Raw genomic sequence first — 144,179 nt, 5'->3', positions numbered from 1 at the left:
AAACTTTCATTTTTTTCAATCTCCATCCTTCATCTGCTAAATCTAAGATTCAATACCATCTCATCATCAATCCAAAACTTGGCTAAAAGCTCATTGACACCATCTCTAGGGTCAGCTATGTCTAAACGATGGATATTATATAAACTTTCTATTTTTTCAATCTCCATCCTTTTATCAACAAAATCCAAGATCCAATACCATCACATCCCCATCTCAAAATTTGACTGAAAGCTCCTTAACACCATCTCTACGATTTCCTATGTCTAAAAGTTGGATATTTTATAAAGTTTCTAAAATAAGAAACTTTCTATTTTTTAATTCAATATCCTCTATCAACTAAATCTAAGATTCAATACCATCTCATCCTCTTCTACAAACTTGGCTCAAAGCTACTTTACACCACATCTAGGGTTTTTTTTGTCTAAAAGATGGATGTTTTATAAAGTTTCAAAAATAAGAAACTTTGTAATTTTTCAATCTCCATCATTAATCAACTAAATCTATGATTCAATACCACCTAGTCCTCATCTCAAAACTTAGCTAAAAGCACTTCGACACCATATCTAGGGTTTACAAAAAGTAAAAGATTAATATTTATAAAGTTTCTAAAATAAGAAACTTTTTATTTCTTCAATCTCTATCCTTCAGCAAGTAAATCTACGATTCAATACCCTCTAATCCTAATCTTAAAACTTGGCAAAAAACTCCTTGACACCATCTCTAAGGTTTCTTATGTCCAAAAGATGGATGTTTTATAAAGTTTCTAGAATAAGAAGCTTTCTATTTTTTCAATTTCCATCCTTAATCAGCCAAATCTAAGATTCAATACCTTCTGATTCTCAACCCAAAACGTGGCTAGAAGTTGGTTGACATCATCTCTAGGGTTTAAATACCATAAAATGTGGTCCTTCATCAACTAAATCTAAGTTTCAATACCATCTCATCCTCACCTCAAAACATGGCTAAAAGCTCCTTGACCTCATCTCTAGCGTCTCCTATGGCTAAAAATTGAGGTTTTGAAAAGTTTCTAAAATAAGAAACTTTCTATTCTTTCAATCTTCTTACTTTATCAACTGAATCCAATATTCAATACTATCTCGTCCTGATCTCAAAACTTCGCAAAAAGCTTATTAACACTGTCTCGAGGATTTCCCACGTCTAAAAGATGAATGTTTTATAAAGTTTCTAAATTAATAAACTTTCTATTTCTTCAATCTCCATCTTTCATCAACTAAATCTAAGATTCAATACCATCTAATCCTCATCTCAAAATGTTGCTAAAAGCTCTTTGACACCATCTCTACGGTTTACTAAGTATAAAAGTTTGATGTTTTATAAAGTTTCTAAAATAGGAAACTTTTTTTTCTTTCAATCTCCATCATTCAGCAACTAAATCTAAGATTCAGTACCCTCTCATTCTCATCTCAAAAGTTTGCTAAAAGCTCCTTGACACCATATCTCGAGTTTCCAATGTCTCAAAGATGGATGTTTTATAAAGTTTCTAAAATAAGAAACTTTCAATTTTTTCAATCTCCATCCTTCATCCGCTGAATCTAAGATTCAATACCATCTCATCATCAATCCAAAACTTGGCTAAAAGCTCATTGACACCATCTCTAGGGTCAGTTATGTCTAAACGATGGATGTTATATAAACTTTCTATTTTTTCAATCTCCATCCTTTTATCAACAAAATCAAAGATCCAATACCATCACATCCCCATCTCAAAACTTGACTGAAAGCTCCTTAACACCATCTCTAGGATTTCCTATGTCTAAAAGGGATATTTTATAAAGTTTCTAAAATAAGAAACTTTCTACTTTTTCAATGTCCATCTTCCATCAACTAAATCTAAGATTTAAAACCATCTCATCATCATCCCAAAACTTGGCTAAAAGCTCTTTGACACCATCTCCATGGTCTCTTATGTCTAGAAGATGGATGTTTTAGAGTTTCTAAAATAAGAAACTTTCTATTTTTTAATTCAGTATCCTATATCAACTAAATCTAAGATTCAATACCATCTCATCCTCTTCAACAAACCTGGCTTAAAGCTTCTTTACACCACATCTAGGGTTTTCTATGTCTAAAAGATGGATGTTTTATAAAGTTTCTAAACTAAACTTTGTAATTTTTCAATCTCCATCCTTCAACAACTAAATCTATGATTCAATACCACGTAATCCTCATCTCAAAACTTAGCTAAAAGCACTTCGACACCATATCTAAGGTTTACAAAAATTAAAAGTTTGATATTTATAAAGTTTCTAAAATAAGAAACTTTTTATTTTTTCAATCTCTATCCTTTAGCAAGTAAATCTAAGATTAAATATCCTCTCATCCTAATCTTAAAACTTGGCAAAAAACTCCTTCACACCATCTCTAGGGTTTCTTATGTCCAAAAGATGGATGTTTTATAAAGTTTCTTGAATAAGAAGCTTTCTATTTTTTCAATCTCCATCCTTCATCAGCTAAAGCTAAGATTCAATACCTTCTGATTCTCAACCCAAAACGTAGCTAGAAGTTGGTTGACATCATCTCTAGGGTTTAAATACCATAAAAGGTGGTCCTTCATCAACTAAATCTAAGTTTCAATACCATCTCATCCTCACCTCAAAACATGGCTAAAAGCTCCTTGACCCCATCACTAGGGTCTCCTATTGCTAAAAATTGAGGTTTTGAAAAGTTTCTAAAATAAGAAACTTTCTATTCTTTCAATCTTCTTACTTTATCAACTCAATCTAATATTCAATACTATCTCGTCCTGATCTCAAAACTTGGCAAAAAGCTTATTAACACTGTCTCGAGGATTTTCCACGTCTAAAAGTTGAATGTTTTATAAAGTTTCTAAAATAATAAACTTTCTATTTCTTCAATTTCCATCTTTCATCAACTAAATCTAAGATTCAATACCATCTAATCCTCATCTCAAAATGTTGCTAAGAGCTCTTTGACACCATCTCTAGGGTTTACTAAGTATAAAAGTTTGATGTTTTTTAAAGTTTCTAAAATAGGAAACTTTTTTTTCTTTCAATCTCCATCATTCAGCAACTAAATCTAAGATTCAGTACCCTCTCATTCTCATCTCAAAACTTTGCTAAAAGCTCCTTGACACCATATCTCGAGTTTCCAATGTTTCAAAGATGGTTGTTTTATAAAGTTTCTAAAATAAGAAACTTTCAATTTTTTCAATCTCCATCTTTCATCAGCTAAATCTAAGATTCAATACCATCTCATCATCAATCCAAAACTTGGCGAAAAAGCTCATTGACACCATCTCTAGGGTCAGCTATGTCTAAACGATGGATGTTATATAAACTTTCTATTTTTTCAATCTCCATCCTTTTATCAACAAAATCCAAGATCCAATACCATCACATCCCATCTCAAAACTTGACTGAAAGCTCCTTAACACCATCTCTATGATTTCCAATGTCTAAAAGATGGATATTTTATAAAATTTCTAAAATAAGAAACTTTCTACTTTTTCAATCTCCATCTTCCATCAACTAAATCTAAGATTTTAAACCATCTCATCATCATCCCAAAACTTTGCTAAAAGCACTTTGACACCATCTCCAAGGCCTCTTATGTCTTGAAGATGGATGTTTAAGAGTTTCTCAAATAAGAAACTTTCTATTTTTTAATTCAATATCCTATATCAACTAAATCTAAGATTCAATACCATCTCATCCTCTTCTACAAACGTGGCTAAAACCTTCTTTACACCACATCTAGGGTTTTCTATGTCTAAAAGATGATGTTTTATAAAGTTTCTAAAATAAGAAACTTTATAATTTTTCAATCTCCATCATTCATCAACTAAATCTATGATTCAATACCATCTAATCCTCATCTCAAAATGTTGCTAAGAGCTCTTTGACACCATCTCTAGGGTTTACTAAGTATAAAAGTTTGATGTTTTTTAAAGTTTCTAAAATAGGAAACTTTTTTTTCTTTCAATCTCCATCATTCAGCAACTAAATCTAAGATTCAGTACCCTCTCATTCTCATCTCAAAAGTTTGCTAAAAGCTCCTTGACACCTTATCTCGAGTTTCCAATGTCTCAAAGATGGATGTTTTATAAAGTTTCTATAATAAGAAACTTTCAATTTTTTCAATCTCCATCCTTCATCAGCTAAATCTAAGATTCAATACCATCTCATCATCAATCCAAAACTTCGCTAAAAGCTCATTGACACCATCTCTAGGGTCAGCTATGTCTAAACGATGGATGTTATATAAACTTTCTATTTTTTCAATCTCCATCCTTTTATCAACAAAATCCAATATCCAATACCATCACATCCCCATCTCAAAACTTGACTGAAAGCTCCTTAACACCATCTCTAGGATTTCCTATGTCTAAAAGGGATATTTTATAAAGTTTCTAAAATAAGAAACTTTCTACTTTTTCAATCTCCATCTTCCATCAACTAAATCTAAGATTTAAAACCATCTCATCATCATCCCAAAACTTGGCTAAAAGCTCTTTGACACTATCTCCAGGGTCTCTTATGTCTAGAAGATGGATGTTTTAGAGTTTCTAAAATAAGAAACTTTCTATTTTTTAATTTAATATCATATATCAACGAAATCTAAGATTCAATACCATCTCATCCTCTTCAACAAACTTAGCTTAAAGCTTCTTGACACCACATCTAGGGTTTTCTATGTCTAAAAGATGGATGTTTTATAAAGTTTCTAAACTAAGAAACTTTGTAATTTTTCAATCTCCATCCTTCATCAACTAAATCTATGATTTAATACCACCTAATCCTCATCTCAAAACTTAGCTAAAAGCACTTCGACACCATATCTAGGGTTTACAAAAAGTAAAAGTTTGATATTTATAAAGTTTCTAAAATAAGAAACTTTTTATTTCTTCAATCTCTATCCTTCAGCAAGTAAATCTAAGATTGAATATCCTCTCATCCTAATCTTAAAACTTGGCAAAAAACTCCTTGACACCATCTCTAGGGTTTCTTATGTCCAAAAGATGAATGTTTTATAAAGTTTCTTGAATAAGAAGCTTTCTATTTTTTCAATATCCATCCTTTATCAGCTAGGGTCTCCTTGACACCATCTCTAGGGTCTCCTATTGCTAAAAATTGAGGTTTTGAAAAGTTTCTAAAATAAGAAACTTTCTATTTTTTCAATCTTCTTACTTTATCAACTAAATTTAATATTCAATACTATCTCGTCCTGATCTAAAAACTTGGCAAAAAGCTTATTAACACTGTCTCGAGGATTTCCCACGTCTAAAAGATGAATGTTTTATAAAGTTTCTAAAATAATAAACTTTGTATTTCTTCAATCTCCACCTTTCATCAACTAAATCTAAGATTCAATACCATCTAATCCTCATCTCAAAATGTTGCTAAAAGCTCTTTGACACCATCTCTAGGGTTTACTAAATATAAAAGTTTGATGTTTTATAAAGTTTCTAAAATAGGAAACTTTTTTTTTCTTTCAATCTCCATCATTTAGCAACTAAATCTAAGATTCAGTACCCTGTCATTCTCATCTCAAAACTTTGCTAAAAGCTCCTTGACACCATATCTCGAGTTTCCAATGTCTCAAAGATGGATGTTTTATAAAGTTTCTAAAATAAGAAACTTTCAATTTTTTCAATCTCCATCCTTCATCAGCTAAATCAAAGATTCAATACCATCTCATCACCAATCCAAAACTTGGCTAAAAGCTCATTGACACCATCTCTAGGGTCAGCTATGTCTAAACGATGGATGTTATATAAACTTTCTATTTTTTCAATCTCCATCCTTTTTATCAACAAAATCCAAGATCCAATACCATCACATCCCCATCTCAAAACTTGACTGAAAGCTCCTTAACACAATCTCTAGGATTTCCTATGTCTAAAAGATTGATATTTTATAAAGTTTCTAAAATAAGAAACTTTCTACTTTTTCAATCTCCTTCTTCCGTCACTAAATCTAAGATTTACAACCATCTCATCATCATCCCAAAACTTGGCTAAAAGCACTTTAACACTATCTCTAGGGTCTATTATGTCTAGAAGATGGATGTTTTAGAATTTCTAAAATAAGAAACTTTCTATTTTTTAATTCAATATCCTATATCAACTAAATCTAAGATTCAATACCATCTCATCTTCTTCTACAAACTTGGCTAAAAGCTTCTTTACATCACATCTAGGGTTTTCTACGTCTAAAAGATTGATGTTTTATAAAGTTTCTAAAATAAGAAACTTTATAATTTTTCAATCTCCATCATTCATCAACTAAATCTATGATTCAATACCACCTAATCCTCATCTCAAAACTTAGCTAAAAGCACTTCGACACCATATCTAGGGTTTACAAAAAGTAAAAGATTGATATTTATAAAGTTTCTAAAATAAGAAACTTTTTATTTCTTCAATCTCTATCCTTCAGCAAGAAAATCTACGATTCAATACCCTATCGTCCTAATCTTAAAACTTGGCAAAAATCTCCTTGACACCATCTCTAGGGTTTCTTATGTCCAAAAGATGGATGTTTTATAAAGTTTCTAAAATAAGAAGCTTTCTATTTTTTCAATCTCCATCTTTCTTCAGCTAAATCTAAGATTCAATACCTTCTGATTCTCAACCCAAAACGTGGTTAGAAGTTGGTTAACATCATCTCTAGGGTTTAAATACCATAAAAGGTGGTCCTTCATCAACTAAATCTAAGTTTCAATACCATCTAATCCTCACCTCAAAACATGGCTAAAAGCTCCTTGACCCCATCTCTTGGGTCTCCTATGGCTAAAAATTGAGGTTTTGGAAAGTTTCTAAAATAAGAAACTTTCTATTCTTTCAATCTTCTTACTTTATCAACTGAATCTAATATTCAATACTATCTCGTCCTGATCTCAAAACTTGGCAAAAAGCTTATTAACACTGTCTCGAGGATTTCCCACGTCTAAAAGATGAATGTTTTATAAAGTTTCTAAAATAATAAACTTTGTATTTCTTCAATCTCCATCTTTCATCAACTAAATCTAAGATTCAATACCATATAACCCTCATCCCAAAATGTTGCTAAAAGCTCTTTGACACCATCTCTAAGGTTTACTAAGTATAAAAGTTTGATGTTTTATAAAGTTTCTAAAATAGGAAACTTTTTTTTCTTTCAATCTCCATCATTCAGCAACTAAATCTAAGATTCAGTACCCTCTCATTCTCATCTCAAAACTTTGGTAAAAGCTCCTTGACACCATATCTCGAGTTTCCAATGTCTCAAAGATGGATGTTTTATAAAGTTTCTAAAATAAGAAACTTTCAATTTTTTCAATCTCCATCCTTAATCAGCTAAATCAAAGATTCAATACCATCTCATCATCAATCCAAAACTTGGCTAAAAGCTCATTGACACCATCTCTAGGGTCAGCTATGTCTAAACGATGGATGTTATATAAACTTTCTAGTTTTTCAATCTCCATCCTTTTATCAACAAAATCCAAGATCCAATACCATCACATCCCCATCTCAAAACTTGATTGAAAGCTCCTTAACACCATCTCTAGGATTTCCTATGTCTAAAAGATGGAGATTTATTAAAGTTTCTAAAATAAGAAACTTTCTAATTTTTCAATCTCCATCTTCCATTAACTAAATCTATGATTTAAAACCATCTCATCATCATCCCTAAACTTGGCTAAAAGCTCTTTGACACCGTCTCCAGGGCCTTTTATGTCTAGAAGATGGATGTTTTAGAGTTTCTAAAATAAGAAACTTTCTATTTTTTAATTCAATATCCTATATCAACTAAATCTAAGATTCAATACCATCTCATCCTCTTCTACAAACTTAGCTAAAAGCTTCTTTACACCACATCTCGGGTTTTCTATGTCTAAAAGATGGATGTTTTATAAAGTTTCTAAAATAAGAAACTTTATAATTTTTCAATCTCCATCATTAATCAACTAAATCTATGATTCAATACCACCTAATCCTCATCTCAAAACTTAGCTAAAAGCACTTCGACACCATATCTAGGGTTTACAAAAAGTAAAAGATTGATATTTATAAAGTTTCTAAAATAAGAAACTTTTTATTTCTTCAATCTCTATCCTTCAGCAAGTAAATCTACGATTCAATACCCTCTCATCCTAATCTAAAACTTGGCAAAAAACTCCTTGACACCATCTCTAGGGTTTCTTATGTCCAAAAGATGGATGTTTTATAAAGTTTCTAGAATAAGAAGCTTTCTATTTTTTCAATCTCCATCCTTCATCAGCTAAATCTAAGATTCAATACCATCTGATTCTCAACCCAAAACGTGGCTAGAAGTTGGTTGACATCATCTCTAGGGTTTAAATACCATAAAAGGTGGTCCTTCATCAACTAAATCTAAGTTTCAATACCATCTCATCCTCACCTCAAAACATGGCTAAAAGCTCCTTGACCCCATCTCTAGGGTCTCCTATTGCTAAAAATTGAGCTTTTGAAAAGTTTCTAAAATAAGAAACTTTCTATTCTTTCAATCTTCTTACTTTATCAACTGAATCTAATATTCAATACTATCTCGTCCTGATCTCAAAACTTGGCAAAAAGCTTATTAACACTGTCTCGAGGATTTCCCACGTCTAAAAGATGAATGTTTTATAAAGTTTCTAAAATAATTAACTTTCTATTTCTTCAATCTTCATCTTTCATCAACTAAATCTAAGATTCAATACCATCTAATTCCCATCTCAAAATGTTGCTAAAAGCTCTTTGACACCATATCTAGGGTTTACTAAGTATAAAAGTTTGATTTTTTATAAAGTTTCGAAAATAGGAAACTTTTTTTTCTTTCAATCTCCATCATTCAGCAACTAAATCTAAGATTCAGTACCCTCTCATTCTCATCTCAAAAGTTTGCTAAAAGCTCCTTGACACCATATCTCGAGTTTCCAATGTCTCAAAGATGGTTGTTTTATAAAGTTTTTAAAATAAGAAACTTTCAATTTTTTCAATCTCCATCCTTCATCGGCTAAATCTAAGATTCAATACCATCTCATCATCAATCCAAAACTTGGCTAAAAGCTCATTGACACCATCTCTAGGGTCAGCTATGTCTAAACGATGGATGTTATATAAACTTTCTATTTTTTCAATCTCCATCCTTTTATCAACAAAATCAAAGATCCAATACCATCACATCCCCATCTCAAAACTTGACTGAAAGCTCCTTAACACCATCTCTAGGATTTCCTATGTCTAAAAGATGGATATTTATAAAGTTTCTAAAATAAGAAACTTTCTACTTTTTCAATCTCCATCTTCCATCAACTAAATCTAAGACTTAAAACCATCTCATCATCATCCCAAAACTTGGCTAAAAGCTCTTTGACACCATCTCCAGGGCCTCTTATGTGTAGAAGATGGAAGTTTTAGAGTTTCTAAAATAAGAAACTTTCTATTTTTTAATTCAGTATCCTATATCAACTAAATCTAAGATTCAATACCATCTCATCCTCTTCTACAAACTTGGCTAAAAGCTTCTTTACACCACATCTAGGGTTTTCTATGTCTAAAAGATGGATGTTTTATAAAGTTTCTAAAATAAGAAACTTTATAATTTTTCAATCTCCATCATTCATCAACTAAATCTATGATTCAATACGACCCAATCCTCATCTCAAAACTTAGCTAAAAGCACTTCGACACCATATCTAAGGTTTACAAAAAGTAAAAGATTGATATTTATAAAGTTTATAAAATAAGAAACTTTTTATTTCTTCAATCTCTATCCTTCAGCAAGTAAATCTACGATTCAATACCCTATCATCCTAATCTTAAAACTTGGCAAAAAACTCCTTGACACCATCTCTAGGGTTTCTTACGTCCAAAAGATTGATGTTTTATAAAGTTTCTAGAATAAGAAGCTTTCTATTTTTCCAATCTCCATCCTTCATCAGCTAAATCTAAGATTCAATACCTTCTGATTCTCAACCCAAAACGTGGCTAGAAGTTGGTTGACATCATCTCTAGGGTTTAAATACCATAAAAGGTGGTCCTTCATCAACTAAATCTAAGTTTCAATACCATCTCATCCTCACCTCAAAACATGGCTAAAAGCTCCTTGACCCCATCTCTAGGGTCTCCTATTGCTAAAAATTGAGGTTTTGAAAACTTTCTAAAATAAGAAACTTTCTATTCTTTCAATCTTCTTACTTTATCAACTGAATCTAATATTCAATACTATCTCGTCCTGATCTCAAAACTTGGCAAAAAGCTTATTAACACTGTCTCGAGGATTTCCCACGTCTAAAAGATGAATGTTTTATAAAGTTTCTAAAATAATAAATTTTCTATTTCTTCAATCTCCATCTTTCATCAACTAAATCTAAGATTCAATACCATCTAATCCTCATCTCAAAATGTTGCTAAGAGCTCTTTGACACCATCTCTAGGGTTTACTAAGTATAAAAGTTTGATGTTGTATAAAGTTTCTAAAATAAGAAACTTTTTTTTCTTTCAATCTCCATCATTCAGCAACTAAATCTAAGATTCAGTACCCTCTCATTCTCATCTCAGAACTTTGCTAAAAGCTCCTTGACACCATATCTCGAGTTTCCAATGTCTCAAAGATGGATGTTTTATAAAGTTTCTAAAATAAGAAACTTTTAATTTTTTCAATCTCCATCCTTAATTAGCTAAATCTAAGTTTCAATACCATCTCATCATCAATCCAAAACTTGGTTAAAAGCTCATTGACACCATCTCTAGGGTCAGATATGTCTAAACGATGGATGTTATATAAACTTTTTATTTTTTCAATCTCCATCCTTCTATCAACAAAATCCAAGATCCAATACCATCACATCCCCATCTCAAAACTTGACTGAAAGCTCCTTAACACCATCTCTAAGATTTTCTATGTTTAAAAGATGGATATTTTATAAAGTTTCTAAAATAAGAAACTTTCTACTTTTTCAATCTCCATCTTCCATCAACTAAATCTAAGATTTAAAACCATCTCATCATCATCCCAAAACTTGTCTAAAAGCTCTTTGACACCATCTCTCGGGTCTCCTATGTCTAGAAGATGGATGTTTTAGAGTTTCTAAAATAAGAAACTTTCTATTTTTATCCTCTACAACTAAATCTAAGATTCAATATCATCTCATCCTCTTCTACAAACTATGCTAAAAGCTTCTTTACACCACATCTAGGGTTTTCTATGTCTAAAAGATTGATGTTTTATAAAGTTTCAAAAATAAGAAACTTTGTAATTTTTCAATCTCCATCATTAATCAACTAAATCTATGATTTATTACCACCTATTCCTCATCTCAAAACTTAGCTAAAAGCACTTCGACGCCATATCTAGGGTTTACAAAAAGTAAAAGATTGATATTTATAAAGTTTCTAAAATAAGAAACTTTTTAATTCTTCAATCTCAATCCTTCAGCAAGTAAAGCTACGATTCAATACCCTCTCATCCTAATCTTAAAACTTGGCAAAAAAATCCTTGACACCATCTTTAGGGTTTCTTATGTCCAAAAGATAGATGTTTAATAAAGTTTCAAGAATAAGAAGCTTTCTATTTTTTCAATCTCCATCCTTCATCAGCTAAATCTAAGATTCAATACCTTCTGATTCTCAACCCAAAACATGGCAGAAGTTGGTTGACATCATCACTAGGGTTTAAATACCATAAAAGGTGGTCCTTCATCAACTAAATCTAAGTTTCAATACCATCTCATCCTCACCTAAAAACATGGCTAAAAGCTCCTTGACCCCATCTATTGGGTCTCCTATTGCTAAAAATTGAGGTTTTGAAAAGTTTCTAAAATAAGAAACTTTCTATTCTTTCAATCTTCTTACTTTATCAACTCAATCTAATATTCAATACTATCTCGTCCTGATCTCGAAACTTGGCAAAAAGCTTATTAACACTGTCTCGAGGATTTCTCACGTCTAAAAGATGAATGTTTTATAAAGTTTCTAAAATAATAAACTTTCTATTTCTTCAATCTCCATCTTTCATCAACTAAATCTAAGATTCAATACCATCTAATCCTCATCTCAAAATGTTGCTAAAAGCTCTTTGACACCATCTCTAGGGTTTACTAAGTATAAAAGTTTGATGTTGTATAAAGTTTCTAAAATAAGAAACTTTTTTTTCTTTCAATATCCATCATTCAGCAACTAAATCTAAGATTCAGTACCCTCTCATTCTCATCTCAGAACTTTGCTAAAAGCTCCTTGACACCATATCTCGAGTTTCCAATGTCTCAAAGATGGATGTTTTATAAAGTTTCTAAAATAAGAAACTTTTTATTTTTTCAATCTCCATCCTTAATCAGCTAAATCTAAGTTTCAATACCATCTCATCATCAATCCAAAACTTGGCTAAAAGCTCATTGACACCATCTCTAGGGTCAGCTATGTCTAAACGATGGATGTTATATAAACTTTCTATTTTTTCAATCTCCATCCTTTTATCAACAAAATCCAAGATCCAATACCATCACATCCCTATCTCAAAACTTGACTGAAAGCTCCTTAACCATCTCTAGGATTTCCTATGTCTAAAAGATGGATATTTTATAAAGTTTCTAAAATAAGAAACTTTCTACTTTTTCAATCTCCATCTTCCATCAACTAAATCTAAGATTTAAAACCATCTCATCATCATCCCGACACTTGGCTAAAAGCTCTTTGACACTATCTCCAGGGTCTCTTATGTCTAGAAGATGGATGTTTTAGAGTTTCTAAAATAAAAAACTTTCTATTTTTTAATTCAATATCCTATATCAACTAAATCTAAGATTCAATACCATCTCATCCTCTTCAAGAAACTTGGCTAAAAGCTTCTTTACACCACATCTAGGGTTTTCTATGTCTAAAAGATGGATGTTTTATAAAGTTTCTAAACTAAGAAACTTTATAATTTTTCAATCTCCATCCGTCATCAACTAAATCTATGATTCAATACCACCCAATCCTCATATCAAAACTTAGCTAAAAGCACTTCAACACCATATCTAGGGTTTACAAAAAGTAAAAGACTGATATTTATAAAGTTTCTAAAATAAGAAACTTTTTATTTCTTCAATCTCTATCCTTCAGCAACTAAATCTAAGATTGAATACCCTCTCATCCTAATCTTAAAACTTGGCAAAAAACTCTTTGACACTATCTCTAGGGTTTCTTATATCCAAAAGATGAATGTTTTATAAAGTTTCTAAAATAAGAAGCTTTCTATTTTTTCAATCTCCATCATTCATCAGCTAAATCTAAGATTCAATACCCTCTGTTTCTCAACCCAAAATGTGGCTAGAAGTTGGGTGACATCATCTCTAGGGTTTCAATACCATAAAAGGTGGTCATTCTTCAACTAAATCTAAGTTTCAATACCATCTCATTCTTACCTCAAAACATGGCTAAAAGCTCATTGACGCCATTTCTAGGGTCTCATATGGCTAAAAATTGATGTTTTAAAAAGTTTCTAAAATAAGAAACTTTCTATTTTTTCAATCTTCTTACTTTATCAACTAAATCTAAGATTCAATAAGATATTTTCCTGATCTGAAAACTTGGCAAAAACTTATTAACACTATCTCGAGAATTTCTCACATCTAAAAGATGGAAGTTTTATAAAGTTTCTAAAATAATAAACTTTCTATTTCTTCAATCTCCATCCTTCATCAACATTCAATACCATCTAATCCTCCTCTCAAAATATTGCTAAAACCTCTTTGACACCATCTCTAGGGTTTACTAAGTATAAAAGTTTGATGTTTTATAAAGATTCTAAAATAGGAAACATTTTTTTCCTTCAATCTCCATCATTCATCAACTAAATCTAAGTTTCAGTAACCTCTCATTCTCATCTCAAAACTTTGCTAAAAGCTCCTTGACACCATCTCTCGAGTTTCCAATGTCTCAAAGATGGATGTTTTATAAAGTTTCTAAAATCAGAAACTTTCAATTTTTTCAATCTCCATCCTTTATCAGCTAAATCTAAGATTCAATAGCATCTCATCATCAATCCAAAACTTGGCTAAAAGTTCATTGACACCATCTCTAGGGTCAGCTATGTGTAAATGATGGATGTTATATAAACTTTCTAAAATAAGAAACTTTCTATTTTTCAATCTCCATCCTTTATTAGCAAAATCCAAGATCCAATACCATCATATCCTCATCTCAAAACTTGACTGAAAGCTCCTTAACACCATCTCTAGGATTTCCTATGTCTAAAAGATGGATATTTTATAAAGTTTCTAAAACAAGAAACTTTCTACTTTTTCAATCTCCATCTTCCATCAACTAAATCTAAGATTTAAAACCATCTCATCATCATCCCAAAACTTGGCTAAAAGCTCTTTGACACCATCTCTAGGGTCTCTTATGTCTAGAAGATGGATGTTTTAGAGTTTCTAAAATAAGAAACTTTCTATTTTTTAATTCAATATCCTCTATCAACTAAATCTAAGATTCAATACCATCTCATACTCTTCTACAAACATGGCTAAAAGCTTCTTTACACCACATCTAGGGTTTTCTATGTCTAAAAGATGGATGTTTTATAAAGTTTCAAAAATAAAAAACTTTGTAATTTTTCAATCTCCATCATTAATCAACTAAATCTATGATTCAATACCACCTAGTCCTCATCTCAAAACTTAGCGAAAAGCACTTCGACACCATATCTAGGGTTTACAAAAAGTAAAAGATTGATATTTATAAAGTTTCTAAAATAAGAAACTTTTTATTTCTTCAATCTCAATCCTTCAGCAAGTAAATCTACGATTCAATATCCTCTCATCCTAATCTTAAAACTTGGCAAAAAAATCCTTGACACCATCTCTAGGGTTTCTTATGTCCAAAAGATGGATGTTTTATAAAGTTTCTAGAATAAGAAGCTTTCTATTTTTTCAATCTCCATCCTTCATCAGCTAAATCTAAGATTCAATACCTTCTGATTCTCAACCCAAAACGTGGCTAGAAGTTGGTTGACATCATCTCTAGGGTTTAAATACCATAAAAGGTGGTCCTTCATCAACTAAATCTAAATTTCAATACCATCTCATCCTCACCTCAAAACATGGCTAAAAGCTCCTTGACCCCATCTCTTGGGTCTCCTATGGCTAAAAATTGTGGTTTTGAAAAGTTTCCAAAATAAGAAACTTTCTATTCTTTCAGTCTTCTTACTTTATCAACTGAATCTAATATTCAATATTATCTCGTCCTGATCTCAAAACTTGGCAAAAAGCTAATTAACACTATCTCGAGGATTTCCCACGTCTAAAAGATGAATCTTTTATAAAGTTTCTAAAATAATAAACTTTCAATTTCTTCAATCTCCATCGTTCATCAACTAAATCTAAGATTCAATACCATCTAATCCTCATCTCAAAATGTTGCTAAAAACTCTTTAACACCATCTCTAGGGTTTACTAAGTATAAAAGTTTGATGTTTTATAAAGTTTCGAAAATAGGAAACTTTTTTTTCTTTCAATCTCCATCATTCAGCAACTAAATCTAAGATTCAGTACCCTCTCATTCTCATCTCAAAACTTTGCTAAAAGCTCCTTGACACCATATCTCGAGTTTCCAATGTCTCAAAGATTGATGTTTTATAAAGTTTCTAAAATAAGAAACTTTCAATTTTTTCAATCTCCATCCTTCATCAGCTAAATCTAAGATTCAATACCATCTCATCATCAATCCAAAACTTGGCTAAAAGCTCATTGACACCATCTCTAGGGTCAGCTATGTCTAAACGATGGATGTTATATAAACTTTCTATTTTTTCAATCTCCACCCTTTTATCAACAAAATCCGAGATCCAATACCATCACATCCCTATCTCAAAACTTGACTGAAAGCTCCTTAACCATCTCTAGGATTTCCTATGTCTAAAAGATGGATATTTTATAAAGTTTCTAAAATAAGAAACTTTCTACTTTTTCAATCTCCATCTTCCATCAACTAAATCTAAGATTTAAAACCATCTCATCATCATCCCGAAACTTGGCTAAAAGCTCTTTGACACCATCTCCAGGGTCTCTTATGTCTAGAAGATGGATGTTTTAGAGTTTCTAAAATAAGAAACTTTCTATTTTTTAATTCAATATCTTATATCAACTAAATCTAAGATTCAATACCATCTCATCATCTTCAAGAAACTTGGCTAAAAGCTTTTTTACACCACATCTAGGGTTTTCTATGTCTAAAAGATGGATGTTTTATAAAGTTTCTAAACTAAGAAACTTTGTAATTTTTCAATCTCCATCCGTCATCAACTAAATCTATGATTCAATACCACCCAATCCTCATCTCAAAACTTAGCTAAAAGCACTTCGACACCATATCTAGGGTTTACAAAAAGTAAAAGATTGATATTTATAAAGTTTCTAAAATAAGAAACTTTTTATTTCTTCAATCTCTATCCTTCAGCAACTAAATCTAAGATTGAATACCCTCTCATCCTAATCTTAAAACTTGGCAAAAAACTCCTTGACACCATCTCTAGGGTTTCTTATGTCCAAAAGATGGATGTTTTATAAAGTTTCTAAAATAAGAAGCTTTCTTTTCTTTCAATCTCCATCATTCATCAGCTAAATCTAAGATTCAATACCCTCTGTTTCTCAACCCAAAATGTGGCTAGAAGTTGGGTGACATCATCTCTAGGGTTTCGACACCATAAATGGTGGTCATTCATCAACTAAATCTAAGTGTCAATACCATCTCATCCTCACCTCAAAACATGGCTAAAAGCTCATTGAGGCCATTTCTAGGGTCTCCTACGGCTAAAAATTGATGTTTTAAAAAGTTTCTAAAATAAGAAACTTTCTATTTTTTCAATCTTCTTACTTTATCAACTAAATCTAAGATTCAATACCATATTTTCCTGATCTGAAAACTTGGCAAAAACTTATTAACACTATCTCGAGAATTTCCCACATCTAAAAGATGTATGTTTTATAAAGTTTCTAAAATAATAAACTTTCTATTTCTTCAATCTCCATCCTTCATCAACATTCAATACCATCTAATCCTCATCTCAAAATGTTGCTAAAAGCTCTTTGACACCATCTCTAGGGTTTACTAAGTATAAAAGTTTGATGTTTTATAAAGATTCTAAAATAGGAAACATTTTTTTCCTTCAATCTCCATCATTCATCAACTAAATCTAAGTTTCAGTACCCTCTCATTCTCATCTCAAAACTTTGCTAAAAGCTTATTACACCAGCTCTCGAGTTTCCAATGTCTCAAAGATGGATGTTTTATAAAGTTTCTAAAATCAGAAACTTTCGATTTTTTCAATCTCCATCCTTCATCAGCTAAATCTAAGATTCAATACCATCTCATCATCAATCCAAAACTTGGCTAAAAGTTCTTTGACACCATATCTAGGGTCAGTTATGTGTAAACGATGGATGTTATATAAACTTTCTAAAATAAGAAACTTTCTAATTTTCAATCTCCATCCTTTATTAACAAAATCCAAGATCCAATACCATCATATCCTCATCTCAAAACTTGACTGAAAGCTCCTTAACACCATCTCTAGGATTTCCTATGTCTAAAAGATGGATATTTTATAAAGTTTCTAAAACAAGAAACTTTCTACTTTTTCAATCTCCATCTTCCATCAACTAAATCTAAGATTTAAAACCATCTCATCATCATCCCAAAACTTGGCTAAAAGCTCTTTGACACTATCTCCAGGGTCTCTTATGTCTAGAAGATGGATATTTTAGAGTTTCTAAAATAAGAAATTTTCTATTTTTTAATTCAATATCCTCTATCAACTAAATCTAAGATTCAATACCATCTCATCCTCTTCTACAAACATGGCTAAAAGCTTCGTTACACCACATCTAGGGTTTTCTATGTCTAAAAGATGGATGTTTTATAAAGTTTCAAAAATAAGAAACTTTGTAATTTTTCAATCTCCATCATTAATCAACTAAATCTATGATTCAATACCACCTAATCCTCATGTCAGACCTTAGCTAAAAGCACTTCAACAACATATCTAGGGTTTACAAAAAGTAAAAGATTGATATTTATAAAGTTTCTAAAATAAGAAACTTTTTATTTCTTCAATCTCAATCCTTCAGCAAGTAAATCTACGATTCAATATCCTCTCATCCTAATCTTAAAACTTGGCAAAAAAATCCTTGACACCATCTCTAGGGTTTCTTATGACCAAAAGATGGATGTTTTATAAAGTTTCTAGAATAAGAAGCTTTCTATTTTTTCAATCTCCATCCTTCATCAGCTAAATCTAAGATTCAATACCTTCTGATTCTCAACCCAAAACGTGGCTAGAAGTTGGTTGACATCATCTCTAGGGTTTAAATACCATAAAAGGTGGTCCTTCATCAACTAAATCTAAATTTCAATACCATCTCATCCTCACCTCAAAACATGGCTACAAGCTCCTTGACCCCATCTCTTGGGTCTCCTATGGCTAAAAATTGTGGTTTTGAAAAGTTTCGAAAATAAGAAACTTTCTATTCTTTCAGTCTTCTTACTTTATCAACTGAATCTAATATTCAATATTATCTCGTCCTGATCTCAAAACTTGGCAAAAAGCTTATTAACACTGTCTCGAGGATTTCCCACGTCTAAAAGAAGAATCTTTTATAAAGTTTCTAAAATAATAAACTTTCAATTTCTTCAATCTCCATCTTTCATCAACTAAATCTAAGATTCAATACCATCTAATCCTCATCTCAAAATGTTGCTAAAAGCTCTTTGACACCATCTCTAGGGTTTACTAAGTATAAAAGTTTGATGTTTTATAAAGTTTCGAAAATAGGAAACTTTTTTTTCTTTCAATCTCCATCATTCAGCAACTAAATCTAAGATTCAGTACCCTCTCATTCTCATCTCAAAACTTTGCTAAAAGCTCCTTGACACCATATCTCGAGTTTCCAATGTCTCAAAGATTGATGTTTTATAAAGTTTCTAAAATAAGAAACTTTCAATTTTTTCAATCTCCATCCTTCATCAGCTAAATCTAAGATTCAATACCATCTCATCATCAATCCAAAACTTGGCTAAAAGCTCATTGACACCATCTCTAGGGTCAGCTATGTGTAAACGATGGATGTTATATAAACTTTCTATTTTTTCAATCTCCATCCTTTTATCAACAAAATCGAAGATCCAATACCATCACATCCCTATCTCAAAACTTGACTGAAAGCTCCTTAACCATCTCTAGGATTTCCTATGTCTAAAAGATGGATATTTTATAAAGTTTCTAAAATAAGAAACTTTCTACTTTTTCAATCTCCATCTTCCATCAACTAAATCTAAGATTTAAAACCATCTCATCATCATCCCGAAACTTGGCTAAAAGCTCTTTGACACCATCTCCAGGGTCTCTTATGTCTAGAAGATGGATGTTTTAGAGTTTCTAAAATAAGAAACTTTCTATTTTTTAATTCAATATCCTATATCAACTAAATCTAAGATTCAATACCATCTCATCCTCTTCAAGAAACTTGGCTAAAAGCTTTTTTACACCACATCTAGGGTTTTCTATGTCTAAAAGATCGATGTTTTATAAAGTTTCTAAACTAAGAAACTTTGTAATTTTTCAATCTCCATCCGTCATCAACTAAGTCTATGATTCAATACCACCCAATCCTCATCTCAAAACTTAGCTAAAAGCACTTCGACACCATATCTAGGGTTTACAAAAAGTAAAAGATTGATATTTATAAAGTTTCTAAAATAAGAAACTTTTTATTTCTTCAATATCTATCCTTCAGCAACTAAATCTAAGATTGAATACCCTCTCATCCTAATCTTAAAACTTGGCAAAAAACTCCTTGACACCATCTCTAGGGTTTCTTATGTCCAAAAGATGGATGTTTTATAAAGTTTCTAAAATAAGAAGCTTTCTATTCTTTCAATCTCCATCATTCATCAGCTAAATCTAAGATTCAATACCCTCTGTTTCTCAACCCAAAATGTGGCTAGAAATTGGGTGACATCATCTCTAGGGTTTCAACACCATAAAAGGTGGTCATTCATCAACTAAATCTAAGTTTCAATATCATCTCATCCTCACCTCAAAACATGGCTAAAAGCTCATTGAGGCCATTTCTAGGGTCTCCTATTGCTAAAAATTGATGTTTTAAAAAGTTTCTAAAATAAGAAACTTTCTATTTTTTCAATCTTCTTACTTTATCAACTAAATCTAAGATTCAATACCATATTGTCCTGATCTGAAATTTGGCAAAAACTTATTAACACTATCTCGAGAATTCCCCACATCTAAAAGATGGATGTTTTATAAAGTTTCTAAAATAATAAACTTTCTATTTCTTCAATCTCCATCCTTCATCAACATTCAATACCATCTAATCCTCATCTCAAAATGTTGCTAAAAGCTCTTTGACACCATCTCTAGGGTTTACTAAGTATAAAAGTTTGATATTTTATAAAGATTCTAAAATAGGAAACATTTTTTTCCTTCAATCTCCATCATTCATCAACTAAATCTAAGTTTCAGTACCCTCTCATTCTCATCTCAAAACTTTGCTAAAAGCTCATTACACCATCTTTCGAGTTTCCAATGTCTCAAAGATGGATGTTTTATAAAGTTTCTAAAATCAGAAACTTTCAATTTTTTCAATCTCAATCCTTCATCAGCTAAATCTAAGATTCAATACCATCTCATCATCAATCCAAAACTTGGGTAAAAGTTCATTGACACCATATCTAGGGTCAGTTATGTGTAAACGATGGATGTTATATAAACTTTCTAAAATAAGAAACTTTCTAATTTTCAATCTCCATCCTTTATTAACAAAATCCAAGATCCAATACCATCATATCCTCATCTCAAAACTTGACTGAAAGCTCCTTAACACCATCTCTAGGATTTCCTATGTCTAAAAGATGGATATTTTATAAAGTTTCTAAAACAAGAAACTTTATACTTTTTCAATCTCCATCTTCCATCAACTAAATCTAAGATTTAAAACCATCTAATCATCATCTCAAAACTTGGCTAAAAGCTCTTTGACACCATCTCCAGGGTCTCTTTATGTCTAGAAGATGGATCTTTTAGAGTTTCTAAAATAAGAACCTTTCTATTTTTTAATTCAATATCCTCTATCAACTAAATCTAAGATTCAATACCATCTCATCCTCTTCTACAAACTTGGCTAAAAGCTTCTTTACACCACATCTAGGATTTTCTATGTCTAAAAGATGGATGTTTTATAAAGTTTCAAAAATAAGAAACTTTGTAATTTTTCAATCTCCATCATTAATCAACTAAATCTATGATTCAATACCACCTAATCCTCATGTCAGACCTTAGCTAAAAGCACTTCAACAACATATCTAGGGTTTACAAAAAGTAAAAGATTGATATTTATAAAGTTTCTAAAATAAGAAACTTTTTATTTCTTCAATCTCAATCCTTCAGCAAGTAAATCTACGATTCAATATCCTCTCATCCTAATCTTAAAACTTGGCAAAAAAATCCTTGACACCATCTCTAGGGTTTCTTATGACCAAAAGATGGATGTTTTATAAAGTTTCTAGAATAAGAAGCTTTCTATTTTTTCAATCTCCATCCTTCATCAGCTAAATCTAAGATTCAATACCTTCTGATTCTCAACCCAAAACGTGGCTAGAAGTTGGTTGACATCATCTCTAGGGTTTAAATACCATAAAAGGTGGTCCTTCATCAAGTAAATCTAAATTTCAATACCATCTCATCCTCACCTCAAAACATGGCTACAAGCTCCTTGACCCCATCTCTTGGGTCTCCTATGGCTAAAAATTGTGGTTTTGAAAAGTTTCGAAAATAAGAAACTTTCTATTCTTTCAGTCTTCTTACTTTATCAACTGAATCTAATATTCATTATTATCTCGTCCTGATCTCAAAACTTGGCAAAAAGCTTATTAACACTGTCTCGAGGATTTCCCACGTCTAAAAGATGAATCTTTTATAAAGTTTCTAAAATAATAAACTTTCAATTTCTTCAATCTCCATCTTTCATCAACTAAATCTAAGATTCAATACCATCTAATCCTCATCTCAAAATGTTGCTAAAAGCTCTTTGACACCATCTCTAGGGTTTACTAAGTATAAAAGTTTGATGTTTTATAAAGTTTCGAAAATAGGAAACTTTTTTTTCTTTCAATCTCCATCATTCAGCAACTAAATCTAAGATTCAGTACCCTCTCATTCTCATCTCAAAACTTTGCTAAAAGCTCCTTGACACCATATCTCGAGTTTCCAATGTCTCAAAGATTGATGTTTTATAAAGTTTCTAAAATAAGAAACTTTCAATTTTTTCAATCTCCATCCTTCATCAGCTAAATCTAAGATTCAATACCATCTCATCATCAATCCAAAACTTGGCTAAAAGCTCATTGACACCATCTCTAGGGTCAGCTATGTGTAAACGATGGATGTTATATAAATTTTCTATTTTTTCAATCTCCATCCTTTTATCAACAAAATCGAAGATCCAATACCATCACATCCCTATCTCAAAACTTGACTGAAAGCTCCTTAACCATCTCTAGGATTTCCTATGTCTAAAAGATGGATATTTTATAAAGTTTCTAAAATAAGAAACTTTCTACTTTTTCAATCTCCATCTTCCATCAACTAAATCTAAGATTTAAAACCATCTCATCATCATCCCGAAACTTGGCTAAAAGCTCTTTGACACCATCTCCAGGGTCTCTTATGTCTAGAAGATGGATGTTTTAGAGTTTCTAAAATAAGAAACTTTCTATTTTTTAATTCAATATCCTATATCAACTAAATCTAAGATTCAATACCATCTCATCCTCTTCAAGAAACTTGGCTAAAAGCTTCTTTACACCACATCTAGGGTTTTCTATGTCTAAAAGATCGATGTTTTATAAAGTTTCTAAACTAAGAAACTTTGTAATTTTTCAATCTCCATCCGTCATCAACTAAGTCTATGATTCAATACCACCCAATCCTCATCTCAAAACTTAGCTAAAAGCACTTCGACACCATATCTAGGGTTTACAAAAAGTAAAAGATTGATATTTATAAAGTTTCTAAAATAAGAAACTTTTTATTTCTTCAATATCTATCCTTCAGCAACTAAATCTAAGATTGAATACCCTCTCATCCTAATCTTAAAACTTGGCAAAAAACTCCTTCACCCCATCTCTAGGGTTTCTTATGTCCAAACGATGGATGTTTTATAAAGTTTCTAAAATAAGAAGCTTTCTATTCTTTCAATCTCCATCATTCATCTGCTAAATCTAAGATTCAATACCCTCTGTTTCTCAACCCAAAATGTGGCTAGAAGTTGGGTGACATCATCTCTAGGGTTTCAATTCCATAAAAGGTGGTCATTCATCAACTAAATCTAAGTTTCAATACCATCTCATCCTCACCTCAAAACATGGCTAAAAGCTCATTGAGGCCATTTCTAGGGTCTCTTATGGCTAAAAATTGATGTTTTAAAAAGTTTCTAAAATAAGAAACTTTCTATTTTTTCAATCTTCTTACTTTATCAACTAAATCTAAGATTCAATACCATATTTTCCTGATCTGAAAACTTGGCAAAAACTTATTAACACTATCTCGAGAATTTCCCACATCTAAAAGATGGATGTTTTATAAAGTATCTAAAATAATGAACTTTCTATTTCTTCAATCTCCATCCTTCATCAACATTCAATACCATCTAATCCTCATCTCAAAATGTTGCTAAAAGCTCTTTGACACCATCTCTAGGGTTTACTAAGTATAAAAGTTTGATGTGTTATAAAGATTCTAAAATAGGAAACATTTTTTTCCTTCAATCTCCATCATTCATCAACTAAATCTAAGTTTCAGTACCCTCTCATTCTCATCTCAAAACTTTGCTAAAAGCTTATTAACACCATCTCTCGAGTTTCCAATGTCTCAAAGATGGATGTTTTATAAAGTTTCTAAAATCAGAAACTTTTAATTTTTTCAATCTCCATCCTTCATCAGCTAAATCTAAGATTCAATACCATCTCATCATCAATCCAAAACTTGGCTAAAAGTTCATTGACACCATCTCTAGGGTCAGCTATGTGTAAATGATGGATGTTATATAAACTTTCTAAAATAAGAAACTTTCTAATTTTCAATCTCCATCCTTTATTAACAAAATCCAAGATCCAATACCATCATATCCTCATCTCAAAACTTGACTGAAAGCTCCTTAACACTATCTCTAGGATTTCCTATGTCTAAAAGATGGATATTTTATAAAGTTTCTAAAACAAGAAACTTTCTACTTTTTCAATCTCCATCTTCCATCAACTAAATCTAAGATTTAAAACCATCTCATCTTGATCGCGAAACTTGGCTAAAAGCTCTTTGACACCATCTCTAGGGTCTCTTATGTCTAGAAGATGGATGTTTTAGAGTTTCTAAAATAAGAAACTTTTTATTTTTTAATTCAATATCCTCTATCAACTAAATCTAAGATTCAATACCATCTCATCCTCTTCTACAAACATGGCTAAAAGCTTCTTTACACCACATCTAGGGTTTTCTATGTCTAAAAGATGGATGTTTTATAAAGTTTCAAAAATAAGAAACTTTATAATTTTTCAATCTCCATCATTAATCAACTAAATCTATGATTCAATACCACCTAGTCCTCATCTCAAAACTTAGCTAAAAGCACTTCGACACCATATCTAGGGTTTACAAAAAGTAAAAGATTGATATTTATAAAGTTTCTAAAATAAGAAACTTTTTATTTCTTCAATCTCAATCCTTCAGCAAGTAAATCTACGATTCAATATCCTCTCATCCTAATCTTAAAACTTGGCAAAAAAATCCTTGACACCATCTCTAGGGTTTCTTATGTCCAAAAGATGGATGTTTTATAAAGTTTCTAGAATAAGAAGCTTTCTATTTTTTCAATCTCCATCCTTCATCAGCTAAATCTAAGATTCAATACCTTCTGATTCTCAACCCAAAACTTGGGTAGAAGTTGGTTGACATCATCTCTAGGGTTTAAATACCATAAAAGGTGGTCATTCATCAACTAAATCTAAATTTCAATACCATCTCATCCTCACCTCAAAACATGGCTAAAAGCTCCTTGACCACATCTCTTGGGTCTCCTATGGCTAAAAATTGTGGTTTTGAAAAGTTTCCAAAATAAGAAACTTTCTATTCTTTCAGTCTTCTTACTTTATCAACAGAATCTAATATTCAATATTATCTCGTCCTGATCTCAAAACTTGGCAAAAAGCTTATTAACACTGTCTCGAGGATTTCCCACGTCTAAAAGATGAATCTTTTATAAAGTTTCTAAAATAATAAACTTTCAATTTCTTCAATCTCCATCTTTCATCAACTAAATCTAAGATTCAATACCATCTAATCCTCATCTCAAAATGTTGCTAAAAGCTCTTTGACACCATCTCTAGGGTTTACTAAGTATAAAAGTTTGATGTTTTATAAAGTTTCGAAAATAGGAAACTTTTTTTTCTTTCAATCTCCATCATTCCGCAACTAAATCTAAGATTCAGTACCCTCTCATTCTCATCTCAAAACTTTGCTAAAAGCTCCTTGAAACCATATCTCGAGTTTCCAATGTCTCAAAGATGGATGTTTTATAAAGTTTCTAAAATAAGAAACTTTCCATTTTTTCAATCTCCATCCTTCATCAGCTAAATCTAAGATTCAATACCATCTCATCATCAATCCAAAACTTGGCTAAAAGCTCATTGACACCATCTCTAGGGTCAGCTATGTCTAAACGATGGATGTTATATAAACTTTCTATTTTTTCAATCTCCATCCTTTTATCAACAAAATCGAAGATCCAATACCATCACATCCCTATCTCAAAACTTGACTGAAAGCTCCTTAACCATCTCTAGGATTTCCTAGGTCTAAAAGATGGATATTTTATAAAGTTTCTAAAATAAGAAACTTTCTACTTTTTCAATCTCCATCTTCCATCAACTAAATCTAAGATTTAAAACCATCTCATCATCATCCCGAAACTTGGCTAAAAGCTCTTTGACACCATCTCCAGGGTCTCTTATGTCTAGAAGATGGATGTTTTAGAGTTTCTAAAATAAGAAACTTTCTATTTTTTAATTCAATATCCTATATCAACTAAATCTTAGATATAATATCATCTCATCCTTTTCAAGAAACTTGGCTAAAAGCTTCTTTACACCACATCTAGGATTTTCTATGTCTAAAAGATGGATGTTTTATAAAGTTTCTAAACTAAGAAACTTTGTAATTTTTCAATCTCCAAGCGTCATCAACTAAATCTATGATTCAATACCACCCAATCCTCATCTCAAAACTTAGCTAAAAGCACTTCGACACCATATCTAGGGTTTACAAAAAGTAAAAGATTGATATTTATAAAGTTTCTAAAATAAGAAACTTTTTATTTCTTCAATATCTATCCTTCAGCAACTAAATCTAAGATTGAATACCCTCTCATCCTAATCTTAAAACTTGGCAAAAAACTCCTTGACCCCATCTCTAGGGTTTCTTATGTCCAAACGATGGATGTTTTATAAAGTTTCTAAAATAAGAAGCTTTCTATTCTTTCAATCTCCATCATTCATCTGCTAAATCTAAGATTCAATACCCTCTTTTTCTCAACCCAAAATGTGGCTAGAAGTTGGGTGACATCATCTCTAGGGTTTCATTACCATAAAAGGTGGTCATTCATCAACTAAATCTAAGTTTCAATACCATCTCATCCTCACCTCAAAACATGGCTAAAAGCTCATTGAGGCCATTTCTAGGGTCTCTTATTGCTAAAAATTGATGTTTTAAAAAGTTTCTAAAATAAGAAACTTTCTATTTTTTCAATCTTCTTACTTTATCAACTAAATCTAAGATTCAATACCATATTTTCCTGATCTGAAAACTTGGCAAAAACTTATTAACACTATCTCGAGAATTTCCCACATCTAAAAGATGGATGTTTTATAAAGTTTCTAAAATAATAAACTTTCTATTTCTTCAATCTCCATCCTTCATCAACATTCAATACCATCTAATCCTCATCTCAAAATGTTGCTAAAAGCTGTTTGACACCATCTCTAGGGTTTACTAAGTATAAAAGTTTGATGTTTTATAAAGATTCTAAAATAGGAAACATTTTTTCCTTCAATCTCCATCATTCATCAACTAAATCTAAGTTTCAGTACCCTCTCATTCTCATCTCAAAACTTTGCTAAAAGCTCATTAAACCATCTCTCGAGTTTCCAATGTCTCAAAGATGGATGTTTTATAAAGTTTCTAAAATCAGAAACTTTCAATTTTTTCAATCTCCATCCTTCATCAGCTAAATCTAAGATTCAATACCATCTCATCATCAATCCAAAACTTGGCTAAAAGTTCATTGACACCATATCTAGGGTCAGCTATGTGTAAACGATGGATGTTATATAAACTTTCTAAAATAAGAAACTTTCTAATTTCAATCTCCATCCTTTATTAACAAAATCCAAGATCCAATACCATAATATCTTCATCTCAAAACTTGACTCAAAGCTCCTTAACACCATCTCTAGGATTTCTTATGTCTAAAAGATGGATATTTTATAAAGTTTCTAAAACAAGAAACTTTCTACTTTTTCAATCTCCATCTTCCATCAACTAAATCTAAGATTTAAAACCATCTCATCATCATCCCAAAACTTGGCTAAAAGCTCTTTGACACCATCTCCAGGGTCTCTTATGTCTAGAAGATAGATCTTTTAGAGTTTCTAAAATAAGAACCTTTTTATTTTTTAATTCAATATCCTCTATCAACTAAATCTAAGATTCAATACCATCTCTTCCTCTTCTACAAACTTGGCTAAAAGCTTCTTTACACCACATCTAGGGTTTTCTATGTCTAAAAGATGGATGTTTTATAAAGTTTCAAAAATAAGAAACTTTGTAATTTTTCAATCTCCATCATTAATCAACTAAATCTATGATTCAATACCACCTAATCCTCATGTCAAACCTTAGCTAAAAGCACTTCGACACCATATCTAGGGTTTTGAAAAAGTAAAAGATTGATATTTATAAAGTTTCTAAAATAAGAAACTTTTTATTTCTTCAATCTCTATCCTTCAGCAAGTAAATCTAAGATTGAATACCCTTTCATCCTAATATTAAAACGTGGCGAAAAATACCTTGACACCATGTCTAGGGTTTCTTATATCCAAAAGATGGATGTTTTATAAAGTTTCTGAAATAAGAAGCTTTCGATTTTTTCAATCTCCATCATTCATCAGCTAAATCTAAGATTCAATACCCTCTGATTCTCAACCCAAAACGTGGGTAGAAGTTGGTTGACATCATCTCTAGGGTTTAAATACCATAAAAGGTGGTCCTTCATCAACTAAATCTAAGTTTCAATACCATCTCATCCTCACCTCAAAACATGGTTAAAAGCTCTTTGACCCCATCTCTAGGGTCTCCTATTGCTAAAAATTGAGGTTTTGAAAAGTTTCTAAAATAAGAAACTTTCTATTCTTTCAATCTTCTTACTTTCATCAACTAAATCTAAGATTCAATACCATCTAATCCTCATCTCAAAATGTTGCTAAAAGCTCTTTGATACCATCTCTAGGGTTTACTAAGTATAAAAGTTTGATGTTTTATAAAGTTTCCAAAATAAGAAACTTTTTTTTCTTTCAATCTCCATCATTCAGCAACTGAATCTAAGATTCAGTACCCTCTCATTCTCATCTCAAAACTTTGGTAAAAGCTCCTTGACACCATATCTTGAGTTTCGAATGTCTCAAAGATGGATGTTTTATAAAGTTTCTAAAATAAGAAACTTTCAATTTTTTCAATCTCCATCCTTCATTAGCTAAATCTAAGATTTAATACCATCTCATCATCAATTCAAAACTTGGCTAAAAGCTCATTGACACCATCTCTAGGGTCAGCTATGTCTAAACGATGGATGTTATATAAACTTTCTATTTTTTCAATCTTCATGCTTTTATCAACAAAATCCAAGATCCAATACTGACATTCCCATCTCAAAACTTGACTGAAAGCTCCTTAACACCATCTCTACGATTTCCTATGTCTAAAAGATGGATATTTTATAAAGTTTCTAAAATAAGAAACTTTCTACTTTTTCAATCTCCATCTTCCATCAACTAAATCTAAGATTTAAAACCATCTCATCATTATCCCAACACTTGGCTAAAAGCTCTTTGACACCATCTCCAGGGACTCTTATGTATAGAAGATGGATGTTTTAGAGTTTCTAAAATAAGAAACTTTCTATTTTTTTAATTCAATATCCTATATCAACTAAATCTAAGATTCAATACCATCTCATCCTCTTCAACAAACTTGGTTAAAAGCTTCTTTACACAACATCTAGGGTTTTCTATGTCTAAAAGATAGATGTTTTATAAAGTTTCTAAACTAAGAAACTTTGTAATTTTTCAATCTCTATCCTTCATCAACTAAATCTATGATTCAATACCACCTAATCCTCATCTCAAAATTTAGCTAAAAGCACTTCGACACCATATCTAGGATTTACAAAAAGTAAAATATTGATATTTATAAAGTTTCTAAAATAAGAAACTTTTTATTTTTTCAATCTCTATCATTCAGCAACTAAATCTAAGATTGAATACCCTCTAATCCTAATCTTAAAACTTGGCAAAAAACTCCTTGACACCATCTCTAGGGTTTCTTATGTCCAAAAGATGGATGTTTTATAAAGTTTCTAAAATAAGAAGCTTTCTATTTTTTCAATCTCCATCATTCATCAGCTAAATCTAAGATTCAATACCCTCTGTTTCTCAACCGCAAATGTGGCTAGAAGTTGGTTGACATCATCTCTAGGGTTTAAATACCATAAAAGGTGGTCATTCATCAACTAAATCTAAGTTGTAATACCATCTCATCCTCACCTCAAAACATGGCTAAAAGCTCATTGACGCCATTTCTAGGGTCTCCTATGGCTAAAAATTGATGTTTTGAAAAGTTTCTAAAATAAGAAACTTTCTATTTTTTCAATCTTCTTACTTTATCAACTAAATCTAAGATTCAATACCATATTGTCCTGATCTGAAAACTTGGCAAAAAGCTTATTAACACTATCTCGAGGATTTCCCACATCTAAAAGATTGATGTTTTATAAAGTTTCTAAAATAATAACTTTCTATTTCTTCAATCTCTATCCTTCATCAACTAAATCTAACATTCAATACCATCTAATCCTCATCTCAAAATGTTGCTAAAAGCTCTTTGACACCATCTCTAGGGTTTACTAAGTATAAAAGTTTGATGTTTTATAAAGTTTTGAAAATAGGAAACGTTTTTTTCCTTCAATCTCCATCATTCATCAACTAAATCTAAGTTTCAGTACCCTCTCATTCTCATCTCAAAACTTTGCTAAAAGCTCCCTGACACAATCTCTCGAGTTTCCAATGTCTCAAAGATGGATGTTTTATAAAGTTTCTAAAATCAGAAATTTTCTATTTTTTCAATCTCTATCCTTCATCAGCTAAATCTAAGATTCAATACCATCTCATCATCAATCCAAAACTTGGCTAAAAGCTCATTGACTCCATATCTAGGGTCAGCTATGTGTAAATGATTGATGTTATATAAACTTTCTAAAATAAGAAACTTTCTAATTTTTCAATCTCCATCCTTTATTAACAAAATCCAAGATCCAATACCATCATATCCTCATCTCAAAACTTGACTAAAAGCTCCTTAACACCATCTCTAGGATTTCGTATGTCTAAAAGATGGATATTTTATAAAGTTTCTAAAACAAGAAACTTTCTACTTTTTCAATCTCCATCTTCCATCAACTAAATCTAAGATTTAAAACCATCTCATCATCATCCCAAAACTTGGCTAAAAGCTCTTTGACACCATCTCCAGGGTCTCTTATGTCTAGAAGATGGATGTTATAGAGTTTCTAAAATAAAAAACTTTCTATTTGAAACTTCTGAAGCCCATTAAAGCGAACTAGAAAAATTAGATACGGGAGAGAAAAAAGTCCAACGGCTACCTGCTCCATTTACACGGGCAAACCAGAGAGAGGAAGATCTCTTTCCTTTACAAGGTTGCTGGATATTGGTCCTCCTCCCATCGCAACTGACTCCCGAGAACCTCGCCCCCCTGACCCTGGAAAATCTCCCTCTCTCCCAAATCTTGATCCCAAAGCAGCTAGTGACCTGGATGAAGATTATGGTTTCGAGATTCTCCCTGGCCTTGGCCGAATGCCCTCTTCCTCAGCTCGTTCTCCCTACCCCATTGGCAGATTCTGGTCGAAGGAATCCCCCTGTGAATCGTCATGTTCTCTGCCTCAGAATCACCATCATTTGGATTCAGATGATTATGGCTGGCCGATGCAGGACTCCCCAAAGATGGCCGGCGCCGATAACCTTAGTCCAAACCCTGCTGGTTTTCCAGGTCAGATATCAGAGATTCCAGACAAAAATGATCTCCTTTTCCCTTGCCTAAAGGCTCTTCGAGATGGATCCCTAAAAGAATCCGCCTCTGGCACAGATTTTAATCCCGAAACCCACTTCAGGAAGGGAACCAGGCTCCACAAAAAATTTGTCAAAAATCCTTCTCCTTCCTCAAACCTCCAAAAAACCCAAAAAAAACCAAAAACTTCTTCCCATAGACCTGAAATCCCCCATGCCAAACAAGCTCCCCCTCCTCCCTCGCGTAACCTATTCCTCCTGCCGGAGGTTCTTGCCGGAAAAATTGGGGATAGTCTAAACCCTGTCGGACTATCCAGTTCCCAAAGCCTATCAGAAAATAGACCTTTCCAGGAACTGATTGACCCTGGCGAAATCAGGTCCATAGACCCACCTATTGGGTTCGGGTCTCGAACCTCACCTAAAGGGTCCAGACCTCAAGGCTCACCTACTGGTTTCGAGGCCCAAGGTGGGCTCGGATCTCAGGGCCAGCTCTCCAATCTTTCTCCTCCCACTAATCTAAAGCTCGTTGAAGCTGCAAAATTTGAAAATTTAAACTTTGGAAAAGACAAAACCCAGCCAGCTTTCCCTCTCAAGCCTGGGAACTACTCTCGACCTCTGCACAATAAAAAAATCCCTCCTTTCACCTTCTCTACCCCCAATGTTTCCTCTGATAGTTCAGGGATTTTAGGACCTGGAAAACCTGCTTCTTCCCCCCTCCCCTCAGTATCCCACTTTCCCTCTGCAACCCCTCAAAAACCCCTGCAAGCCCAAATCCCTGTTATTTCCTCGAATCTGCAGCAGAATCAAAATGCTCCAGTGGAGAACCCTTGCAATAACAAACCCCCCATTAAACCTTGGGCCTCTCTGTTCTCTTCGCCCAAATCTAACCTCGATCCTTCTTTGAATCGAGTTATCCCGTCCAGGAATCCTGAAGGAAAAAAAATGACTGTTTTTGAAGATGAAGAGGAAGTCGAAGGAAGTCGGCGATGGGAAAACTGCCTGATCGGATACCTACTCGGGAAGAGGCCGTATTTCGTAGCACTCAAAGAAAATCTAACTCGAAAATGGAAACTTCGGGGGGATTTTCAAATTTTCACTCTAAACAGGGGTTTTTTTGTATTCAAATTCAGTTGCCCTGAGGACTGCACTCTCATCCTTGAAAACAATCAGACTTATGGTGGTAGACCTTTGCTTCTAAGGAAATGGGTGTTTGGGGCTCCTATTGAAAAAATTGATCTACAATCCGTCCCTGTTTGGATCCGGCTCCCAGACCTTCCTTTGCAATTCTGGAACCAGAAGGGTCTTAACAAAATAGGGAGTATCATTGGTAACCCTCTCTACTCGGATTCTATGACTACTGAAGCTACAAGGCTAACGTATGCTAGACTTTGTGTAGAAGTTGATGTTGGCGATGATCTCCCTGATTCTGTCCTTATTCAAACGTCCAGAGGAATCCAAGCTCAGGAAGTTGTCTATGACTGGAAGCCCTCAGCTTGTAATTCCTGTAGAACCTTTTCCCACTCAGATAACTCTTGTCCCAAAAAAACCATTGTTTCAAAGCCTGCCCAGAAAAAGGAATGGAGAACTGTCAACGCTCAATCTGAATCTCTTCCTGACCCAAAAAACCCTGATAATGCCTCAGAAACCCAAAAAAAAATGTCAAATGATTCTCTCCCATCCTCCCCTAAGTCTTCTATAAATTATTCTTGTGCCCATTCACCTGTCCTAAATCCAGTTGCCCTGCAAAATAAATTTGATATTCTTGAAACCGATACTGATCATAGTAATAATCCTTGCCCCCAATCATCTCAAGCAGAACAAGTTGAACCCAGAGAAACACTAGTCCATGACATAGATACCAACCTGCCCTTTCTTTCCAACCAAAGCCCTTTGGAAGCCTCTACCCCAAGAGATAGCACTTCTATAGAACAACAGTGTGATTTTTCTGCTGAATCCCTTCCTGACCCAAATTCAATTAGGATCCCTGATGAAAATTCCGTTGAACATGACCAGTCACCCATATCTACCGTCCTTGCTTCCCCTTCTTCCCTCTCTGCCCCTGTGGCTGCGAATTCAGCCCAAAATCCTCCGTTGTAATGATGATCAAATTTGCTGTGTGGAACATCAGAGGCCTTGGTACTGCTGAGAAGAGAGAGGAAGTAAAGCACCTCATTAAAATCGAAAATCTTGAGCTCCTTTGTCTTACTGAGACTCGAGCTTCTGAAAATAAGCTGGCTCCCTATCTCTTTGAATTGGCCCCTGGTTGGAAATGTGTCACAAATTACCAATATGTTGTCAATGGTAGAATCTGGGTCATCTGGAATCCGGGTGCCATAAAATTCAATCCTATATTCATTTCTGCTCAATGTATTCATGGTAGAGCCAAGCTTTTGCAAACAAACAAAGAAATTCTGATTTCTGCCATCTATGCTCATAATTATGGCAGGGAAAGAAGACGTTTGTGGGAGTCCCTTAAATCCATCCCAAATTCGGATTTACCTTGGATAGCTTGTGGTGATTTCAACATCATTCGTTTCCTTGGGGAGAAAGTTGGGGGTTCCTGCCCTTCTCGAGAAGATATGGAAGACTTCAATGACTGCATTGACCATTGCTCTCTTCATGATCTTAACTCTGTTGGAGAATCTCTTTCATGGTCTAACAATTCTAGAACTGGAGATCTCAAGCTCAGAAAACTTGACCGCGCTCTGGTAAATAATGGCTGGATCTTAGCCTTCCCTGCCTCCTTTGTGAAATACAAAAGCCAAAATATTTCTGACCACTCTCCTCTTGTAATTTTCCTACAAGAAGAACTCCCTAATGGTCCCAAACCTTTCCGATTCCTTAATGTCTGGCTAGAAGACTTATCCATTTATGAATCGGTGGAAAGAGCCTGGAAAGAAAAGGTCAGCGGCTCCCCCATGTACAGAATCACCCAAAAGCTAAAGCTGGTAAAGGAGGCCATTAAGATCTGGAACAAGGATATTTTTGGAAGGGTGGATGTTAAACTTCCTGTGGTAAGGAGGAACTTGGAAGATTTGCAGGCTCAAGTTAAAGCAAATCCAAGCAATTTAGAGCTGAGGAAGAAAGCTGATGATCTTAAAGATTTCTTTATCCTTACTGCAAGACAGGAGGAAGCAATCTTGAGACAGAAGGCTAGAAATAACTGGCTTACGAGGGGCGACACCAATTCCCAGTTCTTCCATGCTGCGGTAAATGCTAGGAGGAACAGAAACAACATCTATGGGACTACAAATGGCCATGGAGGGATCAGTTCTAACCCTGCAGATATTGCCAATACCTTTGTCAACTATTTCTCTAGCATCCTGAACTCTGATGAGCACTCACCTGAGCCGTCTGCTATTCCTGAACCTGTAAAAAAGCTATCTGTTGATCAAGCTGTTTGGTTATCTAGACCTGTCCTGAGAGATGAAGTTGATATGGTGATCAAGCAATGTGATGGGGATAAAAGCCCTGGCCCTAATGGGTTTAATGGGCAATTTTTCAAATCCTTCTGGTATCTAATTGGTGATGAGGTTAGTAATGCGATTTTTGAATTCTTCCGGAAAGGCAAACTTCTGAAATCAATCAACTCCACTTTTATTTGTCTTATTCCAAAAACCCCCGAGTCTACCTCTCCTGACCAATTCCGGCCTATTTCCCTCTGTAACTTCTTATACAAAATAATTTCAAAAATATTGGCTTCCAGGCTTAAAATGGTTCTCATCGACATTATAAGCCCAAATCAGTCTGCTTTTGTGGAGGGCAGGCTCATCCAAGAAAACCGTCTTCTCACAAACGACCTTATTCATAATTTCCATAAGCAGAATGGTTCGTCTCCCCCTGCTATGTGTCTTAAGCTTGACATTCGTAAAGCTTTTGACAATGTCTGCCGACACAGCCTCCTTTTATTTATGAAAAAAATAGGCTTCAATGAAGTCTGGTGTCTTTGGATTAGTCAATGCATCTCTGATCCTTCTTTTTCTATCCTTATAAATGGGACTCCTAAAGGGTTTTTCTTATCCTCTAATGGAATTCGGCAAGGGGATCCCCTTTCTCCTCTTCTTTTTTCTATTGTTATGGAAATGTTTTCAATCATTTTCAATGAGGCCATGGTCTCCAATCAAATTCGCACTCCATTCAGGAGGGGAGATCTTCAAATCAGCCATCTCCTCTTTGCTGATGATGTGATTCTGTTTGCCAGTGCTGATAGAATTACTGCGAGTGGTATTACCAACTGCCTGGACAAATTTTCCGCTTGCTCTGGTCTTTCAATCAATCTCCTTAAGAGTGAAGTTTTCTTTTCTGGGGGAGATATCTCTCTGAAGCAAAGCATTACCCAAGCCTTGAGGATCCCAGAGGGGACCCTCCCTGTTACATACCTCGGCCTTCCTCTCATCCCTTCGAGACTCACCTCTAGGCAATGTCAACCCCTGATCACAAAAATCAGGAAAAGAATTGCCTCGTGGAACAACAAGCATTTATCTCGTGCTGGGAGGCTGGAATTGATCCAATCTGTCCTCAAATCCCTTCACCTATACTGGACTGCTACGTTTAATCTTCCTCAAAGCTCCATAAATGAAATTGAGCGCATTTGCAGGACTTTCCTTTGGTCGGGTTCTGACTCAAAGAAGAGCTATCACCCTGTCGCCTGGGAGGTAGTCTGCCAAACTAAAGAAGAGGGGGGCATTGGAATTCGCAGGCTTTTAGACCTCAATAAAGCTAGTAAGATGAAACTTCTTTGGAACATTGTGGCTAGTAACAAGTCCTTGTGGGCTCAATGGGTTCAGAAAAAGTATTTCAGGGGGCGGAATCTCTGGCTTATGAAAAGCCCAAGCAAGCCATCATGGGGTTTCAGGGGCATTTTTCAGGCTAGGAGTTGCCTTCAACCATTTGTGTGCTATTCAATTGGTGATGGATCTGGTATTGATTTTTGGAAGCAGCCTTGGCATCCAGGAGGAATCATTCAGCAGCAATCTTCTATAGGCCCATTTGTCAGTAACATCCCGGCAAATGCATCTGTAAAAGACTTATTTAAAAATGGAGAATGGGACAGCCTCATTGATCAACCTCAGAATAGGGAACTCAAGGAAATTCTTAGATCTGCCCTGATCAACTCTTCTATGGAAGACTCTGCTATTTGGATGCCGACTCCCAGTGGTAAATTCACCTTGAAATCTGCTTGGGAATCAATCAGGGTTAAAAACCTAAAAGCGAGCTGGCACTCCACAATTTGGTTCTCGGGAAATATTCCAAGGCATGCCTTCTCCTGCTGGCAAGCATTCCTTTCAAGGCTGCCCACAAAGGACAGATTAATTAGGCATGGTACCCAGCTTCCTCCGGAATGCTTTCTCTGCCTGCACAGCTCGGAAAGCATTGATCACATCTTTTTCGAATGTGGGTACTCCAAATGGATTTGGGGGATTATTCTAAAGAACCTGAAAATTAAAAGGAGAATCTTGAATCTGCACTCTGAAGAAGAATGGATCAGAAACAGCTTCAAGGGTAAAGGTCAGTTCAGTACTGCTATACGCCTTCTTTTCCAGGCCTCCATTTATTCTATTTGGTTTGAAAGAAACGAAAGAGCCCATGGCAAGGCCCCTCAACACAAACAGCAAACTTTGGCTCACATCCTGGCTATTGTTAGGACCAAGCTCATTGAGTTGCAAAGAAATGATTGGGTAAATCAAAACAGTATCTGTTGCTCCAAAATTTTAAAACTCCCCTGCTACCTGAAGCAAAAAACAGCCAAGTTTTGCATTTGGGAAAAACCCTCTGACCTCTGGGTTAAGATTAACACTGATGCTTCTCTTTTGAACGGAAGGGGGGGTTTGGGAGGCGTCATTAGAAACCACATGGGCCACTGTCTAAGATGGTTCTCGGCTACTGTCTGTGCGGAAAAGGATCCAATCAACCTTCTTGAGTTGCAAGCTATTCTAATGGGAATTCAACTAGCAGCAAAACATAAGTTTTAAAATGTTTAGATTGAATCGGATTCATCACTGGCGGTAAACATTATTAATAACAACACTCAATGCCCTTGGAAGGCTATCCCTGTCCTGGCACATATAAGAAGATCGTTGCAGAATTTCCACTCTTGGAAAGCTTCCCATATCTGGAGAGAAGGGAATGCAGTGGCTGATGTCCTTTCAAAACCTGATTTCTCGTTTAAAGGTGAAGATCTGGACCTTCCTACCATCTCTCCTCTTCTCCTGGACTGTATGGCTCTAGACTCTTCGGAATTCAAACATCCTCGGTTGTAAGTTTATCTTTACCAGATTTCGTTTTTGTATTTGGGTGGGTGCCCTCTTCCCTGCCTGGGTCTGTTCCAGGCCCCCTTTTGTAATTTCGTCTATGTTTATTAATCAAATCTGGTAGGGGTCTTGCCTAACCCCAGCTCAATTATCAAAAAAAAAAAAAAAACTTTCTATTTTTTAATTCAATATCCTCTATCAACTAAATCTAAGATTCAATACCATCTCATCCTCTTCTACAAACTTGGCTAAATGCTTCTTTACACCACATCTAGGGTTTTCTATGTCTAAAAGATGGATGTTTTATAAAGTTTCAAAAATAAGAAACTTTGTAATTTTTCAATCTCCATCATTAATCAACTAAATCTATGATTCAATACCACCTAATCCTCATCTCAAACCTTAGCTAAAAGCACTTCGACACCATATCTAGGGTTTAGAAAAAGTAAAAGATTGATATTTATAAAGTTTCTAAAATAAGAAACTTTTTATTTCTTCAATCTCTATCCTTCAGCAACTAAATCTAAGATTTAATACCCTCTCATCCTAATCTTAAAACGTGGCAAAAAACCCCTTGACACCATCTCTAGGGTTTCTTATGTCCAAAAGATGCATGTTTTATAAGTTTCTAAAATAATAAGCTTTCGATTTTTTCAATCTCCATCATTCATCAGCTAAATCTAAGATTCAATACCCTCTGATTCTCAACCCAAAACGTGGCTAGAAGTTGGTTGACATCATCTCTAGGGTTTCAATACCATAAAAGGTGGTCCTTCATCAACTAAATCTAAGTTTCAATACCATCTCATCCCCACCTCAAAACATGGCTAAAAGCTCCTTGACCCCATCTCTAGGGTCTCCTATGGCTAAAAATTGATGTTTTGAAAGTTTCTAAAATAAGAAACTTTCTATTTTTTCAATCTTCTTACTTTATCAACTAAATCTAAGATTCAATACCATCTCGTCCTGATCTCTAAACTTAGCAAAAAGCTTATTAACACTTTCTCGAGGATTTCCCACGTCTAAAAGATGAATGTTTTATAAAGTTTCTAAAATAATAAATTTTCTATTTCTTCAATCTCCATCCTTCATCAACTAAATCTAAGATTCAATACTATCTAATCCTCATCTCAAAATGTTGCTAAAAGCTCTTTGACACCATCTCTAGGGTTTACTAAGTATAAAATTTGGTTGTTTTATAAAGTTTCTAAAATAAGAAACTTTTTTTTCTTTCAATCTCCATCATTCAGCAACTAAATCTAAGATTCAGTACCCTTTCATTCTCATCTCAAAACTTTGCTAAAAGCTTCTTGACACAATCTCTCGAGTTTCCAATGTCTCAAAGATGGATGTTTTATAAAGTTTCTAAAATAAGAAACTTTCTATTTTTTCAATCTCCATCCTTCATCAGCTAAATCTAAGATTCAATACAATCTCATCATCAATCCAAAACTTGGCTAAAAGCTCATTGACACCATCTCTAGGGTCAGCTATGTGTAAACGATGGATGTTATATAAACTTTCTAAAATAAGAAACTTTCGAATTTTTCAATCTCCATCCTTTATCAACAAAATCCAAGATCCAATACCATCACATCCTCATCTCAAAACTTGACTGAAAGCTCCTTAACACCATCTCTAGGATTTCCTATGTCTAAAAGATGGATATTTTATATAGTTTTTAAGACAAGAAACATTGTACTTTTTCAATCTCCATCTTCCATCAACTAAATCTACGTTTTAAAACCATCTCATCATCATCCCAAAACTTGGCTAAAAGCTCTTTGGCACCATCTCCAAGGTCTCTTATGTCTAAAAGATGGATGTTTTAGAGTTTCTAAAAGAAGAAACTTTCTATTTTTTAATTCAATATCCTCTATCAACTAAGTCTAAGATTCAATATCATCTCATCCTCTTCTACAAACATGGCTAAAAGCTTCTTTACACCACATCTAGGGTTTTCTATGTCTAAAAGATGGATGTTTTATAAAGTTTCTAAAATAAGAAACTTTGTAATTTTTCAATCTCTGTCCTTCACCAACTAAATCAATGATTCAATACCACCTAATCCGCATCTCAAAACTTAGCTAAAAGCACTTCGACACCATATCTAGGGTTTACAAAAAGTAAAAGATTGATATTTATAAAGTTTCTAAATTAAGAAACTTTTTATTTCTTCAATCTATATCCTTCAGCAACTAAATCTAAGATCGAATACCCTCTCATCATAATCTTAAAACTTGGCAAAAAACTCCTTGACACCATCTCTAGGGTTTCTTATGTCCAAAAGATGGATGTTTTATAAAGTTTATAAAATAAGAAGCTTTCTATTTTTTCAATCTCCATCATTCATCAGCTAAATCTAAGATTCAATACCCTCTGTTTCTCAACCCAAAATGTGGCTAGAAGTTGGTTGACATCATGTCTAGGGTTTCAATACCATAAAAGGTGGTCATTCATCAACTAAATCTAAGTTTTACTACCATGTCATCCTCACCTCAAAACATGGCTAAAAGCTCATTGACGCCATTTCTAGGGTCTCCTATGGCTAAAAATTGATGTTTTGAAAAGTTTCTAAAATAAGAAACTTTCTATTTTTTCAATCTTCTTACTTTATCAACTAAATCTAAGATTCAATACCATATTGTCCTGATCTAAAAACTTGGCAAAAAGCTTATTAACACTATCTCAAGGATTTCCCACATCTAAAAGATTGATGTTTTATAAAGTTTCTAAAATAATAAACTTTCTATTTTTTCAATCTCCATCATTCAGCAACTAAATCTAAGATTCAGTACCCTCTCATTCTCATCTCAAAACTTTGCTAAAAGCTCCTTGACACCATATCTCGAGTTTCCAATGTCTCAAAGATGGATGTTTTATAAAGTTTCTAAAATAAGAAACTTTCAATTTTTTCAATCTCCATCCTTCATCAGTTAAATCTAAGATTCAATACCATCTCATCATCAATCCAAAACTTGGCTAAAAGCTCGTTGACGCCATCTCTAGGGTCAGCTATGTCTAAACGATGGATGTTATATAAACTTTCTATTTTTTCAATCTCCATCCTTTATCAACAAAATCCAAGATCCAATACCATCACATCCTCATCTCAAAACTTGAGTAAAAGCTCCTTAACACCATCTCTAGGATTTCCTATGTCTAAAAGATGGATAATTTATAAACTTTCTAAGACAAGAAACTTTCTACTTTTTCAATCTCCATCTTCCATCAACGAAATCTAAGATTTAAAACCATTTCATCATTATCCCAAAACTTGGCTAAAAGCTCCTTGACACCATCTCCAGGGTCACTTATGTCTAAAAGATTGATGTTTTAGAGTTTCTAAAATAAGAAACTTTCTATTTTTTAATTCAATATCCTCTACCAACTAAGTCTAAGATTCAATACCATCTCATCCTCTTCTACAAACTTGGCTAAAAGCTTCTTTACACCACATCTAGGGTATTCTATTTTTTCAATATTCTTACTTTAACAACTAAATCTAAGATTCAATACCATCTCGTCCTGATCTCAAAACTTGGGAAAAAGCTTATTAACTCTATCTCGAGGATTTCCCACGTCTAAAAGATGGATGTTTTCTAAAGTTTCTAAAATAATAAACTTTCTATTTCTTCAATCTCCATCCTTCATCAACTAAATCTAAGATTCAATACCATCTAATCCTCATCTCAAAATGTTGCTAAAAGCTCTTTCAAACCATCTCTATGGCTTACTAAGTATAAAAGTTTGATGTTTTGTAAAGTTTCTAAAATAGGAAACTTTTTTTCTTTCAATCTCCAATATTCAGCAACTAAATCTAAGATTTACTACCCTCTCATTCTCATCTCAAAACTTTGTTAAAAGCTCCTTAACACCATCTCTCGAGTTTCCAATGTCTAAAGATGGATGTTTAATAAAGTTTCTAAAATAAGAAACTTTCTATTTTTTCAATCTCCATTCTTCATCAGCTAAATCTAAGATTCAATACCATCTCATAATCAATCCAAAACTTGGCTAAAAGCTCGTTGACGCCATCTCTAGGGTCAGTTATGTGTAAACGATGGATGTTATCTAAACTTTCTATTTTTTCAATCTCCATCCTTTATCAACGAAATCCAAGATCCAATACCATCACATCCCCATCTCAAAACTTGAGTGAAAGCTCCTTAACACCATCTCTAGGATTTCCTATGTCTAAAAGATGGATATTTTATAAAGTTTCTAAAACAAAAAACTTTCTACTTTTTCAATCTCCATCTTCCATCAACGAAATCTAAGATTTAAAACCATTTCATCATCATCCCAAAACTTGGCTAAAAGCTCCTTGAAACCATCTCCAGGATCTCTTATGTCTAAAAGATTGATGTTTTAGAGTTTCTAAAATAAGAAACTTTTTATTTTTTAATTCAATATCCTCTATCAACTAAGTCTAAGATTCAATACCATCTCATCCTCTTTTACAAACTTGGCTAAAAACTTCTTTACACCACATCTAGGGTTTTCTACGTCTAAAAGATGGATGTTTTATAAAGTTTCTAAAATAAGAACCTTTGTAATTTTTCAATCTCCATCCTCGATCAATAAAATCTACGATTCAATACCACCTAATACTCATCTCAAAACTTAGCTAAAAGCACTTCGACACCATATCTAGGGTTTACAAAAAATAAAAGATTGATATTTATAAAGTTTCTAAAATTATAAACTTTTTATTTCTTCAATCTCTATCCTTCAGCCACTAAATCTAAGATTCAATACCCTCTCATCCTAATCTTAAAACTTAGGAAAAAACTCCTTGACACCATCTCTAGGGTTTCTTATGTCCAAAAGATGGATGTTTTATAAAGTTTCTAAAATAAGAAGCTTTCTATTTTTTCAAACTCCACCCTTCATCAGCTAAATCTAAGATTCAATACCCTCTGATCCTCAACCCAAAACGTGGCTAGAAGTTGGTTGACATCATCTCTAGAGTTTCAATACCATAAAAGGTGGTCCTTCATTAACAAAATCTAAGTTTCAATACCATCTCATCCTCACCTCAAAACATGGCTAAAAGCTCCTTGACCCCATCTCTAAGGTATCCTACGGCTAAAAATTGATGTTTTGAAAAGTTTCTAAAATAAGAAACTTTCTATTTTTTCAATATTCTTACTTTAACAACTAATTCTAAGATTCAATACCATCTCGTCCTGATATCAAAACTTTGCAAAAAGCTTATTAACACTATCTCGAGGATTTCCCACGTCTAAAAGATGTATGTTATATAAAGTTTCTAAAATAATAAACTTTCTATTTCTTCAACCTCCATCCTTCATCAACTTAATCTAAGATTCAATACCATCTAATCCTCATCTCAAAATGTTGCTAAAAGCTCTTTGACACCATCTCTAGGGTTTACTAAGTATAAAGTTTGTTGTTTTATAAAGTTTCTAAAATAAGAATTTTTTTTTCTTTCAATCTCCATCATTCAGCAACTAAATCTAAGATTCAGTACCCTCTCATTCTTATCTCAAAACTTTGCTAAAAGCTCCTTGACACCATCTCTCGAGTTTCCAATGTCTCAAAGATGGATGTTTTATAAAGTTTCTAAAATAAGAAACTTTCTATTTTTTCAATCTCCATCCTTCATCAGCTAAATCTAAGATTCAATACCATGTCATCATCAATCCAAAACTTAGCTAAAAGCTCATTGACACCATCTCTAGGGTCAGCTATTTGTAAACGATGGATGTTATATAAAATTTCTAAAATAAGAAACTTTCAAATTTTTCAATCTCCATCCTTTATCAACAAAATCCAAGATCCAATACCATCACATCCTCATCTCAAAACTTGACTGAAAGCTCCTTAACACCATCTCTTGGATTTCCTATGTCTAAAAGATAGATATTTTATAAAGTTTCTAAAACAAGAGACTTTCTACTTTTCCAATCTTCATCTTCCATCAACTAAATCTATGATTCAAAACCATCTCATCATCATCCCAAAACTTGGCTAAAAGCTCTTTAACACCAACTCCAGGGTCTCTTATGTCTAAAAGATGGATGTTTTCGAGTTTCTAAAATAAGAAACTTTCTATTTTTTAATTCAATATCCTCTATCAACTAAGTCTAAGATTCAATACCATCTCATCCTCTTCTACAAACTTGGCTAAAAGCTTCTTTACACCACATCTTGGGTTTTTTATGTCTAAAAGATGGATGTTTTATAAAGTTTCTAAAATAAGAAATTTTGTAATTTTTCAATATCCATCCTTCATCAACTAAATCTATGATTCAATACCACCTAATCCTCATCTCAAAACTTAGCTAAAAGCAATTCGACACCATATCTAGGGTTTACAAAAAGTAAAAGATTGATATTTATAAAGTTTCTAAAATAAGAAACTTTTTATTTCTTCAATCTCTATCCTTCAGCAACTAAATCTAAGATTCAGTACCCTCTCATCCTTATCTTAAAACTTGGCAAAAACCTCCTTGACACCATCTCTAGGGTTTCTTATGTCCAATAGATAGATGTTTTATAAAGTTTCTAAAATAAGAAGCTTTTTATTTTTTCAATCTCCATCCTTAATCAGCTAAATCTAAGATTCAATACCATCTCATCATTAATCCAAAACTTGGCTAAAACCTCATTGACACCATTTCTATGGTCATCTATGTGTAAACGATGGATGTTATATAAACTTTCTAAAATAAGAAACTTTCTAATTTTTCAATATCCATCCTTTATCAACAAAATCCAAGATCCAATACCATCATATCCTCATCTCAAAACTTGACTGAAAGCTCCTTAACACCATCTCTAAGATTTCCCATGTCTAAAAGATGGATATTTTATAAAGTTTCTAAAACAAGAAACTTTCTACTTTTTCAATCTCCATCTTCCATCAACTAAATCAAAGATTTAAAACTATCTCCTCATAATCCCAAAACTTGGCTAAAAGCTCTTTGACACCATCTCCAGGGTCTCTTATGTCTAGAAGATGGATGTTCTAGAGTTTCTAAAATAAGAAACTTTCTATTTTTTAATTCAATATCCTCTATCAACTAAATCTAAGATTCAATACCATCTCATCCTCTTATACAAACTTGGCTAAAAGCTTCTTTACACCACATCTAGGGTTTTCTATGTCTAAAAGATGGATGTTTTATAAAGTTTCGAATATAAGAAACTTTGTAATTTTTCAATCTCCATCATTAATCAACTAAATCTATGATTCAATACCACCTAATCCTCATCTCAAACCTCAGCTAAAAGCACTTCGACACCATATCTAGGGTTTATAAAAAGTAAAAGATTGATATTTATAAAGTTTCTAAAATAAGAAACTTTTTTATTTCTTCAATCTCTATCCTTCAGCAACTAAATCTAAGATTCAATACCCTCTCATCCGAATCTTAAAACTTGGCAAAAAACTCCTTGCACCATCTCTAGGGTTCTTATGTCCAAAAGGTGGATGTTTTATAAAGTTTCTAAAATAAGAAGCTTTCGATTTTTTCAATCTCCATCATTCATCAGCTAAATCTAAGATTCAACACCCTCTGATTCTCAACCCAAAACGTGGGTAGAAGTTGGTTGACATCATCTCTAGGGTTTCAATACCATAAAAGGTGGTCCTTCTACAACTAAATCTAAGTTTCAATACCATCTCATCCTTACCTCAAAACATGGCTAAAACTCCTTGACCCCATCTCTAAGGTCTCCTATAGCTAAAAATTGATGTTTTGAAAAGTTTCTAAAATAAAAATATTTCTATTTTTTCAATCTTCTTACTTTATGAACTAAATCTAAGATTTAATAACATCTCGTCTTTATCTCAAAACTTTGCAAAAAGCTTATTAACACTATCTCGAGGATTTCCCACGTCTAAAAGATGGATGTTTTATAAAGTTTCTAAAATAATAAACTTTCTATTTCTTCAATCTCCATCCTTCATCAACTAAATCTAACATTCAATACCATCCAATCCTCATCTCAAAATGTTGCTAAAAGCTCTTTGACACCATCTCTAGGGTTTACTAAGTATAAAAGTTTGATGTTTTATAAAGTTTTTAAAATAAGAAACTTTGTAATTTTTCAATCTCCACCCTTCATCAACTAAATCGATGATTCAATACCACATAATCCTCTTCTCAAAACTTAGCTAAAAGCACTTCGACACCATATTTAGGGTTTTCAAAAAGTAAAAGATTGATATTTATAAAGTTTCTAAAATAAGAAACTTTTTATTTCTTCAATCTCTATCATTCAGCAACTAAATCTAAGATCCAATACCCTCTCATCCTAATCTTAAAACTTGGCAAAAAACTCCTTGACACCATCTCTAGGGTTTTTTATGTCCAATAGATGGATGTTTTATAAAGTTTCTAAAATAAGAAGCTTTTTATTTTTTTAATCTCCATCCTTCATCAGCTAAATCTAAGATTCAATACCCTCTGATCCTCAACCCAAAACGTGGCTAGAAGTTGGTTGACATAATCTCTAGGAAACTATTATAAAGTTTCACTACCATAAAAGGTGGTCCTTCATCAACTAAATCTAAGTTTCAATACCATCTCATCCTCACCTCAAAACATGGCTAAAACTCCTTGACCCCATCTCTAAGGTCTCCTATGGCTAAAAATTTATGTTTTGAAAAGTTTCTAAAATAAAAAACTTTCTATTTTTTCAATCTTCTTACTTTATGAACTAAATCTAAGATTTAATAACATCTCGTCTTTATCTCAAAACTTTGCAAAAAGCTTATTAACACTATCTCGAGGATTTCCCACGTCTAAAAGATGGATGTTTTATAAAGTTTCTAAAATAATAAACTTTCAATTTCTTCAATCTCCATCCTTCATCAACTAAATCTAACATTCAATACCATCCAATCCTCATCTCAAAATGTTGCTAAAAGCTCTTTGACACCATCTCTAGGGTAAGTATAAAAGTTTGATGTTTTATAAAGTTTCTAAATAAAAAAACTTTTTTTTCTTTCAATCTCCATCATTCAGCAACTAAATCTAACATTCAGTATCCTCCCATTCTCATCTCAAAACTTTGCTAAAATCTCATTGACACCATCTCTCGAGTTTCCAATGTCTCAAAGATGGATGTTTTATAAAGTTTCTAAAATAAGAAACTTTCTATATTTTCAATCTCCATCCTTCATCAGCTAAATCTAAGATTCAATACCATCTCATCATCAATCCAAAACTTGGCTAAAAGCTCATTGACACCATCTCTAGGGTCAGCTATGTGTAAACGATGGATGTTATATAAACTTTCTAAAATAAGAAACTTTCGAATTTTTCAATCTCCATCCTTTATCAACAAAATCCAAGATCCAATACCATCACATCCTCATCTGAAAACTTGACTGAAAGCTCCTTAACACCATCTGTAGGATTTCCTATGTCTAAAAGATGGATATTCTATAAAGTTTTTATGACAAGAAACTTTGTACTTTTTCAATCTCCATCTTCCATCAACTAAATCTACGTTTTAAAAAAATCTCATCATCATCCCAAAACTTGGCTAAAAGCTCTTTGGCACCATCTCCAAGGTCTCTTATGTCTGAAAGATGGATGTTTTAGAGTTTCTAAAAGAAGAAACTTTCTATTTTTTAATTCAATATCCTCTATCAACTAAGTCTAAGATTCAATATCATCTCATCCTCTTCTACAAACATGGCTAAAAGCTTCTTTACACCACATCTAGGGTTTTCTATGTCTAAAAGATGGATGTTTTATAAAGTTTCTAAAATAAGAAACTTTGTAATTTTTCAATCTCTGTCCTTCACCAACTAAATCAATGATTCAATACCACCTAATCCGCATCTCAAAACTTAGCTAAAAGCACTTCGACACCATATCTAGGGTTTACAAAAAGTAAAAGATTGATATTTATAAAGTTTCTAAAATAAGAAACTTTTTATTTCTTCAATCTATATCCTTCAGCAACTAAAACTTAAAACTTGGCAAAAAACTTGGCAAAAAACTCCTTGACACCATCTCTAGGGTTTCTTATGTCCAAAAGATGGATGTTTTATAAAGTTTATAAAATAAGAAGCTTTCTATTTTTTCAATCTCCATCATTCATCAGCTAAATCTAAGATTCAATACCCTCTGTTTCTCAACCCAAAATGTGGCTAGAAGTTGGTTGACATCATGTCTAGGGTTTCAATACCATAAAAGGTGGTCATTCATCAACTAAAATCTAAGTTTTACTACCATCTCATCCTCACCTCAAAACATGGCTAAAAGCTCATTGACGCCATTTCTAGGGTCTCTTATGGCTAAAAATTGATGTTTTGAAAAGTTTCTAAAATAAAAAACTTTCTATTTTTTCAATCTTCTTACTTTATCAACTAAATCTAAGATTCAATACCATATTGTCCTGATCTAAAAATTTGCAAAAAACTTATTAACACTATCTCAAGGATTTCCCACATCTAAAAGATTGATGTTTTATAAAGTTTCTAAAATAATAAACTTTCTATTTTTTTCAATCTCCATCATTCAGCAACTAAATCTAAGATTCAGTACCCTCTCATTCTCATCTCAAAACTTTGCTAAAAGCTCCTTGACACCATATCTCGAGTTTCCAATGTCTCAAAGATGGATGTTTTATAAAGTTTCTAAAATAAGAAACTTTCAATTTTTTCAATCTCCATCCTTCATCAGCTAAATCTAAGATTCAATACCATCTCATCATCAATCCAAAACTTGGCTAAAAGCTCGTTGACGCCATCTCTAGGGTCAGCTATGTCTAAACGATGGATGTTATATAAACTTTCTATTTTTTCAATCTCCATCCTTTATCAACAAAATCCAAGATCCAATACCATCACATCCTCATCTCAAAACTTGAGTAAAAGCTCCTTAACACCATCTCTAGGATTTCCTATGTCTAAAAGATGGATAATTTATAAACTTTCTAAAACAAGAAACTTTCTACTTTTTCAATCTCCATCTTCCATCAACGAAATCTAAGATTTAAAACCATTTCATCATTATCCCAAAACTTGGCTAAAAGCTCCTTGACACCATCTCCAGGGTCACTTATGTCTAAAAGATTGATGTTTTAGAGTTTCTAAAATAAGAAACTTTCTATTTTTTAATTCAATATCCTCTACCAACTAAGTCTAAGATTCAATACCATCTCATCCTCTTCTACAAACTTGGCTAAAAGCTTCATTACACCACATCTAGGGTATTCTATTTTTTCAATATTCTTACTTTAACAACTAAATCTAAGATTCAATACCATCTCGTCCTGATCTCAAAACTTGGGAAAAAGCTTATTAACTCTTTCTCGAGGATTTCCCACGTCTAAAAGATGGATGTTTTCTAAAGTTTCTAAAATAATAAACTTTCTATTTCTTCAATCTCCATCCTTCATCAACTAAATCTAAGATTCAATACCATCTAATCCTCATCTCAAAATGTTGCTAAAAGCTCTTTCAAACCATCTCTATGGTTTACTAAGTATAAAAGTTTGATGTTTTGTAAAGTTTCTAAAATAGGAAACTTTTTTTCTTTCAATCTCCAATATTCAGCAACTAAATCTAAGATTTACTACCCTCTCATTCTCATCTCAAAACTTTGTTAAAAGCTCCTTAACACCATCTCTCGAGTTTCCAATGTCTAAAGATGGATGTTTAATAAAGTTTCTAAAATAAGAAACTTTCTATTTTTTCAATCTCCATTCTTCATCAGCTAAATCTAAGATTCAATACCATCTCATAATCAATCCAAAACTTGGCTAAAAGCTCGTTGACGCCATCTCTAGGGTCAGTTATGTGTAAACGATGGATGTTATATAAACTTTCTATTTTTTCAATCTCCATCCTTTATCAACGAAATCCAAGATCCAATACCATCACATCCCCATCTCAAAACTTGAGTGAAAGCTCCTTAACACCATCTCTAGGATTTCCTATGTTTAAAAGATGGATATTTTATAAAGTTTCTAAAACAAGAAACTTTCTACTTTTTCAATCTCCATCTTCCATCAACGAAATCAAAGATTTAAAACCATTTCATCATCATCCCAAAACTTGGCTAAAAGCTCCTTGACACCATCTCCAGGATCTCTTATGTCTAAAAGATTGATGTTTTAGAGTTTCTAAAATAAGAAACTTTTTATTTTTTAAAATTCAATATCCTCTATCAACTAAGTCTAAGATTCAATACCATCTCATCCTCTTCTACAAACTTGGCTAAAAGCTTCTTTACACCACATCTAGGGTTTTCTACGTCTAAAAGATGGATGTTTTATAAAGTTTCTAAAATAAGAAACTTTGTAATTTTTCAATCTCCATCCTCGATCAACAAAATCTACGATTCAATACCACCTAATACTCATCTCAAAACTTAGCTAAAAGCACTTCGACACCATATCTAGGGTTTACAAAAAGTAAAAGATTGATATTTATAAAGTTTCTAAAATTAGAAACTTTTTATTTCTTCAATCTCTATCCTTCAGCCACTAAATCTAAGATTCAATACCCTCTCATCCTAATCTTAAAACTTGGGAAAAAACTCCTTGACACCATCTTTAGGGTTTCTTATGTCCAAAAGATGGATGTTTTATAAAGTTTCTAAAATAAGAAGCTTTCTATTTTTTCAAACTCCACCCTTCATCAGCTAAATCTAAGATTTAATACCCTCTGATCCTCAACCCAAAACGTGGCTAGAAGTTGTTTGACATCATCTCTAGGGAGTCAATACCATAAAAGGTGGTCCTTCATTAACAAAATCTAAGTTTCAATACCATCTCATCCTCACCTCAAAACATGGCGAAAAGCTCCTTGACCCCATCTCTAGGGTATCCTACGGCTAAAAATTGATGTTTTGAAAAGTTTCTAAAATAAGAAACTTTCTATTTTTTCAATATTCTTACTTTAACAACTAATTCTAAGATTCAACACCATCTCGTCCTGATATCAAAACTTTGCGAAAAGCTTATTAACACTATCTCGAGGATTTCCCACGTCTAAAAGATGTATGTTATATAAAGTTTCTAAAATAATAAACTTTCTATTTCTTCAATCTCCATCCTTCATCAACTTAATCTAAGATTCAATACCATCTAATCCTCATCTCAAAATGTTGCTAAAAGCTCTTTGACACCATCTCTAGGGTTTACTAAGTATAAAGTTTGTTGTTTTATAAAGTTTCTAAAATAAGAATTTTTTTTTCTTTCAATCTCCATCATTCAGCAACTAAATCTAAGATTCAGTACCCTCTCATTCTTATCTCAAAACTTTGCTAAAAGCTCCTTGACACCATCTCTCGAGTTTCCAATGTCTCAAAGATGGATGTTTTATAAAGTTTCTAAAATAAGAAACTTTCTATTTTTTCAATATCCATCCTTCATCAGCTAAATCTAAGATTCAATACCATGTCATCATCAATCCAAAACTTAGCTAAAAGCTCATTGACACCATCTCTAGGGTCAGCTATTTGTAAACGATGGATGTTATATAAACTTTCTAAAATAAGAAACTTTCAAATTTTTCAATCTCCTTACTTTATCAACAAAATCCAAGATCCAATACCATCACATCCTCATCTCAAAACTTGACTGAAAGCTCCTTAACACCATCTCTTGGATTTCCTATGTCTAAAAGATAGATATTTTATAAAGTTTCTAAAACAAGAAACTTTCTACTTTTTCAATCTTCATCTTCCATCAACTAAATCTATGATTTAAAACCATCTCATCATCATCCCAAAACTTGGCTAAAAGCTCTTTAACACCAACTCCAAGGTCTCTTATGTCTAAAAGATGAATGTTTTCGAGTTTCTAAAATAAGAAACTTTCTATTTTTTAATTCAATATCCTCTATCAACTAAGTCTAAGATTCAATACCATCTCATCCTCTTCTACAAACTTGGCTAAAAGCTTTTTTACACCACATCTTGGGTTTTTTATGTCTAAAAGATGGATGTTTTATAAAGTTTCTAAAATAAGAAATTTTGTAATTTTTCAATATCCATCCTTCATCAACTAAATCTATGATTCAATACCACCTAATCCTCATCTCAAAACTTAGCTAAAAGCAATTCGACACCATATCTAGGGTTTACAAAAAGTAAAAGATTGATATTTATAAAGTTTCTAAAATAAGAAACTTTTTATTTCTTCAATCTCTATCCTTCAGCAACTTAATCTAAGATTCAGTACCCTCTCATCCTTATCTTAAAACTTGGCAAAAACCTCCTTGACACCATCTCTAGGGTTTCTTATGTCCAATAGATGGATGTTTTATAAAGTTTCTAAAATAAGAAGCTTTTTATTTTTTCAATCTCCATCCTTCATCAGCTAAATCTAAGATTCAATACCATCTCATCATTAATCCAAAACATGGCTAAAAGCTCATTGACACCATTTCTATGGTCATCTATGTGTAAACGATGGATGTTATATAAACTTTCTAAAATAAGAAACTTTCTAATTTTTCAATATCCATCCTTTATCAACAAAATCCAAGATCCAATACCATCATATCCTCATCTCAAAACTTGACTGAAAGCTCCTTAACACCATCTCTAGGATTTCCCATGTCTAAAAGATGGATATTTTATAAAGTTTCTAAAACAAGAAACTTTCTACTTTTTCAATCTCCATCTTCAATCAACTAAATCAAATATTTAAAACTATCTCCTCATAATCCCTAAACTTGGCTAAAAGCTCTTTGAAACCATCTCCTGGGTCTCTTATGTCTAGAAGATGGATGTATAGAGTTTCTAAAATAAGAAACTTTCTATTTTTTAATTCAATATCCTCTATCAACTAAATCTAAGATTCAATACCATCTCATCCTCTTCTACAAACTTGGCTAAAAGCTTCTTTACACCACATCTAGGGTTTTCTATGTCTAAAAGATGGATGTTTTATAAAGTTTCGAATATAAGAAACTTTGTAATTTTTCAATCTCCATCATTCATCATCTAAATCTATGATTCAATACCACCTAATCCTCATCTCAAACCTAAGCTAAAAGCACTTCGACACCATATCTAGGGTTTATAAAAAGTAAAAGATTGATATTTATAAAGTTTCTAAAATAAGAAACTTTTTATTTCTTCAATCTCTATCCTTCAGCAACTAAATCTAAGATTCAATACCCTCTCATCCGAATCTTAAAACTTGGCAAAAAACTCCTTGCACCATCTCTAGGGTTTCTTATGTCCAAAAGGTGGATGTTTTATAAAGTTTCTAAAATAAGAAGCTTTCGATTTTTTCAATCTCCATCATTCATCAGCTAAATCTAAGATTCAACACCCTCTGATTCTCAACCCAAAACGTGGGTAGAAGTTGGTTGACATCATCTCTAGGGTTTCAATACCATAAAAGGTGGTCCTTCTACAACTAAATCTAAGTTTCAATACCATCTCATCCTCACCTCAAAACATGGCTAAAACTCCTTGACCCCATCTCTAAGGTCTCCTATGGCTAAAAATTGATGTTTTGAAAAGTTTCTAAAATAAAAAAACTTTCTATTTTTTCAATCTTCTTACTTTATGAACTAAATCTAAGATTTAATAACATCTCGTCTTTAAATCAAAAATTTGTAAAAAGCTTATTAACACTATCTCGAGGATTTCCCACGTCTAAAAGATGGATGTTTTATAAAGTTTCTAAAATAATAAACTTTCTATTTCTTCAATCTCCATCCTTCATCAACTAAATCTAACATTCAATACCATCCAATCCTCATCTCAAAATGTTGCTAAAAGCTCTTTGACACCATCTCTAGGGTTTACTAAGTATTAAAGTTTGATATTTTATAAAGTTTCTAAATAAAAAAACTTTTTTTTCTTTCAATCTCCATCATTCAGCAACTAAATCTAACATTCAGTATCCTCCCATCTCATCTCAAAACTTTGCTAAAATCTCATTGACACCATCTCTCGAGTTTCCAATGTCTCAAAGATGGATGTTTTATAAAGTTTCTAAAATAAGAAACTTTCTATATTTTCAATCTCCATCCTTCATCAGCTAAATCTAAGATTCAATACCATCTCATCATCAATCCAAAACTTGGCTAAAAGCTCATTGACACCATCTCTAGGGTCAGCTATGCGTAAACGATGGATGTTATATAAACTTTCTAAAATAAGAAACTTTCTAATTTTTCAATCTCCATCCTTTATCAACAAAATCCAAGATCCAACACCATCACATCCTCATCTGAAAACTTGACTGAAAGCTCCTTAACACCATCTCTAGGATTTCCTATGTCTAAAAGATGGATATTTTATAAAGTTTTTAAAACAAGAAACTTTGTACTTTTTCAATCTCCATCTTCCATCTACTAAATCTATGATTTAAAACCATCTCATCATCATCCCAAAACTTGGCTAAAAGCTCTTTGACACAATCTCCAGGGTCTCTTATGTCTAAAAGATGGATGTTTTTGAGTTTCTAAAATAAGAAACTTTCTATTTTTTAATTCAATATCCTCTATCAATTAAGTCTAAGATTCAATACCATCTCATCATCTTCTACAAACTTGGCTAAAAGCTTCTTTACACCACATCTAGGGTTTTCAATGTCTAAAAGATGGATGTTTTATAAAGTTTTTAAAATAAGAAACTTTGTAATTTTTCAATCTCCACCCTTCATCAACTAAATCGATGATTCAATACCACCTAATCCTCATCTCAAAACTTAGCTAAAAGCACTTCGACACCATATCTATGGTTTTCAAAAAGTAAAAGATTGATATTTATAAAGTTTCTAAAATAAGAAACTTTTTATTTCTTCAATCTCTATCATTCAGCAACTAAATCTAAGATCCAATACCCTCTCATCCTAATCTTAAAACTTGGCAAAAAACTCCTTGACACCATCTCTAGGGTTTCTTATGTCCAATAGATGGATGTTTTATAAAGTTTCTAAAATAAGAAGCTTTTTATTTTTTTAATCTCCATCCTTCATCAGCTAAATCTAAGATTCAATACCCTCTGATCCTCAACCCAAAACGTGGCTAGAAGTTGGTTGACATAATCTCTAGGAAACTTTTATAAAGTTTCACTACCATAAAAGGTGGTCCTTCATCAACTAAATCTAAGTTTCAATACCATCTCATCCTCACCTCAAAACATGGCTAAAACACCTTGACCCCATCTCTAAGGTCTCCTATGGCTAAAAATTTATGTTTTGAAAAGTTTCTAAAATAAAAAACTTTCTATTTTTTCAATCTTCTTACTTTATGAACTAAATCTAAGATTTAATAACATCTCGTCTTTATCTCAAAACTTTGCAAAAAGCTTATTAACACTATCTCGAGGATTTCCCACGTCTAAAAGATGGATGTTTTATAAAGTTTCTAAAATAATAAACTTTCAATTTCTTCAATCTCCATCCTTCATCAACTAAATCTAACATTCAATACCATCAAATCCTCATCTCAAAATGTTGTTAAAAGCTCTTTGACACCATCTCTAGGGTAAGTATAAAAGTTTGATGTTTTATAAAGTTTCTAAATAAAAAAACTTTTTTTTCTTTCAATCTCCATCATTCAGCAACTAAATCTAACATTCAGTATCCTCCCATTCTCATCTCAAAACTTTGCTAAAATCTCATTGACACCATCTCTCGAGTTTCCAATGTCTCAAAGATGGATGTTTTATAAAGTTTCTAAAATAAGAAACTTTCTATATTTTCAATCTCCATCCTTCATCAGCTAAATCTAAGATTCAATACCATCTCATCATCAATCCAAAACTTGGCTAAAAGCTAATTGACACCATCTCTAGGGTCAGCTATGTGTAAACGATGGATGTTATATAAACTTTCTAAAATAAGAAACTTTCGAATTTTTCAATCTCCATCCTTTATCAACAAAATCCAAGATCCAATACCATCACATCCTCATCTGAAAACTTGACTGAAAGCTCCTTAACACCATCTCTAGGATTTCCTATGTCTAAAAGATGGATATTTTATAAAGTTTTTATGACAAGAAACTTTGTACTTTTTCAATCTCCATCTTCAATCAACTAAATCTACGTTTTAAAACCATCTCATCATCATCCCAAAACTTGGCAAAAAGCTCTTTGGCACCATCTCCAAGGTCTCTTATGTCTGAAAGATGGATGTTAAAAAAAAACAAACATGGCTAAAAGCTTCTTTACACCACATCTAGGGTTTTCTATGTCTAAAAGATTGATGTTTTATAAAGTTTCTAAAATAAGAAACTTTGTAATTTTTCAATCTCCGTCCTTCACCAACTAAATCAATGATTCAATACCACCTAATCCTCATCTCAAAACTTAGCTAAAAGCACTTCGACACCATATCTAGGGTTTACAAAAAGTAAAAGATTGATATTTATAAAGTTTCTAAAATAAGAAACTTTTTATTTCTTCAATCTACATCCTTCACCAACTAAATCTAAGATCCAATACCCTCTCATCATAATCTTAAAACTTGGCAAAAAACTCCTTGACACCATCTCTAGCGTTTCTTATGTCCAAAAGATGGATGTTCTATAAAGTTTATAAAATAAGAAGCTTTCTATTTTTTCAATCTCCATCATTCATCAGCTAAATCTAAGATTCAATACCCTCTGTTTCTCAACCCAAAATGTGGCTAGAAGTTGGTTGACATCATGTCTAGGGTTTCAATACCATAAAAGGTGGTCATTCATGAACTAAATCTAAGTTTTAATACCATCTCATCCTCACCTCAAAACATGGCTAAAAGCTCATTGACGCCATTTCTAGGATCTCCTATGGCTAAAAATTGATGTTTTGAAAAGTTTCTAAAATAAGAAACTTTCTATTTTTTCAATCTTCTTACTTTATCAACTAAATCTAAGATTCAATACCATATTGTCCTGATCTAAATACTTGGCAAAAAGCTTATTAACACTATCTCAAGGATTTCCCACATCTAAAAGATGGATGTTTTATAAAGTTTCTAAAATAGTAAACTTTCTATTTTTTCAATCTCCATCATTCAGCAACTAAATCTAAGATTCAGTACCCTCTCATTCTCATCTCAAAACTTTGCTAAAAGCTCCTTGACACCATATCTCGAGTTTCCAATGTCTCAAAGATGGATGTTTTATAAAGTTTCTAAAATAAGAAACTTTCAATTTTTTCAATCTCCATCCTTCATTAGCTAAATCTAAGATTCAATACCATCTCATCATCAATCCAAAACTTGACTAAAAGCTCGTTGACGCCATCTCTAGGGTCAGCTATGTCTAAACGATGGATGTTATATAAACTTTCTATTTTTTCAATCTCCATCCTTTATCAACAAAATCCAAGATCCAATACCATCACATCCTCATCTCAAAACTTGAGTGAAAGCTCCTTAACACAATCTCTAGGATTTCCTATGTCTAAAAGATGGATATTTTATAAAGTTTCTAAAACAACAAACTTTCTACTTTTTCAATCTCCATCTTCCATCAACGAAATCTAAGATTTAAAACCATTTCATAATTATCCCAAAACTTGGCTAAAAGCTCATTGACACCATCTCCAGGGTCTCTTATGCCTAAAAGATTGATGTTTTAGAGTTTCTAAAATAAGAAACTTTCTATTTTTTAATTCAATATCCTCTACCAACTAAGTCTAAGATTCAATACCATCTCATCCTCTTCTACAAACTTGGCTAAAAGCATCTTTACACCACATCTAGGGTATTCTATTTTTTCAATATTCTTACTTTAATAACTAAATCTACGATTCAATACCATCTCGTCCTGATCTCAAAACTTGGGAAAAAGCTTATTAACTCTATCTCGAGGATTTCCCACGTCTAAAAGATGGATGTTTTCTAAAGTTTCTAAAATAATAAACTTTCTATTTCTTCAATCTCCATCCTTCATCAACTAAATCTAAGATTCAATACCGTCTAATCCTCATCTCAAAATGTTGCTTAAAGCTCTTTCAAACCATCTCTATGGTTTACTAAGTATAAAAGTTTGATGTTTTGTAAAGTTTCTAAAATAGGAAACTTTTTTTCTTTCAATCTCCAATATTCAGCAACTAAATCTAAGATTTACTACCCTCTCATTCTCATCTCAAAACTTTGTTAAAAGCTCCTTAACACCATCTCTCGAGTTTCCAATGTCTAAAGATGGATGTTTAATAAAGTTTCTAAAATAAGAAACTTTCTATTTTTTCAATCTCCATTCTTCATCAGCTAAATCTAAGAGTCAATACCATCTCATAATCAATCCAAAACTTGGCTAAAAGCTCGTTGACGCCATCTCTAGGGTCAGTTATGTGTAAACGATGGATGTTATATAAACTTTCTATTTTTTCAATCTCCATCCTTTATCAACGAAATCCAAGATCCAATACCATCACATCCCCATCTCAAAACTTGAGTAAAAGCTCCTTAACACCATCTATAGGATTTCCTATATCTAAAAGATGGATATTTTATAAAGTTTCTAAAACAAGAAACTTTCTACTTTTTCAATCTCCATCTTCCATCAACGAAATCTAAGATTTAAAACCATTTCATCATCATCCCAAAACTTGGCTAAAAGCTCCTTGACACCATCTCCAGCATCTCTTATGTCTAAAAGATTGATGTTTTAGAGTTTCTAAAATAAGAAACTTTTTATTTTTTAATTCAATATCCTCTATCAACTAAGTCTAAGATTCAATACCATCTCATCCTCTTCTACAAACTTGGCTAAAAGCTTCTTTACACCACATCTAGGGTTTTCTACGTCTAAAAGATGGATGTTTTATAAAGTTTCTAAAATAAGAAACTTTGTAATTTTTCAATCTCCATCCTCGATCAACAAAATCTACGATTCAATACCACCTAATACTCATCTCAAAACTTAGCTAAAAGCACTTCGACACCATATCTACGGTTTACAAAAAGTAAAAGATTGATATTTATAAAGTTTCTAAAATTAGAAACTTTTTATTTCTTCAATCTCTATCCTTCAGCCACTAAATCTAAGATTCAATACCCTCTCATCCTAATCTTAAAACTTGGGAAAAAACTCCTTGACACCATCTGTAGGGTTTCTTATGTCCAAAAGATGGATGTTTTATAAAGTTTCTAAAATAAGAAGCTTTCTATTTTTTCAAACTCCACCCTTCATCAGCTAAATCTAAGATTCAATACCCTCTGATCCTCAACCCAAAACGTGGCTAGAAGTTGGTTGACATCATCTCTAGGAAACTTTTATAAAGTTTCACTACCATCTCATCCTCACCTCAAAGGATGGCTAAAACCTCGTTCACCCCATCTCTACGGTCTCCTATGGCTAAAAATTGGTGTTTTGAAAAGTTTCTAACATGAGAAACTTTCAATTTTTTCAATCTTCTTACTTTATCAACAAAATCAAAGATTCAATACCATCTCGTCCTGATCTCAAAACTTGGCAAAAAGCTTATTAACACTAAAAGATTGATGTTTTATAAAGTTTCTAAAATAATAAACTTTCTATTTCTTCAATCTCCATCCTTCATCAACTAAATCTAACATTCAATACAATCTAATCCTTATCTCAAAATATTGCTAAAAGCTCTTTGACACCATCTCTAGGGTTTACTAAGTATAAAAGTTTTATGTTTTATAAAGTTTCTAAAACAGAAAACTTTTTTTCCATTCAATCTCCATCATTCAGCAACTAAATCTAAGATTCAGTACCCTCTCAATCGCATCTCAAAACTTTGCTAAAAGCTCCTTGACACCATCTCTCGAGTTTCCAATGTCTCAAAGATGGATGTTTTATAAAGTTTCTAAAATAAGAAACTTTCTATTTTTTCAATCTCCATCCTTCATCAGCTAAATCTAAGATTCAATACCATCTCATCAGCAATCCAAAACTTGGCTAAAAGCTCATTGACACCATCTTTAGGGTCAGCTATGTCTAAACGATGGATGTTATATAAACTTTCTATTTTTTCAATCTCCATCCTTTATCAACAAAATCCAAGATCTAATACCATCACAACCTGATCTCAAATCTTGACTGAAAGTTCCTTAACACCATCTCTAGGATTTCCTATGTCTAAAAGATGGATATTTTATAAAGTTTTTAAAACAAGAAACTTTGTACTTTTTCAATCTCCATCTTCCATCAACTAAATCTATGATTTAAAACCATCTCATCATCATCCCAAAACTTGGCTAAAAGCTCTTTAACACCAACTCCAGGGTCTCTTATGTCTAAAAGATGGATGTTTTCGAGTTTCTAAAATAAGAAACTTTCTATTTTTTAATTTAATATCCTCTATCAACTAAGTCTAAGATTCAATACCATCTCATCCTCTTCAACAAACTTGGCTAAAAGCTTCTTTACACCACATCTTGGGTTTTTTATGTCTAAAAGATGAATGTTTTATAAAGTTTCTAAAATAAGAAACTTTGTAATTTTTCAATATCTACCCTTCATCAACTAAATCTATGATTCAATACCACCTAATCCTCATCTCAAAACTTAGCTAAAAGCAATTCGACACCATATCTAGGGTTTACAAAAAGTAAAAAATTGATATTTATAAAGTTTCTAAAATAAGAAACTTTTTATTTCTTCAATCTCTATCCTTCAGCAACTAAATCTAAGTTTCAGTACCCTCTCATCCTTATCTTAAAACTTGGCAAAAAACTCCTTGACACCATCTCTAGGGTTTCTTATGTCCAATAGATGGATGTTTTATAAAGTTTCTAAAATAAGAAGCTTTTTATTTTTTCAATCTCCATCCTTCATCAGCTAAATCTAAGATTCAATACCATCTCATCATCAATCCAAAACTTGGCTAAATGCTCATTGACACCATTTCTATGGTCATCTATGTGTAAACGATGGATGTTATATAAACTTTCTAAAATAAGAAACTTTCTAATTTTTCAATCTCCATCCTTTATCAACAAAATCCAAGATCCAATACCATCATATCCTCATCTCAAAACTTGACTGAAAGCTCCTTAACACCGTCTCTAGGATTTCCCATGTCTAAAAGATGGATATTTTATAAAGTTTCTAAAACAAGAAACTTTCTACTTTTTCAATCTCCATCTTCCATCAACTAAATCAAAGATTTAAAACTATCTCCTCATCATCCCAAAACTTGGCTAAAAGCTCTTTGACACCATCTCCAGGGTCTCTTATGTCTAGAAGATGGATGTTTTAGAGTTTCTAAAATAATAAACTTTCTATTTTTTAATTCAATATCCTCTATCAACAAAATCTAAGATTCAATACCATCTCATCCTCTTCTACAAACTTGGCTAAAAGCTTCTTTACACCACATCTAGGATTTTCTATGTCTAAAAGATGGATGTTTTATATAGTTTCAAATATAAGAAACTTTGTAATTTTTCAATCTCCATCATTCATCAACTAAATCTATGATTCAATACCACCTAATCCTCATCTCAAACCTCAGCTAAAAGCACTTCGACACCATATCTAGGGTTTATAAAAAGTAAAAGATTGATATTTATAAAGTTTCTAAAATAAGAAACTTTTTATTTCTTCAATCTCTATCCTTCAGCAACTAAATCTAAGATTCAATACCCTCTCATCCGAATCTTAAAACTTGGCAAAAAACTCCTTGCACCATCTCTAGGGTTTCTTATGTCCAAAAGGTGGATGTTTTATAAAGTTTCTAAAATAAGAAGCTTTCGATTTTTTCAATCTCCATCATTCATCAGCTAAATCTAAGATTCAACACCCTCTGATTCTCAACCCAAAACGTGGGTAGAAGTTGGATGACATCATCTCTAGGGTTTCAATACCATAAAAGGTGGTCCTTCATCAACTAAATCTAAGTTTCAATACCATCTCATCCTCACCTCAAAACATGGCTAAAACTCATTGACCCCATCTCTAAGGTCTCCTATGGCTAAAAATTGATGTTTTGAAAAGTTTCTAAAATAAAAAACTTTCTATTTTTTCAATCTTCTTACTTTATGAACTAAATCTAAGATTTAATAACATCTCGTCTTTATCTCAAAACTTTGCAAAAAGCTTATTAACACTATCTCGAGGATTTCCCACGTCTAAAAGATGGATGTTTTATAAAGTTTCTAAAATAATAAACTTTCAATTTCTTCAATCTCCATCCTTCATCAACTAAATCTAACATTCAATACCATCCAATCCTCATCTCAAAATGTTGCTAAAAGCTCTTTGACACCATCTCTAGGGTTTACTAAGTATAAAAGTTTGATGTTTTATAAAGTTTCTAAATAAAAAAACTTTTTTTTCTTTCAATCTCCATCATTCAGCAACTAAATCTAACATTCAGTATCCTCCCATTCTCATCTCAAAACTTTGCTAAAATCTCATTGACACCATCTCTTGAGTTTCCAATGTCTCAAAGATGGATGTTTTATAAAGTTTCTAAAATAAGAAACTTTCTATATTTTCAATCTCCATCCTTCATCAGCTAAATCTAAGATTCAATACCATCTCATCATCAAACCAAAACTTGGCTAAAAGCTCATTGACACCATCTCTAGGGTCAGCTATGTGTAAACGATGGATGTTATATAAACTTTCTAAAATAAGAAACTTTCTAATTTTTCAATCTCCATCCTTTATCAACAAAATCCAAGATCCAACACCATCACATCCTCATCTGAAAACTTGACTGAAAGCTCCTTAACACCATCTCTAGGATTTCCTATGTCTAAAAGATGGATATTTTATAAAGTTTTTAAAATAAGAAACTTTGTACTTTTTCAATCTCCATCTTCCATCTACTAAATCTATGATTTAAAACCATGTCATCATCATCCCAAAACTTGGCTAAAAGCTCTTTGACACAATCTCCAGGGTCTCTTATGTCTAAAAGATGGATGTTTTTGAGTTTCTAAAATAAGAAACTTTCTATTTTTTAATTCAATATCCTCTATCAACTAAGTCTAAGATTCAATACCATCTCATCATCTTCTACAAACTTGGCTAAAAGCTTCTTTACACCACATCTAGGGTTTTCTATGTCTAAAAGATGGGTGTTTTATAAAGTTTTTAAAATAAGAAACTTTGTAATTTTTCAATCTCCACCCTTCATCAACTAAATCGATGATTCAATACCACCTAATCCTAATCTCAAAACTTAGCTAAAAGCACTTCGACACCATATCTAGGGTTTTCAAAAAGTAAAAGATTGATATTTATAAAGTTTCTAAAATAAGAAACTTTTTATTTCTTCAATCTCTAACATTCAGCAACTAAATCTAAGATCCAATACCCTCTCATCCTAATCTTAAAACTTGGCAAAAAACTCCTTGACACCATCTCTAGGGTTTCTTATGTCCAATAGATGGATGTTTTATAAAGTTTCTAAAATAAGAAGCTTTTATTTTTTCAATCTCCATCCTTCATCAGCTAAATCTAAGATTCAATACCCTCTGATCCTCAACCCAAAACGTGGCTAGAAGTTGGTTGACATCATCTCTAGGAAACTTTTATAAAGTTTCACTACCATAAAAGGTGGTCCTTCATCAACTAAATCTAAGTTTCAATACCATCTCATCCTCACCTCAAAGGATGGCTAAAACCTCGTTCACCCCATCTCTACGGTCTCCTATGGCTAAAAATTGGTGTTTTGAAAAGTTTCTAACATGAGAAACTTTCAATTTTTTCAATCTTCTTACTTTATCAACAAAATCAAAGATTCAATACCATCTCGTCCTGATCTCAAAACTTGGCAAAAAGCTTATTAACACTAAAAGATTGATGTTTTATAAAGTTTCTAAAATAATAAACTTTCTATTTCTTCAATCTCCATCCTTCATCAACTAAATCTAACATTCAATACAATCTAATCCTTATCTCAAAATATTGCTAAAAGCTCTTTGACACCATCTCTAGGGTTTACTAAGTATAAAAGTTTTATGTTTTATAAAGTTTCTAAAACAGAAAACTTTTTTTCCATTCAATCTCCATCATTCAGCAACTAAATCTAAGATTCAGTACCCTCTCAATCGCATCTCAAAACTTTGCTAAAAGCTCCTTGACACCATCTCTCGAGTTTCCAATGTCTCAAAGATGGATGTTTTATAAAGTTTCTAAAATAAGAAACTTTCTATTTTTTCAATCTCCATCCTTCATCAGCTAAATCTAAGATTCAATACCATCTCATCAGCAATCCAAAACTTGGCTAAAAGCTCATTGACACCATCTTTAGGGTCAGCTATGTCTAAACGATGGATGTTATATAAACTTTCTATTTTTTCAATCTCCATCCTTTATCAACAAAATCCAAGATCTAATACCATTACAACCTGATCTCAAATCTTGACTGAAAGTTCCTTAACACCATCTCTAGGATTTCCTATGTCTAAAAGATGGATATTTTATAAAGTTTCTAAAACAAGAAAATTTCTACTTTTTTAATCTCCATCTTCCATCAACTAAATCTAAGATTTAAAGTTTGCCTGTTTAGGTTGTTTTATTGTTTTCCTTTTGCCATTATGTGGATTGCCTTTTGGGAGAATGTTCCCACCTGGCTGGACTTTTGGCCCCCTTGATGTATCTTTTCCTTATTTTTAATGATATCTGGTAGGGGTCTTGCCTAACCCCAGCTTAACCATCAAAAAAAAATATCTAAGATTTAAAACCATCTCATCATCATCCCAAAATTTGGCTAAAAGCTCTTTGACACCATCTCCAGGGTCTCTTATGTCTAGAAGATGGATGTTTTAGAGTTTCTAAAATAAGAAACTTTCTATTTTTTTAATTCAATATCCTCTATCAACTAAATCTAAGATTCAATACCATCTCATCCTCTTCTACAAACTTGGCTAAAAGCTTCTTCACACCACATCTAGGGTTTTCTATTTCTAAAAGTTGGATGTTATATAAAGTTTCTAAAATAAGAAACTTTGTAATTTTTCAATCTCCATCCTTCATCAACTAAATCTATGATTCAATACAACCTAATCCTAATCTCAAAACTTAGCTAAAAGCACTTTGACACCATATTTAGGGTTCTTCAATCTCTATCCTTCAGCCACTAAATCTAAGATTCAATACCCTCTCATCCTAATCTCAAAACTTGGCAAACAACTCCTTGACACCATCTCTAGGGTTTCTTATGTCCAAAAGATGGATGTTTTATAAAGTTTCTTAAATAAGAAGCCTTCTATTTTTTCAATCTCCATCCTTCATCAGCTAAAGCTAAGATTCAAAACCCTCTGATTCTCAACCCAAAACATGGCTAGAAGTTGGTTGACATCATCTCTAGCGTTTCAATACCACAAAAGGTGGTCCTTCATCAACAAAATCTAAGTTTCAATACCGTCTCATCCTCACCTCAAAACATGGCTAAAAGCTCCTTGACCCCATCTCTAGGGTCTCTTATTGCTAAAAATTGGTGTTTTGAAAGTATCTAAAATAAGAAACGTTCTATTTTTTCAATCTTCTTACTTTATCAACTAAATCTAAGATTCAATACCATCTCGTCCTGATCTCAAAACTTTGCAGAAAGCTTATTAACTCTATCTCGAGGATTTCCCACGTCTAAAAGATTGATGTTTTCTAAAGTTTCTAAAATAATAAACTTTCTATTTCTTCAATCTCCATCCTTCATCAACTAAATCTAACATTCAATACCATCTTATCTTCATCTCAAAATGTTGCTAAAAGCTTTTTCACACCATCTCTATGGTTTGCTAAGTATAAAAGTTTGATGTTTTATAAAGTTTCTAAAATAAGAAACTTTTTTTCTTTCGATCTCCATCATTCAGCAACTAAATATAAGATTTACTACCCTCTCATTCTCATCTCAAAACTTTGTTAAAAGCTCCTTGACACCATCTCTCGAGTTTCCAATGTCTAAAGATGGATGTTTTATAAAGTTTCTAAAATAAGAAACTTTCTATTTTTTCAATCTCCATCCTTCATCAGCTAAATCTAAGATTCAATACCATCTCATCATCAATCCAAAACTTGGCTAAAAGCTCGTTGACGCCATCTCTAGGGTCAGCTATGTCTAAACGATGGATGTTATATAAACTTTCTATTTTTTCAATCTCCATCCTTTATCAACGAAATCCAAGATCCAATACCATCACATCCTCATCTCAAAACTTGAGTGAAAGCTCCTTAACACCATCTCTAGGATTTCCTATGTCTAAAAGATGGATATTTTATAAAGTTTCTAAAACAAGAAACTTTCTACTTTTTCAATCTCCATCTTCCATCAACGAAATCTAAGATTTAAAACCATTTCATCATCATCCCAAAACTTGGCTAAAAGCTCCTTGACACCATCTCCAGGGTCTCTTATGTCTAAAAGATTGATGTTTTAGAGTTTCTAAAATAAGAAACTTTCTATTTTTTAATTCAATATCCTCTATCAACTAAGTCTAAGATTCAATACCATCTCATCCTCTTCTACAAACTTGGCTAAAAGCTTCTTTACACCACATCTAGGGTTTTCTATGTCTAAAAGATGGATGTTTTATAAAGTTTCTAAAATAAGAAACTTTGTAATTTTTCAATCTCCATCCTCCATCAACTAAATCTACGATTCAATACCTCATCTCAAAACTTAGCTAAAAGCAATTTGACACCATATCTAGGGTTTACAAAAAGTAAAAGATTGATATTTATAAAGTTTCTAAAATTAGAAACTTTTTATTTCTTCAATCTCTATCCTTCAGCCACTAAATCTTTTTTTTTTTTTGATTGGTAAGCTGGGGTTAGGCAGACCCCGACCGGATATATTAAAACCAATAAGCAAGAATTACAAGGGGGGCCCAGATGGGCAGTAAAGGCATAGAGCCAAAAGGAGAATCAAAGAGCAGTGCAGAAGAATCCCACAGTTGGGGGTACATATAGCCCCCCAACACCAACAACTAACCACAGCATTGATCACCGCTGCGGATCTGAAGGTCACATCGATAACCCTACACACGAGGGTAAAGGTGGCCGGCTGCATCAAGATCCAGGATATCCCTAAGAGTTGGGGGGATAGTAGAAGGGAGGAGGACAGCTCCTTCGCAACAACAGTCGGGCTTAGACAGGAAGTCTGCGGCCCCGTTCGCTTTTCTCCAAATATGAGACAATTTCCAGTTCTGAGTGTTTCTGAGGGTGTCACGAATTTCTTCAACAATTGGAATGGCTTTCCAGGGACACTCCCACTTTTCTAAGATCACATTTACTGCAACCAAAGAATCGGATTCAATCCAGATTGATTCATACCCTTCCGAGCGCGCGAGTATGATCCCATGGAGGATGGCTTTCATTTCCAGAAGATGGATCTCCTCACAGCCCGACCGAAGAGAGAACATGACTTGGACTCAATACCCTCTCAGCCACTAAATCTAAGATTCAATACCCTCTCATCCTAATCTTAAAACTTGGGGAAAAACTCTTTGAGACCATCTCTAGGGTTTCTTATGTCCAAAAGATGGATGTTTTATAAAGTTTCTAAAATAAGAAGCTTTCTATTTTTTCAAACTCCACCCTTCATCAGCTAAATATAAGATTCAATACCCTCTGATCTTCAACCCAAAAATTGGCTCGAAGTTGGTTGACATCATCTCTAGGGTTTCAATACCATAAAAGGTGGTCCTTCATCAACAAAATCTAAGTTTCAATACCATCTCATCCTCACCTCAAAACATGGCTAAAAGCTCCTTGACCCCATCTCTAGGGTATCCTACGGCTAAAAATTGATGTTTTGAAAAGTTTCTAAAATAAGAAACTTTCTATTTTTTCAATATTCTTACTTTAACAACTAAATCTAAGATTCAATACCATCTCGTCCTGATCTCAAAACTTGGCAAAAATCTTATTAACACTTTCTCTAGGATTTCCCCCGTCTAAAAGATGGATGTTTTATAAAGTTTCTAAAATAATAAACTTTCTATTTCTTCAATCTCCATCCTTCATCAACTAAAACTAAGATTCAATACCATCTAATCCTCATCTCAAAATGTTGCTAAAAGGTCTTTGACACCATCTCTAGGGTTTACTAAGTATTAAAGTTTGATGTTTTATAAAGTTTCTAAAATAGGAACCTTTTTTTCTTTCAATCTCCATCATTCAGCAACTAATTCTAAGATTCAGTACCCTCTCATTCTTATCTCAAAACTTTGCTAAAAGCTCCTTGACACCATCTCTCGAGTTTCCAATGTCTAAAAGATGGATGTTTTTTAAAGTTTCAAAAATAAGAAACTTTCTATTTTTTCAATCTCCATCCTTCATCAGCTAAATCTAAGATTCAATACCATCTCATCATCTATCCAAAACTTGGCTAAAAGCTCATTGACACCATCTCTAGGGTCAGCTATGTCTAAACGATGGATGTTATATAAACTTTCTATTTTTTCAATCTCCATCGTTTATCAACAAAATTCAAGATCCAATACCATCACATCCTCATCTCAAAACTTGACTGAAAGCTCCTTAACACCATCTCTAGGATTTCCTATGTCTAAAAGATAGATATTTTATAAAGTTTCTAAAACAAGAAACTTTCTGCTTTTTCAATCTCCATCTTCCATCAACTAAATCTAAGATTTAAAACCATCTCATCATCTTCCCAAAACTTGGCTAAAAGCTCTTTGACACCATCTCCAGGGTCTCTTATGTCTAAAAGATGGATGTTTTAGAGTTTCTAAAATAAGAAACTTTCTATTTTTTAATTCAATATCCTCTATCAACTAAGTCTAAGATTCAATACCATCTCAACCTCTTTTACAAAATTGGCTAAAAGCTTCTTTACACCACATCTAGGGTTTTCTATGTCTAAAAGATTATGTTTTATAAAGTTTCTAAAATAAGAAACTTTGTAATTTTTCAATCTCCATCCTTCATCAACTAAATCTATGATTTAATACCATCTAATCCTCATCTCAAAACTTAGCTAAAAGCACTTCGACACCATATCTAGGGTTTACAAAAAGTAAAAGATTGATATTAATAAAGTTTCTAAAATAAGAAACTTTTTATTTCTTAAATCTCTATCCTTCAGCAACTAAATCTAAGATTTAATACCCTCTCATCCTAATCTTAAAACTTGGCAAAAAACACCTTTACACCATCTCTCGGGTTTCTTATGCCCAAAAGATGGATGTTTTATAAACTTTCTAAAATAAGAAGCTTTCTATTTTTTCAAACTCAATCCTTCATCAGCTAAATCTAAGATTCAATACCCTCTGATTCTCAACCCAAAACGTGGCTAGAAGTTGGTTGACATCATCTCTAGGGTTTGAATACCATAATAGGTGGTCCTTCATCAACAAAATCTAAGTTTCAATACCATCTCATCCTCACCTCAAAACATGGGTAAAAGCTCCTTGACCCCATCTCTAGGGTCTCTTATGGCTAAAAATTGATGGTTTCAAAAGTTTCTAAAATAAGGAACGTTCTATTTTTTCAATCTTCTTACTTTATCAACTGAATCTAAGATTCAATACCATCTAGTCTTGATCTCAAAACTTGGCAAAAAACTTATTAACACTATCTCGAGGATTTCCCACGTCTAAAAGATGGATGTTTTATAAAGTTTCTAAAATAATAAACTTTCTATTTCTTTAATCTTCATCCTTCATCAACTAAATCTAAGATTCAATACCATCTAATCCTCATCTCAAAATGTTGATAAAAGCTCTTTGACACCATATCTAGGGTTTACTAAGTATAAAAGTTTGATGTTTTATAAAGTTTCTAAAATAGGAAACTTTTTTTTCTTTCAATCTCCATCATTCAGGAACTAAATCTAAGATTCAGTACCCTCTCATTCTCATCTCAAAACTTTGCTAAAAGCTCCTTGACACCATCTGTCGAGTTTCCATTGCCTCAAAGATGGATGTTTTATAAAGTTTCTAAAATAAGAAAGTTTCTATTTTTTCAATATCCTTCCTTAATCAGCTAAATCTAAGATTCAATACCATCTCATCATCAATCTAAAACTTCGCTAAAAGCTCATTAGCACCATCTCTAGGGTCTATGTCTAAACGATGGATGTTATATAAACTTTCTATTTTTTTCAATCTCCATCCTTTATCAACAAAATCCAAGATCCAATACCAACACATCCTCATCTTAAAACTTGACTGAAAGCTCCTGAACACCATCTCTAGGATTTCCTATGTCTAAATGATGGATATTTTATAAAGTTTCTAAGACAAGAAACATTCTACTTTTTAAATCTCCATCTTCCATCAACTAAATCTAATATTTAAAACAATCTCATCATCAGCCCAAAACTTGGCTAAAAGCTCTTTGACACCATCTCCAGGGTCTCTTATGTCTAAAAGATGGATATTTTAGAGTTTCTAAAATAAGAAACTTTCTATTTTTTAATTCAATTTCCTCTATCAACTAAATCTATGATTCAATACCATCTCATCCTCTTCTACAAACTTGGCTAAAAGCTTCTTTACACCACATCTAGGGTTTTCTATGTCTAAAAGATGGATGTTTTATAAAGTTTCTAAAATAAGAAACTTTGTAATTTTTCAATCTCCGTCCTTCATCAACTAAATCTATGATTCAATACCATCTAATCCTCATCTCAAAACTTAGCTAAAAGCACTTCGACGCCATATCTAGGGTTTACAAAATGTAAAAGATTGATATTTTATAAAGTTTCTAAAATAAGAAACTTTTTATTTCTTAAATCTCTATCCTTCAGCAACTAAATCTAAGATTCAATACTCTCTCATCCTAATCTTAAAACTTGGCAAACAACTCCTTGACACCATCTCTAGGGTTTCTTATGTACAAAAGATGGATGTTTTATAAAGTTTCTAAAATAAGAAGCTTTCTATTTTTTCTATCTCAATCCTTCATCAGCTAAATCTAAGATTCATACCCTCTGATTCTCAACCCAAAACGTGGCTAGAAGTTGGTTGACATCATCTCCAGGGTTTCAATACCATAAAAAGTGGTCCTTCATCAACTAAATCTAAGTTTCAATACCATCTCATCCTCACCTCAAAACATGGCTAAAAGCTCCTTGACCCCATCTCTAGGGTCTCCTATGGCTAAAAATTGGTGTTTTGAAAAGTTTCTAAATAAGAAACTTTCTATTTTTTCAATCTTCTTACTTTATGAACTAATTCTAGGATTCAATAACATCTCGTCCTGATCTCAAAACTTTGCAAAAAGCTAATTAACACTATCTCGAGGATTTCCCACGTCTAAAAGATGGATGTTGTATAAAGTTTCTAACATAATAAACTTTCCATTTCTTCAATCTCCATCCTTCATCAACTAAATCTAAGATTCAATACCATCTAATCCCCATCTCAAAATGTTGCTAAAAGCTCTTTGACACCATCTCTAGAGTTTACTAAGTATAAAAGTTTGATATTTTATAAAGTTTCTAAAATAGGAAACTTTTTTTCTTTCAATATCCATCATTCAGCAACTAAATCTAAGATTCAGTACCCTATCATTCTCATCTCAAAACTTTGCTAAAAGCTCATTGACACCATCTCTCGAGTTTCCAATGTCTCAAAGATGGATGTTTTATAAAGTTTCTAAAATAAGAAACTTTCTATTTTTTCAATCTCCATCCTTCATCAGCTAAATCTAAGATTCAATACCATCTCATCATCAATCCAAAACTTGGCTAAAAGCTCATTGACACCATCTCTAGGGTCAACTATGTCTAAACGATGGATGTTATATAAACTTTCTATTTTTTCAATCTCCATCCTTTATCAACAAAATCCAAGTTCCAATACCATCACATCCTCATCTCAAAACTTGACGGAAAGCACCTTAACACCATCTCTAGGATTTCCTATGTCTAAAAGATGGATATTTTATAAACATTCCAAAACAAGAAACTTTCTACTTTTTCAGTCTCCATCTTCCGTCAACTAAATCTACGTTTTAAAACCATCTCATCGTCATCCCAAAACTTGGCTAAAAGCTCTTTGACACTATCACCAGGGTCTCTTATGTCTAAAAGATTGATGTTTTAGAGTTTCTAAAATAAGAAACTTTCTATTTTTTAAATTCAATATCATCCTCTATCAACTAAATCTAAGATTAAATACCATCTCATCCTCTTCTACAAACTTGGCTAAAAGCGTCTTTACACCACATCTAGGGTTTTCTTTGTCTAAAAGATGGATGTTTTATAAAGTTTCTAAAATAAGAAACTTTGTAATTTTTCAATCTCCATCCTCCATCAACTAAATCTACGATTCAATACGTCATCTCAAAACTTAGCTAAAAGCAATTTGACACCATATCTAGGGTTTACAAAAAGTAAAAGATTGATATTTATAAAGTTTCTAAAATTAGAAACTTTTTATTTCTTCAATCTCTATCCTTCAGCCACTAAATCTTTTTTTTTTTTTGATTGGTAAGCTGGGGTTAGGCAGACCCCGACCGGATATATTAAAACCAATAAGCAAGAATTACAAGGGGGGCCCAGATGGGCAGTAAAGGCATAGAGCCAAAAGGAGAATCAAAGAGCAGTGCAGAAGAATCCCACAGTTGGGGGTACATATAGCCCCCCAACACCAACAACTAACCACAGCATTGATCACCGCTGCGGATCTGAAGGTCACATCGATAACCCTACACACGAGGGTAAAGGTGGCCGGCTGCATCAAGATCCAGGATATCCCTAAGAGTTGGGGGGGATAGTAGAAGGGAGGAGGACAGCTCCTTCGCAACAACAGTCGGGCTTAGACAGGAAGTCTGCGGCCCCGTTCGCTTTTCTCCAAATATGAGACAATTTCCAGTTCTGAGTGTTTCTGAGGGTGTCACGAATTTCTTCAACAATTGGAATGGCTTTCCAGGGACACTCCCACTTTTCTAAGATCACATTTACTGCAACCAAAGAATCGGATTCAATCCAGATTGATTCATACCCTTCCGAGCGCGCGAGTATGATCCCATGGAGGATGGCTTTCATTTCCAGAAGATGGATCTCCTCACAGCCCGACCGAAGAGAGAACATGACTTGGATTCAATACCCTCTCAGCCACTAAATCTAAGATTCAATACCCTCTCATCCTAATCTTAAAACTTGGGGAAAAACTCTTTGAGACCATCTCTAGGGTTTCTTATGTCCAAAAGATGGATGTTTTATAAAGTTTCTAAAATAAGAAGCTTTCTATTTTTTCAAACTCCACCCTTCATCAGCTAAATATAAGATTCAATACCCTCTGATCTTCAACCCAAAAATTGGCTCGAAGTTGGTTGACATCATCTCTAGGGTTTCAATACCATAAAAGGTGGTCCTTCATCAACAAAATCTAAGTTTCAATACCATCTCATCCTCACCTCAAAACATGGCTAAAAGCTCCTTGACCCCATCTCTAGGGTATCCTACGGCTAAAAATTGATGTTTTGAAAAGTTTCTAAAATAAGAAACTTTCTATTTTTTCAATATTCTTACTTTAACAACTAAATCTAAGATTCAATACCATCTCGTCCTGATCTCAAAACTTGGCAAAAATCTTATTAACACTTTCTCTAGGATTTCCCCCGTCTAAAAGATGGATGTTTTATAAAGTTTCTAAAATAATAAACTTTCTATTTCTTCAATCTCCATCCTTCATCAACTAAAACTAAGATTCAATACCATCTAATCCTCATCTCAAAATGTTGCTAAAAGGTCTTTGACACCATCTCTAGGGTTTACTAAGTATTAAAGTTTGATGTTTTATAAAGTTTCTAAAATAGGAACCTTTTTTTCTTTCAATCTCCATCATTCAGCAACTAATTCTAAGATTCAGTACCCTCTCATTCTTATCTCAAAACTTTGCTAAAAGCTCCTTGACACCATCTCTCGAGTTTCCAATGTCTAAAAGATGGATGTTTTTTAAAGTTTCAAAAATAAGAAACTTTCTATTTTTTCAATCTCCATCCTTCATCAGCTAAATCTAAGATTCAATACCATCTCATCATCTATCCAAAACTTGGCTAAAAGCTCATTGACACCATCTCTAGGGTCAGCTATGTCTAAACGATGGATGTTATATAAACTTTCTATTTTTTCAATCTCCATCGTTTATCAACAAAATTCAAGATCCAATACCATCACATCCTCATCTCAAAACTTGACTGAAAGCTCCTTAACACCATCTCTAGGATTTCCTATGTCTAAAAGATAGATATTTTATAAAGTTTCTAAAACAAGAAACTTTCTGCTTTTTCAATCTCCATCTTCCATCAACTAAATCTAAGATTTAAAACCATCTCATCATCTTCCCAAAACTTGGCTAAAAGCTCTTTGACACCATCTCCAGGGTCTCTTATGTCTAAAAGATGGATGTTTTAGAGTTTCTAAAATAAGAAACTTTCTATTTTTTAATTCAATATCCTCTATCAACTAAGTCTAAGATTCAATACCATCTCAACCTCTTTTACAAAATTGGCTAAAAGCTTCTTTACACCACATCTAGGGTTTTCTATGTCTAAAAGATTATGTTTTATAAAGTTTCTAAAATAAGAAACTTTGTAATTTTTCAATCTCCATCCTTCATCAACTAAATCTATGATTTAATACCATCTAATCCTCATCTCAAAACTTAGCTAAAAGCACTTCGACACCATATCTAGGGTTTACAAAAAGTAAAAGATTGATATTAATAAAGTTTCTAAAATAAGAAACTTTTTATTTCTTAAATCTCTATCCTTCAGCAACTAAATCTAAGATTTAATACCCTCTCATCCTAATCTTAAAACTTGGCAAAAAACACCTTTACACCATCTCTCGGGTTTCTTATGCCCAAAAGATGGATGTTTTATAAACTTTCTAAAATAAGAAGCTTTCTATTTTTTCAAACTCAATCCTTCATCAGCTAAATCTAAGATTCAATACCCTCTGATTCTCAACCCAAAACGTGGCTAGAAGTTGGTTGACATCATCTCTAGGGTTTGAATACCATAATAGGTGGTCCTTCATCAACAAAATCTAAGTTTCAATACCATCTCATCCTCACCTCAAAACATGGGTAAAAGCTCCTTGACCCCATCTCTAGGGTCTCTTATGGCTAAAAATTGATGGTTTCAAAAGTTTCTAAAATAAGGAACGTTCTATTTTTTCAATCTTCTTACTTTATCAACTGAATCTAAGATTCAATACCATCTAGTCTTGATCTCAAAACTTGGCAAAAAACTTATTAACACTATCTCGAGGATTTCCCACGTCTAAAAGATGGATGTTTTATAAAGTTTCTAAAATAATAAACTTTCTATTTCTTTAATCTTCATCCTTCATCAACTAAATCTAAGATTCAATACCATCTAATCCTCATCTCAAAATGTTGATAAAAGCTCTTTGACACCATATCTAGGGTTTACTAAGTATAAAAGTTTGATGTTTTATAAAGTTTCTAAAATAGGAAACTTTTTTTTCTTTCAATCTCCATCATTCAGGAACTAAATCTAAGATTCAGTACCCTCTCATTCTCATCTCAAAACTTTGCTAAAAGCTCCTTGACACCATCTGTCGAGTTTCCATTGCCTCAAAGATGGATGTTTTATAAAGTTTCTAAAATAAGAAAGTTTCTATTTTTTCAATATCCTTCCTTAATCAGCTAAATCTAAGATTCAATACCATCTCATCATCAATCTAAAACTTCGCTAAAAGCTCATTAGCACCATCTCTAGGGTCTATGTCTAAACGATGGATGTTATATAAACTTTCTATTTTTTTCAATCTCCATCCTTTATCAACAAAATCCAAGATCCAATACCAACACATCCTCATCTTAAAACTTGACTGAAAGCTCCTGAACACCATCTCTAGGATTTCCTATGTCTAAATGATGGATATTTTATAAAGTTTCTAAGACAAGAAACATTCTACTTTTTAAATCTCCATCTTCCATCAACTAAATCTAATATTTAAAACAATCTCATCATCAGCCCAAAACTTGGCTAAAAGCTCTTTGACACCATCTCCAGGGTCTCTTATGTCTAAAAGATGGATATTTTAGAGTTTCTAAAATAAGAAACTTTCTATTTTTTAATTCAATTTCCTCTATCAACTAAATCTATGATTCAATACCATCTCATCCTCTTCTACAAACTTGGCTAAAAGCTTCTTTACACCACATCTAGGGTTTTCTATGTCTAAAAGATGGATGTTTTATAAAGTTTCTAAAATAAGAAACTTTGTAATTTTTCAATCTCCGTCCTTCATCAACTAAATCTATGATTCAATACCATCTAATCCTCATCTCAAAACTTAGCTAAAAGCACTTCGACGCCATATCTAGGGTTTACAAAATGTAAAAGATTGATATTTTATAAAGTTTCTAAAATAAGAAACTTTTTATTTCTTAAATCTCTATCCTTCAGCAACTAAATCTAAGATTCAATACTCTCTCATCCTAATCTTAAAACTTGGCAAACAACTCCTTGACACCATCTCTAGGGTTTCTTATGTACAAAAGATGGATGTTTTATAAAGTTTCTAAAATAAGAAGCTTTCTATTTTTTCTATCTCAATCCTTCATCAGCTAAATCTAAGATTCATACCCTCTGATTCTCAACCCAAAACGTGGCTAGAAGTTGGTTGACATCATCTCCAGGGTTTCAATACCATAAAAAGTGGTCCTTCATCAACTAAATCTAAGTTTCAATACCATCTCATCCTCACCTCAAAACATGGCTAAAAGCTCCTTGACCCCATCTCTAGGGTCTCCTATGGCTAAAAATTGGTGTTTTGAAAAGTTTCTAAATAAGAAACTTTCTATTTTTTCAATCTTCTTACTTTATGAACTAATTCTAAGATTCAATAACATCTCGTCCTGATCTCAAAACTTTGCAAAAAGCTAATTAACACTATCTCGAGGATTTCCCACGTCTAAAAGATGGATGTTGTATAAAGTTTCTAACATAATAAACTTTCCATTTCTTCAATCTCCATCCTTCATCAACTAAATCTAAGATTCAATACCATCTAATCCCCATCTCAAAATGTTGCTAAAAGCTCTTTGACACCATCTCTAGAGTTTACTAAGTATAAAAGTTTGATATTTTATAAAGTTTCTAAAATAGGAAACTTTTTTTCTTTCAATATCCATCATTCAGCAACTAAATCTAAGATTCAGTACCCTATCATTCTCATCTCAAAACTTTGCTAAAAGCTCATTGACACCATCTCTCGAGTTTCCAATGTCTCAAAGATGGATGTTTTATAAAGTTTCTAAAATAAGAAACTTTCTATTTTTTCAATCTCCATCCTTCATCAGCTAAATCTAAGATTCAATACCATCTCATCATCAATCCAAAACTTGGCTAAAAGCTCATTGACACCATCTCTAGGGTCAACTATGTCTAAACGATGGATGTTATATAAACTTTCTATTTTTTCAATCTCCATCCTTTATCAACAAAATCCAAGTTCCAATACCATCACATCCTCATCTCAAAACTTGACGGAAAGCACCTTAACACCATCTCTAGGATTTCCTATGTCTAAAAGATGGATATTTTATAAACATTCCAAAACAAGAAACTTTCTACTTTTTCAGTCTCCATCTTCCGTCAACTAAATCTACGTTTTAAAACCATCTCATCGTCATCCCAAAACTTGGCTAAAAGCTCTTTGACACTATCACCAGGGTCTCTTATGTCTAAAAGATTGATGTTTTAGAGTTTCTAAAATAAGAAACTTTCTATTTTTTAAATTCAATATCATCCTCTATCAACTAAATCTAAGATTAAATACCATCTCATCCTCTTCTACAAACTTGGCTAAAAGCGTCTTTACACCACATCTAGGGTTTTCTTTGTCTAAAAGATGGATGTTTTATAAAGTTTCTAAAATAAGAAACTTTGTAATTTTTCAATCTCCATCCTTCATCAACTAAATCTATGATTCAATTCCATCTAATCCTCATCTCAAAACTTAGCTAAAAGCACTTCGACACCATATCTAGGGTTTACAAAAAGTAAAAGATTGATATTTATAAAGTTTTTAAAATAAGAAACTTTTTATTTCTTCAATCTCTATCCTTCAGCAACTAAATCTAAGATTCAATACCCTCTCATCCTAATCTTAAAACTTGGCAAAAAACTCCTTGACACCATCTCTAGGGTTTCTTATGTCCAAAAGATTGATGTTTTATAAAGTTTCTAAAATAAGAAGCTTTCTATTTTTTCTATCTCCATCCTTCATCAGCTAAATCTAAGATTCAATACCCTCTGATTCTTAACCCAAAACGTGGCTAGAAGTTGGTTGACATTATCTCTAGGGTTTCAATACCATAAAAGGTAGTCCTTCATCAACTAAATCTAAGTTTCAATACCATCTCATCCTCACCTCAAAACATGGCTAAAAGCTCCTTCACACCATCTCTAGGGTCTCTTATGGCTAAAAATTGGTGTTTTGAAAAGTTTCTAAAAAAATAAACTTTCTATTTTTTCAATCTTCTTACTTTATCAACTAAATCTAAGATTCAATACCAACTCGTCCTGATCTCAAAACTTAACAAAAAGCTTATTAACACTATCTCGAGGATTTCCCACGTCTAAAAGATGGATAATTTATAAAGTTTCTAAAATAAGAAACTTTCTATTTTTTCAATCTCCATCATTCTTCAGCTAAATCTAAGATTCAATACCATCTCATCATCAATCCAAAACTTGGCTAAAAGCTCATTAACACCATCTCTAGGTTCAGTTATGTCTAAACAATGGATGTTATATAAACTTTCTATTTTTTCAATCTCCATCCTTTATCAACAAAATCCAAGATCCAATACCATCACATCCTCATCTCAAAACTTGACTGAAAGCTCCTTAACACCATCTCTAGGATTTCTTATGTCTAAAAGATGGATATTTTATAAACATTCTAAAACAAGAAACTTTCTACTTTTTCAGTCTCCATCTTCCATCAACTAAATCTAAGATTTAAAACCATCTCATTATCATCCCAAAACTTGGCTAAAAGCTCTTTGACACCATCGCCAGGGTCTCTTATGTCTTAAAGATTGATGTTTTAGAGTTTCTAAAATAGAATACTTTTTATTTTTTAATTTAATATCCTCTATCAACTAAATCTAAGATTCAATACCATCTCATCCTCTTGTACAAACTTGGCTAAAAGCTTCTTTACACCACATCTAGGGTTTTCTTTGTCTAAAAGATGGATGTTTTATAAAGTTTCTAAAATAAGAAACTTTGTAATTTTTTAATCTCCATCCTTCATCAACTAAATCTATGATTCAATACCATCTAATCCTCATCTCAAAACTTAGCTAAAAGCACTTCGACACCATATCTAGGGTTTACAAAAAGTAAAAGATTGATATTTATAAAGTTTTTAAAATAAGAAACTTTTTATTTCTTCAATCTCTATCCTTCAGCAACTAAATCTAAGATTCAATACCCTCTCATCCTAATCTTAAAACTTGGCAAAAAACTCCTTGACACCATCTCTAGGGTTTCTTATGTCCAAAAGATGGATGTTTTATAACGTTTCTAAAATAAGAAGCTTTCTATTATTTCAATCTTCTTACTTTATCAACTAAATCTAAGTTTCAATACCATCTCGTCCTGATCTCAAAACTTTTTTTTTTGATTGGTAAGCTGGGGTTAGGCGGACCCCGACCAGATATATTAAAACCAATGACAAGGATTACAGAGGGGGGCCACAAGGGCAGCAAAGGCACCTAGCCAAAAAGAAAATCAAAGAGGGCTGCTGAAATAAGCCACAAGGGGGGCTACAGATCTCACCACAACACCAGCAGCTAAACACAACACTTGCCTCCAACACGAATCTTTGGGACATTAAACTAACCTTACAAGCGAGGGTACATATGCATCCAGCGCATCCAGCGCCAAAATATCCCTAAGTTTTGGGGGGAGAATAGAAGGCGAGATGACGGGCCCCTCGCAACAGCAGTCCGGCTTCGACAAAAAGTCCACGGCTCCGTTCGCTTCTCTCCAAATGTGGGTTAATTTCCAGCTCTGAAATTGTAAGAGAGCGTCTCGAATTTCTTCTACGATTGGAATAGCTTTCCAAGGACACTCCCACTTCTTTGAGATCACATTCACAGCAGTCAAAGAGTCGGATTCGATCCAGATGGAATCGTGCCCCCCCATGAGAGCTAGCCTGATTCCATGAAGGATTGCTTCCATTTCCAGAAGATGGATCTCTTCACAGCCCAACCGAATAGAAAACATGACTTTTACCTCCCCAGCGGAATTACGAATTAGACCTCCAATTCCACCCTTCCCATTCTGAACTGCTGCATCTGTATTTACCTTTATGAATCTTTGCTCCGGCCTGGCCCATGAGCAGAATTCAACATCGATCTTCACTTGAAAACTTGGTAATCCAAAATTTGCAGCACTGGCAACATTTTTCCTGTTCTCGACGTCTCCAAGTTGAAGATAAGCGAGTCTAGAGTGGACAGCCCTGATGCTGCGTTGGAGGATACTGTTTTTGTGGCAAGGTGATTTACCATGCAGGCGGGCTGTTCCTTTCTCTCCAGATCTCGTACACCACCACACAGAAGCTAATCCTCATAATCGAAGTGGCCTGGCCATCTCCTTTACATTTTTTCCCGAATCCACATTTCTTCCTGTAGGAGGGTCTGAAGCGGTTTTCTCCTGTACCGACATCTCCAAAGAATGGACCTCTAAATCCAGGCCGAGTAGGAGCAGTGGAAAAAAAGATGATTCACAGATTCAGGCTCAGCTTTACAGAGGAGACACTTTATATCTCTGTTTGAGCCTAGGAAGAATAGCCTATCCCGCGTACTTAGCCTGTTTAGCATTGCTTGCCAGGTAATGAAGTTGTGCCTAGGGATGTGACCTTTATTCCAGACCGTCTTGAACCAAGGAACCTCAGCGCATCTAATTCTACTTTGATTCCAAGCTGATCTGAGGGAAAACTTCCCATTTGGGTTGTCCTTCCATATGATTCTGTCAGCATCGTTGATGGAGTAGAGCCCTGTTCTCATAATCTTATTGAGTTGGGGCAAATGAGGCTGCTGAGTTATGTGATCCCAACTTCCATCATGTTTCATTCTTTCGATAGATATCTTCTTTGTTATGCAGAAAAGCTCTCCTTCAGATGTTAGAGTTTTGACGAGCCCATCCGGATGCCAAGGTTTGGTCCAGAAGTCTATGTCTCTGCCTTTTCCCACACAGTAGCACAGATGAGGCTTTGCCAAGTCTCTGCAGTTAAATATACTTCTCACCCCCCAGGGCGGATTGGACGGCATTGGTCTATTCCAGAAGTTACTTTTCTTTAAATATTTGACTTTAAACCATCGAACCCACAGGGATCTCCTGTTATCAACAATGTGCCAGAGGAGTTTCATCTGGGAGGCTTTGTTGATGTCAACTACTCTGCGAATGCCCACACCACCTTCTGTTTTAGGTCTACATACCGATTCCCAAGCAATTGGATGGTACTTTTTCTGATGGTCAGTTCCCCCCCAAAGGAAGTTCCGAAATATTTTCTCAATCTCGAGCAAAATTTCCATGGGAATGTTGTAGGTGGCAGACCAATATATCTGGAAGGAGTTGAGGACAGATTTGATCAGTTCGATTCTCCCAGCCCTGGAAAGCTTTTTGTTATTCCACATGCCCAATCTACGACGAATTTTGGTAAGCAGAGGTTGACAATCCTGGCTGGACAGCCTCTTAGTTATCAGGGGGAGCCCCGGGTATTTAATTGGGAGCGTTCCAGCATTAATGCAGAGGGAGGTGCAGATCTGAGCCTTTAGGTGGTCAGGAACTCCAGATAGGAACACTTCACTTTTCTGAATATTGACAGCAAGACCTGAAATGAGTTGGAAGGAATGGAGACAATCTTTTATACCTGCAATAGATTCGATGTCTGGGGTGATAAAAATCATCACATCATCAGCATACATGACATGGTTAATATGGAGATTTCCTTTGGAAAAAGGCGTTTTAATTTTACCCATGACATGAGCCGTATTCAGCATGCAGGAGAAGATTTTCATTACGAGGCAGAATAGCAGCGGGGACAGGGGGTCCCCTTGTCTTAGCCCATTTGTAGACTGAAAGAATCCCTTCGGGGATCCATTGAGAAGAACGGAGAAGGATGCTGAGGCAATGCACTTAGAAATCCAGGTGCACCACATAGGAGGGAACCCAATCTTGCTCATGAAACCAAGGAGAGCTCCATGGATAACATAATCATAAGCTTTTTTCAGGTCAAGCTTGATACACAGGGCTTTAGTGTTGGAGAGCTTGTGGAAGTTGTGACATAGATCATGAGTGAGGAGAACATTATCTTGGATTAACCGATCCTTGATGAAGGCAGACTGGTGAGGGCTGACAATCTGCTTCATAATTTTACTAAGTCTGGCCATAAGCTTGGTTATGATTTTATAGAAGAAGTTGCACAAGGAGATGGGCCTGAATTGGTTTGGGGAGGAGGCTCCACTACATTTGGAGATCAGAGCTATAAAGGTGGTATTGAAAGCCGGAAGAAGATTGCCAGATCGAAAGAAATACTGGATAGCTTTAGTAACCTCTCCCCCAATTAAATACCAGAATTGCTTAAAGAAAGCCCCATTAAAACCATCAGGTCCGGGGGCTCGATTCCCATCACAGTTGAACACCATCTCTTTTATCTCCTCAGCCCCGAAAGGCTTAACGAGATCATGGGCCTCATCAGAGGACAGCTTGTACTGTGGTTCGGGAAGATCGAATCATAGAGATATTGTGGTTAAGCAGGCAAGAAAAATGATTTACCAGAATGTCAGCAATTCCTTGGGGTTCAGTACAGAGCTCTCCGTTCTAGTCTTCAATCGCCTGAATCTGATTCTGATTTCTTCGCATGGACATGGCAGAGTGAAAAAACTCGGTATTTGAGTCACCAAGATTTAACCAGTTGACGCGGTATTTTTGATGAAACAAGCTCTCCTCCTGCTTGGCTATCTGGATGAACTTCTCCCGAATGGCTTTTTCCTCATCTCTGAGGCAACTGTTCCTCGGATCTACCGCGACCTTTGTTTGGATCTCATCCAAGGTCTTCCTGATTTGAGGTGCTAGGATGTCCACCCTCCAGAAACTATTTCGATTCCAATCTTTTATAGCTCTCTTGGTCCCTTGGAGTTTCTTGAAAATTATGAAAATAGGGTTCCCACGGATCTTTGAGTTCCAAGCTCTTTCAACAACCTCATAGAGGGAAGTGTCAGATAGCCACATATTGTGAAATTTGAAAGGTTTCCCGCCTGTATTATGCACAGGAGAAGTGAGGACAATGATAGGGGAGTGATCGGACAAGCCAGGATTCTTGTATTGAACATAAGAGGTGGGAAATTTGCAGCCATTCCTCATTTACTAAAGCTCTGTCAAGTCTACGAAGTTTAAGGTTACCAGTACAAGATCTGTTATTCCAAGAAAGGATTTGACCAACTGATCTCAAGTCTAAAAGGGAGCAGTCCTCAATACAATCATTAAAATCATTCATGTCTGAGAGATTAGGATCAGCTCCTCCCCATCTTTCATCAGCGAATCTAGTGATATTAAAATCCCCCAAAGCAATCCAAGGCTGCTGAATCGCAGAAGAAATCCCCACTAAAGAAGACCAGAGGTGCATGCGTTCAATAGCATCATTTGAGGCGTAGATAGCAGAAATCGTTATTGATTGGCCAGCTAGAATGGCGTGACATTCCCCATGTATTATTTGGGAAGTCTTATAGAGGACTTGGAATTGTACCACCTTTGGGTCCCAAAGGACCCAGATTCTGCCTTTGACACAGAAATCATAATTTGTTTGGGACTCCCAATTTTCACATATTACGGAAGTGATCTACTACAGATCATCTTTCTTTGCTTTGGTTTCCGTTAGGCAAATAAGGGAGAGGTTGTTCTCTTGAATAAATCTCTTTATTTCCCCCCTTTTAGTTTCGGAGCATAGGCCCCTAACATTCTATGCTCCCATAACTACCATCAGGACAGGTTGTGGTGATGTTGGTGGGCCTAATCTCAAAACTTGGCAAAAAGCATATTAACACTATCTCGAGGATTTCCCACGTCTAAAAGATGGATGTTTTATAAAGATTCTAAAATAATAAACTTTCTATTTCTTCAATCTCAATCCTTCACAAACTAAATCTAAGATTCAATACCAACTAATCCTCATCTCAAAATGTTGCTAAAAGCTCTTTGACACCATCTCTAGGATTTACTAGGTATAAAAGTTTGATGTTTTATAAAGTTTCTAAAATAGGAAACTTTTTTTCTTTTAATCTCCATCATTCAGCAACTAAATCTAAGATTTAGTACCCTCTCATTCTCATCTCAAAACTTTGCTAAAAGCCCCTTGACACCATCTCTCGAGTTCCCAATGTCTAAAAGATGGATATTTTATAAAGTTTCTAAACTAAGAAAATTTCTATTTTTTCAATCTCCATCCTTCATCAGCTAAATCTAAGATTCAATACCATCTCATCATCAATCCAAAACTTGGCTAAAACCACATTGACACCATCTCTAGGGTCAGCTATGTCTAAACGATGGATGTTACATAAACTTTCTATTTTTTCAATCTCCATCCTTTATCAACAAAATTCACGATGCAGTACCATCACATCCTCATCTCAAAACTTGACTGAAAGCTCCTTAACACCATCTCTAGGATTTTCTATGTCTAAAAGATGGATATTTTATAAAGTTTCTAAAACAAGAAACTTTCTACTTTTTCAATCTCCATCTTCCATCAACTAAATCAAAAATTTAAAACCATCTCATCATCATCCCAAAACTTGGCTAAAAGCTCTTTCACACCATCTCCAGGGTCTCTATTGTCTAGAAGATGGACCTTTTAGAGTTTCTAAAATAAGAAACTTTCTATTTTTTAATTCAATATCCTCTATCAACTAAATCTAAGATTCAATACCATCTCATCCTCTTCTTCAAACTTGTCTAAAAGCTTCTCTACACCACATCTAGGGTTTTCTACGTCTTAAAGATGGATGTTTTATAAAGTTTCTAAAAATAAGAAACTGAGTAATTTTTCAATCTCCATCCTTCATCAACTAAATCTATGATCCAATACCATCTAATCCTAATCTCAAAACATAGCTGAAAGCACTTCGACACCATATCTAGTGTTTACAAAAAGTAAAAGATTGATATTTATAAAGTTTCTAAAATAAGAAACTTTTTATTTCTTCAATCTCTGTCTTTCAGCAATGAAATCTAAGGTTCAATACCCTCTCATCCTAATCTTAAAACTTGGCAAAAAACTCCTTGACACCATCTCCAGGGTTTCTTAAGTACAAAAGATGGATGTTTTATAAAGTTTCTAAAATAAGAAGCTTTCTATTTTTTCAATCTCCATCCTTCATCAGCTAAATCTAAGATTCAATACCCTCTGATTCTCAACCCAAAACGTGGCTAGAAGTTGGTTGACATCATCTCTACGGTTTCAATAATATAAAAGGTGGTCCTTCATCAACTAAATCTAAGTTTCAATACCATCTCTTCCTCACCTCAAAACATGGCTAAAAGCACCTTGAGACCATCTCTAGGGTCTCCTATAGCTAAAAATTGATGTTTTTCTATTTTTTCAATCCTCTTTATCAACTAAATCTAAGATTCAATACCATCTCGTCCTGATCTCAAAACTTGGCAAAAAGCTTATTAACACTATCTCGAGGATTTCCCACGTCTAAGAGATGGATGTTTTATAAAGTTTCTCAAATAATAAACTTTCTATTTCTTCAATCTCCATCCTTGATCAACTAAATCTAAGATTCAATACCAACTAATCCTCATCTCAAAATGTTGCTAAAAGTTCTTCGACACCATCTCTAGGGTTTACTAAGTAGAAAATTTTGTTGTTTTATAAAGTTTCTAAAATAGGAAACTTTTTTTCTTTCAATCTCCATCATTCAGCAACTAAATCTAAGATTTAGTACCCTCTCATTCTCATCTCAAAACTTTGCTAAAAGCCCCTTGACACCATCTCTCGAGTTTCCAATGTCTAAAAGATGGATATTTTATAAAGTTTCTAAAATAAGAAAATTTTTATTTTTTCAATCTCCATCCTTCATCAGCTAAATCTAAGATTCAATACCATCTCATCATCAATCCAAAATTTGGCTAAAAGCTCATTGACACCATCTCTAGGGTCAGCTATGTCTAAACGATGGATGTTATATAAACTATCTATTTTTTCAATCTCCATCCTTTATCAACAAAATCTAAGATCCAATACCATCACATCCTCATCTCGAAACTTGACTAAAAGCTCATTAACACCATCTCTAGGATTTCCTATGTCTAAAAGATGGATATTTTATAAAGTTTCTAAAACAAGAAACTTTCTACTTTTTCAATCTCCATCTTCCATCAACTAAATCTTAGATTTAAAACCATCTCATCATCATCCCAAAACTTGGCTAAAAGCTCTTTAACACCATCTCCAGGGTCTCTTATGTCTAAAAGATGGATGTTTTAGAGTTTCTAAAATAAGAAACTTTGTATTTTTTAATTCAATATCCTCTATCAACTAAATCTAAGATTCAATAGCATCTCATCCTCTTCTTCAAACTTGTCTAAAAGCTTCTTTACACCACATCTAGGGTTTTCTATGTCTAAAAGATGGATGTTTTATAAAGTTTCTAAAATAAGAAACTGAGTAATTTTTCAATCTCCATCTTTCATCAACTAAATCTATGATTCAATACCATCTAATCCTAATCTCAAAACATAGCTGAAAGCACTTCGACACCATATCTAGTGTTTACAAAAAGTAAAAGATTGATATTTATAAAGTTTCTAAAATAAGAAACTTTTTATTTCTTCAATCTCTATCTTTCAGCAACGAAATCTAAGGTTCAATACCCTCCTCATCCTAATCTTAAAACTTGGCAAAAAACTCTTTGACACCATCTCGAGTGTTTCTTATGTCCAAAAGATGGATGTTTTATAAAGTTTCTAAAATAAGAAGCGTTCTATTTTTTCAATCTCCATCCTTCATCAGCTAAATCTAAGATTCAATACCCTCTGATTCTCAACCCAAAACGTGGCTAGAAGTTGGTTGACATCATCTCTAGGGTTTCAATACCATAAAAGGTGGCTCTTCATCAACTAAATCTAAGTTTAAATACCATCTCATCCTCACCTCAAAACATGGCTAAAAGCTTCTTCACACCCTCTCTAGGGTCTCCTATTGCTAAAAATTGATGTTTTGAAATGTTTTTAAAATAAAAAACTTTCTATTTTTTCAATCTTCTTACTTTATCAACTAAATCTAAGAATTAATACCATCTCGTCCTGATCTCAAAACTTGGCAAAAAGCTTATTAACACTATCTCGAGGATTTCCCACATATAAAAGATGGTTGTTTTATAAAGTTTATAAAATAATAAACTTTATATTTCTTCAATCTCCATCCTTCAACAACTAAATCTAAGATTCAAAACCAGATCCTCATCTCAAAATGTTGCTAAAAGCTCTTTAACACCATCTCTAGGGTTTACTAAGTATAAAAGTTTGTTGTTTTATAAACTTTCTAAAATAGGAAACTTTTTTTTCTTTCAATCTCCATCATTCAGCAACTAAATCTAAGATTCAGTAACCTCTCATTCTCATCTCAAAAGTTTGCTAAAAGCTCCTTGACACCATCTCTCGAGTTTCCAATCTCTCAAATATGGATGTTTTATAAAGTTTCTAAGATAAGAAATTTTCTATTTTTTCAATCTCCATCCTTCATCAGCTAAATCTAAGATTCAATATCATCTCATCATCAATCCAAAACTGGGCTAAAAGCTCATTGACACAATCTCTAGGGTCAGCTATGTCTAAACGATGGATGTTATATAAACTTTCTAAAGTAAGAAACTTTCAATTTTTTCAATCTCCATCCTTTCTCAACAAAATCCAAGATCCAATACCATCACATCCTCATCTCAAAACTTGACTGAAAGCTCCTTAACACCATCTCTAGTATTTTCTACGTCTCAAAGATGGATATTTTATAAAGTTTCTAAAACAAGAAACTTTCTACTTTTTCAATCTCCATCTTCCATCAACTAAATCTAAGATTAAAAAACCATCTCATCATCATCCCAAAACTTGGCTAAAAGCTCTTTGACACCATCTCCAGGGTCTCTTATGTCTAAAGATGGATGTTTTAGAGTTTCTAAAATAAGAAACTTTCTATTTTTTAATTCAATATCCTCTATCAACTAAATCTAAGGTTCAATACCATCTCATCCTCTTTTACAAACTTGGCTAAAAGCTTCTTTACACCACATCTAGGGTTTTCTATGTCTAAAAGATGGATGTTTTACAAAGTTTCTAAAATAAGAAACTTTGTAATTTTTCAATCTCCATCCTTCATGAACTAAACCTATGATTCAATACCATCTAATCCTCATCTCAAAACTTAGCTAAAAGCACTTCAACATCATATCTAGGGTTTACAAAAAGTAAAAGATTGATATTTATAAAGTTTCTAAAATAAGAAACTTTTTACTTCTTCAATATCTATTATTCAGCAATTAAATCAAAGATTCAATACCCTCTCATCCTAATCTTAAAACTTGGATAAAACTCTTTGACACCATCTCTAGGGTTTCTTATGTCCAAAAGATGGATGTTTTATAAAGTTTCTAAAATAAGAAGCTTTCTATTTTTTCAATCTCCATTCTTCATCAGCTAAATCTAAGATTCAATACCCTCTGATTCTCAACCCAAAACGTGGCTAGAAGTTGGTTGACATCATCTCTAGGGTTTCAATACCATAAAAGGTGGTCCTTCATCAACTAAATCTAAGTTTCAATACCATCTCATCCTCACCTCAAAACATGGCTAAAAGCTCCTTGACCCCATCTCTAGGGTCTCTTATGGCTAAAAATTGATGTTTTGAAAAGTTTTTAAAAGCTCATTGACACCGTCTCTAAGGACAGCTATGTCTAAACGATGGATGTTATATAAACTTTCTATATTTTCAATCTCCAGCCTTTATCAACAAAATCCAAGATCCAATACGATCACATCCTCATCTCAAAACTTGACTAAAAGCTCCTTAACACCATCTCTAGGATTTCCTATGTCTAAAAGATGGATATTTTATTAAGTTTGTAAAGAAGAAACTTTCTACTTTTTCAATCTCCATCTTCCATCAACTAAATCTAAGATTTAAAACCATCTCATCATCATCCCAAAACTTGGCTAAAAGCTCTTTGACACCATCTCCAGGGTCTCTTATGTCTATTTTTGCAATCTCCTTCCTTCATCTGCTAAGTCTAAGATTCAATACCCTCTGATTCTCAACCCAAAACGTGGCTAGAAGTTGGTTGACATTATCTCTAGGGTTTCAATACCATAAAAGGGGGTCCTTCATCAACTAAATCTAAGTTTCAATATTATCTCATCCTCACCTCAAAACATGGCTAAAAGCTCCTTGACCCCATCTCTAGGGTCACCTATGGCTAAAAATTGATGTTTTTCTATTTTTTCAACCTTCTTACTTTATCAACTAAATCTAAAATTCAATTCCATCTCGTCCTGATCTCAAAACTTGGCAAAAAGCATATTAACACTGTCTCGAGGATTTCCCACGTCTAAAAGATGGATGTTTTATAAAGTTTCTAAAATAATAAATTTTCTATTCCTTCATCAACTAAATCTAAGATTAAATACCATCTAATCCTCTTCTCAAAATGTTGCTAAAAGCTCTTTGACCCAATCTCTAGGGTTTACTAAGTATAAAAGTTTGACGTTTTATAGAGTTTCTAAAATATGAAACTTTTTTTTCCTTCAATCTCCATCATTCAGCATCTAAATCTAAGATTCAGTACCCTCTCATTCTCATCTCAAAACTTTGCTAAAAGCTCCTTGACAACATCTCTCGAGTTTCCTTTGTCTCAAAGATGGATGTTTTGTAAAGTTTCTAAAATAAGAAACTTTCAATTTTTTCAATCTCCATCCTTCATCAGCTAACTCTAAATTCAACAAAATCTCATCATCAATCCAAAACTTGGCTAAAAGCTCATTGACACCATCTCTAAGGTCAGCTATGTCTAAACGATGGATGTTATATAAACTTTCTATATTTTCAAACTCCATCCTTTACCAACAAAATCCATGATCCAATACCATCACATCCTCATCTCAAAACTTGACTGAAAGCTCCTTAAAACCATCTCTAGGAGTTCCTATGTCTAAAAGATGGATATTTTATAAAGTTTGTAAAAGAAGAAACTTTCTGCTTTTTCAATCTCCATCTTCCATCAACAAAATCTAATATTTAAAACCATCTCATCATCATCCCAAAACTTGGCTAAAAGCTCTTTGACACCATCTCCAAGGTCTCTTATGTCTAGAAGATGGATGTTTTAGAGTTTCTAAAGTAAGAAACTTTCTATTTTTTAATTCAATATCCTCTATCAACTAAATCTAAGATTCAATACCATATCATCATCTTCTACAAACTTGGCTAAAAGCTTCCTTACACTACATCTAGGGTTTTTTATGTCTAAAAGATGGATGTTTTATAAAGTTTCTAAAATAAGAAACTTTGTAGTTTTTCAATCTCCATCCTTCATCAACTAAATCTATGATTCAATACCACCTAATCCTCATCTCAAAACTTAGCTAAAAGCACTTCGACACCATATCTAGGGTTTACAAAAAGTAAAAGATTGATATTTATAAAGTTTCTAAAATAATAAACTTTTTAGTTCTTCAATCTCTATCCTTCAGCAACTAAATATAAGATTCAATACCCTCTCATGCTAATCTTAAAACTTGGCAAAAAAGTCCTTGACACCATCTCTAGGGTTTCTTATGTCCAAAAGATGGATGTTTTATAAAGTTTCTAAAATAAGAAGCTTTCTATTTTTTCAATCTCCTTCCTTCATCAGCTAAATCTAAGATTCAATACCCTCTGATTCTCAACCCAAAACATGGCTAGAAGTTGGTTGACATCATCTCTAGGGTTTCAATACCATAAAAGGTGGTCCTCCATCAACTAAATCTAAGTTTCCATACCATCTCATCCTCACCTCAAAACATGGCTAAATTTCCTTGACCTCATCTCTAGGGTCGCCTATGGCTAAAAATTGATATTTTGAAAAGTATCTAAAATAAGAAACTTTCTATTGACACTATCTCGAGGATTTCCCTTGTCTAAGATTCAATACCATATCGTCCTGGTCTCAAAACTTGTCAAAAAGCATATTAACACTATCTCGAGGATTTCCCTTGTCTAAAAGATGGATATTTTATAAAGTTTCTAAAATAATAAACTTTCTATTTCTTCAATCTCCATCCTTCATCAACTAAATCTAAGATTCAATACCATCTAATCCTCATCTCAAAATGTACTTAAAAGCTCTTTGACCCCATCTCTAGGGTTTACTAAGTATACAAGTATAACGTTTTATAAAGTTTCTAAAATAGAAACTTTTTTTTTCTTCAATCTCCATCCTTCAGCATCTAAATCAAAGATTCAGTACCCTCTCATTCTCATCTCAAAACTTTGCTAAAAGCTTCTTAACACTATCTCTCGAGTTTCCAATGTCTCAAAGATGTATGTTTTGTAAAGTTTCTAAAATAAGAAACTTTCAATTTTTTCAATCTCCATCCTTCATCAGCTAAATCTAAGATTCAACACCATCTCATCATCAGTCCAAAACTTGGCTAAAAGCTCATTGACACCATCTCTAGGGTCAGCTATGTCTAAACGATGGATGTTATATAAACTTTTTATATTTTCAATCTCTATCCTTTATCAACAAAATCCAAGATCCAATACCATCACATCCTCATCTCAAAACTTGACTGAAAGCTCCTTAACACCATCTCTAGGATTTCCTATGTCTAAAAGATTGATATTTTATAAAGTTTGTAAAACAAGAAACTTTCTACTTTTTCAATCTCCATCTTCCATCAACTAAATCTAAGATTTAAAACCATCTCATCATCATCCCAAAACTTGGCTAAAAGCTCTTTGACACCATCTCTAGGGTCTCTTATGTCTAGAAGATGGATGTTTTAGAGTTTCTAAAGTAAGAAACTTTGTATTTTTTAATTCAATATCCTCTATCAACTAAATCTAAGATTCAATACCATCTCATCATCTTCTACAAACTTGGCTAAATGCTTCTTTACACCACATCTAGGGTTTTATATGTCTAAAAGATTGATGTTTTATAAAGTTTCTAAATTAAGAAACTCTGTAATTTTTTAATCGCCATCCTTCATCAACTAAATCTATGATTCAATACCACCTAATCCTCATCTCAAAACTTAGCTAAAAGCACTTCGACACCATATCTAGGGTTTACAAAAAGTAATAGATTGATATTTATAAAGTTTCTAAAATAAGAAACTTTTTATTTCTTCAATCTCTATCCTTCAGCAACTAAATCTAAGATTCAATACCCTCTCATCCTAAACTTAACTCACGAGGGTGTGGCTCTTTGGCGTAAAGTCATGGGTATGCTCACCAGTGACGAGCGTTCGAATCTCCCCTTGTTCAACCGATGCGCGTGGTCTACCTGGTGCCTGCGTCCATCCCTAGGGACTAGTCCCGCCCCACGAAGTAGGGTGGGGATACCCTATGGCATAAAAAAAAATCTTAAAACTTGGCAAAAACGTCGTTGACACCATCTCTAGGGTTTCTTATGTCCAAAAGATGGATTTTTTATAAAGTTTATAAAATAATAAGCTTTCATAAAAGGTGGTCCTTCATCAACTAAATCTAAGTTTCAATACCATCTCATCCTCACCTCAAAACATGGCTAAAAGCTCCTTGACCCCATCTCTAGGGTCTCCTATTGCTAAAAATTGATGTTTTGAAAAGTTTCTAAAATAAGAAATTTTCTATTTTTTCAATCTTCTTACTTTATCAACTAAATCTAAGACTCAATACCATCTCGTCCTGATCTCAAAACTTGGCAAAAAGCATATTAACACTATCTCGAGGATTTCCCACGTCTAAAAGATGGATGTTTTATAAAGTTTCTAAAATAATAAACTTTCTATTTCTTCAATCTCCATTCTTCATCAACTAAATCTAAGATTCAATACCATCTAATCCTCATCTCAAAATGTTGCTAAAAGCTCTTTCACCCCATCTCTAGGATTTACTAAGTATAAAAGTTTGACGTTTTATAAAGTTTCTAAAATAGGAAACTTTTTTTCCTTCAATCTCCATCATTCAGCAACTAAATCAAAGATTCAGTACCCTCTCATTCTCATCTGAAAACTTTGCTAAAAGCTTCTTGACACCATCTCTCGAGTTTCCAATGTCTCAAAGATGGATGTTTTGTAAAGTTTCTAAAATAAGAAACTTTCAATTTTTTCAATCTTCGTCCTTCATCAGCTAAATCTAAGATTCAACACCATCCCATCATCAATCCAAAACTTGGCTAAAAGCTCATTGACACCATCTCTAGGGTCAGCTATGTCTAAACGATGGATGTTATATAAACTTTCTATATTTTCAATCTCCATCCTTTATCAACAAAATCTAAGATCCAATACCATCACATCCTCATCTCAAAACTTGACTGAAAGCTCCTTAACACCCTCTCTAGGATTTCCTATGTCTAAAAGATGGATATTTTATAAAGTTTCTAAAACAAGAACCTTTCTACTTTTTCAATCTCCATCTTCCATCAACTAAATCTAAGATTTAAAACAATCTCATCATTATCCCAAAACTTGGCTAAAAGCTCTTTGACACCATCTCCAGGGTCTCTTATGTCTAGAAGAAGTATGTTTTAGAGTTTCTAAAGTAAGAAACTTTCTATTTTTTAATTCAATATCCTCTATCAACTAATTCTAAGCTTCAATATCATCTCATCCTCTTCTACAAACTTGGCTAAATGCTTCTTTACACCACATTTAGGGTTTTCTATGTCTAAAAGATGGATGTTTTATAAAGTTTCTAAAATAAGAAACTTTGTAATTTTTCAATCTCCATCCTTCATCAACTAAATCTATGATTCAATACCACCTAATCCTCATCTTAAAACTTAGCTAAAAGCACTTCAACACCATATCTAGGGCTTACAAAAAGTAAAAGATTGATATTTAAAAAGTTTCTAAAATAAGAAACTTTTTATTTCTTCAATCTCTATCCTTCAGCAACTAAATCTAAGATTCAATACCCTCTCATCCTAATCTTAAAACTTGGCAAAAAAGTCCTTGACACCATCTCTAGGGTTTCTTATGTCCAAAAGATGGATGGTTTATAAAGTTTCTAAAATAACAAGCTTTCTATTTTTTCAATCTTCTTCCTTCATCAGCTAAATCTAAGATTCAATACCCTATGATTCTCAACCTAGAACGTGGCTAGATGTTGGTTGACATCATCTCTAGGTTTTCAATACCATAAAAGGTAGTCCTTCATCAACTAAATCTACATTTCAATACCATCTCATCCTCACCTCAAAACATGGCTAAAAGCTCCTTGACCCCATCTCTAGGGTCTCCTATGGCTAAAAATTGATGTTTTGAAAAGTTTCTAAAATAAGAAACTTTCTATTTTTTCCATCTTCTTACTTTATTACTAAATCTAAGATTCAATACCATTTCGTCCTGATTTCAAAACTTGGCAAAAAGCTTATTAACACTATCTCTAGGATTTCCCATGTCTAAAAGATGGATGTTTTATAAAGTTTCTAAAATAATAAACATTCTTTTTCTTCAATCTACATCCTTCATCAACTAAAACTAAGGTTCAATACCATCTAATCCTCATCTCAAAATGTTGTTAAAAGCTCTTTGACACCATCTCTAGGGTTTACAAAGTATTAAAGTTTGATATTTTATAAAGTTAGGAAACTTTTTTTTTCTTTCAATCTCCATTTTTCAGCAACTAATTATAAGATTCAGTACCCTCTCATTCTCATCTCAAAACTTTGCTAAAAGCTCCTTGACACCATCTCTCGAGTTTCCAATGTCTAAAAGATGGATGTTTTTTAAAGTTTCTAAACTAAGAAACTTTCTATTTTTTCAATCTCCATCATTCATCAGCTAAATCTAAGATTCAATACCATCTCATCATCAATCCAAAACTTGGATAAAAGCTCATTGACACCATTTCTAGGGTCAGCTATGTCTAAACGATGGATGTTATATAAACTTTCTATTTTTTCAATCTCCATCATTTATCAACAAAATCCAAGATCCAATACCATCACATCCTCATCTCAAAACTTGACTGAAAGTTCCTTAACACCATCTCTAAGATTTCCTATATCTAAAAGATGGATATTTTATAAAGTTTCTAAAACAAAAAACTTTCTATTTTTTCAATCTCCATCTTCCATCAACTAAATCTAAGATTTAAAACCATCTCATGATCATCCCAAAACTAGGCTAAAAGCTCTTTGGCACCATCTCCAGGGTCTCTTATGTCTAAAAGATGGATGTTTTTTCTATTTTTTAATTAAATATCCTCTATCAACTAAGTCTAAGATTCAATACCATCTCATCATCTTCTACAAACTTGGCTAAAAGCTTCTTTACACCACATCTAGGGTTTTCTATGTCTAAAAGATGGATGTTTTATAAAGTTTCTAAAATAAGAAACTTTGTAATTTTTCAATCTCCATCCTTCATCAACTAAATCTATGGTTCAATACCATCTAATCCTCATCTCAAAACTTAGCTAAAAGCACTTCGACACCATATCTAGGGTTTACAAAAAGTAAAAGATTGATATTTATAAAGTTTCAAAGATAAGAAACTTTTTATTTCTTCACTCTCTATCCTTCAGCAGCTAAATCTAAGATTTATTACCCTCTCATCCTAATCTTAAAACTTGGCAAAAAAGTCCTTGACACCATCTCTAGGGTTTCTTATGTACAAAAGATGGATGTTTTATAAAGTTTCTAAAATAAGAAGCTTTCTATTTTTTCAATATCCATCCTTCATCAGCTAAATCTAAGATTCAATACCCTCTGATTCTCAACCCAAAACGTGGCTAGAAGTTGGTTGACATCATCTCTAGGATTTCAATACCATAAAAGGTGGTCCTTCATCAACTAAATCGAAGTTTCAATACCATCTCATCCTCACCTCAAAACATGGCTAAAAGCTCCTTGACCCCATCTCTAGGGTCTCCTATGGCTAAAAATTGATGTTTTGAAAAGTTTCTAAAATAAGAAACTTTCTATTTTTTCAATTTTCTTACTTTATCAACTAAATCTAAGATTCAATACCATCTCGTCCTGATCTCAAAACTTGGCAAAAATCTTATTAACACTTTCTCTAGGATTTCCCCCGTCTAAAAGATGGATGTTTTATAAAGTTTCTAAAATAATAAACTTTCTATTTCTTCAATCTCCATCCTTCATCAACTAAAACTAAGATTCAATACCATCTAATCCTCATCTCAAAATGTTGCTAAAAGGTCTTTGACACCATCTCTAGGGTTTACTAAGTATTAAAGTTTGATGTTTTATAAAGTTTCTAAAATAGGAACCTTTTTTTCTTTCAATCTCCATCATTCAGCAACTAATTCTAAGATTCAGTACCCTCTCATTCTTATCTCAAAACTTTGCTAAAAGCTCCTTGACACCATCTCTCGAGTTTCCAATGTCTAAAAGATGGATGTTTTTTAAAGTTTCAAAAATAAGAAACTTTCTATTTTTTCAATCTCCATCCTTCATCAGCTAAATCTAAGATTCAAAACCATCTCATCATCTATCCAAAACTTGGCTAAAAGCTCATTGACACCATCTCTAGGGTCAGCTATGTCTAAATGATGGATGTTATATAAACTTTCTATTTTTTCAATCTCCATCGTTTATCAACAAAATTCAAGATCCAATACCATCACATCCTCATCTCAAAACTTGACTGAAAGCTCCTTAACACCATCTCTAGGATTTCCTATGTCTAAAAGATAGATATTTTATAAAGTTTCTAAAACAAGAAATTTCTGCTTTTTCAATCTCCATCTTCCATCAACTAAATCTAAGATTTAAAACCATCTCATCATCTTCCCAAAACTTGGCTAAAAGCTCTTTGACACCATCTCCAGGGTCTCTTATGTCTAAAAGATGGATGTTTTAGAGTTTCTAAAATAAGAAACTTTCTATTTTTTAATTCAATATCCTCTATCAACTAAGTCTAAGATTCAATACCATCTCAACCTCTTTTACAAAATTGGCTAAAAGCTTCTTTACACCACATCTAGGGTTTTCTATGTCTAAAAGATTATGTTTTATAAAGTTTCTAAAATAAGAAACTTTGTAATTTTTCAATCTCCATCCTTCATCAACTAAATCTATGATTTAATACCATCTAATCCTCATCTCAAAACTTAGCTAAAAGCACTTCGACACCATATCTAGGGTTTACAAAAAGTAAAAGATTGATATTTATAAAGTTTCTAAAATAAGAAACGTTTTATTTCTTCAATATCTATCCTTCAGCAACTAAATTTAAGATTCAATACCCTCTCATCCTAATCTTAAAACTTGGCAAAAAACTCATTGACACCATCTCTAAGGTTTCTTATGTCCAAAAGATGGATCTTTTATAAAGTTTCTAAAATAAGAAGCTTTCTATTTTTCAATCTCCATCCTTCATCAGCTAAATCTAAGATTCAATACCCTCTTATTCTCAACCCAAAACGTGGCTAGAAGTTGGTTGACATCATCTCTAGGGTTTCAATACCATAAAAGGTGGTCCTTCATCAACTAAATCTAAGTTTCAATACCATCTCATCCTCATCTGAAAAGATGGCTAAAAGCTCCTTAACACCATCTCTAGGGTCTCCTAATGTTAAAAATTGATGTTTTGAAAAGTTTCTTAAATAAGAAACTTTCTATTTTTTCAATTTTCTTACTTTATCAACTAAATCTAAGATTCAATACCATCTCGTCCTGATCTCAAAACTTGGCAAAAAGCTTATTAACACTATCTCAAAGATTTCCCACTTCTAAAATAATAAACTTTCTATTTCTTAAATCTCCATCCTTCATCAACTAAAATTCAATACCATCTAATCCTCATCTCAAAATGTTGCTAAAAGCTCTTTAACACCATCTCTAGGGTTTACTAAGTATAAAAGTTTGATGTTTTATAAAGTTTCTAAAATAAGAAACATTTTTTTCTTTCAATCTCCATCATTCAGCAACTAAATCTTAGATTCAGTACTCTCTCATTCTCATCTCAAAACTTTGCTAAAAGCTCCTTGATACCATCTCTCGAGTTTCCAATGTCTAAAAGATGGATGTTTTATAAAGTTTATAAAATAAGAAACTTTGTAATTTTTCAATATCCTGTGGGAGCCAGATCCCGCGAGAGGGGCGTGGGGCGCGAGCCGCCGCGCGCTCTCTCTTGGTCTCTCGTACCCACGCGATTGGCGTGTGCATTTTAATTATTGATTTGAATTTTGTCTTTCCTGTGGACTTGGGATCACTAAGGCAATCCGAATTCCACACGAAAGAGACTGACAGAGTCGCCACCTAGATGTGGGATCTAGGACCCGTAATTAACCAGAAATCTAGACTCGCTACCTGGTTACAAGAATGGAAGGTATGGGGAGTTATCCACCACATGCACCATTCCTGCCCGATAATCGGTCTTCGATTCCAAAAGCTAACTCTTTTAAATTTATTTTAAATGGCTCATTCAACTCTATGTTAATGTGCGAACTAAGTGACATGCATCCTAGAATCTAATTTCAATGTGAATCCTAGATGTGTATCTTGATTTATTAATTTGTCTGGATTCATTCTAAGTGAAAGTTCTCCTAGAATTCTAATTTCATGGAAAACCCTAACTGATTTGATTAAGTATTTACAAGAAAATTAATATACAAAACACCACAATTTGTTGTGGTGCCGACTCGCGGGTGGTATGCCGTCAGACATCCAAGCTGCCTACGTACCCAAGCCTCACTGGGATCAGAGTCGACGTAGTTCGGTGCACCTAAGCTAAGCTACATATGCCTAACTCAACTAGGACACCGACTTAGACGGATTTGACTGTTTCAACAGTTTTAAGAGGAATTATTTAATTCAAGTTGAGGATTTTATTATCTTAGGATTTCATCTAAGATGCTATATGATTCTTATCTGAATGCAAGTTGTCCCTTAGACTAATGCAGGTTTTGCCTACATCCTAGTTTACTAGGCTTGTCCTAGGGAAAGATCGGGTGACTAGTGTAACTAGACCTATGGTACGGTTGCTATTCATAGCAAGCGTCCGTGATGAGGCTGGACTCCTAACTCTAGGACTCCCTAAAACCTAGGACACGGCACGACACCAGTGTTCCTAAATTGGGCTCTAATGGTTCTTAGATTGGAAACCATAATCGAATGGTTCCGGAAGACTTGAGACAAATCGATTCAAATTCTTGAAGTTAACGAATTTCAGATTTTGAGGATTTTCAGTTTCTGGACATTTAAGGAATACCAACGGTTCTAGGGTTCGCCAATTTCGGCTAAGAATGGCATCCAAGGAAGGGAATCGTGCTCTCTTTCCTTGTGCAATTTAATACTTAGGTTATAGCATCTTATTGCCTGGCAAATCTCAGGATTTCCGTGGACAGTAACCTCGGAGCCAACAACATGCTATAGCTTAAATATTAAAATTGTCAAAGATCGGTTGCAATTAGGATACGATTAGGGATGCACTGGCCATTTTTCCAGGAAAATCTAAAGACCCTAAAATTTCTGTTTCAATGGATTAAGGAATGAACATGTGACAGAATTTAAGGTTCTTTGGAAATTTTCACAATAATTTTTAATTGATTTCGAATTTTCAATGGATTTTATCAATTTTAAGCATATGAGTGATTTTACAAGTGAAATTATTGCAAACGAATTCGAAATGAGTTGAAATTTCTACAGCAGCAAGATGGGAATGTATGTAGCTTACTGGATGAGTTTTGCAGATTTTTACATTAAATTCACATTTAATCTTGATTAAACAATTAAATGACCAGATTACAACATTAACACAGAAACTACAAGAAATAGAAATTTAAATTCTATGAAATTTCTACAGAAATAAGATATGAATAAAAAAAACATGCTGTGAGAAGTTCATAGATTTTAATGACTATGTACAACCAATTCCGGATTTTACAATTTTCAGACCAGATTTTGAATTAACACTACAGCCCATATGAAAACAGATCCAAAACACTTGAAACTTTTACAGTAACAAGAAATATGGAATATAAGACAACTGTAAAACTTTCAAGAATTTTAATGATGATCTGGTGTCAGTAAAAATTCTCACAAAATCCGGTAATTTTCAAAGAAAATATAAAATAATATACCAAACCGAATCCAACAATTCTCAAAAATTCATGGTAGAATGTGTGAGTATCATAGTATTTGTCCACGAAATTTCATTAATTTTGGAGTCTGTTTAGTATATAATTTATTTTTCTTTGTCAAAAGATGTTTTTTTTGAAGAGTTTTCTATTTTTAAAATACAATTTGCGGAAAAATTCGGAAAAATTGGAAAAAATTCAAAAAACAATGTACCTACCTGTGATGAAGATCTCCGCCCAATCCAAGAGTCAAGAAAAATCGCCGCCGCCGATCTACTCCGCCGTCTTTCGCTTTCTCTTAGAGGGAAGGATTGGGGAGTGATTTAAAGAGATAATGGAAGAAGAATATCTTAGAGAGAGGGATTGGAGGAGTGATTGGAAGAGATAATGAAGGATGAATCTATTTTTTTTTCTCCTCCCTTCATATGGATGGGAAGGGAGATATATATAGGGAGAGAAAGAGAGAGAGAGAGATATGTTGGTGGAGAGCTCATCATGTTGTCCCTCTTAGTGGAGAATCCATCATTATTGTTCTTAGTGGAGGGCCCATCGTGTTTCTTAGTGGAGAGCCCATTATTATTGCTCTTAGTGGAGGGCCCATCATGTTTCTTAGTGGAGAATCCATCATTATTGTTCTTAGTGGAGGGCCCATCATGTTTCTTAGTGGAGAATCCATCATTATTGTTCTTAGTGGAGGGCCCATCATGTTTCTTAGTGGAGAGTCCATCATTATTGCTCTTAGTGGAGGGCCCATCATGTTTCTTAGTGGAGAGTCCATCATTATTGCTCTTAGTGGAGGGCCCATCATGTTTCTTAGTGGAGAGTCCATCATTATTGCTCTTAGTGGAGGGCCCATCATGTTGTCTTAGTGGAGAGCTACCATCATTGCTCTTCATAAGAGGCCTCACAAGAGGCCCCACTGAGGCCCCACAACACGGGCCCCACAATGTGGGCCCTCGGTTGATTCGATTTTAAACAAATGTTCAATGCGAGTCCAAATTTAATCAAAATGCATCATGCGGCCCCACCAAATGGGTCCAACTTTCTCGATCCAAATTTAATCGAAGCACCCAATGCGGGCCCACCAAATGGGTCCCAATTCTCTCTGGTTTAGATTTTTCTGAATAATCCTTCTCAACATTTAGCGGGAAAATACGAAACACGACGGAAACGACCAAAAATATTTAGAAATGTAACAAACGGATGCGGGAAAGAAAGACATTGGAAAACCGACGGAAAACAAACCCTAATTTCTTTATCGATTAAGGTAGAGCAAAATGGGGTGTCTACAGATGCCCCTCTTTGGTAGAGATGACGTAGTCATCGAATACCAAAGTCAAAATGACAGAGCCATTTTGCGTAGCTTTAATCGACAAAAGACTCTACACAAACGGAACTTAGACGCAAACATTTACTACCTACTGCAAGGCCCTAAATGAAATCCTAGAATTAGAACATAATAAGAAATCCTGATGCGGTGCCGTTCACAAACGGGCAACGAGAGAATGAGATACCACTTTCGAATGGATTCCGAACAGAAAGAACAAAGATCGTTCTCAAGCGGTGTTTTTTTTTTTTTTTTTTTTTTTTTTTTTTTTTTTTTTTTTTTTAAATGAGACATCTTTAACAAGCGGGCTCAAGGAGGATAAGAGACCATTCACAAATGGACTCAGACAATGAGGTACCATTCACAAACGGCCTCAAGGAGGATATGAGACCATTCACAAATGGACTCAGACAATGAGGTACCATTCACAAACGGCCTCAAGGAGGATATGAGACCATTCACAAATGGACTCAGAAAATGAGGTACCGTTCACAAACGGGCTTAAGAAGAAGATGAGACCATTCACAAATGGACTCAGAAAATGAGGTACCGTTCACAAACGGGCTTAAGGAGAGGACGAGACCATTCACAAATGGACTCAGAAAATGAGGTACCGTTCACAAACGGGCTCAAGGAGAAGATGAGACCATTCACAAATGGACTCGAGAAACGAGGCACCGTTCACAAACGTGCTCAAGGAGAACATGAGACCATTCACAAATAGACTCAGAAAATGAGGTACTGTTCACAAACGGGTTCAAGGAGAATAAGAGACCATTCACAAATGGACTCAGAAAATGAGGTACCGTTCACAAACGGGCTCAAGGAGAAGACGAGACCATTCACAAATGAACTCGAGAAACGAGGCACCGTTCACAAACGGGCTTAAGGAGAAGACGAGACCATTCACAAATGGACTCGAGAAACGAGGCACCGTTCACAAACGGGCTCAAGGAGAATAAGAGACCATTCACAAATGGACTCAGAAAATGAGGTACCGTTCACAAACGGGCTCAAGGAGAAGACGAGACCATTCACAAATGGACTCGAGAAACGAGGCACCGTTCACAAACGGGCTCAAGGAGAACATGAGACCATTCACAAATAGACTCAGAAAATGAGGTACCGTTCACAAACGGGCTTAAGGAGAAGACAAGACCATTCACAAATGGACTCGAGAAACGAGGCACCGTTCACAAACGGGCTCAAGGAGAACATGAGACCATTCACAAATGGACTCAGAAAATGAGGTACCGTTCACAAACGGGCTCAAGGAGAAGACGAGACCATTCACAAATGGACTCGAGAAACGAGGCACCGTTCACAAACGGGCTTAAGGAGAAGACGAGACCATTCACAAATGGACTCAGAAAATGAGGTACCGTTCACAAACGGGCTCAAGGAGAAGACGAGACCATTCACAAATGGACTCGAGAAACGAGGCACCGTTCACAAACGGGCTTAAGGAGAAGACGGAGACCATTCACAAATGGACTCGAGAAACGAGGCACCGTTCACAAACGGGCTCAAGGAGAATAAGAGACCATTCACAAATGGACTCAGAAAATGAGGTACCGTTCACAAACGGGCTTAAGGAGAAGACGAGACCATTTACAAATGGACTCGAGAAAAGAGGACCGTTCACAAACGGGCTCAAAGAAACAAGATAGCTTTGATTGATGAATTCAACAACGAAGAATTTAGAGTTTTTTTTTTTATGAACTTGAATTTGACATAGGATTGGATTTGATGAATTTTTGATTTTTCAGAAATAAGGCACCGTCCACAACCGGGCTCAAGGAGGACATGAGACCATAAACAAATGGACTCAGAAAATGAGGCACCGTTCACAAACGGGCTTGAAGAGGATATGAGACAATTTACAAATGAACTTCAGAAAATGAGACACCGTTCACAAACGGGATGAAGGGGAACATGAGACCATTTACAAATGAACTTCAGAAATGAGGCGCCGTTCACAAACGGGCTCAAGGAGAACACGAGACCATTCACAAATGGATTCGAGAAACGAGGCACCGTTCACAAACGGGCTCAAGGAAAACATGAGACCATTCACAAATAGACTCAGAAAATGAGGTACCGTTCACAAACGGGCTTAAGGAGAAGACGAGACCATTCACAAATGGACTCGAGAAACGAGGCACCGTTCACAAACGGGCTCTAGGAGAACATGAGACCATTCATAAATGGACTCGAGAAATGAGGCACCGTTCACAAATGGGCTCAAAGAAACAAGATAGCTTCAACCACGAAGAATTTAGAGATTTTTCATAAACTTGAATTTGACGTAGGATTGGATTTGATGAATTTTTGATTTTTCAGAAATAAGGCAGCGTCCACAAACGGGCTCAAGGAGGACATGAGACCATTCACAAATAGACTCAGAAAATGAAACACCGTTCACAAACGGGTTCAAGGAGAAGACGAGACCATTTACAAATGGACTCGAGAAAAGAGGCACCGTTCACAAACGGGCTCAAAGAAACAAGATAGCTTTGATTGATGAATTCAACAATGAAGAATTTAGAGTTTTTTTTTTTTTTATGAACTTGAATTTGACATAGGATTGGATTTGATGAATTTTTGATTTTTCAGAAATAAGGCACCGTCCACAACCGGGCTCAAGGAGGACATGAGACCATAAACAAATGGACTCAGAAAATGAGGCACCGTTCACAAACGGGCTTGAAGAGGATATGAGACAATTTACAAATGAACTTCAGAAAATGAGACACCGTTCACAAACGGGATGAAGGGGAACATGAGACCATTTACAAATGAACTTCAGAAATGAGGCGCCGTTCACAAACGGGCTCAAGGAGAACACGAGACCATTCACAAATGGACTCAGAAAATGAGGCACCGTTCACAAACGGGCTCAAGGAAACAAGATAGCTTTGATTGATGAATTCAACAATGAAGAATTTAGAGATTTTTCATGAACTTGAATTTGACATAGGATTGGATTTGATGAATTTTTGATTTTTTGAACTTAATGAAATCGAGATGTTATAGATCGTGCCTGACAAAGATATCAGAAACTAGGACTTTGACGAATGATGAAACGGCAAACCGAAGAACCATTACTAACAAGAATGGATTAGAAACACTTTTATGAAACTTCAACAAGATTTTTCTCAAAGAGACTGCTGGTCTTGTCTTTGGGGATTTGGATGACTGAAACCTTGAACAAGACACTTGAAATTGGTAATCTAGAACAACGGCTCTCTTGGATATAATCATGGAAAAGTGGGACTTGCCTCTTGATAGGTGTTTAGATAAACATTTCTTGACCAGGAAAGTATTTAACTAACTGGAAGGAAATTCTGAATTTTAACGGTTCATCTTTCTGAGAAATTGGCTCGACCATCATTGCATCTGAGGCTCTTCCAAGCTTAAGATGCCTTTTTGAGGTATGATCTTTTTACGGAAGCTGGGCTTTCTGATGTTTCTACTTCTGAACTCTTCTGAGTTGATCATCTTTGAAATGAAGCTGTTTGACTGGATTCTCAAGCTCTTTCAGGTACAATCGAAGGGAGCTGACGAAGCCGGGCCTCCTTCACCGAGACAGTTGCATCATTTTGGACATAGGAACGACGATTGGCTCTTTCTAAAGAGAAAACTTAGATGAAAGGCACTACTCAAAGGATTGAGCAGCTCTGAAGGAGTGAACTTAGAATGACAAAGAATGACTAACGACACTGACAAACACAGTAATGCTTCTGACTTAGTTAACGTTTTATTTGGTAAGTCTATCCTTTCGAAGAATGCTTTTTCTTTTTTTTCTTTTTTTTTTTTTTTTTTTTTTGAAATCGTAAACACTGGACTTCTTCCTTGAAACAGTAATGCCTCAAGAATTTAATTATGACCCCTAAGATTGCTTAGCTTCAATGCCCCCAGTTTTGAGGATATCACTTGCATTTGCTTGAACTTCAGTTGATCTTCAGTCTTGATACCGGCTGTAGCCTTCTTATATCGATTCTCTTACCGTGACCAAGTCACCTCTTCAGGGTTTTTAACTTGGCGGACCGTGGTAGCCTTAACTTTTGCCTGAACCGTCTTTCTAGGTTTTCGATTCAGCAGGCTATCCCCTTAGCTTTTGCCTAAGCCGCCCTTTCGGGTTTTCAACTTAACAGGGGAATGATCTTAAATTTTGCCTAAACCGCCCTTTCAGGTTTTCAGTCTAGCAGATCTTCAAACTCCATTTTTTTTTTTTTTTATTCATCATCATTTTTTTTTTTTTTTTTTGTTTCGGGACCTAGATCATTAGTTCTGAACACCGGAAGGACTTTATAGGTAGGATAGGGCTTTTCAAAGAATGGCTTAAGGTTCAACAAAGATTTCGACCGAACCTGTGAATAGGTTGCCTACATATCCCAAGGTAGGAATCAGGTCGTGTATAGTTCAGGGCGAATGCCCCTAGTTTGAAGATAAATTGTTCGAAAGTTTATTGATTTTTCTTTTTTTTTCTTCTTTCTGGAATAATTGACTTCTCTTCTTTAGGAACTTGTCCCCTTTTTTTTTCTGAAAGGATTGAATTTCTTTTTTTTTTTTTGGATTGATTGAATTGCTTTTCTTTTTTGAATTGACCGAACTCAGTTTAACCGAGCTGCCTACGTACCCCAGTGTAGGGATCAGGTCTCGCGTAGTTCGGGGCGAATGCCCCTAGTTTGATGGATTTTCAAGAAAATTTCATTTAGGCTCGAAGGGTTTGCAAACCAGTATTCTTTTGACGTTGGGTTCTGATTTTGGGATTTATTCGGCCAAAGGAGGCCTTCCGATGTTCAGATTGGGAGTCGATCTAGTTTACTAGAGTCCCTCTGGTACTGATTATTTATTTTTTTATTTTCTTTTTCTTTTTTTTACGGAGTTTGACGGCATTTCCAGGTAAGAGATAATAAATCTTCTTCTTTCAAGATTCTAATACGTGCCTTCGACTTTCATAGAGCGAAACTTGTTCTTCGACATCCTCCATCTATGGATTTGTAACTCTTGATATCTGATGATCACTTTTCAATGCTTGCTCTTGAACTTCTTATCTCGAATTTGATGGCTTCATGTTATGAATTTGAGAACCAAGGTCATTGATTGGAAATATGAAAGTTGTTTCCACTCCATGCCCCTTGCATAGCATATGATATTCACTTCATTCTTTCTTGAACCTTCTATCTGGGTCTTTCTCTTGGCATTAATGGTAACGCTTACCGGACCATCTTTTTATCCTCAAAATGGGTTTACCAATTCTTTACACTCTTCAGAGGGTAATGTATTTTCAATCGGCATTTACTGGATCAGGGTTTCAGTGCCAGTGTTTACCACTTCAATTTCATCTTTGAAAGGCTGAGATTGGCGCTCCTCCTCTTGTTCAAGTAATCGTTGTGACTCAAGTGGAGTTTCGTCAATTTTGTCCTCATTCGAGGAGGGAGTCTTATTTTAAGATCAGAAGCACACTTAAGAAACGGACACAAGTGAATTATTGGGACTTCCAATTTCATTTAAAGAGAAAGCTCTTACATCTGACAACCTATTCTGAACATGCTCAGGATTCACGACCCTAAAATAGAAAAATCAAAAGATAACTTGCCTGGACTAGGCATTGACCTTTAATTGTAAGACCGGACTCAACAATTGTACTGACCATGGTGACTGACTCAACATAAAATAATAAATGACTAAAACTTTAACTGCTGCAACTGTCTAGCTTCGGAGGCTCGGCGAAAGCTGGTTCACAAGTAGTTGGGACAATAGAATGAATCCTAAAGGACCAAGACATGACAATGATGACAGATTCGCATAGGGGAATGCCCTTAGTTCAAGGATTATGAGAGTAAACTCTGAAGGATTTAGCAGAAATATTCTTGAAAAAGGTTGCCCTTAGAGGAGGAAGAGACCAAGGGTACAGGCAAGATTGGATCATCAAGATTGCACGATCAAATGATTGAGACACAATTTCCGCCAATGAAGACACAATCGAATCCCACAAGAGACAAATGATAGACACATGATCAAAATGTGAGATTGCATAGGACTATTTTCAACGGATAGATTATGAATGACTAATCCTATGAGATCTTTGAAAATGATGGGATTTATATCCTAACCCCAAAGGGAAAATTTTTTAATCTTCACACATTTTATCAGTGTTACCTGAAGGCATCAACCTTACTCCTAATCTAGCGGAGTGGAGAGAGGATCTCGACTCATGACTTTGTTCTTGTATCTAAGGACCGATCGTAGCCATTGGAAAATGGACTACGGCCTAATCTAGACACAAATGGGTAAGATATCCTAAACTAGGCTTACACACGTGATGCACATGTGTTCGTAGACTACATGCATGTGTGGGTTAATCTAGGGGTAAGGCCAAGAGTTCCCTTAGCGCGAATCCCTGTTCGATATACTGTACCAGTGTCCGGCGTATCAGTACGTGAACAAGAGATCCGTTTACGTACCATAAAGGTACTAGGCTAAGGGTGGAATGCTTCTCTAGCACAGAGGCACCAGGTGATGAAATCCCAGTCAACCATGCTAGATAACACTCCGGGTTCCTAAAATAGGACGTGTGTGCATGTGAGATGCAGGGGTTTAGATGAAAGTGATGTAAGTGTGTGCAATAAGTTCGCGCAATCTATGATGCCTTCAGGTTTTGTTAAATTAAGTTCGAGTAAAATGTGATGAGAAAATAAAACGAGATAAACTAATCTAACAAGTATAGAGTTTTTATGAGCCAGTTAAATTAAATTCAAATGAATTATCTTTTGAAATTTTAATGAAGTTAGGTGGTCCCCAGCAGAGTCGCCAGACTGTGGGAGCCAGATCCCGCGAGAGGGGCGTGGGGCGCGAGCCGCCGCGCGCTCTCTCTTGGTCTCTCGTACCCACGCGATTGGCGTGTGCATTTTAATTATTGATTTGAATTTTGTCTTTCCTGTGGACTTGGGATCACTAAGGCAATCCGAATTCCACACGAAAGAGACTGACAGAGTCGCCACCTAGATGTGGGATCTAGGACCCGTAATTAACCAGAAATCTAGACTCGCTACCTGGTTACAAGAATGGAAGGTATGGGGAGTTATCCACCACATGCACCATTCCTGCCCGATAATCGGTCTTCGATTCCAAAAGCTAACTCTTTTAAATTTATTTTAAATGGCTCATTCAACTCTATGTTAATGTGCGAACTAAGTGACATGCATCCTAGAATCTAATTTCAATGTGAATCCTAGATGTGTATCTTGATTTATTAATTTGTCTGGATTCATTCTAAGTGAAAGTTCTCCTAGAATTCTAATTTCATGGAAAACCCTAACTGATTTGATTAAGTATTTACAAGAAAATTAATATACAAAACACCACAATTTGTTGTGGTGCCGACTCGCGGGTGGTATGCCGTCAGACATCCAAGCTGCCTACGTACCCAAGCCTCACTGGGATCAGAGTCGACGTAGTTCGGTGCACCTAAGCTAAGCTACATATGCCTAACTCAACTAGGACACCGACTTAGACGGATTTGACTGTTTCAACAGTTTTAAGAGGAATTATTTAATTCAAGTTGAGGATTTTATTATCTTAGGATTTCATCTAAGATGCTATATGATTCTTATCTGAATGCAAGTTGTCCCTTAGACTAATGCAGGTTTTGCCTACATCCTAGTTTACTAGGCTTGTCCTAGGGAAAGATCGGGTGACTAGTGTAACTAGACCTATGGTACGGTTGCTATTCATAGCAAGCGTCCGTGATGAGGCTGGACTCCTAACTCTAGGACTCCCTAAAACCTAGGACACGGCACGACACCAGTGTTCCTAAATTGGGCTCTAATGGTTCTTAGATTGGAAACCATAATCGAATGGTTCCGGAAGACTTGAGACAAATCGATTCAAATTCTTGAAGTTAACGAATTTCAGATTTTGAGGATTTTCAGTTTCTGGACATTTAAGGAATACCAACGGTTCTAGGGTTCGCCAATTTCGGCTAAGAATGGCATCCAAGGAAGGGAATCGTGCTCTCTTTCCTTGTGCAATTTAATACTTAGGTTATAGCATCTTATTGCCTGGCAAATCTCAGGATTTCCGTGGACAGTAACCTCGGAGCCAACAACATGCTATAGCTTAAATATTAAAATTGTCAAAGATCGGTTGCAATTAGGATACGATTAGGGATGCACTGGCCATTTTTCCAGGAAAATCTAAAGACCCTAAAATTTCTGTTTCAATGGATTAAGGAATGAACATGTGACAGAATTTAAGGTTCTTTGGAAATTTTCACAATAATTTTTAATTGATTTCGAATTTTCAATGGATTTTATCAATTTTAAGCATATGAGTGATTTTACAAGTGAAATTATTGCAAACGAATTCGAAATGAGTTGAAATTTCTACAGCAGCAAGATGGGAATGTATGTAGCTTACTGGATGAGTTTTGCAGATTTTTACATTAAATTCACATTTAATCTTGATTAAACAATTAAATGACCAGATTACAACATTAACACAGAAACTACAAGAAATAGAAATTTAAATTCTATGAAATTTCTACAGAAATAAGATATGAATAAAAAAAACATGCTGTGAGAAGTTCATAGATTTTAATGACTATTTACAACCAATTCCGGATTTTACAATTTTCAGACCAGATTTTGAATTAACACTACAGCCCATATGAAAACAGATCCAAAACACTTGAAACTTTTACAGTAACAAGAAATATGGAATATAAGACAACTGTAAAACTTTCAAGAATTTTAATGATGATCTGGTGTCAGTAAAAATTCTCACAAAATCCGGTAATTTTCAAAGAAAATATAAAATAATATACCAAACCGAATCCAACAATTCTCAAAAATTCATGGTAGAATGTGTGAGTATCATAGTATTTGTCCACGAAATTTCATTAATTTTGGAGTCTGTTTAGTATATAATTTATTTTTCTTTGTCAAAAGATGTTTTTTTTGAAGAGTTTTCTATTTTTAAAATACAATTTGCGGAAAAATTCGGAAAAATTGGAAAAAATTCAAAAAACAATGTACCTACCTGTGATGAAGATCTCCGCCCAATCCAAGAGTCAAGAAAAATCGCCGCCGCCGATCTACTCCGCCGTCTTTCGCTTTCTCTTAGAGGGAAGGATTGGGGAGTGATTTAAAGAGATAATGGAAGAAGAATATCTTAGAGAGAGGGATTGGAGGAGTGATTGGAAGAGATAATGAAGGATGAATCTATTTTTTTTTCTCCTCCCTTCATATGGATGGGAAGGGAGATATATATAGGGAGAGAAAGAGAGAGAGAGAGATATGTTGGTGGAGAGCTCATCATGTTGTCCCTCTTAGTGGAGAATCCATCATTATTGTTCTTAGTGGAGGGCCCATCGTGTTTCTTAGTGGAGAGCCCATTATTATTGCTCTTAGTGGAGGGCCCATCATGTTTCTTAGTGGAGAATCCATCATTATTGTTCTTAGTGGAGGGCCCATCATGTTTCTTAGTGGAGAATCCATCATTATTGTTCTTAGTGGAGGGCCCATCATGTTTCTTAGTGGAGAGTCCATCATTATTGCTCTTAGTGGAGGGCCCATCATGTTTCTTAGTGGAGAGTCCATCATTATTGCTCTTAGTGGAGGGCCCATCATGTTTCTTAGTGGAGAGTCCATCATTATTGCTCTTAGTGGAGGGCCCATCATGTTGTCTTAGTGGAGAGCTACCATCATTGCTCTTCATAAGAGGCCTCACAAGAGGCCCCACTGAGGCCCCACAACACGGGCCCCACAATGTGGGCCCTCGGTTGATTCGATTTTAAACAAATGTTCAATGCGAGTCCAAATTTAATCAAAATGCATCATGCGGCCCCACCAAATGGGTCCAACTTTCTCGATCCAAATTTAATCGAAGCACCCAATGCGGGCCCACCAAATGGGTCCCAATTCTCTCTGGTTTAGATTTCTCTGAATAATCCTTCTCAACATTTAGCGGGAAAATACGAAACACGACGGAAACGACCAAAAATATTTAGAAATGTAACAAACGGATGCGGGAAAGAAAGACATTGGAAAACCGACGGAAAACAAACCCTAATTTCTTTATCGATTAAGGTAGAGCAAAATGGGGTGTCTACATATCCATCCTTCATCTGCTAAATCTAAGATTCAATACCATCTCATCATCAATCTAAATCTTGGCTAAACGCTCATTGACACCATCTATAGGGTCGGCTATGTCTAAACGATGGATTTTATATAAACTTTCTAAAATAAGAAACTTTTTAGTTTTTCAATCTCCATCATTTATCAACAAAATCCAAGATCCAATACCATCACATCCTCATCTCAAAACTTGACTGAAATCTCCTTAACACCATCTCTAGGATTTCCTACGTCTAAAAGATGGATATTTTTTAAAGTTTCTAAAACAAGAAACTTTCTACTTTTTCAATTTCCATCTTCCATCAACTAAATTTAAGATTTAAAACCATCTCATCATCATCCCAAAACTTGGCTAAATGCTCTTTGACACCATCTCCAGGGTCTCTTATGTCTAAAGATGGATGTTTTAGAGTTTCTAAAATTAGAATCTTTCTATTTTTTAATTCAATATCCTCTATCTACTAAATCTATGATTCAATACCTTCTCATCCTCTTCTACAAACTTGGCTAAAAGCTTCTTTACACCACATCTAGGGTTTTGTATGTCTAAAAGAAGGATGTTTTATAAAGTTTCTAAAATAAGAAACTTTGTAATTTTTCAATCTCCATCCTTCATCAACTAAATCTATGATTCAATACCATCTAATCCTCATCTCAAAACTTAGCTAAAAGCACTTCGACACCATATTTATTGTTTACAAAAGGTAAAAGACTGATATTTATAAAGTTTCTAAAATAGGAAACTTTTTATTTCTTCACTCTCTATCCTTCAGCAACTAAATCTAAGATTCAACACCCTCTCATCCTAATCTTAAAACTTGGCAAAAAATTCCTTAACACCATCTCTAGGGTTTGTTATGTCCAAAAGATGGATGTTTTATAAAGTTTCTAAAATAAGAAGCTTTCTATTTTTTCAATCTCCATCCTTCATCAGCTAAATCTAAGATTCAATACCCTCTGATTCTAAACCCAAAACGTGGCTAGAAGTTGGCTGACATCATCTCTAGGGTTTCAATACCATAAAAGGTGGTCCTTCATCAACTAAATCTAAGTTTCAATACCATCTCATCCTCACCTCAAAACATAGCTAAATGCTCCTTCACACCATCTCTTTGGTCTTTAATGGCTAAAAATTGACGTTTTGAAAAGTTTATAAAATTAGAAACTTTCTATTTTTTCAATCTTCTTACGTTATCAACTAAATCTAAGATTCAGTACCTTCTCGTTCTGATCTCAAAACTTGGCAAAAAGCTTATTAACACTATCTCGAGGATTTCCCACGTCTAAAAGATGGATGTTTTATAAAGTTTATAAAATAATAAACTTTATTTTTCTTAAATCTCCATCCTTCATCAACTAAATCTTAGATTCATTACCATCTAATCCTCATCTCAAAATGTTGTTAAAAGCTCTTTGACACCATCTCTAGGGTTTACTAAGTATAAAAGTTTGATGTTTTATAAAGTTTCTAAAATAAGAAACATTATTTTCTTTCAATCTCCATCATTCTGCAACTAAATCTAAGATTCAGTACCCTCTCATTCTCATCTCAAAACTTTGCTAAAAGCTCCTTGACACCATCTCTCGAGTTTCCAATGTCTAAAAGATATATATTTTATAAAGTTTCTTAAATAAGAAACTTTCTATTTTTTCAATCTCCATCCTTCATCAGCTTAATAGAAGATTCAGTACCATCTCATCATCAATCCAAAACTTGGCTAAAAGCTCATTAACACCATCTCTAGGGTCAGCTATGTCTAAACGATGGATGTTATATAAACTTTCTAAAATAAGAAACTTTCTATTTTTTCAATCTCCATCAATTATCAACAAAATTCAAGATCCAATACCATCACATCCTCATCTCAAAACTTGACTGAAAGCTCCTTAGGATTTCCTACGTCTAAATTATGGATATTTTATAAAGTTTCTAAATAAGAAACTTTCTACTTTTTCAATCTCCATCTTCCATCAACTAAATCTAAGATTTAAAACCATCTCATCATCATCCCAAAACTTGGCTAAAAGCTCTTTGGCACCATCTCCAGGGTCTCTTATGTCTAAAAGATGGATGTTTTAGAGTTTCTAAAATAAGAAATTTTCTATTTTTTAATTCAATATCTTCTATCAACTAAATCTAAGATTCAAGACCAACTCATCATCTTCTACAAACTTGGCTAAAAGCTTCTTTACACCACATCTAGGGTTTTCTATGTCTAAAAGATGGATGTTTCATAAAGTTTTCAAAATAAAAAACTTTGTAATTTTTCAATCTCCATCATTCATCAACTAAATCTATGATTCAATACCATCTAATCCCCATCTCAAAACTTAGCTAAAAGCACTTCGACACCATATATCTAGGGTTTACAAAAAGTAAATGATGGAGATTTTATAAAGTTTCTAAAATAAGAAACTTTTCATTTCTTCAATCTCTATCCTTCAGCAACTAAATCTAAGATACAATGCCCTCTCATCCTAATCTTAAAACTTGGCAAAAAACTCCTTGACACCATCTCTAGGGTTTCTTATGTCCAAAAGATGGATGTTTTATAAAGGTTCTAAGATAAGAAGCTTTCTATTCTATCAATCTCCATCCTTCATCAGCTAAATTTAAGATTCAACACCCTCTGATTCTCAACCCAAAACGTGGCTAGAAGTTGGTTGACATCATCTCTAGGGTTTCAATACCATAAAAGGTGGTCCTTAATCAACTAAATCTAAGTTTCAGTACCATCTCATTCTCACCTCAAAACATAGCTAAAAGCTCATTGACACCATCTCTAGGGTCTCTTATGGCTAAAAATTGATATTTTGAAAAGTTTCTAAAATAAGAAACTTTCTATTTTTTCAATCTTCTTACTTTATCAACTAAATCTAAGATTCAATACCATCTCGTCATGATCTCAAAACTTGGCAAAAAGCATAATAACACTATCTCGAGGATTTCCCACGTCTAAAAGATGGATGTTTTATAAAGTTTATAAAATAATAAACTTTCTATTTCTTCAATCTCCATCCTTCATCAACTAAATCTAAGATTCAATACCATCTAATCCTCATCTCAAATGTTACTTAAAGCTCTTTGACACCATCTCTAGGGTTTACTAAGTATAAAAGTTTGATGTCTTATAAAGTTTCTAAAATAAGAAACATTTTTTTCTTTCAATCTCCATCATTCAGCAACTAAATCTAAGATTTAGTACCCTCTCATTCTCATCTCAAAACTTTGGTAAAAGCTCCCTGACACCATCTCTCGAGTTTCCAATGTCTAAAAGATGGATGTTTTATAAAGTTTCTAAAAGAAGAAACTTTCTATTTTTTCAATCTCCATCTTTCATCAGCTAAATCTAAGATTCAATACCATCTCATCATTAATCCAAAACTTGCCTAAAAGCTCATTGACACCATCTCTAGGGTCAGCTATGTCTAAACGATGGATGTTATATAAACTTTCTAAAATAAGAAACTTTCTATTTTTTCAATCCATCATTTATCAACAAAATCCAAGATCCAATACCATCACATCCTCATCTCAAAACTTGACTGAAAGCTCCTTAACACCATCTCCAGGATTTCCTATGTCTAAAATATGGATATTTTATAAAGTTTCTAAAACAAGAAACTTTCAACTTTTTCAATCTCCATCTTCCATCAACTTAATCTAAGATTTAAAACCATCTCATCATCATCCCAAAACTTGGCTAAAAGCTCTTAGGCACCATCTCCAGGGTCTCGTATGTCTAAAAGATAGATGTTTTAAAGTTTCTAAAATAAGAAACTTTCTATTTTTTAATTCAACATCCTCTATCAACTAAATCTAAGAATCAATACCATCTCATCATCTTCTACACACTTGGCTAAAAGCTTCTTTACACCACATCTAGGGTTTTCTATTTCTAAAAGATGGATGTTTTATAAAGTTTCTAAAATAAGAAACTTTGTAATTTTTCATTTTCCATCCTTCATGAACTAAATCTATGATTCAATACCATCCAATCCTCATCTCAAAACTTAGCCAAAAGCACTTCGACACCGTATCTAGGGTTTACAAAAAGTAAAAGATTGATATTTATAAAGTTTTTAAGACAAGAAACTTTTTATTTCTTCAATCTCTATCCTTCAGCAACTAAATCTAAGATTCAATACCCTCTCATCCTAATCTTAAAACTTGGCAAAAAACTCGTTGACACCATCTCTAGGGTTTCTTATGTCCAAAAGATGAATGTTTTATAAAGTTTCTAAAATAAGAACCTTTCTATTTTTTCAATTTCCATCCTTCATCAGTTAAATGTAAGATTCAACGCTCTCTGATTCTCAACCTAAAACGTGGCTAGAAGTTGGTGGACATCATCTCAAGGGTTTTAATACCATAAAAGGTGGTCCTTCACCAACTAAATCTAAGTTTCAATACCATCTCATCCTCAGCTCAAAACATGGCTAAAAGCTCCTTGACACCATGGCTAAAAATTGATGTTTTGAAAAGTTTCTAAAATAAGAAACTTTCTATTTTTTCAATCTTCTTACTATATCAACTAAATCTAAGATTCAATACCATCTCGTCCTGATCTCAAAACTTAACAAAAAGCTTATTAACACTATCTCGAGGATTTCCCACGTCTAAAAGATGGATATTTTATAAAGTTTCTAAAACAATAAACTTTCTATTTCTTCAATCTCCATCCTTCATCAACTAAATCTAAGATTCAATACCATCTAATCCTAATCTCAAAATGTTGCTAAAAGCTCTTTGACACTATATCTAGGGTTTACTAAGTGTAAAAGTTTGATGTTTTATAAAGTTTCTAAAATTGGAAACTTTTTTTTCTTTCAATCTCCATCATTCAGCAACTAAATCGAAGATTCAATACCCTCTCTTTCTCATCTCAAAACTTTGCTAAAAGCTCCTTGACACCATCTCTCGAGTTTCCAATGTCTTAAAGATGGATGTTTTATAAAGGTTCTAAAATAAGAAACTTTCTATTTTTTCAATCTCCATCCTTCATCAGCTAAATCTAAGATTCAATACAATCTCATCATCAATCCAAAACTTGGCTAAAAGCTCATTGACACCATCTCTAGGATCGGCTATGTCTAACCGACCCATGTTATATAAAGTTTCTTTTTTTTCAATCTCCATCCTTTATCAACAAAATCCAAGATCCAATACCATCACATCCTCATCTCAAAACTTGACTGAAAGCTCCTTAACACCATCTCTAGGATTTCCTATGTCTGAAAGATGGTTATTTTATAAAGTTTCTAAAACAAGAAACTTTCTACTTTTTCAATCTCCATCTTCAATCAACTAAATCTATGATTTAAAACCATCTCATCATCATCCCAAAACTTGGCTAAAAGCTCTTTGACACCATCTCCAGGGTCTCTTATGTCTAAAAGGTAGATGTTTTAATTCAATATCCTCAATCAACTAAATCTAAGATTCAATACCATCTAATCCTCTTCTACAAACTTGGCTAAAAGCTTTTTTACACCACATCTAGGGTTTTCTATGTCTAAAAGATGGATGTTTTATAAAATTTCTAAAATAAGAAACTTTGTAATTTTTCAATCTCCATCCTTCATCAACTAAATCTATGATTTAATACCATCTAATCCTCATCTCAAAAAATAACTAAAAGCACTTTGAAACCATATCTAGGGTTTTCTATGTCCAAAAGATGGATGTTTTATAAAGTTTCTAAAATAAGAAGCTTTCTATTTTTTCAATCTCCACCCTTCATCAGCTAAATCTAAGATTCAATACCCTCTGATCCACAACCCAAAATGTATCTAGAAGTTGGTTGACATCATCGATAGGGTTTCAATACCATAAAACGTGGTCCTTCATCAACTAAATCTAAGTTTCAATACCATCTCATTCTCACCTCAAAACATGGCTAGAAGCTCCTTGACCCCATCTCTAGGGTCTCTCCTATGGCTAAAAATTAATGTTTTGAAAAGTTTATAAAATAAGAAACTTTCAATTTTTTCAATCTCCTTGCTTTATCAACAAAATCTTAGATTCAATACCATCTCGTCCTGATCTCGAAACTTGGCAAACAGCTTATTAACACTGTCTCGAGGATTTTCCACGTCTAAAAGATGGATGTTTTATAAAGTTTCTAAAATAATAAACTTTCTATTTCTTCAATCTCCAACCTTCATCAACTAAATCTAAGATTCAATACCATCTAATCCTCATCTCAAAATGTTGCTAAAAGCTCTCTGACACCTCTTCTAGGGTTTACTAAGTATAAAAGTTTCTAAAATAGGGAACTTTTTTTTCTTTCAATCTCCATCATTCAGCAACTAAATCTAAGATTCAGTACCCTCTCATTCTCATCTCAAAACTTTGCTAAAAGCACCTTGCCACCATCTCTCGAGTTTCCAATGTCTCAAAGATGGATGTTTTATAAATGTTCTAAAATAAGAAACTTTCTATTTTTTCAATCTCAATCCTTCATCCGCTAAATCTAAGATTCAATACCATCTCATCATCAATCCAAAACTTGGCTAAAAGCTCATTCACACCATCTCTAGGGTCAGCTATGTCTAAACGAAGGATGTTATATAAACTTTCTATTTTTTCAATCTCCATCCTTTATCAACAAAATCCAAGATCCAATACCATCACATCCTCATCTCAAAACTTGACTGAAAGCTCCTTAACACCATCTCTAGGATTTCCTATGTCTAAAAGATGGATATTTTATAAAGTTTCTCAAACAAGAAACTTTCTACTTTTTCAATCTCCATCTTCCATCAACTAAATTTAAGATTTAAAACCATCTCATCATCATCCCAAAACTTGGCTAAAAGCTCTTTGACACCATCTCTAGGGTCTCTTATGTCTCGAAGATGGATGTTTTAGAGTTTCTAAAATTAGAAACTTTATATTTTTTAATTCAATATCCTCTATCAACTAAATCTAAGATTCAATACCATACAAACTTGGCTAAAAGCTTCTTTACACCACATCTAGGGTTTTCTATGTCTAAAAGATTGATGTTTTATAAAGTTTCTAAAATAAGAAACTTTGTAATTTTTCAATCTCCAACCTTCATCAACTAAATCTATGATTCAATACCACCTAATCCTCATCTCAAAACTTAGCTAAAAGCACTTCGACACCATATCTAGGGTTTAGAAAGAGTAAAAGATTGATATTTATAAAGTTTCTAAAATAAGAAACTTTTTATTTCTTCAATCTCTATCCTTTAGCAACTAAATCTAAGATTCAATACCCTCTCATCGTAATCTTAAAACTTGGCAAAAAAATCCTTGACACCATCTCTAGGGTTTCTTATGTCCAAAAGATGGATGTTTTATTAAGTTTCTAAAATAAGATGCTTTCTATTTTTTCAATCTCCATCCTTCATCGGCTAAATCTAAGAGTCAATACCCTCGGATCCTCTACCCAAAATGTGGCTAGAAGTTGGTTGACATCATCTCTAGAGTTTCAATACCATAAAAGGTGGTCCTTCATCAACTAAATCTAAGTTTCAATACCATCTCGTCCTCACTTCAAAACATGCCTAAAAGCTCATTGACCCTATCTCTAGGGTCTCCTATGGCTAAAAATTTATGTTTAAAAAAGTTTCAAAGATAAGAAACTTTCTATTTTTTCAAATTTCTTGCTTTATCAACTAAATCTAAGATTCAATACCATCTCGTCCTGATCTCAAAACTTGGCAAAAAGCTTATTAACGCTATCTCGAGGATTTCCCATGTCTAAAAGATGGATGTTTTATAAAGTTTCTAAAATAATAAACTTTCTATTTCTTCAATCTGCATCCTTCATCAACTAAATCTAAGATTTAATACCATCTAATCCTCATCTCAAAATGTTGCTAAAAGCTCTTTAACACCATTTCTAGGGTTTACTAAGCATAAAAGTTTGTTGTTTTGTAAAGTTGCTAAAATAGGAAACTTTTTTTTCTTTCCCCATCATTCAGCAACTAAATCTAAGATTCAGTACCCTCTCATTCTCATCTCAAAACTTTGCTAAAAGCTCCTTGACACCATCTCTCAAGTTTCCAATGTCTCAATGATGGATGTTTTATAAAGTTTCTAAAATAAGAAACTTTCTATTTTTTCAATCTCCATCCTTCATCAGCTAAATCTAAGATTCAATACCATCTTATCATCAATCCAAAACTTGGCTAAAAGGTCATTGACACCATCTCTAGGGTCACCTATGTCTAAACGATGGATGATATATAAACTTTTTATTTTTTCAATCTCGATCATTTATAAACAAAATCCAAGATCCAATACCATCACATCCTCATCTCAAAACTTGACTGAAGGCCCTTTAACACCATATCTAGGATTTCCTATGTCTAAAAGATGGATATTTTATAAAGTTTCTAAAACAAGAAACTTTTTACTTTTTCAATCTCCATCTTCCATCAACTAAATCTAAGATTTAAAACCATCTCATCATCATCCCAAAACTTGGCTAAAATCGCTTTGACACCATCTACAGGGTCTCTTATGTCTAAAAGATGGATGTTTTAGAGTTTTAAAATAAGAAACATTCTATTTTTTAATTCAATATCCTCTATCAACTAAATCTAAGATTAAATATCATCTCATCCTCTTCTACAAACTTGGCTAAAAGCTTCTTTACACCACATCTAGGGTTTTCTATGTCTAAAAGATGTATGTTTTATAAAGTTTCTAAAATAAATAACTTTTTAATTTTTCAATCTCCATCCTTCATCAACTAAATCTATGATTCAATACCACCTAAACCTCATCTCGAAACTTAGCTAAAAGCACTTCGACACCATATCTAGGGTTTACAAAAAGTAAAAGATTGATATTTATAAAAAATTTAAAATAAGAACTTTTTATTTCTTCAATCTCTATCCTTCAGCAACTAAATCTAAGATTCAATACCCTCTTATCCTAATCTTAAAACTTGGCAAAAAACTCCTTGACACCATCTCTAGGGTTTCTTATATCCAAAAGATGGATTTTTTATAAAGTGTCTAAAATAAGAAGCTTTTTATTTTTTCAATTCCATGCTTCATCGGCTAAATCTAAGATTCAATACCCTCTGACCCTCAACCCAAAACGTGGCTAGAAGTTGGTTGACATCATCTCTAGGGTTTCAATACCATAAAAGGTGGTCCTTCATCAACTAAATCTAGGTTTCAATAACATCTCATCCTCACCTTAATACATGGGTAAAAGCTCCTTGACCCCATCTCTAGGGTCTCTTATGGCAAAAAATTGATGTTTTGAAAAGTTTCTAAAAGCTCATTGACACCGTCTCTAGGGTCAGCTATGTCTAAACGATGGATGTTATATAAACTTTCTATATTTTCAATCTCCATCCTTTATCAACAAAATCCAAGATCCAATACGATCACATCCTCATCTCAAAACTTGACTAAAAGCTCCTTAACACCATCTCTAGGATTTCCTACGTCTAAAAGATGGATATTTTATAAAGTTTGTAAAGAAGAAACTTTCTACTTTTACAATCTCCATCTTCCATCAACTAAATCTAAGATTTAAAACCATCTCATCATCATCCCAAAACTTGGCTAAAAGCTCTTCGACACCATCTCCAGGGTCTCTTATGTCTATTTTTGCAATCTCCTTCCTTCATCTGCTAAATCTAAGATTCAATACCCTCTGATTCTCAACCCAAAACGAGGCTAGAAGTTGGTTGACATTATCTCTAGGGTTTCAATACCATAAAAGGTGGTCCTTCATCAACTAAATCAAAGTTTCAATATCATCTCATCCTCACCTCAAAACATGGCTAAAAGCTCCTTGACCCCATCTCTAGGGTCTCCTATGGCTAAAAATTGATGTTTTGAAAAGTTTCTAAAATAAGAAACTTTCTATTTTTTCAATCTTCTTACTTTATCAACTAAATCTAAGATTCAATTCCATCTCGTCCTGATCTCAAAACTTGGCAAAAAGCATATTAACACTATCTCGAGGATTTCCCACGTCTAAAAGATGGATGTTTTATAAAGTTTCTAAAATAATAAATTTTCTATTCCTTCATCAACTAAATCTAAGATTAAATACCATCTAATCCTCTTCTCAAAATGTTGCTAAAAGCTCTTTGACCCAATCTCTAGGGTTTATTAAGTATAAAAGTTAGACGTTTTATAGACCCTCTCATTCTCATCTCAAAACTTTCCTAAAAGCTCCTTCACAACATCTGTCGAGTTTCCTTTGTCTCAAAGATGGATGTTTTGTAAAGTTTCTAAAATAAGCAACTTTCGATTTTTTCAATCTCCATCCTTCATCAGCTAACTCTAAATTCAACAAAATCTTATCATCAATCCAAAACTTGGCTAAAAGCTCATTGACACCACCTCTAAGGTCAGCTATGTCTAAACGATGGATGTTATATAAACTTTCTATATTTTCAAACTCCATCCTTTACCAACAAAATCCAAGATCCAATACCATCACATCCTCATCTCAAAACTTGACTGAAAGCTCCTTAAAACCATCTCTAGGAGTTCCTATGTCTAAAAGATGGATATTTTATAAAGTTTGTAAAAGAAGAAACTTTTCTGCTTTTTCAATCTCCATCTTCCATCAACAAAATCTAATATTTAAAACCATCTCATCATCATCCCAAAACTTGGCTAAAAGATCTTTGACACCATCTCCACGGTCTCTTATGTCTAGAAGATGGATGTTTTAGAGTTTCTAAAGTAAGAAACTTTCTATTTTTTAATTCAATATCCTCTATCAACTAAATCTAAGATTCAATACCATATCATCCTATTCTACAAACTTGGCTAAAAGCTTCTTTACACTACATCTAGGGTTTTTTATGTCTAAAAGATGGATGTTTTATAAAGTTTCTAAAATAAGAAACTTTGTAATTTTTCAATCTCCATCCTTCATCAACTAAATCTATGATTCAATACCACCTAATCCTCATCTCAAAACTTAGCTAAAAGCACTTCGACACCATATCTAGGGTTTACAAAAAGTAAAAGATTGATATTTATAAAATTTCTAAAATATGAAACTTTTTAGTTCTTCAATCTCTATCCTTCAGCACCTAAATATAAGATTCAATACCCTCTCATCCTAATCTTAAAACTTGGCAAAAAAGTCCTTGACACCATCTCTAGGGTTTCTTATGTCCAAAAGATGGATGTTTTATAAAGTTTCTAAAATAAGAAGCTTTCTATTTTTTCAATCTCCTTCCTTCATCAGCTAAATCTAAGATTCAATACCCTCTGATTCTCAACCCAAAACATGGGTAGAAGTTGGTTGACATCATCTCTAGGGTTTCAATACCATAAAAGGTGGTCCTCCATCAACTAAATCTAAGTTTCCATACCATCTCATCCTCACCTCAAAACATGGCTAAATTTCCTTGACCTCATCTCGAGGGTCGCCTATGGGTAAAAATCGATGTTTTGAAAAGTTCCTAAAATAAGAAACTTTCTATTTTTTCAATCTTCTTACTTTATCAACTAAATCTAAGATTCAATACCATCTCGTCCTGGTCTCAAAACTTGTCAAAAAGCATATTAACACTATCTCGAGGATTTCCCATGTCTAAAAGATGGATATTTTATAAAGTTTCTAAAATAAAAAACTTTCTATTTCTTCAATCTCCATCCTTCATCAACTAAATCTAAGATTCAATACCATCTAATCCTCATCTCAAAATGTACTTAAAAGCTCTTTGACCCCATCTCTAGGGTTTACTAAGTATAAAAGTTTGACGTTTTATAAAGTTTCTAAAATAGGAAACTTTTTTTTTCTTCAATCTCCATCCTTCAGCATCTAAATCAAAGATTCAGTACCCTCTCATTCTCATCTCAAAACTTTGCTAAAAGCTCCTTAACACTATCTCTCGAGTTTCCAATGTCTCAAAGATGGATGTTTTGTAAAGTTTCTAAAATAACAAACTTTCAATTTTTTCAATCTCCATCCTTCATCAGCTAAATCTAAGATTCAACACCATCTCATCATCAGTCAAAAACTTGGCTAAAAGCTCATTGACACCATCTCTAGGGTCAGCTATGTCTAAACGATGGATGTTATAAAAACTTTTTACATTTTCAATCTCTATCCTTTATCAAAAAAATCCAAGATCCAATACCATCACATCCTCATCTCAAAACTTGACTGAAAGCTTCTTAACACCATCTCTAGGATTTCCTATGTCTAAAAGATGGATATTTTATAAAGTTTGTAAAACAAGAAACTTTCTACTTTTTCAATCTCCATCTTCCATCAACTAAATCTAAGATTTAAAACTATCTCATCATCATCCCAAAACTTGGCTAAAAGCTCTTTGACACCATCTCCAGGGTCTCTTATGTCTAGAAGATGGATGTTTTAGAGTTTCTAAAGTAAGAAACTTTGTATTTTTTAATTCAATATCCTCTATCAACTAAATCTAAGATTCAATATCATCTCATCATCTTCTACAAACTTGGCTAAATGCTTCTTTACACCACATCTAGGGTTTTATATGTCTAAAAGATTGATGTTTTATAAAGTTTCTAAATTAAGAAACTCTGTAATTTTTTAATCGCCATCCTTCATTAACTAAATCTATGATTCAATACCACCTAATCCTTATCTCAAAACTTAGCTAAAAGCACTTCGACACCATATCTAGGGTTTATAAAAACTAATAGATTGATATTTATAAAGTTTCTAAAATAAGAAACTTTTTATTTCTTCAATCTCTATCCTTCAGCAACTAAATCTAAGATTCAATACCCTCTCATCCTAAACTTAACTCAGGAGGGTGTGGCTCTTTGGCGTAAAGTCATGGGTATGCTCACCAGTGACGAGCGTTCGAATCCCCCCTTGTTCAACCGATGCGCGTGGTCTACCGGGTGCCTGCGTGCATCCCTAGGGACTAGTCCCGCCCCACGAAGTAGGGTGGGGATACCCTATGGCATAAAAGAAATCTTAAAACTTGGCAAAAACGTCATTGACACCATCTCTAGGGTATCTTATGTTCAAAAGATAGATTTTTTATAAAGTTTCTAAAATAATAAGCTTTCATAAAAGGTGGTCCTTCATCAACTAAATCTAAGTTTCAATACCATATCATCCTCACCTCAAAACATGGCTAAAAGCTCCTTGACCCCATCTCTAGGGTCTCCTATTGCTAAAAATTGATGTTTTGAAAAGTTTCTAAAATAAGAAATTTTCTATTTTTTCAATCTTCTTACTTTATCAACTAAATCTAAGATTCAATACCATCTCGTCCTGATCTCAAAACTTGGCCAAAAGCATATTAACACTATCTCGAGGATTTCCCACGTCTAAAAGATGGATGTTTTATAAAGTTTCTAAAATAATAAACTTTCTATTTCTTCAATCTCCATCCTTCATCAACTAAAACTAAGGTTCAATACCATCTAATTCTCATCTCAAAATGTTGCTAAAAGCTCTTTGAAACCATCTCTAGGGTTTACAAAGTATTAAAGTTTGATATTTTATAAAGTTTCTAAAATACGAAATTTTTTTTTCTTTCAATCTCCATCTTTCAGCAACTAATTCTAAGATTCAGTACCCTCTCATTCTCATCTCAAAACTTTGCTAAAAGCTCATTGACACCATCTCTCGAGTTTCCAATGTCTAAAAGATGGATGTTTTTTAAAGTTTCTAAAATAAGAAACTTTCTATTTTTTCAATCTCCATCCTTCATCAGCTAAATCTAAGATTTAATACCATCTCATCATCAATCCAAAACTTGGCTAAAAGCTCATTGACACCATCTCTAGGGTCAGCTATGTCTAAACGATGGATGTTATATAAACTTTCTATTTTTTCAATCTCCATCCTTTATTAACAAAATCCAAGATCCAATACCATCACATCCTCATCTCAAAACTTGACTGAAAGTTCCTTAACACCATCTCTAAGATTTCCTATATCTAAAAGATGGATATTTTATAAAGTTTCTAAAACAAAAAACTTTCTATTTTTCAATCTCCATCTTCCATCAACTAAATCTAAGATTTAAAACCATCTCATGATCATCCCAAAACTTGGCTAAAAGCTCTTTGGCACCATCTCCAGGGTCTCTTATGTCTAAAAGATGGATGTTTTTTCTATTTTTTAATTAAATATCCTCTATCAACTAAGTCTAAGATTCAATACCATCTCATCATCTTCTACAAACTTGGCTAAAAGCTTCTTTACACCACATCTAGGGTTTTATATGTCTAAAAGATGGATGTTTTATAAAGTTTCTAAAATAAGAAAACTTTGTAACTTTTCAATCTCCATCCTTCATCAACTAAATCTATGGTTCAATACCAACTAATCCTCATCTCAAAACTTAGCTAAAAGCACTTCGACACCATATGTAGGGTTTACAAAAAGTAAAAGATTGATATTTATAAAGTTTCAAAGATAAGAAACTTTTTATTTCTTCACTCTCTATCCTTCAGTACCTAAATCTAAGATTTATTACCCTCTCATCCTAATCTTAAAACTTGGCAAAAAAGTCTTTGACACCATCTCTAGGGTTTCTTATGTACAAAAGATGGATGTTTTATAAAGTTTCTAAAATAAGAAGCTTTCTATTTTTTCAATATCCATCCTTCATCAGCTAAATCTAAGATTCAATACCCTCTGATTCTCATCCCAAAACGTGGCTAGAAGTTGGTTGACATCATTTCTAGGATTTCAATACCATAAAAGGTGGTCCTTCATCAACTAAATCTAAGTTTCAATACCATCTCATCCTCACCTCAAAACATGGCTAAAAGCTCCTTGACCCCATCTCTAGGGTCTCCTATGGCTAAAAATTGATATTTTGAAAATTTTCTAAAATAAGAAACTTTCTATTTTTTCAATATTCTTACTTTATCAACTAAATCTAAGATTCAATACCATCTCATCATGATCTCAAAACTTGGCAAAAAGCTTATTAACACTTTCTCTAGGATTTCCCACGTCTAAAAGATGGATGTTTTATAAAGTTTCTAAAATAATAAACTTTCTATTTCTTCAATCTCCATCCTTCATCAACTAAAACTAAGATTCAATACCATCTAATCCTCATCTCAAAATGTTGCTAAAAGGTCTTTGACACCATCTCTAGGGTTTACTAAGTATTAAAGTTTGATGTTTTATAAAGTTTATAAAATAGGAAACTTTTTTTTTCTTTCAATCTCCATCATTCAGCAACTAATTCTAAGATTCAGTACCATCTCATTCTCATCTCAAAACTTTGCTAAAAGCTCCTTGACACCATCTCTCGAGTTTCCAATGTCTAAAAGATGGATGTTTTTTAAAGTTTCAAAAATAAGAAACTTTCTATTTTTTCAATCTCCATCCTTCATCAGCTAAATCTAAGATTCAATACCATCTCATCATCAATCCAAAACTTGGCTAAAAGCTCATTGACACCATCTCTAAGGTCAGCTATGTCTAAACGATGGATGTTATATAAACTTTCTATTTTTTCAATCTCCATCTTTTATCAACAAAATTCAAGATCCAATACCATCACATCCTCATCTCAAAACTTGACTGAAAGCTCCTTAACACCATCTCTAGGATTTCCTATGTCTAAAAGATAGATATTTTATAAAGTTTCTAAAACAAGAAACTTTCTGCTTTTTCAATCTCCATCTTCCATCAACTAAATCAAAGATTTAAAACCATCTCATCATCTTCCCAAAACTTGGCTAAAAGCTCTTTGACACCATCTCCAGGGTCTCTTATGTCTAAAAGATAGATGTTTTAGAGTTTCTAAAAAAAGAAACTTTCTATTTTCTAATTCAATATCCTCTATCAACTAAGTCTAAAGTTCAATACCATCTCAACCTCGTTTACAAAATTGGCTAAAAGCTTCTTTACACCACATCTAGGGTTTTCTATGTCTAAAAGATGTATGTTTTATAAAGTTTCTAAAATAAGAAATTTTGTAATTTTTCAATCTCCATCCTTCATCAACTAAATCTATGATTTAATACCATCTAATCCTCATCTCAAAACTTAGCTAAAAGCACTTCGACACCATATCTAGGGTTTACAAAAAGTAAAAGATTGATGTTTATAAAGTTTCTAAAATAAGAAACGTTTTATTTCTTCAATCTCTATCCTTCAGAAACTAAATTTAAGATTCAATACCCTCTCATCCTAATCTTAAAACTTGGCAAAAAAACTCATTGACACCATTTCTAGGGTTTCTTATGTCCAAAAGATGGATCTTTTATAAAGTTTCTAAAATAAGAAGCTTTCTATTTTTTCAATCTCCATCCTTCATCAGCTAAATCTAAGATTCAATACCCTCTGATTCTCAACCCAAAACGTGGCTAGAAGTTGGTTGACATGATCTCTAGGGTGTCAATACCATAAAAGGTGGTCCTTCATCAACTAAATCTAAGATTTAAAACCATCTCATCATCATCCCAAAACTTGGTTAAAAGCTCTTTGACACAATCTCTAGGGTCTCTTATGTCTAAAAGATGGATGTTTTAGAGTTTCTAAAATAAGAAACTTTCTATTTTTTAATTCAATATTCTCTATCAACTAAATATAAGATTCAATACCATCTCATCCTCCTCTACAAACTTGGCTAAAAGCTTCTTTCCACCACATCTAGGGTTTTCTATGTCGAAAAGATGGATGTTTTATAAAGTTTCTAAAATAAGAAACTTTGTAATTTTTCAATCTCCATCCTTCATCAACTAAATCTATGATTCAATACCATCTAATCCTCATCTCAAAACTTAGCTAAAAGCACTTCGACACAATATCTAGGGTTTACAAAAAGTAAAAGATTGATATTTATAAAGTTTCTAAACTAAGAAACTTTTTATTTCCTCCATCTCTGTTCTTCAATAACTAAATCTAAGATTCAATACCCTGTCCTCCTAATCTTAAAACTTGGCAAAAAACTCCTTGACACCATTCTCTAGGGTTTCTTATGTCCAAAAGATGGAGGTTTTATAAAGTTTCTAAAAGAAGAAGTTTTCTATTTTTTTAATCTCCATCATTCATCAGCTAAATCTAAGATTCAATACCCTCTGATCCTCAACCCAAAACGTGGCTAGAAGTTGGTTGACATCATCTATAGGGTTTCAATACAATAAACGGTTGTCCTTCATCAACTAAATCTAAGTTTCAATACCATCTCATCCTCACCTCAAAACATGGCTAAAAGCTCCTTGACCCCATCTATACGGTCTCATATGGCTAAAAATTGATGTTTTGAAAAGTTTCTAAAATAAGAAACTTTCTATTTTTTCAATCTTCTTAGTTTATCAACTAAATCTAAGATTAAATACCATCTCGTCCTGATCTGAAAACTTGGCAAAGAGCTTATTAACACTATCTCGAGGATTTCCCACGTCTAAAAGATGGATGTTTTATAAAGTTTCTAAAATAATAAACTTTCAATTTCTTCAATCTTCATACTTCATCAACTAAATCTAAGATTCAAAACCATCTAATCCTCATCTCAAAATGTTGCTAAAAGCTCTTTGACACCATCTCTAGGGTTTACTAAGGATAAAAGTTTGATGTTTTATAAAGTTTCTAAAATAGGAAACTTTTTTTTCTTTCAATCTCCATCATTCAGCAACTAAATCTAAGATTCAGTACCCTCTCATTCTCATCTCAAAACTTTGGTAAAGGCTCCTTGACACCATCTCTCGAGTTTCCAATGTCTAAAAGATGGAAGTTTTATAAAGTTTCTAAAATAAGAAACTTTCTATTTTTTCAATCTCCATCCTTGATCAGCTAAATCTAAGAATGAATACCATCTCCTCATCAATCCAAAACTTGGCTAAAAGCTCATTGAACCCATCTCGAGGGTCAGCTTTGTCTAAACGATGGATGTTATATAAACTTTCTATTTTTTAAATCTCCATCCTTTATCAACAAAATCCAAGATCCAATACCATCACATCCTCATCTCAAAACTTTACTGAAAGCTCCTTAACACCATCTCTAGGATTTCCTATGTCGAAAAGATGGATATTTTATAAAGTTTCTAAAACAAGAAACTTTCTAGTTTTTAAATCTCCATCTTCTATCAACTAAATCTAAGATTTAAAACCATCCCATGATCATCCCAAAACTTGGCTAAAAGGATGTCCTTCATCAAGTAAATCTAAGTTTCAATACCATCTGATCCTCACCTCAAAACATTGCTAAAAGTTCCTTGACCCCATCTCTAGGGTCTCCTATGGCTAAAAATTGATGTTTTGAAAAGTTTCTAAAATAAGAAACTTTCTATTTTTTCAATCTTCTTACTTTATCAACTAAATCTAAGATTCAATACCCTCTCATTCTCAACCCAAAACGTGGCTAGAAGTTGGTTGACATCATCTCTAGGGTTTCAAGACCATAAAAGGTGGTCCTTCATCAACTAAATCTAAGTTTCAATACCTTCTCATCCTCACCTCAAAACATGGCTAAAAGCTCGTTCACCCCATCTCTAGGGTATCCTATGGCTAAAAATTGATGTTTTGAAAAGTTTCTAAAATACGAAACTATCTGTTTTTTCAATCTTCTTACTTTATCAACTAAATCTAAGCTCTTTGACACCATATCCAGGGTCTCTTATATCTAAAAGATGGATGTTTTAGAGTTTCTAAAATAAGAAACTTTCTATTTTTTAATTTAATATCATCTATCAACTAAATCTAAGATTCAATACCATCTCATCCTCTTCTACAAACTTGGCTAAAAGCTTCTTTACACCACATCTTGGGTTTTCTATGTCTAAAAGATGGATGTTTTATAAAGTTTCTAAAATAAGAAACTTTATAATTTTTCAATCTCCATCCTTCATCAACTAAATCTATGATTCAGTAACACCTAATCCTCATCTCAAAACTTAGCTAAAAGCACTTCGACACCATATCTAGGGTTTACAAAAAGTAAAAGATTAATATTTATAAAGTTTCTAAAATAAGAAACTTTTTATTTCCTCCATCTCTGTCCTTCAATAACTAAATCTAAGATTCAATACCCTGTCCTCCTAATCTTAAAATTTGGCAAAAAACTCCTTGACACCATTCTCTAGGGTTTCTTATATCCAAAAGATGGAGGTTTTATAAAGTTTCTAAAAGAAGAAGTTTTCTATTTTTTTAATCTCCATCATTCATCAGCTAAATCTAAGATTCAATACCCACTGATCCTCAACCCAAAACGTGGCTAGAAGTTGGTTGACATCATCTATAGGGTTTCAATACAATAAACGGTTGTCCTTCATCAACTAAATCTAAGTTTCAATACCATCTCATACTCACCTCAAAACATGGCTAAAAGCTCCTTGACCCCATCTCTACGGTCTCATATGGCTAAATATTGATGTTTTGATAAGTTTCTAAAATAAGAAACTTTCTATTTTTTCAATCTTCTTAGTTTATCAACTAAATCTAAGATTCAATACCATCTCGTCCTGATCTGAAAACTTGGCAAAGAGCTTATTAACACTATCTCGAGGATTTCCCACGTCTAAAAGATGGATGTTTTATAAAGTTTCTAAAATAATAAACTTTCAATTTCTTCAATCTTCATACTTCATCAACTAAATCTAAGATTCAAAACCATCTAATCCTCATCTCAAAATGTTGCTAAAAGCAAGATGACACCATCTCTAGAGTTTACTAAGGATAAAATTTTGATGTTTTATAAAGTTTCTAAAATAGGAAACTTTTTTTTGTTTAAATCTCCATCATTAAGCAACTAAATCTAAGATTCAGTACCCTCTCATTCTCATTTCAAAACTTTGGTAAAGGCTCCTTGACACCATCTCTCGAGTTTCCAATGTCTAAAAGATGGATGTTTTATAAGGTTTCTAAAATAAGAAACTTTCTATTTTTTCAATCTCCATCCTTGATCAGCTAAATCTAAGAATCAATACCATCTCCTCATCAATCCAAAACTTGGCTAAAAGCTCATTGAAACCATCTCGAGGGTCAGCTTTGTCTAAACGATGGATGTTATATAAACTTTCTATTTTTTCAATCTCCATCCTTTATCAACAAAATCCAAGATCCAATACCATCACATCCTCATCTCAAAACTTGACTGAAAGCTCCTTAACACCATCTCTAGGATTTCCTATGTCGAAAAGATGGATATTTTATAAAGTTTCTAAAACAAGAAACTTTCTAGTTTTTAAATCTCCATCTTCTATCAACTAAATCTAAGATTTAAAACCATCCCATGATCATCCCAAAACTTGGCTAAAAGGAGGTCCTTCATCAACTAAATCTAAGTTCCAATACCATCTGATCCTCACCTCAAAACATTGCTAAAAGCTCCTTGACCCCATCTCTAGGGTATGGCTAAAAATTGATGTTTTGAAAAGTTTCTAAAATAAGAAACTTTCTATTTTTTCAATCTTCTTACTTTATCAACTAAATCTAAGATTCAATACCATCTCGTCCTGATCTGAAAACTTGGCAAAGAGCTTATTAACACTATCTCGAGGATTTCCCACGTCTAAAAGATGGATGTTTTATAAAGTTTCTAAAATAATAAACTTTCAATTTCTTCAATCTTCATACTTCATCAACTAAATCTAAGATTCAAAACCATCTAATCCTCATCTCAAAATGTTGCTAAAAGCAAGATGACACCATCTCTAGGGTTTACTAAGGATAAAAGTTTGATGTTTTATAAAGTTTCTAAAATAGGAAACTTTTTTTTCTTTAAATCTCCATCATTCAGCAACTAAATCTAAGATTCAGTACCCTCTCATTCTCATCTCAAAACTTTGCTAAAAGCTCCTAGACACCATCTCTCGAGTTTCCAATGTCTAAAAGAAGGATGTTTTTTAAAGTTTCTAAAATAAGAAACTTTCTATATTTTCAATCTCCATCATTCATTAGCTAAACCTAAGATTAAATACCATCTCATCATCAATCCAAAACTTGGCTAAAAGCTCATTGACACCATCTCTAGTGGCAGCTATGTCTAATTGATGGATGTTATATCAACTTTATATTTTTTCAATCTCCATCCTTTATCAACAAAATCCAAGATCCAATACCATCACATCCTCATCTAAAAACTTGACAAAAAGTTCCTTAACACCATCTCTAGGATTTCCTATGTGTAAAAGATGGATATTTTATAAAGTTTCTAAGATAAAAAACTTTCTACTTTTTCATTCTCCATCTTCAATCAACTAAAATCTAAGATTTAAAACCATCTCATCATCATCCCAAAACTTGGCTAAAAGCTCTTTGACACCATCTCCAGGGTCTATTATGTCTAAAAGATGGATGTTTTTTCTATTTTTTAATTAAATATCCCCTATCAACTAAGTCTTAAATTTAGTTGATAAAGTAAGAAGATTGAAAAAATAGAAAGTTTCTTATTTTAGAAACTTTTCAAAACATCAATTTTTAGCCATAGGAGACCCTATAGATGGGGTCAAGGAGCTTTTAGCAATGTTTTGAGGTGAGGATCAGATGGTATTGAAACTTAGATTTAGTTGATGAAGGACCTCCTTTTAGCCAAGTTTTGGGATGATCATGGGATGGTTTTAAATATTAGATTTAGTTGATAGAAGATGGAGATTTAAAAACTAGAAAGTTTCTTGTTTTAGAAACTTTATAAAATATCCATCTTTTCGACATAGGAAATCCTAGAGATGGTGTTAAGGAGCTTTCAGTCAAGTTTTGAGATGAGGATGTGATGGTATTGGATCTTGGATTTTGTTGATAAAGGATGGAGATTGAAAAAATAGAAAGTTTATATAACATCCATCGTTTAGACAAAGCTGACCCTCGAGATGGTTTCAATGAGCTTTTAGCCAAGTTTTGGATTGATGAGGAGATGGTATTGATTCTTAGATTTAGCTGATCAGGGATGGAGATTGAAAAAATAGAAAGTTTCTTATTTTAGAAACTTTATAAAACATCCATCTTTTAGACATTGGAAACTCGAGAGATGGTGTCAAGGAGCCTTTACCAAAGTTTTGAGATGAGAATGAGAGGGTACTGAATCTTAGATTTAGTTGCTGAATGATGGAGATTTAAAGAAAAAAAAGTTTCCTATTTTAGAAACTTTATAAAACATCAAACTTTTATCCTTAGTAAACCCTAGAGATGGTGTCAAAGAGCTTTTAGCAACATTTTGAGATGAGGATTAGATGGTTTTGAATCTTAGATTTAGTTGATGAAGTATGAAGATTGAAGAAATTGAAAGTTTATTATTTTAGAAACTTTATAAAACATCCATCTTTTAGACGTGGGAAATCCTCGAGATAGTGTTAATAAGCTCTTTGCCAAGTTTTCAGATCAGGACGAGATGGTATTGAATCTTAGATTTAGTTGATAAACTAAGAAGATTGAAAAAATAGAAAGTTTCTTATTTTAGAAACTTTTCAAAACATCAATTTTTAGCCATATGAGACCGTAGAGATGGGGTCAAGGAGCTTTTAGCCATGTTTTGAGGTGAGGATGAGATGGTATTGAAACTTAGATTTAGTTGATGAAGGACAATACCATATCGTCCTGATCTCAAAACTTGGCAAAAAGCTTATTAACACTATCTCGAGGATTTCTCACGTCTAAAAGATGGATGTTTTCTAAAATAATAAACTTTCTATTCCTTCAATCTCCATCCTTCATCAACTAAATCTAAGATTCAAAACCATCTAATCCTCATATCAAAATGTTGCTAAAAGCTCTTTGACACCATCTCTAGGGTTTACTAAGTATAAAAGTTTGATGTTTTATAAAGTTTCTAAAATAGGAAACTTTTTTTTCTTTCAATCTACATCATTCAGGAACTAATTCTAAGATTAAGTACCGTCTCATTCTCATCTCAAAACTTTGCTAAAAGCTCCTAGACACCATCTCTCGAGTTTCCAATGTCTAAAAGAAGGATGTTTTTTAAAGTTTCTAAAATAAGAAACTTTCTATTTTTTCAATCTCCATCATTCATTAGCTAAACCTAAGATTAAATACCATCTCATCATCAATCCAAAACTTGGCTAAAAGCTCATTGACACCATCTCTAGTGGCAGCTATGTCTAATTGATGGATGTTATATCCACTTTATATTTTTTCAATCTCCATCCTTTATCAACAAAATCCAAGATCCAATACCATCACATCCTCATCTAAAAACTTGACAAAAAGTTCCTTAAAACCATCTCTAGGATTTCCTATGTGTAAAAGATGGATATTTTATAAAGTTTCTAAGATAAAAAACTTTCTACTTTTTCATTCTCCATCTTCAATCAACTAAAATCTAAGATTAAAAACTATCTCATCATCATCCCAAAACTTGGCTAAAAGCTCTTTGACACCATCTCCAGGGTCTATTATGTCTAAAAGATGGATGTTTTTTCTATTTTTTAATTAAATATCCCCTATCAACTAAGTCTATTATTCAATTCCATCTCATCGTTTTCTACAAACTTGGCTAAACACTTCTTTACACCACATCTAGGGTTTTCTATTTCTAAAAGATGGATGTTTTATAAAGTTTCTAAAATAAGAAACTTTGTAATTTTTCAATCTCCATCCTTCATCAACTAAATCTATGATTCAATACCATCTAATTCTCATCTCAAAACTTAGCTAAAAGCACTTCGACACCATATCTAGGGTTTACAAAAAGTAAAAGATTGATATTTATAAAGTTTCTAAAATGAGAAACTTTTTATTTCTTCAATCTCTATGCTTCAGCAACTAAAACTAAGATTCAATACCCTTTCATCCTAATCTTAAAACATGGCAAAAAACTCCTTGACACCATCTCTATGGTTTCTTATGTCCAAAAGATGGATGTTTTATAAAGTTTCTAAAATAAGAAGCTTTCTATTTTTTCAATCTCCATCCTTCATCAGCCAAATCTAAGATTCAATACCCTCTAATTCTCAACCCAAAACGTGGCTAGAAGTTGGTTGACATCATCTCTAGGGTTTCAGTACCATAAAAGGTGGTCCTTCATCAACTAAATCTAAGTTTCAATACCATCTCATCCTCATCTCAAAACATGGCTAAAAATTGATGTTTTGAAAAGTATCTAAAATAAGAAACTTTCTTATTTTTCAATCTTCTTAATTTATCAACTAAATCTAAGATTCAATACCATCTCGTCCTGATCTCAAAACTTGGCAAAAAGCTTATTAACACTATCTCTAGGATTTCCGACGTCTAAAAGATAGATGCTTTATAAAGTTTCTAAAATAATAAACTTTCTATTTCTTCAATCTCCATCCTTCATCAACTAAATCTAAGATTTAAAACCATCTAATCCTCATCTCAAAATGTTGCTAAAAGCTCTTTGACACTATCTCTAGGGTTTAGTAAGTATAAAAGTTTGATGTCTTACAAAGTTTCTAAAATAGGAAACTTTTTTTTCTTTCAATCACCATCATTCAGCAACTAATTCTAAGATTCAGTACCCTCTCATTCTCATCTCAAAACTTTGCTAAAAGCTCCTTAACAGCATCTCTCGAGTTTCCAATGTCTAAAAGATGGATGTTTTTTAAAGTTTCTAAAATAAGAAACTTTCTATTTTTTCAATCTCCATCCTTCATCAGCTAAATCTAAGATTCAATACCATCCCATCATCAATCCAAAACTTGGCTAAAAGCTCATTGGCACCATCTCTACGGTCAGCTATGTCTAAACGATGGATGTTATATAAACTTTATATTATTTCAATCTCCACCCTTTATCAACAAAATCCAGGATCGAATACCATCACATCCTCATCTCAAAACTTGAGTGAAAGTTCCTTAACATCACTTCTAGGATTTCCAATGTCTAAAACATGGATATTTTATAAAGTTTCTAAAACAAGAAACTTTCTACTTTTTCAATCTTCATCTTCCATCAACTAAATCTAAGATTTAAAACCATCTCATCATCATCCCAAAACTTGGCTAAAAGTTCTTTGACACAATCTCCAGGGTCTCTTATGTCTAAAAGATTGATGTTTTAGAGTTTCTAAAATAAGAAACTTTCTATTTTTTAATTCAATATCCTTTATCAACTAAATCTAAGATTCAATACCATCTCATCATCCTCTACAAACTTGGCTAAAAGCTTCTTTCCACTACATCCAGGGTTTTCTATGTCGGAAAGATGGATGTTTTATAAAGTTTCTAAAATAAGAAACTTTATAATTTTTCAATCTCCATCCTTCATCAACTAAATCTATGATTCAATACCATCTAATCATCATCTCAAAACTTACCTAAAAGCACTTCGACACAATATCTAGGGTTTACAAAAAGTAAAAGATTGATATTTATAAAGTTTCTAAACTAAGAATCTTTTTATTTCTTCAATCTCTGTCCTTCAATAACTAAATCTAAGATTCAATACCCTGTCCTCCTAATCTTAAAACTTGGCAAAAAACTCCTTGACACCATTCTCTAGGGTTTCTTATGTCCAAAAGATGGAGGTTTTATAAAGTTTCTAAAAGAAGAAGTTTTCTATTTTTTTAATCTCCATCCTTCATCAGCTAAATCTAAGATTCAATACCCTCTGATCCTCAACCCAAAACGTGGCTAGAAGTTGGTTGACATCATCTATAGGGTTTCAATACCATAAAAGGTGGTCCTTCATCAACTAAATCTTAGATTCAATACCATCTCGTCCTGATCTAATAACTTGGCAAAAAGCTTATTAACACTATCTCGACGATTACACATGTCTAAAAGATGGATGTTTTATAAAGTCTCTAAAATAATAAACTTTCTATTTCTTCAATCTCCTTCCTTCATCAACTAAATCTAATATTCAATACCATATAATCCTCAACTCAAAATGTTGCTAAAAGCTCTTTGACACCATCTCTAGGGTTTACTAAGTATAAACGTTTGATGTTTTATAAAGTTTCTAAAATAGCTAACTTTTTTTTCTTTCAATCTCCATCATTCAGCAACTAAATCTAAGATTCAGTACCTTCTCATTCTCATCTCAAAACTTTGCTAAAAGCTCCCTGACACCATCTCTCGAGTTTCCAATGTCTAAAAGATGGAAGTTTTATAAAGTTTCTAAAATAAGAAACTTTCTATTTTTTCAATCTCCATCCTTCATCAGCTAAATCTAAGATTCAATACTATCAAATCATCAATCCAAAATATGGCTACAAGCTCATTGACACCATCTCTAGGGTCAGCTATGTCTAAACGATGGATGTTATATAAACTTTCTATTTTTCAATCTCCACCCTTTACCAACAAAATCCAAGATCCAATACCATCACATCCTCATCTCAAAACTTGACCGAAAGCTCCTTAACACCATCTTTAGGATTTTCTACGTCTAAAAGATGGATGTTTTATAAAGTTTCTAAAATAAGAAACTTGGTAATTTTTTAATCTCCATCCTTCATCAACTAAATCTATGATTCAATACCACCTAATCCTCAACTCAAAACTTAGCTAAAACCACTTCGACACCATATCTAGGGTTTACAAAAAGTAAAAGATTGATATTTATAAAGTTTCTAAAATAAGAAACTTTTTATTTCTTCAATTTCTATCCTTCAGCAACTAAATGTAAGATTCAATACCCTCTCATCCTAATCTTAAAACTTGGCAAAAAACACCTTCACACCATCTTTAGGGTTTCTTATGTCCAAAACATGGAAATTTTATAAAGTTTCAAAAATAAGAAGCTTTCTATTTTTTCAATCTCCATCCTTCATCAGCTAAATCTAAGATTCAATACCCTCTCATTCTCAACCCAAAACGTGGCTAGAAGTTGGTTGACATCATCTCTAGGGTTTCAAGACCATAAAAGGTGGTCCTTCATCAACTAAATCTAAGTTTCAATACCTTCTCATCCTCACCTCAAAACATGGCTAAAAGCTCCTTCACCCCATCTCTAGGGTATCCTATGGCTAAAAATTGATGTTTTGAAAAGTTTCTAAAATACGAAACTATCTGTTTTTTCAATCTTCTTACTTTATCAACTAAATCTAAGCTCTTTGACACCATATCCAGGGTCTCTTATGTCTAAAAGATGGATGCTTTAGAGTTTCTAAAATAAGAAACTTTCTATTTTTTAATTTAATATCATCTATCTACTAAATCTAAGATTCAATACCATCTCATCCTCTTCTACAAACTTGGCTAAAAGCTTCTTTACACCACATCTTGGGTTTTCTATGTCTAAAAGATGGATGTTTTATAAAGTTTCTAAAATAAGAAACTTTATAATTTTTCAATCTCCATCCTTCATCAACTAAATCTATGATTCAGTAACACCTAATCCTCATCTCAAAACTTAGCTAAAAGCACTTCGACACCATATCTAGGGTTTACAAAAAGTAAAAGATTAATATTTATAAAGTTTCTAAAATAAGAAACTTTTTATTTCCTCCATCTCTGTCCTTCAATAACTAAATCTAAGATTCAATACCCTGTCCTCCTAATCTTAAAATTTGGCAAAAAACTCCTTGACACCATTCTCTAGGGTTTCTTATGTCCAAAAGATGGAGGTTTTATAAAGTTTCTAAAAGAAGAAGTTTTCTATTTTTTTAATCTCCATCATTCATCAGCTAAATCTAAGATTCAATACCCACTGATCCTCAACCCAAAACGTGGCTAGAAGTTGGTTGACATCATCTATAGGGTTTCAATACAATAAACGGTTGTCCTTCATCAACTAAATCTAAGTTTCAATACCATCTCATCCTCACCTCAAAACATGGCTAAAAGCTCCTTGACCCCATCTCTACGGTCTCATATGGCTAAAAATTGATGTTTTGAAAAGTTTCTAAAATAAGAAAGTTTCTATTTTTTCAATCTTCTTAGTTTATCAACTAAATCTAAGATTCAATACCATCTCGTCCTGATCTGAAAACTTGGCAAAGAGCTTATTAACACTATCTCGAGGATTTCCCACGTCTAAAAGATGGATGTTTTATAAAGTTTCTAAAATAATAAACTTTCAATTTCTTCAATCTTCATACTTCATCAACTAAATCTAAGATTCAAAACCATCTAATCCTCATCTCAAAATGTTGCTAAAAGCAAGATGACACCATCTCTAGGGTTTACTAAGGATAAAAGTTTGATGTTTTATAAAGTTTCTAAAATAGGAAACTTTTTTTTCTTTAAATCTCCATCATTCAGCAACTAAATCTAAGATTCAGTACCCTCTCATTCTCATCTCAAAACTTTGCTAAAAGCTCCTAGACACCATCTCTCGAGTTTCCAATGTCTAAAAGAATGATGTTTTTTAAAGTTTCTAAAATAAGAAACTTTCTATATTTTCAATCTCCATCATTCATTAGCTAAACCTAAGATTAAATACCATCTCATCATCAATCCAAAACTTGGCTAAAAGCTCATTGACACCATCTCTAGTGGCAGCTATGTCTAATTGATGGATGTTATATCAACTTTATATTTTTTCAATCTCCATCCTTTATCAACAAAATCCAAGATCCAATACCATCACATCCTCATCTAAAAACTTGACAAAAAGTTCCTTAACACCATCTCTAGGATTTCCTATGTGTAAAAGATGGATATTTTATAAAGTTTCTAAGATAAAAAACTTTCTACTTTTTCATTCTCCATCTTCAATCAACTAAAATCTAAGATTTAAAACCATCTCATCATCATCCCAAAACTTGGCTAAAAGCTCTTTGACACCATCTCCAGGGTCTATTATGTCTAAAAGATGGATGTTTTTTCTATTTTTTAATTAAATATCTCCTATCAACTAAGTCTTAAATTTAGTTGATAAAGTAAGAAAATTGAAAAAATAGAAAGTTTCTTATTTTAGAAACTTTTCAAAACATCAATTTTTAGCCATAGGAGACCCTATAGATGGGGTCAAGGAGCTTTTAGCAATGTTTTGAGGTGAGGTTCAGATGGTATTGAAACTTAGATTTAGTTGATGAAGGACCTCCTTTTAGCCAAGTTTTGGGATGATCATGGGATGGTTTTAAATCTTAGATTTAGTTGATAGAAGATGGAGATTTAAAAACTAGAAAGTTTCTTGTTTTAGAAACTTTATAAAATATCCATCTTTTCGACATAGGAAATCCTAGAGATGGTGTTAAGGAGCTTTCAGTCAAGTTTTGAGATGAGGATGTGATGGTATTGGATCTTGGATTTTGTTGATAAAGGATGGAGATTGAAAAAATAGAAAGTTTATATAACATCCATCGTTTAGACAAAGCTGACCCTCGAGATGGTTTCAATGAGCTTTTAGCCAAGTTTTGGATTGATGAGGAGATGATGGTATTGATTCTTAGATTTAGCTGATCAGGGATGGAGATTGAAAAAATAGAAAGTTTCTTATTTTAGAAACTTTATAAAACATCCATCTTTTAGACATTGGAAACTCGAGAGATGGTGTCAAGGAGCCTTTACCAAAGTTTTGAGATGAGAATGAGAGGGTACTGAATCTTAGATTTAGTTGCTGAATGATGGAGATTTAAAGAAAAAAAAGTTTCCTATTTTAGAAACTTTATAAAACATCAAACTTTTATCCTTAGTAAACCCTAGAGATGGTGTCATCTTGCTTTTAGCAACATTTTGAGATGAGGATTAGATGGTTTTGAATCTTAGATTTAGTTGATGAAGTATGAAGATTGAAGAAATTGAAAGTTTATTATTTTAGAAACTTTATAAAACATCCATCTTTTAGACGTGGGAAATCCTCGAGATAGTGTTAATAAGCTCTTTGCCAAGTTTTCAGATCAGGACGAGATGGTATTGAATCTTAGATTTAGTTGATAAACTAAGAAGATTGAAAAAATAGAAAGTTTCTTATTTTAGAAACTTTTCAAAACATCAATTTTTAGCCATATGAGACCGTAGAGATGGGGTCAAGGAGCTTTTAGCCATGTTTTGAGGTGAGGATGAGATGGTATTGAAACTTAGATTTAGTTGATGAAGGACAATACCATATCGTCCTGATCTCAAAACTTGGCAAAAAGCTTATTAACACTATCTCGAGGATTTCTCACGTCTAAAAGATGGATGTTTTCTAAAATAATAAATTTTCTATTCCTTCAATCTCCATCCTTCATCAACTAAATCTAAGATTCAAAACCATCTAATCCTCATATCAAAATGTTGCTAAAAGCTCTTTGACACCATCTCTAGGGTTTACTAAGTATAAAAGTTTGATGTTTTATAAAGTTTCTAAAATAGGAAACTTTTTTTTCTTTCAATCTACATCATTCAGGAACTAATTCTAAGATTAAGTACCGTCTCATTCTCATCTCAAAACTTTGCTAAAAGCTCCTAGACACCATCTCTCGAGTTTCCAATGTCTAAAAGAAGGATGTTTTTTAAAGTTTCTAAAATAAGAAACTTTCTATTTTTTCAATCTCCATCATTCATTAGCTAAACCTAAGATTAAATACCATCTCATCATCAATCCAAAACTTGGCTAAAAGCTCATTGACACCATCTCTAGTGGCAGCTATGTCTAATTGATGGATGTTATATCAACTTTATATTTTTTCAATCTCCATCCTTTATCAACAAAATCCAAGATCCAATACCATCACATCCTCATCTAAAAACTTGACAAAAAGTTCCTTAACACCATCTCTAGGATTTCCTATGTGTAAAAGATGGATATTTTATAAAGTTTCTAAGATAAAAAACTTTCTACTTTTTCATTCTCCATCTTCAATCAACTAAAATCTAAGATTAAAAACTATCTCATCATCATCCCAAAACTTGGCTAAAAGCTCTTTGACACCATCTCCAGGGTCTATTATGTCTAAAAGATGGATGTTTTTTCTATTTTTTAATTAAATATCCCCTATCAACTAAGTCTATTATTCAATTCCATCTCATCGTTTTCTACAAACTTGGCTAAACACTTCTTTACACCACATCTAGGGTTTTCTATTTCTAAAAGATGGATGTTTTATAAAGTTTCTAAAATAAGAAACTTTGTAATTTTTCAATCTCCATCCTTCATCAACTAAATCTATGATTCAATACCATCTAATTCTCATCTCAAAACTTAGCTAAAAGCACTTCGACACCATATCTAGGGTTTACAAAAAGTAAAAGATTGATATTTATAAAGTTTCTAAAATGAGAAACTTTTTATTTCTTCAATCTCTATGCTTCAGCAACTAAAACTAAGATTCAATACCCTTTCATCCTAATCTTAAAACTTGGCAAAAAACTCCTTGACACCATCTCTATGGTTTCTTATGTCCAAAAGATGGATGTTTTATAAAGTTTCTAAAATAAGAAGCTTTCTATTTTTTCAATCTCCATCCTTCATCAGCCAAATCTAAGATTCAATACCCTCTAATTCTCAACCCAAAACGTGGCTAGAAGTTGGTTGACATCATCTCTAGGGTTTCAGTACCATAAAAGGTGGTCCTTCATCAACTAAATCTAAGTTTCAATACCATCTCATCCTCACCTCAAAACATGGCTAAAAATTGATGTTTTGAAAAGTATCTAAAATAAGAAACTTTCTTATTTTTCAATCTTCTTAATTTATCAACTAAATCTAAGATTCAATACCATCTCGTCCTGATCTCAAAACTTGGCAAAAAGCTTATTAACACTATCTCTAGGATTTCCGACGTCTAAAAGATAGATGCTTTATAAAGTTTCTAAAATAATAAACTTTCTATTTCTTCAATCTCCATCCTTCATCAACTAAATCTAAGATTTAAAACCATCTAATCCTCATCTCAAAATGTTGCTAAAAGCTCTTTGACACTATCTCTAGGGTTTAGTAAGTATAAAAGTTTGATGTCTTACAAAGTTTCTAAAATAGGAAACTTTTTTTTCTTTCAATCACCATCATTCAGCAACTAATTCTAAGATTCAGTACCCTCTCATTCTCATCTCAAAACTTTGCTAAAAGCTCCTTAACAGCATCTCTCGAGTTTCCAATGTCTAAAAGATGGATGTTTTTTAAAGTTTCTAAAATAAGAAACTTTCTATTTTTTCAATCTCCATCCTTCATCAGCTAAATCTAAGATTCAATACCATCCCATCATCAATCCAAAACTTGGCTAAAAGCTCATTAGCACCATCTCTACGGTCAGCTATGTCTAAACGATGGATGTTATATAAACTTTATATTATTTCAATCTCCACCCTTTATCAACAAAATCCAGGATCGAATACCATCACATCCTCATCTCAAAACTTGAGTGAAAGTTCCTTAACATCACCTCTAGGATTTCCAATGTCTAAAACATGGATATTTTATAAAGTTTCTAGAACAAGAAACTTTCTACTTTTTCAATCTTCATCTTCCATCAACTAAATCTAAGATTTAAAACCATCTCATCATCATCCCAAAACTTGGCTAAAAGCTCTTTGACACAATCTCCAGGGTCTCTTATGTCTAAAAGATTGATGTTTTAGAGTTTCTAAAATAAGAAACTTTCTATTTTTTAATTCAATATCCTTTATCAACTAAATCTAAGATTCAATACCATCTCATCCTCCTCTACAAACTTGGCTAAAAGCTTCTTTCCACCACATCTAGGGTTTTCTATGTCGGAAAGATGGATGTTTTATAAAGTTTCTAAAATAAGAAACTTTGTAATTTTTCAATCTCCATCCTTCATCAACTAAATCTATGATTCAATACCATCTAATCCTCATCTCAAAACTTAGCTAAAAGCACTTCGACACAATATCTAGGGTTTACAAAAAGTAAAAGATTGATATTTATAAAGTTTCTAAACTAAGAAACTTTTTATTTCTTCAATCTCTGTCCTTCAATAACTAAATCTAAGATTCAATACCCTGTCCTCCTAATCTTAAAACTTTGCAAAAAACTCCTTGACACCATTCTCTAGGGTTTCCAATGTCCAAAACGTGGCTAGAAGTTGGTTGACATCATCTATAGGGTTTCAATACCATAAAAGGTGGTCCTTCATCAACTAAATCTTAGATTCAATACCATCTCGTCCTGATCTAATAACTTG

Source organism: Tasmannia lanceolata, unplaced genomic scaffold, assembly GCF_043159265.1.
Source record: "Tasmannia lanceolata isolate RefF3 unplaced genomic scaffold, GAP_Taslan_0.1 ptg000037l, whole genome shotgun sequence".
NCBI lineage: Eukaryota > Viridiplantae > Streptophyta > Magnoliopsida > Canellales > Winteraceae > Tasmannia > Tasmannia lanceolata.
This window is presented reverse-complemented; position numbering follows the sequence as displayed.